The sequence below is a fragment of the Vanacampus margaritifer genome, chromosome 1 (assembly GCF_051991255.1).
Source record: "Vanacampus margaritifer isolate UIUO_Vmar chromosome 1, RoL_Vmar_1.0, whole genome shotgun sequence".
NCBI lineage: Eukaryota > Metazoa > Chordata > Actinopteri > Syngnathiformes > Syngnathidae > Vanacampus > Vanacampus margaritifer.
The window spans coordinates 19506180-19631081 of NC_135432.1; the positions used below are offsets into that span (position 1 = coordinate 19506180).

General features: G+C 39.5%; 2 protein-coding genes and 1 long non-coding RNA gene across 3 annotated transcripts; all 3 read right to left on the reverse strand.

The window, feature by feature from the left end:
* Positions 1–11366: 11366 nt before the first annotated feature.
* LOC144043789 (Ig-like V-type domain-containing protein FAM187A) lies at positions 11367–17010 on the reverse strand. Its single transcript, XM_077557803.1, has 5 exons — positions 16834–17010; positions 15852–16129; positions 15278–15640; positions 13089–13330; positions 11367–11584 (listed from the first exon to the last, which is right to left on the reverse strand). Exons 1-5 carry the CDS (start codon positions 17008–17010, stop codon positions 11367–11369), a joined length of 1278 nt encoding a protein of 425 aa, XP_077413929.1.
* A 10051-nt stretch (positions 17011–27061) lies between these two features.
* LOC144060901 (nociceptin receptor-like) lies at positions 27062–78816 on the reverse strand. Its single transcript, XM_077580830.1, has 6 exons — positions 78621–78816; positions 68007–68247; positions 50842–50929; positions 49450–49632; positions 45368–45452; positions 27062–31285 (listed from the first exon to the last, which is right to left on the reverse strand). Exons 2-6 carry the CDS (start codon positions 68213–68215, stop codon positions 30750–30752), a joined length of 1101 nt encoding a protein of 366 aa, XP_077436956.1. The 5' UTR covers positions 68216–68247; positions 78621–78816; the 3' UTR covers positions 27062–30749.
* A 1215-nt stretch (positions 78817–80031) lies between these two features.
* Positions 80032–82555, reverse strand: LOC144060911 (uncharacterized). Its single transcript, XR_013296037.1, has 3 exons — positions 82531–82555; positions 82125–82228; positions 80032–80736 (listed from the first exon to the last, which is right to left on the reverse strand). It is a non-coding gene; the product is annotated as an uncharacterized LOC144060911 (long non-coding RNA).
* Positions 82556–124902: the final 42347 nt, after the last annotated feature.

The window sequence follows — 124902 nt, forward strand, 5'->3', positions numbered from 1 at the left end:
AACTAAATGAAAAATATTAAGGACAATACTCCATGTGTTTTTCTACAAATGATTTTACGGTGTGTGACACTTTTCAACAATAACTATTCAATCAAGTACTTTTCACTTTCCATTAGCACCACTGGTGAGATATTGACTGGCACTGAAACAGTAAATCAGAACAGAGAGAGAGAGAGAGAGAGAGAGAGAGAGAGAGAGAGAGAGAGAGAGAGAGAGAGAGAGAGAGAGAGAGAGAGCATAAGGGGGCGCCACACACCAAGGAGAGGCGGAGGTGAGTGTGTGTGTGATGGTGGGTTGGATGTAACATGAAAACCAAAAAGTTTCATTTCATATTATTTCCTCTAAACACTAATTTCTCTTCCTTACTTCCTACATCACACTTTAGCGCCCCCTGTTGGTAAACAGAACTCAATCATCACTGTTTCAGTGCAACGTAGTGGTTTGCACGCCTCAGTTCTGAGATTCTATGTTTAAATCTCGTATGTGGCCTGCCTCTATGAAGTTTGCGTGTTTTTCCCATGCTTGCACTTTTATCCAGGTAACTCTGAACTATGTTCAATATAGGTTCACTAAAGACTGGCGTCTAAATTGTCAATAGGTGTGAATGTGAGTTTGAATGGTTTGTCTCACTCTACCCTATCTTGATCAGTCCAGGGTGAAGCACGCCCCTTGCCCAAAGTCAGCTGTCATTCACAGTGTTAAAAATGAGTAAGGACTGAGCTTCTTCGATTTTTTCTTTACATTTAATTTCCGACAGTCTGGATGCTATGTGGCACCATATGCTGCATTTCACTGGTCAAGTCTTGGTACTGTGACAGACATCTTGTTTGGGGGAAGAGATTGTCGATGGAGGTGTCTTTTTGTTTGTACTCTGTTGGTAATCTCAAGTACACTACACGCTGTACAGTAAGAGCAGCAAAAAAAAAAAGAAAAAAAGTTGATTGTTTCTTCACCATGTGTGGGGTTGCTCACAATTTTACAATTAAGATGTGAAAATCGGGGTGCATGTAGGCTATATCTACCTCGATTATGAGAGCCGACCACAGGTACCTGTTGAATGGGTTATGCAATTCCAACCATCGCCACTTGGAGGCACAAAAGGTACATAAGGAATATGTTAGTAGTCTGTGCATTGTAGCATCACATTTTAAAGCAGTTTATGAGTTTTTTTTAATCATCAAAGTGCTGTTAAACGCCCACAAGGTTGTTTAACACTAGTAGCTTAGCAATTACATGTAAATAAACGTCTTAATATTAATATAATGGGTAAAAAGAAGTTAACCACTTGAATAGAAAATGGTTAATACAATAAAACAGTCAGCCACGGTAACACTGTAAACACACGCACGCACCTACGCACGCACATTTTAGCACATCTAAGGAGAAAAAAATTATATTAAAGGAATACCTGACTCATTGAACCATTTCCAGCAGTGATACGTGATTATTTTTTCAGAATGAATTTGATAACTTCATTATTTTTCATGTACAATTAATACCTGTAAAAACAAATGTTTTCACTTTTTGTCGACTGAATATCACGTCACCTGTGCTGAGGTAACAGGTAACGACCAATCACGGCTCATCTGTTTTTTTTTTCGTTTGGTCAGCAAACTGAGCCATGATTGGTCGTTACCTGTTTCCTCAGCACAGATGATGTCATCTTTAGTCGACAGCAAGTGACAAAATTTGCATTAATTGTTCATGAAAAATAATGAAGTTATCACATTAATTATAGACAAAATATCAACTTCTTACTGTTAAAAATGGCTCAATGAGTCAAGTATCCTTTTAATTGATTAGGGCACTACAGGAAAAAAAAACCTAGACTAAACAAAAAACAAAAACACGAGTCAGTTAACATGTCTTTCTGTTTCAACTAAGCCTAGCTTATCCTCCTGATATGGACCTCCAACATGGCGGACAAAGAAATAGGTCTACCTATACTGTTCACATCACATTCTGGCAATTCAAAACCATCCATCTCTACATCTTCTACACCACTTATCCTGGAGTCACGGGTGTGTTGGAACCGACCCTTGCTTACTTGCGGGTAGGGGTGAACACTTCAAAACCCATTAACAGAAGGGACAAAAGTATTTTGTCCTGTTGGTTATGTGTTTTTTTCATGTGGGCAGCCGCAGTTTATGTGTGTTACGGAGGTGTTTGGAATGGCTGATCCAGAAAGGATTAACATTACAGCTGAGGAAATGAAAAGACCAGGAGTCCCCAGTAGATGCAAATCCGTTTTGAATGAAGATTATGACAAGACACCAAATGATGCTGCTGCAGGTTAAGCCACATATTTTGCGGCCAGTAAGGTGGAGGTGATGGGAAATGTACTTAAAACAAAATGGCCAACACACACGCAAAGACACGCCCCAGATACAGTAATAGCCAAGGTTATAGTTAATAAAAACTAACACAAAACCTGTACCTAAAATAGCAACAAATATTTTCATTAATGAAATTAAAACAGAACGTTAAAAAGAAAAGACTATACGGAAGGAGGAAGGTCGAAAGTTGTTTGGGAATTTAAGTTAACCTAAGTTATTATATTTACATAATACTTCTTGTGACCTTTTCTTAATCTTGCACTCAACAAATACTCCATACATATAAAGAAAAGTAAACAAATACGAAAACTAGTCAAGCCAAAACTAAAACCAAGAATAAAAAAAAAGAATACAAACTAACAAACCAGTGATGGCAACCAGGAAACGAAAAGAAACAAACCAACAAGAAGGCTTCTGGCCACCTGCTGTGTGTAAGTGGGTGATATCATAAGACGCCAGCCTGAGCGCATGGCCGGGAGCCAGCCGGGTCATGTCAGCATGGCGTTCATTTCGCCAATGACGGTGTCCCGTATGTAAGCGAGTCTCTTCTGGTGCTCAGCAGGCATCTTTGTCGTTATCTTGCTCGGTGGTGTTACATGAGCGCGACAGACCTAGCAAAGTCTGTGTGAGCTCCAAATGTGGGCAACCAGAACAATTTTAGGAGTTGTTGATTTAGCTCCAATATGTTGTTAACCACTAGGAATGTATTGTGTACAATTTTATTTTTTAACTTTTTTTTTTTTACATGCACTTTCAAGTGACCTGATATTAATGTTAGGGAACACCTAAAACAACATACAGTCTTAAAGAGCAACATGCAATACCATACACAGACAATAGCGGCCGCCATAATCTGTAACAAGTGACTAATTGACTGCACATGCATCTGCTCTTGTGATCGATTCTTCGATGTAATGACATGTCATTTCGGAATAGCCATAAATTGTCTTAAAGGCGAAGTCGGACCAATTTTTTTGGGGGGGGGAGGACAATAATACGTTCTATGCAGCCCCACTAATATAAATATGGTATTCTGGTTAATATTGCATTAGTGGAATATGAGTTAAGCAGCTAAATCCAGCCGTTTTTATCAATATCAGAAGGTGGCCATTTTGCCACTTGCTCTCGACTGAAGATGACGTCAATGTTGCTCAGGTCTCAGGTAACAACCAATCACAGCTCAGCTTCAGAAAACAGGTGAGCTGTGATTGGTCGTTGCCTGAGACCTGAGCAACATTGATGTCATCTTCAGTCGACAGCAAGTGGCAAAATGGCCGCCCTATGAGATAGATGAAAAAGGCTGGATTGTGCTTCATAACTCATATTCCACACATGTAATATTAATCAGAATGTCAAGTTTAGACTAGTGAGGTCACATATAACATATAATTGTCAAGAAATGTTTAAGGTTGACTTGCACTTTAATAAAGGCCAAACCTTTCTTTGCACTGTTGTGTTGTTTGTGTTGAAATGGGCATGAATAAAAGAGTTATAAAGGCTTCTGCAGGGGTGTCACACAACATGAACCATGCCGAATATTCCTTAAAAATGTGATTTTAGGTTTACCGGTTTGCCATAAATGTGTCTTTTTTTGGACATTGGTGACAGTGTTAAAGACAAAAGTTGAAACAGTCCCAAGAACTGTCTGTGTTTCATTCACATTTGCATAGGTCCCCGCCAAAACATGCACCCGTTGGTCTTTGAAAGGTCATGCGAGAATCTTGAAACTGAACGAGTGCCTTGAGAATGGGAGAGAGAACGGCATAATGATCACACATACCAATACATTTAAGGAACAGAAGTAAAAGGGTTCTTTTACATATGTGTGAGATCTGTTCCTGCAAAAAATTGAAGTTGCTTTGTTTACAAATGTTAGGTACATACTATAAAAGGCTGGATTTATTATCACACATTAGTCCTCAATTCATTTCCTTGACATTTTGCCTCATCTGAAGGAATTTCTATTATATTTTTAGCTTGAAAAGGCCAAACTGTAAAAAAAAAAAAAAAAAAAATGTCATGTTTAGTTTCTATTTTCCTTGTGTGTCTTCCTTGTCTTGTTAATTGTGATCCTGCCCTTCCTCGTGTTATCCAATCAGTGCCCTCAGCCACTTGTGTCTTGCCCATGTGTGTCTTGTTGTGTCATTAGTGTTTGTGTATTTAGTCCGCTGTCTCCCCTCTGTCTGTGTGGGTTCATTATTTTTCCCCATGTCATGCGGTTTCCTTTTCCTTTTCCTTTTCCTTTTCCTTTTCCTTTTCCTTTTCCTTTTCCTTTTCCTTTTCCTTTTCCGAGGTCATGCTGCTCGTTTTTTTTCCTTGTTGTTCCCTCCCATGTTTTGGTTTATGTTTTGTTTTATGATTGGTTTTATTTTGTACTTTGGAAGATCTTTTTGTTTCATAGAAATTAAATCTTTTTTTTGATTGGGCCTCTGCTTCCTCGCCCTGTCTTCCCGCGTTTGGGTCCCCAAGCTTCCCCGTCATGACAGAATGAACCCACCCAGACAGAGGGGAGACAGCAGACTAAATACACAAACACTAATGACACAACAAGACACACCTGGGCAAGACACAAGTGGCTGAGGACACTGATTGGATAACACGAGGAAGGGCAGGATCACAATTAACAAGACAAGGAAGACACACAAGTAAAACAGAAACTAAACATGACAGAAAAGTTTGATTGATATGCCATAAAACTTGATGGATCAGTCGCAACACAAACTAGTGACGGCTTGTAATGCAAAAAAAGCAACTTCAAGTTAGCTCATTCATAAGCCATAGTATTAATCACTGTGTTGTTAAATTCACACCTGTGTCAATCAGTACTACTGTAAATACAGCTCTTGGCTCGGATGTCATGAAGTTGTATACCTAAAGAAGTGGCCTCTGTGTGATTTATAGATCCACATTGGAAGAATGAGATGTGGTGTCTGGTGCAAATGACCTTGCTGCAGCGTGACGCGGGCTGAATTTAAACATGGCCGTGACATTAGCCCGCCCATGTAACAACACGCTTAACCAACGTATCAGGGATGTGACACCGCATCGTTCGACACGCATTAGGCAGCTCTCTTTGACTTGGAATGGTTTGGTCATTAACGCGGGTAAATTCCGTTCTGTCTGTGCATATGTGAGCGTAAGCAAAGCAAAACAGGTAGTCAGCTTTGGGGAATAACAAACGAGCACAGTTTCAGGCAAAGGACAAGCAATCAGGCATGTCGCCGTGGATGGATGGAAGGGAAGGCTGGACAGACGGACGGAAGTGATGATTGTGCCCTGATACACAAAGCAAGGTCCATGATGCCGTGCCCGGATTGGTTTGATGTGAAATAAGTCATAATAAATAAATAAATATATAAATAAATAAACATCGGGATGAACAACAGGACAACAGAGACAGCTAGCTGACTTTCTTACCAGCACTATACGAACAGAAGTGAGGAAAACATGGAGTATTTTTAGTTATTATTATTATTATATGTATTAAAAGGATTGGTTTATGGTTTTATGAACTGATATCGGGCTAAAAATCAAGCTCAGACTTGACAGTGTTTTACAATGTGTCAGGCAAGTACTTGAATTTTTGTTCCTTGAAATTGGCCGGTTCATTTGAAATCGATAAAAAGGCCACGCGCATACAATGCAGGCACAGCATTAACAAATCACTGGCTTTTATATGCGTTGAAAAATCTGTTCCTCCTGACAATCACCAACACAAAAAAGTTCCCATTTGAGTCAATTAAGCACCATTTTTACTTTAAAGAGCAGGAGCATCATCAATAAGCGAGCATGCTCTATTACTCATTGCCGGGCTTCGTTTACATGTAAATTGTCAGGAAGCAGAAGAAACAAACAAAAGTATGCAAAACATCACCATGGCGTGCGCCACTCACAATCACAGAACACGTAGTGGATTGTTTCTCACAATAAAAGAAAATTCGGTTTTGGGTCAAGTACAAAAAAAAAACATGGTAGTCTGTGGGCAGGCGTGAATAAAAATGTCATCCACCATGCCCATATTCATAAATAAAAAAACGCAATTCTTGAAAATAAAGCCCACCAATCTCACACTCTAGTATTATGTAAAGTATTATGCTAGTAATGATAAGCTATTCATAAAGCGCATTTAAAAGTGCAAGAAGTGTAGAGGACATTTAGGAGGCTTAGTTGTTCTCTTAAGCATTCAACAAAAAAATATAGGCTATTGGTGACAATAACAAGACATTTTAATGTATACAATTTGAAGTAACAAAAACATTAGTTATTAATATTAGAGTTAATTACCTTTTTTTTTGCTGCTTGTGGGTGCTTGGTCCCAAGCTTGAATAGCAGTGGTTCAGTGTATAACTGAAAAAATATATAATTATTGTCAGTTTTATTTCACAAGCTCAGGTACTGAAAACAAGGATTGTGAAAGCAATTAAACAGCATACTGTATCAAGTGATTGAACAATATTTATGCAGATGAGCATGAAAAGTAAGAAAAACTGACCTGAACTCAATTCTTTGTGAAATTGAGCATGCTTAGAAATGTCTTAATTCTGCCTGAAGGCTCCGCAGGGGAACTTCTGTAATTGTGTTCTTAGGCCAAGTTGAGAATGTTCCCTGCGGAGAGCCCGTGTTGAATTCAGTGTGTGCTCACATTTGGGCTGCCTGTGTCTCTTCCTTCCACACTTGGACAAAGCTACATCTAAGACGGAGCTATATGATTTTGTTTCATACGGTTACAAATTTGGGTTAAGCGAGACGCATGTTCCAAACTAGGCCAGGAAAATGGAAATTTGTCACTTGAACCATCTGTCCATTTTCTCTCTGTCCTAATTAGGGTCGTAGGTGGATTCCATCCCGGATGCCACTGGGCGAAAGTTGGGCGACACAGTGGACACGTTGCCAGTCAATCACAAGGCACATAAATAAAAAAAACAAAAAAAAAACAGTTTACACTCACCATACAGCCTTGGACAAAATTATTCTTCAATGAACCTAACATGCATGTTTTGTTTTTAGAAAACTAGATTCACTATTCACTAGACTTTGCTAATCATGTTTTGGACCTCCCATTTTCAAATCGGCCAATATTCAGAGGACTTTTGACTGTTTGCTGCAATCGTCAGATTATAAATTTTGTAGAGCAGCAAATGTCTGGCCAACAAGATGACACAGTCTTATACATATGCACGGGACCGACTACGAAAATACGATTTTCGTGAATGACAACAGTAGTTAACCGTGCTAGCTTCAGCTGTACCGACCAGAAGCGGCGTGAAGTAAGGCATCATATTTGTCACTAAAATGTTATGTCCAATAATGTGTAGACAACTGTTTGCTAACGTGAACTTTATTTATTAGGGGTGGGAATCTTTGAATGTCTCACGATTCCATTTGATTCCGATTTTTGGGTCTATGATTCGATTCAGAATCGATTTTCGATTAAGGACGATTTTTGATTCAAAATGATTTGATTGAACAATGATTTTTGGGTCAATCTCTATTTTATTTTTATTTTTTTATTATTATTTTTTTTCTCTTTTTTGCGTCAATCTCTAGATGTGCACGGAATTGTAATGATCTACTCCAGTCTGACTCGCTATTGCTAATTAGCGCGCTACTGGCGGCACTTTTATCACTCAAAAGAACGGCTCCACGCTGAAAAAAAACAAACTTTTATTGGAATAACTTGATCGTGGCTTTTTCCTTCTATTCTCTAATGTGGCTACAACTTAACAGTGTATTAGACCGCGTGGAACCACACTGCCCCTCAGTGACCAAACATGAATTACATGAACAGCGCTCCAAATAAAGGCACACACAGACAAAGACAAGACAGTATAAAATAAAAAAATGTTTTAATCGTTTTTGGGACATTTAAAATCAATTCTGAATAGTACTAAATGAGAATTGCGATTCTTATGAGAATAGATTTTTTGGCACACCTCTTATTATTTATCATAGAAGTTGTAGGATACACACCAAGTCACTTTGTAACATTTGTTGCATTCAAACGTGTGGAATTTACAAAAAAATAACAGTAGCACATGCACTTGCAAAATATCAGTGAAACAGAGAAATTTCCTTTTTTTTGTTTTTTTAATACATGGCAACATCTTACAACATTCCTGTCGTACAACACACACAGAAGATGATGTTGTCGAAGAGAAAAACATCAAGGGCTCCAACTAATTACATCATTCACCGTACTGGTGCATTTAATGTTTCATCATGTTTTTGATTGTTTCCATGCCAACCAAAAGGTTGGGGACCACTGTAACAACTAGTGTTAATTTTGTCAATGAAAACGAAAACCAAAAATAATTTCATCATCACACATTCTTTACCGAACTAAAATTAGACTAGACTAGAATAGACCGAAACCCTCATTAATAAACAATAACTGGGACTAAATCAGTATGCATTTTCGTCGACTAAAGAAGATGTACTGGACTAAAATCTGATGACATTTTAGTTCATGAACAAAAACAAGACGAAAATTATATGATTTTGTAAAATCTTGTCTCTTCTAATCTGTCACTGACACCGTCATGTGACACGCCCCTTTCAAATCTGCAGCTAGGAGTGCAACATGCTTAAACACAGACGTGGATTCACAGTGAAAGGTTAAAAAAAACTGGATTGTAGTTATAACGTAACATAAATCCATTATCTTATAACGTTCTAACAATAATGTTAATCCGACCGCTAACTAATGCTGGCTGATTTACTAGCTCGTAGCATGGAGCCATAGTAGCCACTTGTTGATATACTGTAATTGTGTGTGAAGTTGTTTTTCATCAAAAAGATAAGAACATTTTATGTAAAATAGTTTTAGATCCAAAAAGTTCAAAGCAATCTGCTTACAAAAAGAATACAGGCGTTAAATGATTGTCCTGACTAAAACTAGACTAAAATGTTGACAGTTTTTGTTGGATTAAAAACATACGAATAAAACAATGCTTTCATGGACTAAATTTAAGACTAAAATGTTAGATTTATATTCGACTAAAAATGGATTGAATAAAATTGGGATGATGTTGACTTACTATGATAAAAACTAACAAACGTGATTGAAACTGGACTAAAACTTTGACTAAATTTTAAAATGGGGGATAAAATTAAGACTACCAACTCCTAACTCAAACTGAGAATCTCTTTGTGCTCACGACCTGTCGCCTTTTGAAACGTGTAATGTAAATCTAGTCTTAGTCCTATGATTGCTCACCTTCAGCGAAAAGTTATGTTAAGTTATATTTAAAAAATATGATCGTTCAATGATTCATTAACCCTAGAGGAGGGATGCCCAAGTCCGGTCCTCAAGAGCCCCTATCCAGCCTGTTTTCCATGTTTCTCTCCACCGACACACCTGATTCATGATCAGGATCGTTATCAGGCTTCTGCAAAGCTGGCTGATGAGCTGTGGTGATGGGTGATGAAGTTTTTTGAACACTCGAAGCTTTCCATCAAATTGGTTCACAAAAAGATTCTGCTCGTGATGCTTCATGTGCACACAAACCCCCCTGGTGGCCGAAATTAAAACCACAGTGTTTACACGTGCTTTAGTTACCAATTTGTATTTTTTATTTATCTCTAATTGTAATATTTGTTTTGTGTATTAATTTGAGTATCACTTATATTTTTTGAACATGCTGAAGTTGCTGAATGTACATTTTTGTGTTACACTCATGCAGTTAATCAATTCATTAAAATTGTGTGGGTGATGTGAAAATTCGCAATACAGTAGGAAAGATAATTGATTGATTTCATGAAAACTGAGGTAATGGGAACTGCGCTTATGGATACTGAAGTGATGGGGATTGTGCTTGTGAGCACTGATAGTTGTGATGATAGATGAATGGTTGACAAATCGGATTTGTTGGTGTAAATCCATTAGCGCCATTGGCGCACAACAAGCAATTCAATGCAAATGACGTGAAGTAACGCGTCATTCCATATTAGTGTTGCTAAACCGGGGACAACCTTTTTCCTTTTTAGCAGTCCCTCGGACAGAAAAAAAAAGCATGTTATGGGCAAATTTGCGACGCTCAAAACACCTACTGACACGCAACTTTTGTGAAACTCTGGAAAAATCGAACCACTTCCTGAGCCCATGAAGTGTCAAACGTCATCGGTGACGTCATTTGCCCGGAATGAATCCCGCTTCGACACGCGCTTCAGAAACGTCTTCCTGGATTACTCGACACAAGCCTCGGCACATTACGTCCCATCACTAATTAGCTGATCATTGGATTCAGCTGGGCTGAAGGAGGGAGACATGGAAAACAGGCTGGATAGTGGGCTCTCGAGGACCGCTGTTTTAGGGACTATGGGGATTTTTGGACCTGTTTAGGAAGAGCAGCATCACAGAAGATCAATGCTCCTTGGTAGGAGGAGGCGGGTGGGGGGTAATTGGAGTGTCCTCAATAATACGTCGCAGCATCCCGAGAGAAAGCCTGAGTGAGACTCTTGTTCCTTCACAGCTGGCCTCCTCTTCACTTGCAGCTCTCCATTTCACCATCTCTAAATCAACAACACGAGTCCATCAGGAGTGCTAATGATTGCCGTCACATTGAGTTGCTGAAAAGATGCATCTTGTGGCAGGAGACCAAACACACTTAACCAGTGGCCACTGCATTTGGTGGGACTAACTACTTCTGTATGTACTCCTCACACTGCAAACTTAAATGAATATGTAAAATACGTCTTTTAATAATTTCTCATTTTCAAATAACAATAAATTATAATCAGGGTTGGGGAGTTGGGGTCCAGAGTGAAATGTAATGCAAATCCCATTACATAGCTTTAGCCCCACCTTACAAGAGGCTGCCATGTTTTGCCGCCATCCAAATATATATGTATTTATATGCTCTAATCACAAAGGATTGGGTGAGACTATAGGATATTCTGCTTCTTGGTATGAGCTGACAATTGTACTGCACTTACTTTGGTTTTACTTCAGAGCAAACGAGAGATTACCTTCTCTTTGAATAATGTGGTTCCATTTTATTCAGTACAAAAAAATATATAAACAACAAAGTTTCACCGCGATGAACGCCTCCGCAGGTGTTTTATGCCTATTCGAAAGAACAGCAAGAGGCAAAACACTGCTGTCATGACACCATACGATTTTAAAATCATCAGCAAGGCCAAAGGCAACTCTGGATGTGATGAGATGGACATGCGCCGCCCAAAATGAGAGTAGACCAGTAGTTTAATCTCAGCCACACGGCGCCCCCTCAGCCAGCAGTAGTAGACACCTGAAAAGTAAAACATCTCTAAAAGCAACTCATTTGACGCAAACAAAAATCTTTTCCAACCTAGCATCCAGCTGGGGTACACCCTGGACTGGTAGCAGGGAGGGCGCATACAGACAAACAACCATTCACACTTACATTCAGATCTACCGACAATTTAGAATCTTCTTTTAACCTAACATTAGTGTTAATTTTATCCAACAGTTTTTTTAAATTTAGTCTCAGTTTTAGTCAGGGGTGAAAGTGATTAGAATTTCTTGCCGGCACTCCCTGACTGACAGATTGTGTGTGTGTGTGTGTGTGTGTGTGTGTGTGTGTGTGTGTGTGTGTGTGGGGGGGGGGGGGGTCTTTTTAATTTGGTTTAATAATAATAATAATGATAAAGAACTCCTTTTGGTACAGTTACACAGTAGACACAATAAAACACGACAAGTCTTGCACTGCAACAGGAAAAAACTTGACCGCATGACCAGTGGAAAAAATGCAATAAATCGACGCAGAGAGATGGGAGACGAGAGACAATATACACACATACACTAATGCCATAACGAGGCACACCTGGGAATGACACAAGTGGGTGAGGGCACTGATTGGTTGACACACAAGGAAGGGCAGGCAAACAGGTGGACCTGATCAGGCTTGACGAGATGGGGAAGCACACAAGGACAAGACACAGATCACGACCGAAACATGAGGACAAAACCAAACCAAAGCTAAACCCGAGCCATGACAAAAGTTAAACAAAACTAGCCCAAACTCAACCCAAATCATTGGTCAGTTTTTGATGAAAAACAACTTCACACACAATTACAGTATATCAACAAGTGGCTACTATGGCTGCATGCTATGAGCCAGTAAATTAGCCAGCATTACTTAGCGGTCGGATTAACATTATCGTTGGAACGTTATAGCCGTTGGATTTATGTATAACTATAATTCACTATTTTTTTTTACTTTTCATCGTGAATCCACCTCCATGTGTTTGTGGATGTTGCACTCACTAGCTGCAGATTTGAAAGGGTGTGTGTCACTGTCACATGAAAGTGTCACAGTGACAGATTAGCAGACACAAGATTTTACAAAAAAATATTATTTTTGCCTCTTTTTTGTTCATGAAGTAAAATGTCCATAGATTTCAGTCCAGATGTTATTAAGCGAAGTCTCATTTTCGTCTCGTCTTCAGTATTCAACGAAAATGCATACTGATTTGATCCCAGTTATTGTTTAGTCATGAGGGTTTTAGTCTAGTCTAGTGTAATTTTAGTCCGGTGAAAAATGTGTATTGACGAAATTATTTGTGTTTAGTTTTCGTTGACGAAATTAATACTACCTAACATGGATGTTTTTGGGCAGTGGCATGGAGCCGGAGTGCGTGGGAAAACCAACATAAAACTAAGCGACAACATGCAAACTCCACACAGGACATTGGAACACTGAATCTGATACACATGCTGTGCAAAATCAACAATCACAGTCAAGTCTTCCAGCTTCCAAATATATTCCGTACCTGAGTCAATAGGTTGAGCAGGGGTGAAGACCAAATGATGTCCGGCATCAATACGAATCCTCGGAGACGAGAAGCCTGAATTCCCACCTCCCAAACTCTTTGATCGATAAATGGGCTCGGATTCTCTGTCCCACGCTACTGCCATGTATGGCCGGGCCTTCGGGCAGCCGATGGTCAGGATTTGGTCTGCTGGGTGGTTCAAATAAGAAACTACCATCTCTTCTGTCTTCTCGGAATCAGAACTGCAACACAGAGAGACGACAAACTTCAATAGTGTGTGTTCATGAGGATAGATCAAGACATATTACTATTATGTGGGTGCGGACGGAAGTTTAGCAAAATTTATGCCCACTCATGGCCGACATGATGCCCCTTCATCAACGATGAATGCCAGGTTGCTGTGGATGCTTATATGGTGGATGGCTCCACCCTTTGGACGGCCCTGGTACCAGTTATTATAGTTAACGAAAAATTACCGTACAATTATTAATTAAAAACTAATGAATTGTTAACAAAGTAAAAAAAAAGAAAAAAAGAGCGCTTTTAAAAAATGAGGACTAGCTGCAACTCATTTGCCATTTTTGTATTTGTCAATTGAGTTCACACATGAGCTTTGGCTTAATTTTAAATGTCTTTATTTATGCATTACTCTATGGCCGTACAGAAGATGGTTGGGTTAAACATTGTTTGACAATTGTAGTTTATTAAACAATGCTTAGTAGAGAGGTAACGATATCCAAACGTCACGATACGATATTAACACGACATAAACCTCTCAATACGATAATTATCACAATATTGTGGGGAGGATGGCGATATTAAAAAAGGTCACGATATTGTAAAATAAAAAGAACTCATACTAAAAAAAAGCACAATATTGTGCGTTTGTGCATAACAGCAACGCACATAAACAACATTCAATCTCTAATAACACTTAATATTGAGGCACTAACATGCTAATGCACACACACATTGAGTTCCTCCACATATTAACTTGATTCAAAAGCATTTTACATTCCTCATCTCACAATTAGTGTGGATTTTAAACATAGAAGGGCCAAAACATGCCGTATGAAAACTAAACTGCACTAAAAAACTAACCACCAGAGGGTGCTAGAACTTCACAAATGGAAATTAACTTTTAACAGATGTTCTGCTTTTAATATCGTGACATGACCACGACGATATTGTGGCAGTTTTAATATCGCGATATCACGATTTTGCCGTTATCGTTACATCCCAATAAGGGGTGGGCAAACTCGGTCCTCGAGGGCCGCAGTCCTGCAGGTTTTGGATGTTTCCCTGCTCCAACACAAGTTGATTCCAATCAACAGCTCGTTATCAGGCTTATGTAGAGCTTGTTGATGAGCTGATCATATATCAGCTGTGTTGGAGAAGCGAAACATCCAAAATCAGCAGGACTTCGGCCCCAGAGGACCGAGTTTAACCACCCCTGTCCCTAATGCTTAGTGGCCCTTTGTGTTTTTATTTTATCTTGCAATGGACAAATACTCCATATTATTTCCTTCTTGAAGTAATGGCTCAAGTCATATTTTGACCATCTCCTCAGGCTAGTACCTCTCTAAAATCAGGTACACCCTTAGATGAACACTTCATTAAATTCGGTCTAAAATGAAATTATTTATATTTTTAATATAATCAGTATTGGATTGTTTTCAGAAAAAGAGTGAAGGTGCCAATATATCCCCCTGCACCCCCCAAATACTAAAACCTATTGAAACAATCTAAAATAAAGCATTTTCAAATCTCAAAACTAAATTTAAACTCAATAAAAAAAAAGTCAAAATGCAATTTAAAAAAAATCAAGCCTCTTATAAATCTGGTATGTACACAGGAAATGTTTCGACGTATCGTGTTAAGTCCTTCGAAATGACATGGCATATTCAATCAAAAATGATCATTCAGAGCAGCTTTGTGAGTGGAGCAAGTGGGTGTTTGGGAGGCACACAAGCAGTGGAGTGAAATCTAAGGAAACAAGATCAAGGAAAGCAAACAGTTAACTATTTGGCACTACTGGCCTTAAGGCATTTTCCTGGACTGAATCTCTATTGTTTATGTGAGTTTTTCATACAAAGGTATTTAGGATCTGGAAAAGGGTGCCAATATTTCACTGAGTAACTCCGGCACCAGCTTGCACCCACCTACTCCGTTGAATTAGGTGTGCTTACCTGTCACCCACAAATTTTATCATTTTATCCCCCTTGGTAGTGGAAGGTGCTTCAGTTGCACAAGTCACATGACAGTCTCTGACCTCCAGTCTTGCTCCCAGTCTTTTTTGCTTCAGGTAGCTGAATGCCTCTGGCACCGCCCCTGAGCCACAGGACGTCACGGTGTGGTTGAGCCGCGTGTAGCGCACGTGCAGGAAACGGGAGTGGACGTAGCAGAGCCCCACTCGGATCTGCTCGCCCCGCACGCCGCAGCGATCGCACCGTGACCATGGACGGAAGGCAGTGTAGATTTGGTGGGACAGATGAGCAGATCTTTGTCCGATTACGTGTTTCATACGGTTGCTTTTACTTTCAGCAGTCAGCCTGGAAGCAACAAAGAAGAACCTGAATCACTGGGGTTGTTGAATTTTGTTCCCAGTACGTCCCTGGATGGCATGGTGACGGAGTTATGACTGAAATAATGACGCATTGATGATGACGGACCTCCACCGTATGAAGGAGGGTCATTTGATCAGCAACAAACATCTGACTTTCTCAATACCAAGGAAACGACATCTCAGGCATGACCTCTAACCTTGATGTGAAGCTGAGCTCCTGCACCTCTTGGATGTCTAGATCGTAGGCATAGAAGTAGTCGCCCTTGGATGATCCGCAGATGTAGAGACCCGAGTCGCCCGTAGCCGTTCGAAAGATCAACAGGCTGAAGAGACGAATTGAGAAGCGGCTCCGCAGGTCGGCGCTGTGGGAAATTTGAGTTGAATCCATCAGCTTGTTCCCATTGTTATCGGTCAAGGTTCTGGTACTTTCTGAGCTGGAATGGTGCTCCCTGAAAAACCAAACCACTGACTGGACCTGAAACACAAGCAATGGTCCAATTGAATGGCAGTAAAGAATGTTAAAATTAGGGGTGTCAAAATTAGTGCGTTCATTTTGAGTTCATTTTAAGTTACTTTACACGTCAAGGTCAAAATTTTGCAGTAAAAAATTTAATACTAATACTAATATAATAATAAAAAGTTGTGCAGACTGGGATCAAGTTTATTATAATTTTAAACATGTGCAGAATTTACTTCATGTTAAAGATTCGGTAGCTCTTAATATGAAAAGAAAAATGCACGGAGCTGTCACCAACATCTTAAAAATGCAATTATGCCATCTAGTGGCAGAAAAATGACCTTAACACAAAACAATACCACACTCGTTTTTACAGTACAGTGCATCTTTTTAATTTTAACTCAATTTTATGAATTATTATGAAATTACTGTATCAATGACTAAAATATGCAGCCATATTTCTGTTAGTTCAACATTTTTTTCCACTTTTATGTTAAAGTATGAAACTTAGAAAACAAACTTTATTATACATTGCGAACAGATATAAAATTTGCACTTTACTATTGAAGTCACGCGATTAATTACGATTGAAAGTTTTAATCACCTGGCACCCTTAGTTAAAACATTACTTACATCATTCCATGTACAATTTGTATTCAACTTTGACTTTTAAATCACCGAGTAATTGTTGATGAACGGCAGGCCAGTGTGAATGGACTCACCTCTTCGGGTTTGCAACGGCAGGGCAGCTCCACCGTTGCCCCCGCCTGGTAGGCGGTGTTGAAGAACATCAGGAACGCTGGACAAGCCTCTTTTTTAAAAACATCCTCCTGCTTGGCAAGGGGAGCATTGGAGCTCCACACCACGGTGAGGAAGAGGAGAATGAAGACGGGAGACATGCACAGGCCTCTCTTGGAGAGGGTTCGACTTCTTCTTAAGGAACCAAGACCCTCCAGTTTAAGTGTTGTCTAAAATTTAACAGAAACTTAAAGAAGGGCTCGTTCTCTCGACTATTTGTTGTTGAGACTATAGAGTAATAGTAGTTACAGTTATTTGAACACATATTTGTGTTTGAAATAGATACTCACTTATTTTACTATAACTATTTCGACATTTCAGAATGATAGGGAGTCAGAAATTTCTGATCAACTAAGAAAATTCACTGGAACGCTACTTGGGTATGACGGCCTTCTTCTGAGATGCATTTCATATTTCACACTTGACAGCAGTCCCAGATACAGCATAGTAATGATCCAAGCAAGTGAGTAAGCATCTGCACCGGTGGCGTTTTCAGGAAAATTGGCGAGAGCAAACACTTGTTCTTCACTCCTCTGCTTCTTTAGACAACACATAACATTAGAACATGGCCGTTTGTTGTCTATTTGGCTTCAAAGCAGTCACTACGTCTAACAGCAGAGTCCCGGTAGTATCAACTCATTGAAGTTAGGCACCCTGTGTCCTTCCATTGCTGCGCCATTGTTGACACTGTTGCTATCGTGATGTCTTCCTGCGTGTCGTCATGACATCACAGGCTTGTCAGCATTATGATGTTATATGATGTATTTTATTGTGTACATAGTGTAGTGTATTATTTTATTTGAAATGGGAAAGTCTTCAGCTTCTGAACCAGCCTTTGTTTCTTTTTCTGAGGTGAATTGAAATGACTTTATAAATCCTTAGCCTTGACTTGAAAAATGTTTAGGTTGTTTTATAAAAGTAAAAGATGATTTTCCTAACAGATGATGTTATTTATTACTTTGGCTCCCCTCTCCATTCAAAAACTTGCATGCTAGGTTAAGCAAAGACTCAACATTGTCCAGGTGTGAATATGAGTGTTAATGATTGTTTGTCTATACTGTATGTACCATACGATTGGCTGGCTAACAGTTGCCTACTGGGTGCACCTGGCCTTGCTCAAAGTCTGCGAGAATAGGCTTCAGGCCACTCACCTCTGCTCGAGCTTGAAGGCATTATTTGATGACTTTATTAAGTGTAATCTTTTGCGTGTTCAAATAAATCTGAATTGAGATCTCATGAAAAAGTTTCCCTTGCAAGGATTTTATTAAGAGCTCTTAAGACACAGGAAAAAAGCTTACATTCGAAAGGTGATGTTAAGCTTCCAGTGTGTCGAATATGGAAACACACAGTCGCTTTATACTAGTACAAAAGATTCTCCCCCCCTTAGACTTGACAAAGAATTAGTGTTCTTAATAAGCAGAAATGATGATACTGATACGATTATCTCAGCTCCCCACCAGCCTCGGAGAAATGATGTAGACAGGCTTTGACCTTGGACCTTCAGTTTTTACGACCAAATGACTAATGACATGAGAACTTGACAACTTTTAAAACATACACATTCTTATCTCAAGAGCTGGCAGGGAGTGAGAGGTTCCAATATATTTCACAAAATCATTATCAGTGTTATTCATTTAACTACACATAGTTATATGGCATCTATATACCTATAAGTAAATTCAAAAACAGTAAATATATAAATTGAAAATGTTAAATGTCAACAAGCTACACACAATGCAGATGGACTTAAAATGAGACAAACCAACATCCTTGTTTCTCGCGGTAGGGTAGACGGGGGACCTGGTGCTTAAAGTAAGTTATTTCTTATTTCTGAGTTAACGGCCAGTGTAGGCTTTGACAACGCAATATGTTTGAATGAGATATGTGAATAATGGTGTCAAAATTAGTCAGTTAATTCTTAATTAAAATTTCCTTTAACGCAACACATTTTTTTCCTGTTCTTCCATCTATTTATCTAAGCAAACTATTATGTAACAACTGGATTTTAAATTTTTCTACCGAACATTGGGGCCAGTATCATGTAAAAGCCTCACCATCATCCCTCATTAGAATAAACAAGAGTGCTGCAGTGAAGACATTTGGAGCAGTCTCAGTAATAGCATCCTTAAACATCTGAGGGCGAATGTGGTCAAAGCATTTCATGTAATCGCATTGTTGTTAGTCTTCCCACGTGGGTATGTGGCTCTGCTCACATGTCCAGCACACAAATGGCTTCTTAATTGGGTTTGGAGGTAACTGCGGTGACCTTCATGGACGGCATTGATTTCAAGAAGCACAACCAGCGAGCAGAGGAGTGGAACTCTTCTTTTTTTTTTTGTGCAGTCGCTGTGACTTGTCATGTGTTTTGTCTTGTTTTTGCTTTACAACAGGATTTATGTTAGGCTATTCCATATACAGTGTGAGTGACTTAATTTGCACTTAATCCTTTTATGTATCTGGATGTGTTTTGTTTTTTATAGTGAAAGAGTATCAGGACTAGATAGAGTTTAGTACGTCTGCCTTCATGGGGGTCCTAGGCAAGATGCTGTTTAGGGGCCCCTAATTTGCCAAACTACAATGAAGACATTCCTAACCTTTTAGATGGTTTTCTAAGATGACAATATCTATTACACGAGATCAGTTCAGTTTTATTCACTTCAATTCAATCGATATTGATTAATTATGCAACATCCATTCTCCTTAACTGTGAAGGACATGATAAAAACTCCACAAACATTACATTTCAAATACAATTTTGCGGATGAAGTAACTGATTAAATGATTCAGTTTTTTATTGAAAGTAACGCCGTAGGTGTTATAATTACTTTAGTGTTACACAAACATTGACTTTAGCAAGGATGAGATGAAAATATTTTCATAATTCTAATTCAATAATTGTGAATATAAATAAAAAATTGTCTTAAAGTGCAATAAGTCAGATTTTTCATAAGTGTAAGAAAATACATTTAAATTCATGTGTACAGCAAATTTCAAGAAAACCTAAAATTGAAAAAAAAAAAGGCTTTTAAAATTATGAATTTATTAAATGACTTTATGGGAATAATCCATTTGATATCAATTATTCAATTTTTTTAAACCCAGCCCTAATTAATGAGCAAAGCAGACTACAGTTAAAATTAAACATCTAAAGTTGACAGTCCTATTTACATAAATATATAAAACAGCTTTTGAGTGTTTTGGCAAATGTCAAAGGTTCTCAAGCAAATAGAACATGATTGAAATTACAGTAATATTGCAGTAATACAGAATATTAAAATGAATCTGTTTTTATATTACAAATTGTGATGTACAGCGTCTCTTTAAAGCTTGTACCCATGAATTACAAATTTGTCAGGTAAGACTACAGAGCTATAGAAACGACAGAGCTAGGTAGAGACTTTAGAGCTTGGGGGCCCCATGGTGCTTGGGGGCCCGAGCCAGCCGCCTACTTGGCCTATAGGAAGAAACGGCTATGGTCTCTGCCTCCCAGTCGAGAGTCCTCGGGCTCAATTCTTGCCTCAGGCCCTGTGTGGTGTTAAAAACACTTGGGTTCATTGAAACTCTAAATTGCCTGTATTTTAAGGGTTATGTAAATGTGTGTCTCGCACCCTGTGATTGGCTGAAGAATAGCACCTGGCCTCTCATTCAAGGTCATTTGGGAAAGTCCGGCATCGAAGTGGCCAATAAACTGAAGCGGGGTGACAGTGATAGAACTGTAAAGGGTGATTACACCCACCTCCCGTAACCAATCACAGCTGCGAGTTGATCGGGTCGAGCTCGTGGAGTTGCAACATAGACGGAAGCCAAAAGCTCATTTGCAAGTTAATTGTCAGCTGTTGCTTGATAGATAAATCTGAGCATTTCCTGTGTGAGTCAAGAAGTTACACACATACACATATACGGTATTTTCTCTTAGAAAAACTCGAAATTATGACATTAATGTGCATCACTTATTTTATCAAGACTGTGCCTTCTGTAATTTGTTCTGGAAAATGAAGGGCTTGTGTTGTGTTTTTCATTGTTGTGATTGCACATAATGGTCTCATCATAAAAAATACAAAAAGAGTTCTCATATCCACCGCGGATGCCCTTCTGTTGTTAATGGAGGTCACACAGGTTTAACGTGCAGCTGTGGAGATTTGTCAAAGGTGGATGCGTCAATATTGTTTGAAGACCCTGTTGCTATTAGGGTTGTTGATGTCTTTCCAAAGTAGAACAATTTAATGGGGAATAGCAACAACATTTTTTTTTGGATTCATGTCACCATAGCATTGCTCCTCACCAATATATGTTTTCTGGTAGAATATAACAGTACTACAATAATAAACATATTGTTGCATGAATATGTCTCTCTCTGAAAATGTCAGTCAGTATTATTCTCTATATTATTATTATTATAACTCTTGTGTTGGATTGTTCTGAGGTTCCCATGGAAACAAAGACTGCATCATAATTTGTTCCTGGGGAAATATTATGCTACTTGTCTAATTACTGTTGGATTTTTTTTTCTACTTATAAATTATTTGTATTTTGTTGTTTTTATTTTTTAAATTGTTGGATCTATTTATTGCCTGGATTGGCTGGCAACCAGGGTGTACTGCGCCTACTGCCCGATACCAGGGACAGCCTCCAGCAACCAACCCCCCCAGCCCCGCAACCGACCGATGGGTCTATTTATTGTTGTTGACTGTTCGGACATAACACAGTTTATTGTGACTAGCAAACTAGCTTCAGGTGTCTACTGATAAATGGAATGTAAAATGCTTGGAGCAAAAGCTTGGTTGGTTGGTGGAGCTCTACCTGCAAGATCAGTTACTCAAATGTGTGGCCAATTGCTATTCCAATAATAATCAAATTTGTACTAATTTGAGCAAAAAACTAAATAACAAATAACTTTATTAGCTTAAAATGATGTTTTCCCTCACATTCGGATTGTCCCAGTTCCGACCTCAAAGCAATCAAGGAGAATGTAAACATCATTAAAATAAATTGTTTGTTGTTCCAATCACTTTGGGTTATGTGAAGTTGCATATTTTGAATAACAAAATGTTATAATAAATAAAGAGATTAATATGTTTATAATCGTGTAAAATATTTTTTGCCATTCGTGGTCTGTGTCTCTGTGGAGGTCGCCATTGTCGAGTGACGTCAGATTGAAGCTGCTCGGTGAAGTTGGGGTCATTTTCTCGACTTCGCAACTCAGATCTCCGAGTTCAAAGGGGTGTTCCCATGCACACTTCCTGGTTATGAGTTCAGAAAAGCCTGACTTTCCACCTTCCTTGAATGCAGCATAAGGACTAAACTAATGCTGCATTCGAGGAAGGTGGGAAGTGGGACTTTTCCGACATCATACTAGGAAGTATGCACAGAAACGCCCTGTGAACAAAAAAGGAACCCGACTTCACTGACCGGTTTAAATCTGAAATACAACAACAACAACAATCAACAATGGCGAAACCTGTAGAGACAAAGACCGTGAATGGCCAAACATAATCCACACGATTATAAACATATGTATCTATTTATTTATTACAACATGAATTTAGTTTTTCAAAAAAAGTTACTTTTTGTAACCCAACGGGATTGCGACTGACTATTAACCAGAACAAAAATTTTTTTTGCAATCAGACATCTTTGTTGTTTACGTTTGTTTCGGACGCTTTGAGTCAGAACTGGGAGATTCCAAGTGGGACATGTCCGACTTCCCACTTTCCTCAAATGAGGCATAAGCATGTGTAAGGTGAATCAGCTGATTCCTAACTTGTTCCTGAATGGAACAATTGCAAGTGTTACAACTAACCTGTGTTACAACTGTCCCCATACTTATTAGTTCATCTCAAAGGTTGTCCTTCCTCACCTAATTTATCCAAGCATGCTTTTATGGAACCTGTTTTATGCATTGTGTCACAATAATGATAGTACTGAAATAGAATTTCCCAAACTGTTCCCACAAACATATAATTGTCCAATTATTGTCCATTAAATCATTCAGCAATCCCAAAAGGTTCACAATTGGTCTGCTTGTTTCCATCCTTTTTTTCCCCATCCATCTCGGCTTCTAATTAAGCTTCTATTCCCAGCTGACGACATGTAATAACTGTCAAGTATGAAGATGATGATGATGATGTGTATTTTTACTGACTTGGATGTGGATGAATGAGTGACCCCCGTTCCCCACTATCCCCTCATTCTGGCTGTCTGGAAATGACTTCAGTTTACAGTAATCGTATTTGTGTAATTGGTGGCGTCAACTTGGCCTTTCGCAAATGTTTCTCTGCTGGTGACAGTCGACGTCGCAAAGAAGGCATTCTGTTTGCAACTAAAATGGAAACATTCAACTGAACAGACTCCAATTCCCATGGATTGAGTATATAATGAGACAGTGGCATAGACACACTCCATGTCCAACATGTCCAGTATTAAATTGTTTCATCGTGAACGCTTGAAAGATCACCAATTGTCACATTTATCGTCTAATTCAGTGGTCCCCAACCTTTTCTGTACCACGGACCGGTTTAATGTCTGACAATATTTTCACGGCCCAATCTAAAGGTTTAGCTGATAAAGACAAAATAAAATGACAAGAAAAAAACTGTGGTATTTTCTCTATAATAATAATGAACGTAAATCTACTGTGTAATCGTGTGCAACTTTATTAACGGTGTCCGTAACGTCGCACCAACAACAGAGTTGTCAAGTGAGACGAATGTAACAGACAGAATCCGGCCACTTTTCAAAATAAAACATCATTTTCGAAAAATATGAAAATAATGCATTTTTTTTCTTTCGGTACCAAATGACTCACGGCCCGGTACCAAATGACCCACGGCCCGATACCGGGCCGCGGCCCGGTGGTTGGGCACCACTGGTCTAATTCATACATGATAAAATTAACTCATCATGCAAAATAAAAGCAAATATAAAGTTAACGGGGCAGAGCTAGTACTATTAGTTTAAGCAATTGCTAGGAATCAAAGAACATAGGTAATCAATTCATGCCATTAAGGTGAAAAATTGTGCAAAACAAAACTGGATGTGGATGGCGAGAAGTTAAATGCCGTTCTCCCTTTATTATTATTATCACTATTATCACTCCCCATTTATCAATTGGTTCTCTTGTTCTTCTGTTTTCCCAATCCAGACCAGACACTTGTGCAGCAACATCAAGCTGGTTGTCCCAGTGTGTGACTTGAAAAAGCAAAGTGTGATGCATTTTAATTTATACATATTTGACATTAGGGTTCTTTATTTTTTAATTATGAACGTTAAGATTTGATTAACTCTCCTGGCATGGGAATTCGCCCTACCAGTCCACATGTGCTTTGTGTACTTTGTGTGCCCTGATATGGGCTGTTCGGTCCCTGTACCACTGGTGTCAGAGTTTGGTACGCATTGCCGGCAGTAAGTCAAATTTGTTTCCAGTGAGGGTTGGACTCCGCCAAACACCGATTCTGTTCATAACTTTTATGGACAAAATTTCTAGGTGCAGCCGAGGCGTTGAGGGGGTCCGGTTTGGTGGCCTCAACATTGCATCTCTGCTTTTTGCCGATGATGTGGTGCTGTTGGCTTCTTCAAGCCGTGATCTTCAACTCTCACTGGAGTGGTTTGCAGCCGATTGTGAAACAGTTGGGATGAAAATCAGCATCTCCAAATCCGAGACCATGGCCCTCAGTCGAAAAAGGGTGGTGTGCCCTCCCTGGGTCGGTGATGAGATTCTGCCCCAAGTGGAGGAGTTCAAGTATCTTGGGGTCTTGATGAGGGCAAGAGGGAGCGGGAGATCGACATGCGGATCAGTGCAGGGTCTGCAGTGATGCGGACTCTGTGTCGGTCCGTTGTGGTGAAGGAGGAGCTGAGTCGAAAGGCAAAACTCTCGATTTACTGGTCGATCTATGTTCCTACCCTTACCTATGGTCCTACCCTCACCTATGGTCACAAGCTGAGTGTCGGATCAAGATCCCGGATACAAGCGGCCGAAATGTGTTTCCTCCGCAGGGTAGCCGGGCGCTCCCTTAGAGATAGGGTGAGAAGCTCTGTCATCCGGACTCAGTGTCGAGCCGCTACTCCCCTACGTTGAGAGGAACCAATTGAGGTGGCTCGGGCATCTGATTTGGATGCCTCCCAGACGCCTCTCTGGAGAGGTGTTCCGGGCATGTCCTACCGGCGGGAGGCCCCGGGGACGACCCAGGACACGCTGGAGAGACTATGTCTCTCGGCTGGCCTAGGATCGCCTTGGGATCCCGTCGGAGGAGCTGGTTGAAGTGGCTGGGGAGAATGAAGTCTGGGCTGCCCTGCTAAAGCTGATGCCCCCGTGACCCAACCATAAGCAGTAGATGATGTATGGATGTATGGATGGATGGATGGAAGATTTGACGAGTAGTTCAATTGGAGTCTTAACTCACTGCACTGCTTCATGGTTGGGGTTACACACAGCCCAAAACGATTCCCATGGCATACCTAGGTGTCAAAGAAGTCAATGGGCACATGAAAGGAGGTTTTACCTCACCATAGGTAAGATTTGTGACCTACACATGCACATATGGATAACTCTCATTACTGCATGCTTGGGAGGAACAAAGACAAGATTGATGCATGAAGGCCCTGTAGAGCAAGATAACACTCTGACACTAAGCCATACATATTCAAGAGGTAGTATTAGTTATTCATACTTCAGACCTATAAGATGGGACACACACAAAGAGAGAGGAGGCACCTTTACTGTACCTCAGCCACCAGCTTTTTATCAAAATAAAATCAAACCAATCAGAGAAAACTGAATCCCAAAGCGTCTTCATTATTATCCACCTTAATCCTGATAATATCTGCAATTGCCAGGATGATTCCACCTCAAATAATTTACTTCAGAAGTAAAAGTAAAGTATCCAAAACAAAAAAATCTCCTCACCTGGCTCTCAGGGTGTTTATGAAATGTCTTGGCATACTGTTGACTGTAATGTCTGCCAATTAACTGAGGTGGTGACCAAGCTCATCCACTTCTCAAAAGTCATCTGAAGACCTGCCCTAAATCACTCATGGGCTTGTAGGTCTGTCACAATTGATCTTTTTTTCAGATCAAAACAGCTTTGTTTAAAGAGCTAACACTCCACGTGATGATTTCCGTGCCTTGCATTCTAATAAGGTACTGTGGTATTCAACAACATTTAATAAGATGCCTGTTATAGCGGGTACGACAATGTTGTGACCTCACAGAAGTCCATTGCGTTGATCTTTCGAGCTGTAACCTTTTTAGATTCTAATTTTCTGACATCAGGAACCCTCTGAAAAGGTCAGAAGTTTATTTTAATTAATTTTTTAATTCTTCACGCATTTTCCATGAAGTTTTACTCATGTCAGAGTGCATTTCATTATCTATCTATCTATCTATCTATCTATCTATCTATCTATCTATCTATCTATCTATCTATCTATCTATCTATCTATCTATCTATCTATCTATCTATCTATCTACTTTTAATTGTTATGCTGCACACAAGTGGAATAAGCTGCCAACAGAAGTGAAGTTATCCCTGAGTGTAAATGCTTTTACGTAAATCCAGGTTGAAACCTTTGCTTTCCCCCCCTCTATACCTTTGACTAGTGTCTTCTTAACATTTTTAAATCATGTTTTTTCCTCTTGTATTATAATATTTTAGAAAACTACTCATTTCTTTACTCTTAAATTTTTTTGAAGTTTTCTTTTAGTAATTTTTGTATGCTACTTTTTTCTCTCTCTGCTTTTCTTGTGAATGTCATTAACTGTTGTGTTTGTTGATGCTTGTAGGTGTTGTGTAATTGTTTGCGTAACATCGAGTTGCCTTGTGTATAAAATGTAGAAATAACACTGCCTTGCCTTGCCTATTGGTCGGACACAATACATTATGTCAGTACTCCTCAATCCCTAAAATTAAATTAGCAGATGGATATGATTTTGCGGTAGTATTGTGTTGATATTGGTGCACAATGATGAAAGATGAAGTTGTGGTATTTAGTAATTCAAGCAAGGGGGCGTTTCTTTATTTCTTTATTTTTATTTCTTGAAAAGTAGTGATTTCAGAGATGTGACAATTCCGCCCAACATCGACAATATAGACTATTATGTAATGATGTGTACTTCTACATGTTCAGCTGCGTACAGAAACACTCTCTTAACCTTCATCAACATCAATCTCTTTATTAATGCCATGTGCAAAAAATATATATACAATTTAAATGTATAAGCTTCAGCAGAAAATTCTCCATGACGACAAGCCAGCTAGTATCACGTTACTACCTAGCTGTGCCTGGAGTCGTGTGAAACAAACAGCTTGGACACATGACCATATACGTACCACAAGTCACTTTGTACTTGTTCAACTACGATGTGGTCTCACGAAGGGAAAACTTGAGCCCTAAGAACTGTGTTGACGTCATTACTCCAATCAGCTGAGATACAAAGACATACCAGTGTCTCCTGCACAGCAAAAACACAGAAGCAACACAACATTTTCATAGCAATTATCAAATAGCAACATCAACAATATATGTTTTTCATTATACATTTGGATTTTCAACAGTTATTGGCTCAACATTCATGTGGTCTGCAAAATGTAAACGGATGAGAGGAGTCAGGTGCACTTAAGCGCCCCTTCCTGCTCGGAGAGGCGCACTTCTTTCTTTTTTTATTTTTTTTATTTTTAAACCTACGTACTGAGAACACCAAGAAACGAGAGATCAGAGGTAAATGATGGTCAGAGCTGTGTTAATACCTTTACACAGCTGGTACGAAATATCTACAAGGATTTAACAGGCAGTAAATGAGCACTCCGTACCGACTAGGCAGCAGTGTGCACCCTCTTGGCATCAATGTCCTCTTTAGATTTTTTTTTTTTTTTGCGCAGCAACAACAAAAATAACACCAAATGTTACACAACAGTGACCTTTAAGAAAAAGAACATTTTCAATAAGTGTAGTAATGCCTTACACAGCTATTCTCTGATTAAAATGTTTGTCTTATGCGTTCACCTTCAAGTGTATAATCAGGTGTATGGCTGCTGTTTGTTTTATACTCTTTTCATCCACTGGTAGAGGAACCACATTGTTGCTATGGTTACCTGTCATTTCATACAAAAGGATGAGTCAGCCAAACAACACACCATATTCAACTCAATGTCTGTGTCTTTTTTTTTAAAAAAACTTTTATTTAACCTTACTACTTTTTTCTTTTCTTTTTTTAACGCTAAGCACATCATTGTGTCCACTGTGTCCTGACCGTTGCCATGGAGACACCGATGGATGCCGTTAATCCTTGCAGGCTCGTGGAATTCCTCCATGGCCTGTGTGTCGCAAACGGACAAAGACTCCTCACTAGTGGCCATAAAATCAAGAATCTCAGTTATATAAACTCATTATGCTGGAATACGCAAAAATCATAAAAGTTGGACTCCAGGAAATGGTTATCAGAACTCGACATTAACGTTTTACTCCACTATCTCACTGATTCTTTATTAAAATAATATTTTCACTATTCCAATCCTTAAGGCAAGTGTACTTTCCTCTCCACACTGAATCCAAAGAAAAAAAATCCACCACAACTAGAGACACAATTACAGATTAAAGGAGAAGTTATCTGCTGTCTGTGAACGTTTAAATTTGAACTCCTCTTTAATCATTTCTCAGTCAGGGGTTCGGTCATCTGTGGATTTGGAATAAAAATGGTAAAAACAATGTTATCAATAATTGTTTTAAACCCTGCTTCAATTTGGGGACAATCTGTCTCCTGGGCTGGATTTAAACTACAAGTGACACAATTACCTCTTTTTTTTTTTGCTCCCAAGTTACAGGATGTGGATATACTTCATAGCATCACAATGAGAAAAAAAATCACTCGGAATCTGTCACCCTCATTTTGGAATCAGGACTTAAAGAAATATATGCGAATCTGATACCTATCGGCTCAATCTGCCCAAACAACATGAATAAGAAAAAAAAGCACTTAATGTAAAGGACAGACTGAATATGTGCCACTTGAAATGTACGCACAAATAGATACTATTAGTTAAAAACAAACAAACAGAGGCATTCATTTGGAATTGGTTCATTGGACAGATAGTGTGAATCCAACCCTGGTCATGTGACAGTGATTAAATACAACAAGTCTTGGAAACATTTTCTTACATCACATCTGGCAATCAATGTCAAGCATACGAGCCCTAAAGGGTAACAGGTGGCTAAAAGCCATTATCATGATTAAAAGAGGTTATTAGTACTGCAAACGCATCTGTTGTAGGCGCAGCTCACCTCTCACCTTAAAGCCCTAAACAGGTAGAAAGGAGGATTGGCATAATCAAACAAAAAATGTGCAGCATCATGATAACACCTTGTGGTTTCTGTTTTAGGGTTAATGTCAGCTTTAAGACACTAAGAAGAGAGTGAGCCCCTTTGTCCCTTGGAGTGGGGTCCGAGCTTGCTGACCCCTTTCTCATGTGTCGCTTTCCCAAAAAACCAAGCCTCAAAAGTGACCCTTGACCCGGCGAATTACAACACATCACCTCCATGCAGCATTCACAAAGCACCTGTGAAGATGCTGGGCTTGTATCATTTATGCCAAAGAAGCCAAATTGTGAACAAAATGTTTCAACTACACGCTCCATGTTTGGATGGGCTGATGCTGCATTCCAGAAAATCTCGAGGTATCCGAGGATTCCAAATGTTCCATGTAAAGCAAATTTAAACAAAACGGAGAGCATGTAGTTGAGTAACAAATATTTATACTGTCTATATATACACAGTATTATCAAATGACTGCATGCAGAAAGAATATAGCAACATATCTTAACACTAAATTCCATGCAGAACAGGCTGCTATTAATGACAATATCAAGGAGAAGCAATTGATACAAATAAAGAGAGTCTATATATAGTAGCGTTTTACATTTGCAGTATGCATAATGACAAAGCACTGCATTGGAATAAATTCCCCCACTCTCCATTGCAATTTTCCCAGTGGGAGGTCTGAAACCTTGGAATTCTCCGTTTTATGGAATGCAGCATTTGCTTCAATTTAGTGAATTCTTAAGTAATTCTAAGCATGTATCTTAAGTCACATTCATACGACCAATTACTGGCCTTCAGACACCAAATCCTGTGTCATATATATACTGTATATACACACATATCGTAATGTTCACAACCAATTTCAAATCCCCATTTAAGGCTTGATCACATGAATCTGGTGGACCCATTAGTGATTAAAGAAAGGGAATCTATACGTCCCGATGAGCATTACCACCATTGTTCCTTCCTTTCACAAGTCCAGAACGATTCGGTCTGTGGACCTTTCACCTCCATTGTCAATATACAATCTTCTTAAAAGCACCAAATGAGTGGTTTGAACATCTTCCTCATACAGGTCCAGTCTTTGCCTCTTTGACTAGACATGCAATCAGTGGGTCTTGTTAGCGAGAGAATTGGTTTTAAAAATAAACCCTAAATAGGGTTTCTCTCCTGACACAAGTGGTGGTCTTTGTTACGTTGTGGAACATTCCAAGAATCAAGATGTAACCACTCACAAATAAAACACCATCTAAGATCCAAATGTCCGCCATACTGTAGATTATATTCTTGTTCTGAATCAACCTTCATAGGGTCTTCCCAAATCAATGTGTTCTCAGATTCTTTTCCTTTCTGCACCATCGTCCTCATCAGATTCCCCCCCAGCCCATGCCAGTCGTACAGTTGTCGGGCGGGGGGGCTCGTGCCGCTAGAGAGCTGTAATCTGAGTCAGTTCTGTGTTGGAATTCCCCGTACCCGGTGTCTCTCCCCTCTGTGTGGGATCTACCCCGACCAGGGGCAGCTCCACGCCTAGTCACGCGGGATTGGGAGTCCCTCCGCCGGGACCGCCGCCGTCGGCCTTGCAGCTGTAGGCGGCCGCCACCTCCCGGGCGATGCTCCTCATCCGGCCCGACTGCTGTGTGTCGAGACGGAACGGCGAAGGCTGGCAGAACTCTCGGAAGCAGCGCTTGAAGTTCTCATCCAGGAAGGCGTAGAGAACGGGGTTGAGGCTACTGTTGACGTAGCCCAGAGCAATGCAGAAGTGCATGAGGACCAAGGTGGACAAGCTGCTCAGGTTGAAGCCCAGCGACTGGGCCAGGACCATGATCTGGATGGGGGTCCAGCACACCACAAACACCGCCACCACCACCAGAACCATTCTGGTGATCCTCCGCAGGTTTCGGTCCTTCTCCTTTGAGCCCGACAGGATGCGAACGCTGCGTAGGCGCTTGACCATCAAGCTGTAGCAGATGCTGATGATGGCCACGGGGATGAGGAAGGAGAAGAGGAACACGCAAGTGCCAAAGACATGACTTCGTTCTTCGGGTAGGACGACGATGCACTCGACACCTACATCCACGGATAAAAACAGACACAGAAACAAGAAAAAAGTCTGAAATATTTATGGGAAAAATCATCAAATTAACAGTATGTTGGAACTAGCAGTGAGTTGAGTGACAGAAATAGGAAGGCAACAGTCACCAATGCATGTTCAGCCATTTATTGAAATGTACCAATAGACAAATACACAAATGGACCAAATTGTTGGTACCCCTCTGTTAATGGAAGAAAAAGCCACAATGGTCACAGAAATAACTTGAATCTGAAAAAAGTAAGAATGAAAATGTAATGAAAATTAACCAAATCAGACATTGCTTTGAAACTGTGGCTCAACAGAGTTATTAAAGAAAGAAAGAAGGAAGGAAGGAAGGAAGGAAGGAAGGAAGGAAGGAAGGAAGGAAGGAAGGAAGGAAGGAAGGAAGGAAGGAAGGAAGGAAGGAAGGAAGGAAGGAAGGAAGGAAGGAAGGAAAGAAGGAAAGAAAGAAAAATCATGGTACTTCTAGAAAAGATTGAAAATAATTTGACCATAGGGAAATGGTCAGTCAAAGTGTGTCCTCTAATTAGTATCAAAGGTGTCTTCAAACTTGTAATCAGTCAGTCGGCCTATTTAACGGGTGACAAGTAATCACTATGATGTTAGGTGACATGGTTCTTCTTACCACACTAAAGAACGGCCAGAGAAAGTGTCAGGAGATTACATAGAAAATTACAGACTAACACATTAAAGGTAAACGCGATACAACCATCTCCAAGCAGTTTGATGTTGATGTGACTACGTTGCTGCATATTATTATATTATTCAGAAGTTTAAGATCCACACTACTGTAGCCAATCTCTTTGGGCAAGGAAAACTAATGAAAAATTGAAGAGCCTGATAATGCAAATGGTAACAAAAAAGCCCAAAACATAAGAAATTAAAGGTCAACCCCAATGTGAAGGTGCATCAGTGTCAGATCCCACAATCCATTGTGGTTTCAGCCAAAATGGACTTCATGGGAGATGATTAAAAAATGACAACACTGTTGAAAATAAGCCATAAAAATGTTGAGTCTGGAATTGACCAAACTGTACATTGACAAGCCACAAAACTTTTGGGAGAACATCCTATGGACAGATGAGAAAAAAACTGAAGTTTTTGGCAATGTTCACACTCAAAAATAAAGCACAATGAGAAGAAAAGAACTCTGTCCGTACTGTGAAACACGAAGGAGGCTCTGTTTCAACAAGTCCTCCAACAAAAACGACCATATTGGTCTTTTCACCATGCAGCAATATACGACTAAGTGTCACGTATTGTAGTTTAGCGACCTCTATCGGCCATGTTAAATAGCGAAAAAATACTAGTCAGGAGACTAACGTCTGACTTACTGAGCTGACAGTCCAGTGCATCTTAGTGTTCATTTTTAGTGTTGACATGTATGTCAATTTGACTTCATGGACACGGTTGGTGTTAGAATGAGGCTTACAGTGAGGCTGTACAGTACACATTACGTCTTTACATGGGACACTAATGGTTGAGATTACAAAAGGGCACAGTGAGGTTGTACACCATTACAAAACATGTAGTCAACACTAAGAAGATATGTATTCAAAATTAAAACAATCACTGGACAAATAGCTCAGTTACATAAACATTCGCCTTACGACCAGACGCATCGGGTTTGAATCTCAGTTTTGTATTTTTGCGCTATTTAACATGGCTGATAGAGGTCGCTAAAATAAAACACGTAACACTTGGTTGTAATTTGGTACCTTTTCAAAACGACCTATGTGGTCATAATTATTGGAGGACGTTCTCCTCTGTTTTGTTCTAGCTGTGCATTACAGCATCTGGCACAAGGTGCCAAGGTATTCTCTGGAGAAGTGTGCTGCCCCGTATCAAAAAGCTTGGTCGGTCTTGGTTCATAGGTTTTGCATCAGAATAATGACCAAAAACACACATCTAAAAATACTCCAAATGGCTAGCAGCAAAACAGATGATTCTGAAGTGGCCTTCTATGAGTTCTGATCTAAATCATATTGAAGATCTGTGGAAGGATAGGACCCTTCAAGCCTGGACAACGGGGTAGATGCCACAGACTTCCGACTTCCAGGTTTCATACATCAGCGCCGTTTCTGGACACTGATGACCGCGTTCCAACACTTGCACCGCCACCCCTGCGCCCCCCCAACTCTATGAAAGGCTTCGAACAACTGAGACAGACACACTACACACTCGCACCCGTCGACGGGAACGCACAACCGAGGGGCACAAAGGCGGAAGCGCAAGAACTGGGACGCGGCCCACATGTCGCAAACAGGAAACGGAAACAAAGCTGATGTGTGAAAACCAGAAAATCTGAAGTCCCGCCTCCTCTGTGGAATATACCCCACTAGAGAGGTCTGCAAATTGAATTCTGAATTGGGAATATTGATTTGATACACAAGTATATTAACTTACGAGGTTGATCACAGAATGTAGTCAAGGTACCACTGTACTGTCATTAGCATGTTCTAGTGTAGTTCTTGAGATAAGTCTCGAGACCGGTCTCAAGACCACTTTCTTAAAGATCTCGGCCTTTGTTTCAGAATCAAAGGCATTTTACTTATTAGGATTAGGATTTTTATTCAAGATCAGTCGAGACCTGTGGTCAGTGTAAAACGCAGAATGCAGGTTTTGTGCTGCCTTCCCGGTGTACTATTTCAAAGACGAAAAAAATAAAGTTTTTTTTAGGGGTGTTTTTTCTTTGATATTAGTCTTGGTGTCAACTTCCAAATGTCTTGTCCTGATAATGTCTTGGTCTCGGTTGATGTGGTCTTGACTACAACACGAGCATGTGTTTTATGGGAAGTGTTGATGTATGTAGTTCTGCTAAATGACCTTGCCATTCTAAAATAGTCCCCAAATGCTGTATGGCGTCCATACCATTTGATTGAAGGAATCAGACCCGAGGACACTTTTGAGCAGATATATGGGAGGGCAAACATGTCACGTCTGTGCTTTGACTCAATTGATTGTGAGTTAAATATTGCCTCATAAACACAATCAAAACCTTCTTTGTAATGCACAATGTGGATGATATTTGCATATATGAAGAGCACATGAAAAATGCAAATAAGGAATGTGATTAGGCAGCGACGCTAATATTGAAAGGCGGGCGAAACGAAAAGGAGGGGAATATATGCATGTGTAATGGCACTTGACGGCGGAGGGACAAAAAGATGACGTGTGCGTCGAGGGACCATGACAGAAGATGAGACGGCAGCTTTATTGCTTTTAATTTAGAGGCTGCAGTCTGAGACTAATGTGTCTGAGGCGACAGACTGATAAGGAGAAAAAGGAGCACGACATGCAGACAGAGCAGACCTTAACCAAGACATTTGTCACCTGCGAAATCAATAACTGGCTGACTAACTATCGAGCATCTGAGATTTCAAAAGCTAAAAGGAGGTCACCCAAATTAAGACTTCAGGATCAAAGTGTAAAGCAAATATAACAATTATTTGATTTAATAATCATGGCCTGCCAGGTGATAACACCCCTCTCGATTTTTTGGGGGGGGAACCTCCCATACTCTATGTAAGCTCAACAAATGTCCAAATGTCTAATTATGTATTACTAATGTAGATAATTAACAAAACATCCAAGCCTTGGTTGGGGGTTGATGGTCTGTAAACGTGTTTGTTTCTACCCTAGTTTTCTTTGACACTTGAGCCTCAAGCGATGCTTCCTTCCACCACGCATCACGTATCCATCATATGATTCCCTTCTGTCTCATTTTCTCTGCTTTTCCTCACACTTTCGACATGTTGCCGATACTTTCATCTATCGCTGGGAATTTCAATGTCATCTCATTACATTCATTGTCTGACAACTCATCGATGCACTGACTTCACTCATGTGGCGGCCGTGGCTCAGGGTGTAGAGACGGTCGTTCAGTAACCAGAAGGTCGGCTGGTCGATCCCTGCTCTCCCCAAGTCGTTGTGTCCTTAGGCAAGGCACTTCACACACATCGCCTCCAGTGCTACTCACACTGTTGTATGGAAGGTGCGAATGTTTGGTGGCGCTCGGCGGGGCCATAGGCGCACACTGGCACCCACGCTTCCGTCAGCCTGCCCCAGGGCACCTGTGGCTACTTAAGTAGCTCACCACCACGAGAGTGTGAATGTGTGAGCGCACCAATAATGTATCCGTTCCATTGTAAAGCGTCTTTGAGTGTCTAGAAAAGCGCTACAGACGCTCCCCTACTTACGAACATTCGTGTTACGAACAACGGTACATACGAACATGTCTGCGCGCATGTCAAAAAATGTTCGGAAAGAGATGCTGTAAGTTAGATTTTTTATTGCGCACCTTTTTCCGAGTACTGTAGTGCTTCTTTCCGCCGCTAATACCGACGCTTGGCGCTGTGAGAGCTCACCCAGCATTGGAGGCTCAGCAACGTGTCGAGGAGGAGGAGGAAGAAGAAGAAACGCCTGTCGCTCATAGATAAAGCCATCGCACTCTTCGAGCAGCAAGACCCAAATATTGAACGTTGCACAAAGGTTGCAAATCAATTGAATGATGCCATACAGTGCTACCGCATCATTTATGATGAAGAAAGAAGAAAACTGTGCAATCGTAGTTAGATGGCTTCTTTCGGCCAGTTTCTAGTAAATCCTCCAAGGAAGATACTCATCAACCCTCATCTTCTTCTCCGCGACCCTCAACTTCTTCCTACATTGAAGTTACGGAGGAGGAAGTAACTTTTGAAGCCCATTCCAGCGACGACGAAGAACCTCTCATGATATAAAATCCTCCTCTTCCTCCTCCATCAAATCCTTAAGCATCGAGTACATCTTCCAAAAGTAAGTTAAACTTCATTTTATTTATCTTATTATGTACATGTACATACTGTGTGTGTCTCTCGCTCTCTCTCGCTAACATACGTAGTACAGTACTGTACGTATTCTCTTTAAACATAAATTATAATACAAAATATAGCACTGAAGCAACTTACGAACAAATTCACCTTACGAACGATCGCTCGGAACGTAACTCGTTCGTAAGTTGGGGAGCGTCTGTATATGAATCTGATGCAATATTATTAACTACAAGCACATGCTCAAGCTGATAACAAGAAATACATGGTTAAACGAATGAACAGAACACTGCCTGTATTGCTACAGGTGTAGTCACGTTGGCAATTTAACACTGAAACAGTTTACTTCTATTTCCATGTGATCTTGTGCTCACATCTTCCCTGCACACAATGACTAAGTGCACAGTACAATTAAATTTTTTCATTCGTTCAGTTTGTAGTCATCAGCTGCGTCAGCTTTAAACCTGCCTGCAGGAAGTCAATTGCCGGATGTTGAATAGCAGCAGAAGAAAAGGTCATTCACTCAATAGCTTTTAGTGGCAATCATTCTTTCGGAATGTCTCACCTTCCTAAATGTTAATTGTCCCCTTCCACTTCATCTCTTCCGACAATTGCTGTGTTACTGGGCCTCGCCATTGTTGCAGTGATGCATTTTCCAACTGAAATGCCATTCATTAAGTCAAGGGGGGATGGGTTATTTATTGATTGATTTATTTCGGTTGTTTGTTGTGATGATACTGCACACAGACACATACACATTAAAATGTTAAATATTTTAAATAGCAGGGAGAAGAAAAAGATTAAACTCCTCATTGGTGATGTCAATGGCTAAGTATTAAATATTATAACTCAAAACTGTCGTTATCAAAATATGAAATCGCACTGTTTATTGTGTGTATATAAGTTTGTCATTGAGTATGTTTCTATAATAACCCCAATATGGTAAGTTTCAGCATCAGTGCATGCAACTGAATGGGTACCCAAAGCAAACAAGGTGATGTCACTGCCATCATATTTCTTATTCATGGATCGGTACAAGCTTCTATAACTCAACTCAACAGGTGTCCTCGGGCATGGCTGTTCACTCCAATCACTGCATATTGCTTCCTGACAAATGTCCGGATAAGAAGCCCTGCCATCTTACAACACTGTAACGCAACAGATGTAAGGTGTTTAAAAAAAAATTATAATAATTTTAAGTCGCAAACTTTGTTGATTTTAATTTTGAATTATTTTTACCAAAGAAAAGTCAACACGAGATTAAACCAGCATTTTTAAACAGAACAAGTGGGTTAAACCAGTTGATAAGAAAAGACTGAACTAACTTTACATCATCCACCCATGGTGGTCTGCTTGCGCTTTCTTGTAAACGCCTGTTTCGATTTTCTGCAAGGACTCTGTGCACCTCTTTCACCCTGAATTTAAAGGGAATGAGAGGATCCCCTTTCCTTGGACGCAAAGCGAGTCGGCCGTGTTCACGGCACGCCCACAACAGCGCAAATCAGACGTTTCTAACTGTTCTGCTAACTGCAAAAATACCAAAACAAAGGAAAGTCCACCTATGCACACGGTTCGTCCGTGCATTATACTAGACTTGCACTGGGCAAGACTATAGAGCCCGAAGAGACAAAATGAAAGAGGAATTATTTCATCTTGAAATGAGTGACATGATAAAAGTATGTCTTGACTTGAAAGAAATGCAAACCAAATGACAGTGAAATGATTCAATATTAAGTAAATAATATCAAAGTCTTAAGTGATCAGTGGAGATGATGACAACAGAAAAACAAACAAACAATCAAATGAAGATCAAATGAAACGAGAATGCATTTGGGCACCAATGACGGGAAAAGGAAAGAAAAGTTATGAGCGAAATAATAATAAAATGAGAAGAGGAAAATAGGTTCGTTGGCGAGATATATCGAAAAAAGAGCAGGACGGGGGAAGTTGAAATGATTAAAGGAGGGAAAGAAGAGATGAATGAGAAAGTAAGGGATGGAAAGAAAAGGAGTGTGAGGTTCTGATTGAGACAGGAAGCAGGAGAGGGAATCATGCTACGGCATAAAAAGGGAGATAAAAATGAGATGAAGTGATGCAGAAATGAAATGAGGAAGGACAACGCGTAGGACAAAAAAGAAGATAAAGAAAGATCAGACTTGGTCAGAGGAAGAGAATTGCTGGAGTCCAAATTTAAAACCTGTCAAGGTTGCTGCAGGCTTCAACTGGATCGATGCAGAACCACAAGTTCTTTAGTCAACATTCATTCCACTGTTGCACAGCAATGCACTAAAAATGTCTAGTTGAAATTAGAGGCGCAATAATCAATTGATGAATCGACATTTCATCGATTAAATAATCTATAACTATTTTTATAATCAATCATTTAGAGGCCTTATTATTCTTAAATGGTTAGAACTTCAGCCATTCTGTAGTAAATGTTAGATTTCTGCAGTACTTCATAAAATCAGACTTATCTTGATATCATGTTAAATCAAAATAAGACATTTGCAATCTGCATTTACAATTAGGATTTTCCTATAGTGCAAGTAGAATAAAAAATGTCTTACTTTACATTTAGCTTGATTCAGGTGAGAGCAAATGCCTTTTATTATTTGTCTGCAGGTGTAGATGTTAATATTTAATTATTGGGACTGTACCCAACAATTGCTGTAACTGCCACATATCAGCAAGCTACATTGTTTGTTTTTGATAAAACGCTGTGATTGTTGTTGTTCTTTTCTTCTTCTTTTTTGGTTCTTCATTGTCAGCCTAATTTATGAACACACTTCTACCTGTTTCTTATTAGGACCTTACTCTGACCGCAACCCCCCAGAAACGAGCTGTTAGTTAAAATAAAAACAAAGATCATGTAGAAATTTCCACTTATATTTTGAAGTATATTTCAATTCAACTATCATTGTGTACATGATACAAGTTGGAGTCTTCAGGAAGAGTTTATTAAAATTCTGAGCGAGAGGTACAAATTCCGACATGTTTTGTGTACCTTAAACGCATCAGTAGTTGGAGCAAGAAGCCCGTCCCAATGGAAGAGGAACGTTAGTTTTACGGGGGATTTTTGCCGCGGCGAACGTGGATGGGAAGGATTGTGGTCTTTATGAAACTGAAACATCTTCCCCGCGTCTTCAGAACCAACTGCGCCCCAATGTCAGACTTCATCGTAGTTGCGAGACTGATTACAACTTGTGTCACTACATTTCAATTGAAGCTAGGCTAGCACGCAACATGCTCTGTGATCACGTCGACAAGACCTATCAAATTAAGGCATTCGTTTTGCTTGAGTTTTCTGCATTCTATGACCTTGGCTTTTGTTTACTGTTAGTGAGACTACGTAAATACAAACGGAGAGACCAATTTAACGACCGCAGGTGTAGTGGCGAGCGACCTGGCAGAATGGGGCGCGTCTCGTAGAATGACGTCATCCAAGGATAACGTAATAATAATAATAAAGTAAATTATGTTGCTGAATTTAAGTTTTGAAAGGAAACAAAACTACTTTCACAAACTATTTAAAAAAATATGTAAAATAGATAGATAAATAAATAAATGGACAAAGGGGCACTTTGGGCATCAGTGGCAAAGGTAATACAGATGATTGATTTGATAACCAGATTGGGTGTAATAGTATCTATACATCTTTGAAATAAATTTAATTAATTAACACTTTTTTCTTACCAAATGAAACATTTACAGATAATGCTGGAGTACAACAAGGTCTCTGTTATAACAAGCAATATGCATTTTAAAGTTAGTTGAGCTGTAGTTGCCATGGTAACAGCCACTGCATGGTAACGCTACAGGATCCTGACTGGCTATTACTTGCTTGATTTGCTAGCTGTAAAATTTCCATCTTGTCTTTGCCAACAAAAACAAAATTGGGTTTTCTGTCTAGTTTGGAAGCTACAAAGGCTTGTTTAATATAGCACACGACTTTTTCAAAAATGCGTCAGTTTGTAGCATGAAGACCTGACTTTCATTCACTGGCTTTAATTAGGGTCAGAGGGGGAAACCAATCAACACATAGAAGCAAACACCCTGACAAGGCAAAGCTTCACTTAAAAAATATTTTTTTCTAAAATGCGTAATGAGATTTAAAAAAAAGTTGATGATGTGGATTAATGTTAAATGATTCATTCATAAAGACAAGAGTATTCGGCAGGTGCTGTGACCACAGGATTACGGGCGGCTCGCCATTCTGTCAGCAGGCTAGCTGGCAAAACATGACCTCCTCTGGGGAAGCTATTGGGCCTCATGCAGAGCATAGCGCCACCAACAACAACATGTGCACGCACACACAGATAAACACACTGAATCTACGTTGAATCCACATTAGGAGCCTTTTAAAATTCATTTTAATGGATACCGTGGGTGGTCATGAAGTTGGGGTCAAGGCTTGTAGCTGTTTGACCCCAGGTTCAATTCCCTTAAGTGGAAAAGGCACTCCTGGACTCCGATGGAAGAGCTAACATCTGCATTGCTAATAATGTGTGTGCTTGCGTGCGTTTATGGAACAAATGCAGAGATCAAATTTCGCGACAGGCACTGGTGTGAAATTTTAAACAAATATGTTCACCTTTTCAAATCTATTCACATTCAAAATAAAAATATAAAATTGATCACAATCATAAATGTATGTTGCTTTCTTGTTGCTTGCTGTTGTTATGTTTCGGTTTTGTAGGGGTTGGATTTGGTTTATTATGGGTATGTTTGTTGTTTTTGTCTGTGGTTGGTGTTTGTCATGTGTTCCTGATTTCTCCCCTTGTCTCGTTATGGCTGATCACGTCCACCTGTGTTTCTTCCCTTCCCAGTGAGCCTGACCAATCGGGGCCCTCAGCCTATTGCGTTCCCCAAGTGTGTCTCATTAGTGTTGGTGTATTTAGTCTGTTGTGTTTGTCCAGTTTGGGTCGGTTCATTGTCGTTGCCAAGTTTGGTCATTTCTCCCATGTCGTGCTAGTTCCTGGTCATGCCACTTGAGTTTGCGTTGATTTAGAACTTTGTTGTTTTTTGTCAGCACGTTGTGCACCGCCATGTTTTTGTTTAATTAATAAAACCCTTTTGTTTTGGATTTTACCTAGCTCTGCCCCCACACACTAAAATATAAACAAACAAGTACTTGAAATCACTTAAGTTGTGGGCCCTGAATCTATAATTTATGAAAGTTTGACTTTTTGAATGGAATTACAGAAATAATTTTTTATATTTATTATTATAATTTTTCAAGAATATTAAAAAAAATTGACGACCACCTGTATCTATTTTTTTTTTTGCATGTTTGCCAGACTTACTTAAATGTTTCCCATCAGCAAACAACATAGTAAACAACAACGCAAACACAAAATGCAGTTTAAAAATGAAGGTTTTTGCTATTTGATGCTACATAGGGCTACTCGATTAGGGAAGAAAATCACGATTAATTTGGTAATAATTGCAATCACAATTAGGACAATCATTTGTTTTTTGGTACAAAACAAGAACATCTTTAAACATGTAAAAAAACATTAAGACAAATACATTTCTTTGCAACACTATAATTATGCAAGTTCCTTTTGGACCAAACAAGATTTAGTAAATTAGTCAAAATAATAATACTAATATATTTAAACAACTCAAAATAAGTATTAATAATCCTTTATTTTTGTTTAAGATTATGGCGATTTTGTAGTTGTGGAGTGTATATTTGAAATTGTAATTGAATAATAACAACCAAAATAAAGTATTTATTATTTATTTTTATAATTGGCAATGAGTCTTTCACATCCCTGTGGAGATGTTTTTTCCCACTCTTCCTTGTAGAATTGCTTTAATTCAGCAACACTGCAGGGTTTCCAAGCGTGAAGCTTTTTAAAGGTTATGCCAGACCATTTCAATCTGACTCTAAGTTTGGACTTTGTCTAGGCCACTCCAAAACCTTCATTTTGGTTTTTAAGCCTTTCAGAAGTTGACTTGCTGATTATTGTTGTCATGGTGCAGAATCCAAATGAGCTCATGAACCAATGGCCGAATTACTGAGAATTTTCTGGTCAAGAGAATTCATGCTTTCATCTATCACAGCAAGTCATCCAGAGCTTTTATGTTAATGATCTCGATTTTCGTGAAAGAAACATAGAAAGGTTGAAATGTTAGTCGCAAGTGAGATAAATATCCAGGAAGTGACATAAGGAAAACAAATATTTGCAGAAAGTAAGCCCAAAGTTCACACTGATGATCCTTTGAGTGTGTCATTGTGGTGGCGGCAGAGCAGCGGCAGCGGCAGTAAAGTTTAACTGGAGTGGAGCGATTGTGCGTTGGGCTAATAGACATCTCATTAAATGAAATGGAGTTCACCGGAGCATCAAGGAGGGTGTGCCACTAAAACCGTTGTGGCTGGCATGATTGAACTGTACAACTGCTTTTAGAGGCAATCAAAGAACAGATAAACTGACTCCAGATTAAAGTGTCACGTGGAAACTTATTACATGAGTGTTTACGGGGCAAAATGATGACTCATCTTAGTGTTTTGATAATATTGCTTGCTTATTTACTACTCAGTCTTCTCAGGCTGTATTTTCACTGCAGGTGTCGCGCCTACATCTGTTTTTTGGTCATTTATAGCCAGCCTTGCTGACCTACAATGACTCACATGCACATGATTGCTGATGATTCCGTTCACACTTGACCAAATGAACCACACTATCGGAGCAGTTGCACTGGAGTAGGTTTGAATTTAACCCAGCCTTTATCTCATTACTTGAATCCAGTTACACTGTATTCATTACTTCAGGGAGACTTTGTGTCACATGACTCTGTTTCACCAATCCAATGGAGCCAGGATGTCACATGACTGCCTGTAGCCCTTACTATCGCAAAAAAAACAATTCTTGTTAACTGGAAAAATAAACAAACTCTGAATATCGACCAATGGTCTAACCTCCTCATAAATCACATTTTAATGGAAAAAATATCTGCCTCAAATAAAAACCAAATATCAAAATTTATAGAAACATGGTCTACGTATATAGAATTTTTTAACCTAATTCTGGTTACTTAATTCTGTCTGTTAGCGAGAGCCACTACATCGTAACAACTTACATTGATGTTTCTGCATTTGGCAATTTATTATTATATTATATTATTAGTATGGGATTTTTTTTAATGGGCTTTAGGTGAACTGATGAATACACACACACTCGCACGCACGCACGCACACACACACGCACATACACATACTCACCCACATACAAAAAAAAAGTATATATATATATATATATGTGTGTGTATATATATATGTATATATATTTAAAAAAAAAAGAAAAGAAAAATGAGGAAAAAAACATTTTTTTTAATTTTTTTTTTTTTTAAAAGGAGAGCAATGATGATGTCAAATCGAATGAACAATACTGAGCTCTCCTTGAAAAAAGAAGAAAAAAAAAGTCACATGACTGCACGTAATGACGCAAAGTGACACATTTTTATATAAATCTTGGCGGAAGTCTGCACTTTGAGAAGCGAGTGAGGAGAAGATAGAAAATGGATGGATGGACTACAAAACAAACCACAGTCATTTATGTTTGCCGAAAATGTCAGCATTTCAGCCTACAACAACGCCATTCGTAACATACAAGAGACCGTCTCGAATTGTGCCTGACTGTAAACACATATGCACACACACGCACACGCACGTACTCATGCACGTACCAAAAAAAAGAAGGAAAAAAAAGAAAAAAAATGATGATGACATGTTGAATCGGTAAGATTACCGAATGAACAATACTGAGCTCTCTCAGAAAAAAAAAAACATTGTATGTGTACGTACTGTAAATGCTATCTATGATAATACTGTCAGCAGGTGCCATTCAATGGATACATGAACGGCAGTGCTATGTGAATTTATCCAAATATATGGGGCAAGTTCATGCTGTCTGTAGGCTATTTATAAAAATTGACCCCCCCCATGCATTTCATGTGCCCCCCTTAAGCCTGTGCTCTGGTGACGGGTCTGGGTAATGTGCAGAAGTCACACATTCAAATTTATTTTATTTTTTTCTAGAGCTCAGTATTGTTCATTCGATTTGACATGTCATCATTGCTCTCCTTTTTTATTTTTTTATATATATATATATATTTTTTATTTATTTATTTATTTATTTTTTGTATGTGGGTGAGTATGTGTATGTGCGTGTGTGCGTGTGCGTGCGTGCGTGCGAGCGTGTGTGTATTCATCAGTTCACCTAAAACCTATTAAAAAAAATCCCATACTAATAATATAATATAACAATAAATTGCCAAATGCAGAAACATCAATGTAAGTTATCACGATGTAGTGGCTCTCGCTAACAGACAGAATTAAGTAACCAGAATTAGGTTAAAAAATTCTATATACGTAGACCATGTTTCTATAAATTTTGATATTTGGTTTTTATTTGAGGCAGATATTTTTTCCATTAAAATGTGATTTATGAGGAGGTTAGACCATTGGTCGATATTCAGAGTTTGTTTATTTTTCCAGTTAACAAGAATTGTTTTTTTTGCGATAGTAAGGGCTACAAGTGTAGATTGAAATTGTTTATGTGGTAAGTCAGTTGTTGTTAGGTCACTTAGCAAACACAAGTTTGGAGATAAAGGTATCCTACAGTCCAAAATAGCGGAAAGTTACACATTCAATTATCTGTGGTCCAATCAATAGACATAAGTGCATCTATCTCCACTTTTACTCAAACATCTGCACAAATAAAGCCTTCATTTCAAATTGCCACCTGGTACTTAAAGCAGTTAAGTACATACAGTAAATGCCATCCAACACTTAACTACTTACACACTCAAAATAGAAATATGAAGTGTTACTCAGTTTTGCAAATGATACAAATGTGCCAGATGTTGTTTAAAGGCCACAGTGTAAGAATTCATAACATCCACCATGACGAGTCACTTTGCTGGCAAATAACTTGATTGATCATAAATCGCACGTGTCGAGCACATTAGTGAGATGCGCTACCATAAAAGCTGTAAAAAAGCGAGAGCAAGCACATTTGGGAACAAGTTGAGGCCCGCTGCAGCTCCGCAGGGTCCTGCTGAAAGATAGCTTTGAGCCTTTTTGTTCCCTTGAACCTTCTTCAGTAATGGATAATGAAAAATAAATGCTGTGTGGCACCGTTTCGCCATTGTGTATTGTTTTGCATAATAAGCAGAGATGAATATATACCAGCTCACATGTCTAGTGCACATGGAAAATACAGGATGCATGCAGTTACTCACTGTTATTCTCTTGCTCAACGTCCCCCAGCACCATGGCGGGAACTCCAAAGGCTGAGGCCAACACCCACACACAGATATTCACCACCTGAACAAAAATGACAAGTAATTAGTTTGCGAGGAGCTGGCGGAGGGCTCAATTCTAATTGCCCCATAGGCCAATGAAAGACGCCCCCGCTAGGTTGTCTGAACAAGGCTGACGGCGGTGTACCCCTGGAGTGCGCTGACAGGAACAGGCAGTCAGAATGGCACACTCAAGTCATTACGAAAACAACACCATGGAGGGAACAACACATGAATATTTGGTCTGTATTTAATAATGATTTAAAAAAAAAACACACATCAAATATTCTAAAGGATGAAAAACAGAACCGACAGTCAGATTTGATGTAGCATGGCCACAATTCACAGTTGCCACAGGAGAAGTTTATAGTCAATAACCCTTTCAAAACCTGAATATTGCCAGAATTTGGGTTTTGAAAGGCCATGTAAACAAAAACCCAAATACTGTACGCTCTTAAACCCCTGGGTTACCTAATTTCCTAACCCAAATATTTAGTCAAATAAATGTGATCGGGTTACCTCTCTTGAACGGCACTTTGGTTTGTGTTCTGCAACCGTTCTATTCACAGGGAATCTTGGTCTGAACTTCTTGTATGTGTGGCGGCCATTTTACGTTGCCACTCGCTAAACGAGCCGAACTTGAATACATTGATTTCTCTGCGACATTTTCACATTATTTTCTGTCTCTATGGTGAAAATGCAACAAGAACCACACTTTTGGAGAGAAGAGGAAACCTACTATTTTATTTTTTTTATAGAGTTTTTCTCCACAGGTTTGGCACATTTCTTGAAACTGAGATGACATTTTCAAAACTGCAAGCTCATTTGGTCAAACACACTTACATTTATGGACAACCTATCAGTTCATTAGCAAAAGCACATATCTATCCCAAAACTGCTCACACATGATTCACTCCAAGTTCCTTTCCCAAACAAAGAGTCGGTACAGTCACAATTGCAAAGATCCTTCTCAATTACTTTGGCTCATCTGCATTCACTTAGTTATTTTGCCAAAAGTAACTTGGATGATTTTGCACAATACCATGGATCACCTGCAAAAGATCGCATCTCTCCCGAAACAGCTTACACCTATGTGTCAAAATCAAATTTCTATGTCATGCCCCCAAAATGCATCGGCCCTTTGGCATTCTGTGAGCACGGCAAGTCAAAATTATTAGACGTTTTGTAACAACAGCAGAGGTGCCGCTAACAAAATATTATCTATAAAACTGAGGGGGGGAAATAATTTTACAAGAGCAGTTTTCAAAGTTTGCGGTTTGACATACTCCACTCACAGTAAAGGAAATTGCAACACTTTTTATTCACACAAATTTACTTACACATTAGAGTGCAACAAAAGAAAGTGTAAGCCAAAATGTAAATAAAATGTCTTTACCCATCTCGAAATGGGAGACAGACTTGTCTATAGCACCGGAATCTGACTTTTGGATTCAAGTTTGTGAAAACGCATTTAAAATGACAAAACACACAAATTTACAACTTATCCAATATAAAATTATTCACAGAACATACATTACTCAATATAGGATGAAGAAAATGGGACTCTCAGACTCCGACATTTGTCTCCAATGTTTACAAAACACTACAGACACTTATGTTCATGCTTTATGGTTATGTACTCCGGTTATGTATTTCTGGACTAAAGTCTTTGAAAAACTTTCCGCTATTTTGGAATGTAGGATACCTTTATCTCCAAACTTGTGTTTGCTAGGTGACCTAACAACAACTGACTTACCACATAAACAATTTCAATCTACACTTGTAGCCCTTACTATCGCTAAAAAAACAATTCTTGTTAACTGGAAAAATAAACAAACTCTGAATATCGACCAATGGTCTAACCTCCTCATAAATCACATTTTAATGGAAAAAATATCTGCCTCAAATAAAAACCAAATATCAAAATTTATAGAAACATGGTCTACGTATATAGAATTTTTTAACCTAATTCTGGTTACTTAATTCTGTCTGTTAGCGAGAGCCACTACATCGTGATAACTTACATTGATGTTTCTGCATTTGGCAATTTATTATTATATTATATTATTAGTATGGGATTTTTTTTAATGGGCTTTAGGTGAACTGATGAATACACGCACGCACGCACGCACGCACATGCACATGCTCACCCACATACAAAAAAAAAAATATATATATATATATATATATATATATGTGTGTGTATATGTATATATATGTATATATATTTAAAAAAAAAAAAAAAAGAAAGAAAGAATTTTTTTTTTTTAATTAATTTTTTTTTTTTTAAAAAGGAGAGCAATGATGATGTCAAATCGAATGAACAATACTGAGCTCTCCTGGAAAAAAAAAAAAAAAAAAGTAAGCCAAATTCTGTATATTTATGAAAAACTAATACCTAAAATTATATCAAGTGCACAGCATAAATAAAGAACCAACCTACTCTAACACTTTCACTACACAGTAAATTATGTTGAGTAAATTTCACTATTTAGAGTGGGACCAAATAGACTCAGTTTTAGAGTAATATTTACACTTGGAAGAGAGTAAAATAAAGAATTCCCTTGCAATGCAAGGAGAAAAAAACGGCGTGAATGTCTCAACTATCCTCTACAACTCCTGTGATATGCTTGACTAATTTTGACAATTGAACAGATGATTTTGCATATTATGACTTACACACTGAAATCCAGCTGGAGAGGATAGCCATTAGACTGAAAAACAACTAATCCAGTTTGATCAGCAAGATCTCTTCATTTGGAAAATGTGCTAAATGTGAGCACGTTATGCTAACTTTAGGCTAAATATACACAACCATTTGCACAGATCCCCTGAGGCAATTGAGACATGTACTAAGAGATTGGCAATTTGATGAAAGCAATGAGAAATGCCATTCAGTTGGCACCAATTGTAAGGTGGTTTTGGGATTTGTCCAAGGTATTTTGAAAATGTAATTTCAGTTTCAAGAAATGTGCAAAACCTATGGATAAAAACTGTAATGTGGTGAGTGACATGAATGTAATGTGCTTTATTGGCCGTAGAACATTAAAAATGGAAATGACGTTGATTTGCATAATGACGCTGTCCATGTATCGTGGTTTATATCGGAATATGTATGCAGGAGTAACTCTGTCCGCTCACACATGTAAACAGGTTGTCCCGAATGTTTCAGAAACCAGAATTTTGACATTAATTTGAATATTGTCTGGACGATTTACCGAAATGTTATCGCAATTTTGTTTTTGGCTTCTCTCGATCATTAAAATGGAATGATCGAAAGAAAAACGATTATTGTGCAGAACGCTGCGGCGCGTTTACAAGTTCCCTATGTTGTGAAAGGACCCTGAATGCACCATGTAGCTAGTCCGGAGCGAATCAGTGAGATTCTGCCGTTCCTAAGCGACCTTCAAGCTGTTTAATGACACTCTAAAAACACGATAAGTACAGTGTGTATTTAAATACAAAACATGCTTCGTGTTTAACACATCGCGAGCCTAGCGCTTTTGCTGATGCAAGTGAATGGAGGATTCCATTCAAATGCTAACAGGAAGTTAGCATCAACCTGCGGGAGTGATAGTTCTTCAAATAACGAATATTCACACACACATGCTGTGGAAACACATACCCACAGGTAAGATAACACTACTCAAAGAACCCAATTCTTCCCAATCTCTGAAAAACAAGTTATTTTAATAGAATTCAATCGCAACTTTCTTCTGTTCTTATTGTAAGCATGTACACCATGGATGTACGACAACACACTGCCGCTAAGAGGCCAAAACATGCAGGAACACCCAGTATTTGTTTTGCAATTACCGTTTTAGTATACAGTAGTTTTATTTTCCTTTGTTTATTTTATCTTTTTTTTTTCATTTAAATATTGACAGAATTTTATTTTCCTCAAGGATACAAATATATCCAAGGACAGTGTAGTGTAAATCCAGCCTTGTGCTTCATCACTCACAGTCCCATCCCATATAAACATCCCATGTTTATATTCTGTTGTGTGGTGCACATTTTACCTTGGCCTTGTGAGGCGTCCTCATGTCCAGAGCTTTGACAGGGTGGCAGACAGCCACATACCTGTCCATGCTCATTACTGTCAGCGTGAAGGTGCTAGTGAACATGTTGTAATAGTCGATGGATACCACCGCCTTGCACAAGGCGTTTCCAAACGGCCAGAAGCCCAGGAACACGTCAGTGCCCTGGAAACATTTCCAAATGAAAACAATGAGGATGTGGAGCTCCCATCCACACTCAAGCGCTTCCATGGAGAATTCATGATTCTGTCAAGTGGAGCGTGAAAGTGCTTCACCTTTCTCTCACGCCGTTAATTGATCCTTACGCTGATTAGACTTCATTTACACATTAATTAAAAATGTAAATAGTCATTTAGCCTTAATGACATTTCAGAAAAGATAGTTTGAGGTCATTGATTGATTGTCTTTGTTGACAAGATTGCACATACAACTTGGTGGATGAATAATTGAGGCTGCAGATGCAGTGTTGAAAACACATTAGATTGTAATAATATTCAAATCAATTGTGTGAATGCCCAAAAGACATTTACTTTCCATGGTTGTTGACCCAATGAGGACAACAAACTGAAACTCAGTAAAGAACACACAGTAATGACATCATTAAATAAAATATAACTAAATAAACAGTTATTGCCACATTTTTTTTGCTTCAACTCAATGGTTAGTGTGCCGCTCCTTTTGTTGTTCACGTCTTGGACACCTGGGGGCGGTATAACACAACATATGGCGATCCAGGAAGAGAAGTCCTCGGTAAAGTAGAATAATATTAATCCTCCGTTCATTGTTTGTTAATATGAACTCAGCGGACTTTCCTAAGGTAAAATTGCGTATGTGGCTGTATTAAATACACAACGGCAATTCTCTTTTTTTATGTCCATTTTGACAGTAAACTTCAACTGGGTGTGACACTAAACAACTTTAAGCATCCTTTTTGAATAATTGCTATCTGCTGTTACTCATTATTAGATAACATTAATTGAACTCACTGCCACCATAGCACTTATATCTAAAAATTTAACTTGCAAGTCAGAGCAAAAAAAAAAAAAATGGCTGAACGATGGCTTCAAATCCTTGAAAAACTGGTCAGTCAGATCACTTAACACCGTACTTGTTTTGTTGCAGTACAGATTGCAGATGAATCTGATGAAAGCACAGTGGCTCGCAGCCACGAGGGGGCATCTTTTACTGTCTTTTTCATTTCAAAACAAGGGATTTCTATCAATCAAAATCTTTTATTTAGAAATAACAATACCAACTAATCAGAGGATGACCTGGAGTGAATTGTGTGAGTGCAACCTTACAGGCACAACACTTCACTCTAAATTGTTAATTTATGACAATTTTTTTTTTTTTTGTCATTGATCAAGAACTCACCTGGAACGGTAAAGTGGCGAGGAATAAAGAGTCAGCTAAAGCCAGATTGAAGATGTAGATGTTGGTGGCCGTCTTCATCTTAGTGTATCTTTAGACACACACACATAGAGACACACACAAAGACATCAACAGTTTCAGTTAGTGTGCATGACAAGTAGAAGCATGGTGGTGGTCCGGCATTAAAATTCACAACTAGATCCTGTAGTTGGCTAGTGGGGGACGTGGGGGCACTTTAATCAGACCTTCAGCTTTGGAATTCATTTAAAGCATCACTCTAAACCAGCCGGTCCTGGTATGACTGGACTGACTTGGCCCTTTTCAAGTGTTATTAATGTGAGTGATGGAACAAGCTGCGCACAAGTTCAAACAGTAACCATTGATTGGAGAAGTTTTGTTCAATTCACATCCACAAACTGAAGATTGGCGTGGAAATTGACATGAACAGACAAGCTGGTGTGATACTTGACATTTGTCTTTTTTCAGCATAGAAGAGGATTCTACACCAATTGTAGACATCTAATTATTTCCCCATCTGTTTCTAAGCAGAAGTTTTGTGATTGTCTCCAGTGTCTGCACTAGTCAGACCTTTGGACCGATAAAGCAAATCAGAGTAGTACAATGCTGGTAGAATGAAGATAGAGAAGATCAGATGTGGGCAGAAAATGAACACAGCAATATACCATTCAACAAGTACTGTTAGAAGAAGGACAGAAAAGAAGAATAAATTGTACACAGCGGGTGCATCTCATTCAAAGCATTTCCTCATTAAGGCCTCCACGAAGGGCAAATTTATGACTTATTACATTGGTTATCTAGTTCTGTGATTGATTGTGTAATCATACTGACTAATGAATCAACCGACGCGCAGATTAGATTGTGACTCAACTCCCTATTTGCACTTGGCATAAGTCATCAGCAAGCTTCAAAGCCACATTTTAACTCTGTGAATTAAAGCTGTGGAGCGTCAGTAAAGACGATCTATGACATGATAACATTTTAGCAGAGGTCGTCAACCTGGAACCCACATTTTGCACTTGTCATGACCCACTTTTAACAACATCAAAGAAAATAAATTGTTATAAAATAGCGCTAAAAAACACATGCTTCCATTCATCAGAGCGCCTCATAGAATTTCACCTAAATCTCGGCACGGTTTTCTTTTTAGGAAAGTCCTTTACCCAAAGTAATAATGTTTCTCACACAAACCTGTCAAAAAGCAATATTTTCTATATTTCACTGGACAGGGGGCCCCCAGTTTACAGCAGTTCCATTCCTACGGCAGTGACATAACATAAATAAAAAAAAAGAAGAGTTTTCCCCTGTTGTATAGTCCATTCACTAATCTACCATAACACAGTAACCATTTGTGTCAAAAAACACTTAATAAATATATACTGCGCTAACTGAGCACGCCCCCTTGTGTTGCGTCATGCGTTGACATATTCGTACGCTTCTGCGCATACTAGCTCATGGCATGGAATTCATAACCTTGTAACATTGTATGTTGGAACCATCATAAACCAAGAACCCCCAGTAAAGTTTTACTTCCTGTCGGCGACCCACCCATTAGGGGTCCCAACTCACCAGTTGAGAATCATTGTTTTGACGCATTTAGCTTAAACAAGAAAAACAGCAACAGACTGTCCTTAAGTATTATATTTTTAGGGGTACAGTATTATCTATACCTCTCGGTTTTGCTTTTGAACCCATGACTCTTTAAGATGCCTGTTAATGTGACAGGAAGCCAAAATAATTGCAGTGAAATGTGTAGAAAAGTTTTGGTTTCTTCACCTTAGTTAGTGAGATAACTTTGCCTTCATTTGCTTGAATTGCCTTTTTTTTTTCGAGATGATGCTGCACTTTTAAATCCACTGCACCATCGCTTGTCCAATTGCAATAAAAACTTTCCTCATTCACAAGTTCCGTGTCGATCTTCTCGCCGACTCCTGCGTTTCCTCTTCCCTCCATTAAAGATGGAGGGAGGAACCAGGATGAAAGGAATCCGCAATCTGACGACTCTTTCATCCGGCGTGCTGTTCCCTTTCAAATATTAATCATAACTTTGAATTATTCACACTCCACAGCCAGCACTGTGTTGGCCCGTCACTGCATAAACGGAAAATATACTGTCATAGGATTTATTAACTTTTTGGGGGGAGTTATTTTAAACACAACACTGCATTAGCGTAATTAAAGATGAGTGGTTTGTTTTCTCCAAGCTAAGAAATTAAAATGTGCATTCTTTAGCACAGACTATCTGGTGATTACCTAAACTAAGGAGGGTGTCATGATCTGTGTTTTTGTCGACTTTGCTTAGATTTGATTTTGTTGTTCTGTCATGTTTTTCTGTGTTCCTTGTTTATGTCTAGTCAACTCGTTAGGTTTTCGTTTTTCACCTGTTCTCGTCAGCCCTGTTCTTTCTGTCAGCTGTCCACTTTATGTCTCCATACTCCACTACGCAAACTCATCTTAAAAGGAGGAGGCCAATTTATTCATCTGCTAATTTGTGTCACTTCTGGTAGAACTCTAGAAACAAAAATCTATCATTCAATTTTAACAATCTGTGTGCTGGATCTGAAGCCAACCAATACATTTGGCAGCAATGTAAATATAGAATGTTAACTAAACTCTCATTCACAATGATCAGACCTTTCTGTCAAATACCATATCCACTTTGTGTTTAAGTAAGGTTTTACTATATGGCATTAGTAGAGTGTGTTAGTTCACATCAATAATTTAATCACTCAAGCCACACAACACATGCATAGACAAATTGTATAATAATGCGGGTACCAGACCCACAAATTAATAACAAGACATGAGTGAGTAAGTACAGTATGTAAAAAGAGTATCAATAAAATAACACAAAATACACAAGGCACCAAAAAACACTGAACGCTGTGAAGTCTCTTGCTGAGCCGAAGGCCAAACAATAGAGATATTTGGCAAAAAAAACTGCCGCTTTTAAATTACAGAAAATATTTCTGAGCACTTTTGCAGGTGTCACAAAGCCACTATTCAGCCTGAAGAACATTAGATTTAGGTTGAAGAAGTGCCCCCCCCCCCAAAAAAAATGCAAAAAAATTAAATGTAATGCCCCCCCTCTGCAATTTCTTTCCGAGTCCAGGTTTGTGTCCAGTTCCCCAAATGCCACTGGATATTTTCTGTGTTAATCTCAAAGCCTGGTGAATATGAACCAAAAGAGGTCTTAAACAACAGGACCTGAGACTAAATACTTGTTTCTACTGTGGTCAAGTGTAGTTTGAATGAAGTCGAAGTGCTATTTTGCCTGAAAGAAGGCATGTATGACAAAATGTGATCAGAAAGCTTCTCGTCAACCCCTTACAAGAAATCATTTTCTGTCTCTCTTATTTCTGATTACCTCTATACCCTGTTTACACTTTGACGACAAAGCTCATAAAGACTGTTTAGCTCTACACCTTGAGCCCTTTCATACCATGTCCCCTTGATGACAACCACAAAGCCAATTCCGTGAGCACTCGCTGCCTGCGCAGTTATCACAACCCTCCTTGTTGTGACCACATCCACTCTTTCCGTCAAGAGTCTCAGTAAGCCATTCAAAGGGCCTACCTTGATCCCTGCACAGATGAAGGGATTATCGTAATGTACTGATGTCATGTAGCCAGGTCTAACAAAGCGTTCTTCCCCTCTCTGTGAATGCTTACACACACAGAAACACACAGCGTTTACCAAATCCCAACATCACCAACTAACCACTGTTAATTGTCGAGTTGAATAATGTGAATTTTATAGGAGTAAGGATGAACTTGATAAAACCACTTTTAGTTTTTCTGCTGCATGCTCTACAACAGTCAATCAAACTCAAGAGGAAATGAAGAAATCATTGACAGATGCCCATTTCGCCAAGAAATGACGAATGACGGGTTGACGACTATGATGCGGTTCGGCTGGAAATATTGATGGATTGATGATGACAGAAGGGTGTACCGACAGTTCACGAATGACGCTCAAAATTCATTAACGCAACCACCACTGGAGGTAAGGATGGTTCCTTTTACTCAGGTAAAGAGAGGGGCAGAGCTGATCAACCGATCACACGGTGGGTTTTTGTTGGCTCCAATGGTAGGGAGCGATGCCGGTCTGGGAGGCTGGAAACACCTGAGAGAGTCCACTTGAGTTTCATCTTCCATCTCTGGCAGAACTACTGCCACATCTCGATAGAAACGATGTACATGAGCAGGCTTCAATTGTTGAGGCCGCCAGTCGGAACTTTGACCGTAAAATGGGTGACGCCAGTTGTTTCGGTAATCCCTGAACCCACTGGTGGACACCAAGGGTGAGGAATGTCTTCAAGCTAGAGAAGGAATCCTATTCAGGCTTTTTGACCCAAGGGACTCTGGAGGCAGCTGATGGGTATCATGAAGCTCAGTCATCTGGGAGGGGCTTAGAGTAGAGCTGCTGCTCCTCCTAATCGAGAGATGAGGTTGCTAGGGCAACTGTTTAGGATGCTTAATGGACGCCTTCCTGGTGAGGTTTGTTTTCTGCTTAGGTTGCTATCCCTGTGACTCAACGACTCATGAGCGTAAAAGGACAAAATTTAAATTACTGTCTAACAGACAAGGCTAAATGGTCGTCAATGTTTGCAAAAATGCTTGAGCGTTGTTAAATTTGGATTCAATATCTTCCTTGGGTGTCGCTATTGGTTGCAGTTCTCGTATTGACCAAAGCCTCGTTTCCACCGCCGGTATCTACTCTACTCTACTCTACTCTGCAAAAGCCCCGTCTCCACCAACAAATCTACCCGGCTCTACTCTACTCGCTTTTTCTGGTACCTGCTCCTTTGCGGTTCTAAAAAAAGTAGCCCAGTTCCAAAACGTGACGTAATTATTTTGGAGGCCAATGATTGGTTGGAGACATGTCGACATCAATGTGCAGCTGCGCAAACCACCACCCCAGAAAAAACAGATTAATGCTTGGACTTTTGAGGAGGTGCAAATTTTTTAAACATTTTTGAATGCAGTCTTCTGGTTGCTGCAATATTCATTCGATGTCTTCAGGCTGAAATAAACAGGCACAAACCATTGTTTGCGATCTCTATTGTTTTTGCCCGTGTGTGCAGTGCACGCTAGCTGCAGTCGCTCTAGCATGACATCACTGGCAAGGTGAGGAGGGGCTCCCGGGTGGTGGCCGTGGCAGTGGAGACGCACTGCTTTTTGGTATAGAGCCAAGTAGAGTAAAGCAGAGCAGAGTAGAGTAGAGTAGGGTAGATACCGTCGGTGGAAACGAGGCTCAAATGTCACCCACACCCAATAGCCCGCATCTCTTCAAAGGAAGCTGATTGGAACGATCATATTGTGAACTGAAATCCAATCCTTTTTAAACTTGATGGATTTGTTTAATTCAAATGCCGTCCCACAATTTAGCGATCTTCTTTTCCCAAGGTAATGTCTGATCTATTAAACTTGTTAGAAATGTTGTTGCTGGGTAACCTGAGAGCTCGTCTCGCACAAGAAAAAATGATGAAAAGATTATTTTCCCCCTGTGTTTTCTCAACAGGCAGATAAATAAAAATTGCAACCAAAAAAAGGGGATAAGGTGCAGTTGCCATCCCTAAGTGTCCTTGAACATGACACTGAGCCTCTAATCTCTGATGAGATGGCTGGCACCTCTCACGGCTGCATTCAGTGTATTAGTGTGAATCATTAGTGGCGTGCGCACACACGCACACTCGCACGTACACAAGCTTTTCGTGAAAAGAAAAAGCACATTGCTTACCAGTTGCATCAATGAACATGCATAATATAGAATTGTGGAAACTTGGCAAAGATGAGTTGGAGATCGGTTGTCTTGCTTCATTTTTTATTTTTATTTTTTCAGGAAAGCTCAGTATTGTTCATTCGATTTGACATCATCATTGCTCTCCTTTTTTTTTTTTTATTAAAAAAAAAATAATAATAATTTTTTTTAGACATATATATATATATATATATATATATACTTTTGTATGTGGGTGAGTATGTGTATGTGCGTGTGTGTGTGCGTGCGTGCGAGCATGTGTGTATTCATCAGTTCACCTAAAGCCTATTAAAAAAAATCCCATACTAATAATATAATATAATAATAAATTGCCAAATGCAGAAACATCAATGTAAGTTATCACGATGTGGTGGCTCTCGCTAACAGACAGAATTAAGTAACCAGAATTAGGTTAACAAATTCTATATACGTAGACCATGTTTCTATAAATTTTGATATTTGGTTTTTATTTGAGGCAGATATTTTTTCCATTAAAATGTGATTTATGAGGAGGTTAGACCATTAGTCGATATTCAGAGTTTGTTTATTTTTCCAGTTAACAAGAATTGGTTGTCTTGCTTCAAGTTTTTTATCTTCAATTTTCTCCAATTATTTTTAGATGACAGAAAATGTAACCAAAGTGCTTTGTTTGAACAGAAATAAGCTTGTGTGTTTCGGATCATATGTAGATCTTTGGCCTCCGGTAGAGGTTAATCCTTGTGTCAAGAAAGGTGGATAGTTATTGCAAATAAGGATTATGCCACCATTTATTAAATGTTATTCACTTAAAATGCACCCCCGGCAGTGTTTAATCTTGTATTTGCCCAAACAGCGCACCCGGAATGTGACGTCACGTCATTGACTGGGCTTTCCATTTACCCATCAGTTAATATTGAGTGATACGCCACATCGTTGTTGTTTTCATATGAATTGTCATTTGTTGTCCTATATATAGTGGTTGGGGGCTGGACTCATAGCTCAAATTTGCGATCGCTGTTTTTTGAAAGCATGTCGAAAGACAACACGGCATCAACCTTTAGTTGAAGATAATTACTAACTTAAATCACCAGGATTCCATTGCTGTAAACTATCGAACGGCAGAACCAAGGGTGATCTTCAACCCATCCATCCATCTGTTTACTCAAACGCCTATCCTCTTGGGCTAAATGTTAATTCAGCCGCTTGTCCTAGAAGCTAAGCTAGCCGTTTTGTGTCCTCTCCAGTGTGCACAAGGCCGAATTCCCTTGTGACGTATCCAAGACAAAGGCGTTGAAGCTGGGTTTCATTGACTGCTTTGACAGTTGAATTTAATGCTCCATAGACACAAATACCTCCGGTGCAATTTAATTTACGCTCCCAGCTGACATGCTTGTAGATGAGCTCCAATGAACTGAGAAAAGAATGGAAGCTGTTTTTTTTCTGTGTGACTCATGAACTTGTCATTGTAAGAAAAAATTTAACTTAAAACAAGAATGACCGTAATAGTTTTGCTGTTACTTTACAGTATGTCACACTGACTACGCTCCTCGTTCCCATACAGCAACTGTCCTTCGCACTGCAGTGTATAAATAATTGATAACTTCCATAATTCCTTGTGTGCAGTTGATAACATGACATCTCATCATTTGACAAACTTTTTAGCAATGATCAAAGCGCCACCAAATGGAAGAGAGCAGTGAGAGTGATAGCGGCCTGACGACACTTGTCACTCGACACTGTCTTCGGGCTAATATGTCGCACAAACTGCAATCGTAATAGCTTTTCCCCCCCTCGGAGACGAGAGCCGAGAGTCTTGTCACCCGCCAGCAGCCCATGTCGTCGTTAAATTGTCCAAGAACTGGAGCAGCTCCATGGGGAGCATCCATGGGAGTAGGGGGAAGGGCTTGGGGAGGTGTTGGATCATCAAGGGAGAAAGGGGATGATGCTATTGAACATGTGACCTATGTGTTACAGGATAGTGGCCATTAACCAACATCTCACCTTACCTCTCCTCATCCTCTAATGGTAATATAAAAATGTCTCTAAGCTCACCCCCAACATGGTTCTTATTCTGCTGACCTTATCCACAGTTTTTCCACATTCTGCCAATGACATGATGGCAATTATAGATTTGTACTGTTAGTTATATGACCCAGAACACAGAATATCCATTATTATATATTGTACCCTAGTATTGGGTATTAGTACCTGTCTGTGAGCAACCTAGTATATAGTCAAAAATCTTTGGACATGAAGCGTGAAGTTATTCTGTCTCTTTTACAGCTCTTACAGCTTGGATTCTTCTGGGAATGTTTGCGACAAGATGTTACAGTTAGCCTGTGCGAATATTTCCCCATCTGCTCCATTTCCATTACCCCATCCAAAATGGATTCATTGGGCTTGTTCTACTACAACAAACTCAACCAAGCATACCTTTATGAGCTGTGCTTTGTGCACTGTGGCACAGTCATACTGGAAGAGAAAGCATCTTCCTCAAAACTTTTTCCACAAATTTTGAAGCATACATCCGGCCGTCGTGTATGTCCTCAATAGGTGAGCTGAAGTCTGTCTGTCTGTCTCTATCCATCCATCCATCTATCTATCTATCTATCTATCTATCTATCTATCTATCTATCTATCTATCTATCTATCTATCTATCTATCTATCTATCTATCTATCTATCTATCTATCTATCTATCTATCTATCTATCTATCTATCTATCTATCTATCTATCTATCTATCTATCCATCCATCCATCCACCCAATAACTCTTGACGATGCAGTTGCGGTTTTGCCTCCTCTAACAGCAAGACACAGGTCTTACCATCAAAGTGGCAGATTTATGGCTGTGCCCCTGCAGGTATGTCTGAGTGCAGTCGACACGTAAAGTGTGACACAATTCATTTGACCTTCCTTGATGAAATTTACTGAGCGGTCACATAAGTCTGATACAGCCATTGGATGATGCAAACAAAAATTTTGAATAATCTTGACAAATTGTGGCATCTGATTTCAACACAATTTCAATAAAGGCAGGCAAAGCTAAGCAGGAGATTGATCTCTGAATTTCAGCAAGAACAAGATTTGAAGCTGGAGGACCTAGGAATCAGGATTGGAGCCAGGGCGTAAACACAGTTCGCAAATTATCCAAAACCAACTGACAGGAGTGAAGTTGCCCTTGGCCAGCAGTGACACGGGTATAAAACACGGAATGTTACGAGGCCCAACCTGACGATGTTCCGGGCAAACAAAGTCGAACGTCAAACAAAAGTGTAGCTGACAACCAGGTCAATATATCACTCGAGTGAACATTCATTCTGACTGTTTTGAATTTTAGTACTTGTGCTACACCAAGGGAAAAAACTAGTGAAATTATATATATTTTTTGTAATTTTGCATTTGAATGTCAAAATTCCCTCACAAACCTCTTCTTACATCTTATGCTTGTTTCTAGATACTTACATCAGGTAAAAATTTTGTTAAAGACAATTCTGACTGATCTGGAATTGATCCCAAAGTCAGCTGGTACAGGCTCCAGTTCACCCATAACCCTAAAGAGAATAAGCGGTAGACAATGAATGAATACATTCTGTTTTGTCATCTCATTTCTAGATGTCATTCTACCGACACTCAGACTTGCTTTTCAAATCCTTGGTGATCTGGGAAAAAACAGAAATATGCATATCCATAGACATATGCAGACACTTTGTCACCCAAACTCATTCATTAAAACGGTTGAACAAGCATCTTTAGCTGAATATGGTGCTTGGGGAAGTCTCCAGATCTAATTTGTAAAGACGCTGCAGAATGCACCTTCCAGACAAACTTACATGAAAAATGTTCTGGCTTCTTTTCTCCACCTGAGCCTCTCATGAGGGGAAATAGCTCACAAAATCCCAGAGAAGGCTTGGCTGCACATATTGTTCATGTCATCCTATGTGTGATTGTGAGAGTGCCCAACCTAGTCCAACATCTCCTGCCAGTGAAAATAAACGGTACCGCTATACACAAAAAACATCCTTTTTTTTCCCAAAGGTTTCTTGCTAAGAGTTACTAAAAGCAATGAGAGAGAGATTTGGAATTTGGCACTTTACATTTGCAATTACTGAAAATTTTGTAAGAATTAAATGTTATTATTATAACACTTTATTGAATTGGCATTTTAAATTTATTTGGTCTCATACCTGTAGTTGTCTCTCTGACATGGATGGATTTGGAAACTCATCAACAAAATGGAGCTAAATTGTCCTTTGTTGGTAACTTGAATGATATGGCAAGCTACAATACACCAGCAAATGTAACAGTGAGATATAATAATTTCTTTAACACAATGGAAAGAAAATAATGTTGCTCATCAGTCTTGATTTTTATATGCTTCCTGTGGTTTTGTCACCAGATGTTCAGGATCAAACCTGATGACGTCATCATATTTAGCCCAGTGATTATCAACCAGTGTGCCGTGGCACATTAGTGTTCTGTAAGAGATGATCAGGTGTACTGTGGGAAATTTTCCAATATCAATTGTTTTGACAAAAAAATAATTGTTTTCTCATTTAAAAAAAATATTTGGGTGAATGTATTTATGCTAACAATGTATAACAAGCAAAACAATCAAATGCTATTCCACTAGATTACAAAAGGTACATAATTAAACTGTATATTCACTTTTTGTGTTTTTTCTTGTGGTTTCCTGTGAGATTTTTTTCCAATGTGTGTCTTGTCTCAATAAAGGTTGGGAAACACTGACCTAGCCATTCCTTTCCCAATGAGCTGGAGTTTTGTTTGGGAATTTGGCAGATCATGTTGTGGATGTTATTTTATTACAAGGCCCCAGCGCACTTTGGTGCGCAATTTGGTGAAAGTAGACCAGAATTTAGACCAGCTAAAAGCAGGTCTAAGTACGTGGCACAAGTGGTGTACCGCAATTTTAGTGGATTTAATCGTATTATCGTCTTTAAGATATTTTTCAAAAGCACCTGAACCCGCCCCCCACACCACCACCCTCACCCCCTTCTCCCGACCGTGCCGCAGCCGACGGTAAGTGGGAGGTTCGGTTGTCACACACGGTTGCACGATCAGGGTTAGAGCAGTCTCCAAGTGCTGTCAGGGGTGACATTGATGCAGGCCCTTTCATCATAGTTTTTTGTTTGCATATTGTAACTGTCTTTCCATTCACATACACAGATAATGTAAACATCTGCCTGAGAGGGAACAATGTTATAGAGAAAAAAAGGCTTCCATGCCTCACTTATAAAGGCCACTGGTTCAGTGCAGTAAGAACCAATTGACAAGACGGAATCTAATTTGTCGCACCTTGTTTTCTGAACCAGGCTTTTTTTCATGATCATTATGAAGCATGCAAATGAGCTGCGCATGACTGATAAGTTTCCTAATGCAACTGAACCCTGCTTTGTGCTGCGAATCTACAGCAATCATTAGCCGACGCTCTGGGCAACTAGAAGATGAGGAGGACGCAAGGATGAAAGAGTAAAATCAGATAATAAGGCATGGAAGAAAAACAAGAAGAAAGGCTTCTCCGCACCATTCAATTTCTGCTTCCTTTCCTCTTAACATTTCAACGACGGCCTGCAAACTGGATACAAATTCATGATCTCCGGCAAACAGAATGCAACAACTAATACAGATATGCTTGAATTAAAATGTCTTTTTTGGTGTTACAATGAAGCGTTGTTGACTGAGTCTACTCAAGCAAAGATTAATCTGAAATGTTTTTCATTGTTTTTCACCTGTTTAGCGCACTTGGAAACCCAGCTTTTTTTAATTGAATTTTGACTTATTACTACATTCCAAATAAACAATTTTGCCAACGTCAAGTTCTGTGAGGTGTCACTGCACTTTTTTTTTCCTTTTTATGCTTTGTCACTGTACTTCTAAATCAAATCTTTTTGTCACCTGAGAAGACGAAGAAGAAGAAAAAAACTCTTTAATAAAAAATAAGGTCATAACTCCAAAAACGATTGGGGAACAACAAAACATGGAATTATTATGAAATGTGTTAGCATGAGTAACATGTTTCATAGCATAGCATAGCATAGCATATAGGTATATGTGTGATAACTTGTAGCTTTTTGGGGTGCACTTTTTTTATAGACTCAATAAATAAATCTATTTGTCATGAGAAATTGGCCAAGTTCCAACAGGATAACTAACACGATATTTCCTCGAATTTTCCTTGCCTGGTCATTAATCGCTACAACACGTGAACCACCACTTGAGACTGCGTACGTCATCAATAATGCCATTTCCTGAAAATGAATCCCGTTTTGATCCGCGCTTCAGAAATTCCATCCTGGATTTCTTGACAAACGCTCCGAAGCCTCGGCACATTTTGACCCATTACAAGTGGATACTACCGTACACGTATGGGTTGTTATGGAAACAGGCAAGAGTCCTTGAAGGCTGCCCAGAGTGAGGCTTCATCTTGAGCTTCGGCCTTAGGCCAGCTCGCTGCTCACTTCACTATGATTATGTTCCTCTCTGAGGTGCACCTTCTTTTGTGAAGGCTGCAAGAGAAAACATATGCTTGTATGAATCCCTGTTCTAAGCCCTTATTGTTGTTGTTGTGAGCTTCAAAACATGAGGATTTGATGTCTTTTTTTCCCCCCTACCTGCATTATTCTTCGGTTTATTTCAACGTCCTGAAAAAAGAAGCCCGGTTTGATCCCATGCCATTGTAATCACACTGAAGTATCGTTGAGCAAGATACTGAACACCCAGGTGTGTCTCATCAGTAGGTGAATGAGTAGTTAAATGTAAAACGTCTTGTAAGGTGGAAAAGCATTATTTAAATAAAGTACCATTTAGCATGTCATTTAAATAAACAATAATTTTTAAAGGTTATAAACTTCACAAACCTGGTATTGTTAAAAAGGAATTGTTCCAATTGGAAATCAGATGTATAATGAAATAATAGAATAGAAACAATCTGTAACAGGACCAAATTGGCACCTTCATAAATCCTTTATTAATTGTACAGTAGGGGGCATCGAATGCACTATAAATATGAAAATATCTGACTTTTGGCTTGGCCCAATAATATTCTTTTTTTTCTACTTGAAAAGACGAGATCATCATTAAGCCACATTTCACCGATAATGTCAATGTCATTGTATACTATTTAAAAAACGTAACATGGGTCAATTGATGAATTTTCTTACCGATTTGATGTAAGTATTCAGTGTATATTATTCAACGGAATTTATCTTTAAATTGCCAGTTTTTGTTTTGGGCAGCTGGCTTCAGCCACCTTCAGGACATTTTGGAAATTCTCATACAGTTGTGGTCACATTTATAGCAAAGACCCTCGAAAAGACTGGCCAGCTACGAATTTCTTCATGTGAAAAGGCCAGGTAGGATGAACAAAAGCCGAAAGTGGTCACCATTCAGAAACTATTCAGCTATTCACTAACCCTAACCCTAACCCTAACCCAGTTCAAATGGATTTTTGACGTCTATGTCCGTCAATGGCACTGAATGCGATTGAAGGGAAAATAACCATGGTTTGATATGTCCTCATGTAACCTCTTATATAAGGATATGTTGTTGTCCTGAACTGTTGTACGAGTCCAGGTGCCCAACAATTTGGGAATAAAGGGCGGAATCAACCTGGGAACTCTTCCTTGTTTATACTATAGTCCTCCCTGCTTCGGAAACATGTTTTCGAAGGTGCCTGGGAGTAAATGCCTTGTTTATACTACACTCCTCCCTGCTTCGGAAACATGTTTTCGAGGGTGCCTGGGAGAGGGCTTGGCCAGCCCGGTTTCTCACGCTCACTCCTTTTTGTTAATGAATAAAAGACGGAGCGGCACACGGTGTGGGTAGAGTCAGCTGTGGGATACGTACGATCGCCCAGCCGTTTTGCAGCTCGTTCTACCCGGACCGTCGGCTCTCCGGTCTAGTGTCAAGGTAAGCGCTGATGATGATCATATTATGCTGCTTAGCGTTGAAGTGTGTTGATTGCTGTTTGCGGGGAATAAAAGGCACATTTGTTCTAGCACAGTATATCAATCTCTGTGTATTCATTGTTACCGTCGATCACTCACGATCCTGCATAAAAATATAAAAGTGAAGTAGTGTTTTCCACAAAACAGCGATAATAGTGGGGGTTCACTGTATCGAAATATTTCTGCCTCCATTGCATTGCTCTCATCCAAGATATAGCAGCGACATCAGGTTGTTGATGAGAACATCTGATCAATCCAATTCTATGTGATTGACAACAGCAATGTATTGAATGTTGTCATGCATAACCTAACTCAATCTGGCAACAAAGTCACCTTGATGAATACGAGATGTGACTTTGGTGGACAAGGAAGGATGAAACTGTGGAGCAACCGAAAGAGAACATGACACAAAAGAAGCCTTCAGTAATTCCTCATTATGGCGTGTGATTGCGTCCCATACAAAAAGTGTTTTTGTTGGATTCATCAAGGTATGACATCATCTCTGTTGGCATTCCATCCCCACTCTGAGTCCTTCTATGAAAGTGAATCATCCTTTCACTTTTTCCTGCCTCCCACCATTGCCGCCTTCCCTCTATCACGGCCGAGTCATTGTGACACGCCTCCGAGTGTCTTTGGTCGCAATCTCCTACAACTCATGCTTCTAAAACAAGAGACGTTCGAAGGTCATGAGTAAGTAAGAGCAAGCTGTGTTTAATTTGGGGATTTGAGGTTAAAAAAAAAAGGAAAAAAGTTTGAGCTCAGGTTTGGCCTTTGAACATCTGTAATTATGTACTCTAACAAGAGAGCCTGAAATAAAAATAAAGACAAGTGGTTTTAGCAGTACACAGACTTTACAACAAAATAAAAACAGTCCGTTTGAAAGTGCTATTTTTAAACACATGACCAGACTGTTTCATCACTCTTTTCCTCTGTCACCTCACATTGGGCTTCATTTACTACAATACCAAATAGCGAGCGCTAAATTGCATGTTTATTCACTCTAACAGATTTCACAGGTGTAAAAGTATGGTTGCAATAAACGTTCTCACCATGGAACATTTGAAACAGTACAACAAGCGCAAAATGAAGTTTGAAGTGATGGAATTGGAAGTGTTACTGGAAGGCAAAATAATGAAAAGAAGGAAATTAATCATTTGAATGTCAGCAACTGCATCGAAGGTCCGATTTGTTTGATTTAACTAATCATGAGTGCTAATCCTGCATTACGTTGGATTTAAAACCTGGTACAGCACACCTGGAAGAGAGCCACACTCTAAATGACAAGTGTAATTTAATAACCCTGAGTAAGTCTAAACCATGAAATATATGAGAGAAAATTTGGATTCTTTATAAATAGAGTATTGGTCCTTTTGAAAAAACTAAACCTTTTTTTTTTTTAATCGACTTTCTTATATGACTTGATTTGTGTCATATTTGATACATCCGGTCACAATGCTTTAAATTCATACATTTATAACTGTCAAAACTATAATAATAAACAAAATCAGAAAGAACATCTCCCACTATTAATAAGTCTAGGTGTCTCTCCTTTCTCAATTGGGGCCAATTTGCAAGGAAAAGCCGTCAGCCGCGTGATACTGCCCTCTAATGGATTATCCATGCAATGCATGTGTCAGATCATATACGTCAGGGTTTTAATAAGAAAAAAAGATTATACTTGAGAAATAGAGGGCTCAAAATGTCTTGTATTTAATATGACATGTTTGGTGTTAGAGGTTTAAGCGTTGGTGTTGAAGTGCTTCCCCCATGAGCGAAAATGTCTCTGCTCTTTTCTTGCTCTCCTTTCTCTTCACACTGTGGCTTAATTGAAATCAACTAGGCACTCGCCTGACTGCAAGGCCCAAGATCCGCCCTGTTCATCATGAAAATGCCCCGTAGAGCGCAAACACAGAGCAATTCCTCGTGGAGTGTTATCAACAATTTGATATTAGGGTGAAGCTCCAGCAGCCATCTGCAGCATGTCTGTGACAGGAAACGTAATCAAATAGCTCGTAGGTAGGTTTGGATTGCATGACACCAATGTATTGTATAAACAGGCCACTCATCACTCACCGTCACTATAGCAACAGTGATCTTACAATTTCAGAATGTGTTTGATTTCTACCATCACGGCACAGCAGATGTTTCTCTGTTATGCAACTTGGAACACTGCCAAGTCGGGCTGCGCACGATTTGGTGGTGACTTGGATAGAGTTGCGAAAAACAAACGCGGAATGAGAATTTCCGATTCGAGTCAGCATAGCATATTGTTATCAAACAGGACTTTTCAGAGGGCCTTATACCGTCTCCGTATGTGTATCTACATGCGTGAATGCTACATATGTGCTACGTTCCCGCCGACGCCCGACTAATACGCATTCAATGTAACTGTTAAGTAGTAAGTCAATAAAGCCCAGATAGTCAGTGCGCCATCCTAGCAACAAAGAAAAGGGAGTTTGCAAAGTTGTACGCCGGAACTAGCTTAGTGCTAGCTAGCACGAGGCTAGTACAACACAACGAGGATGGATTTAAAATGGGGAAAAAAAATCCTGGTTCTGCCATTGGCCACGGTATGGTGCGAGGTCCTGCAGATTAAATTAAATTATGTTAGACTACAAAGCAAAACCTTCCTGTGGGTTATTATTTCAACGCGCCGCACATTCCGATAAGTGAATAAATCTTTGTAATGTATTAGGGGTGTTAAAAAAATCGATTCGGCAATAAATCGCGATCTTACAGTGCACAATTCTCGAATCGATTCTAAATGCGGCCAAATAGATTTTTGATGGAAATATTCAACAAAACGTCTTACTTAGTTAGGGTTAGGGTTCACACTTTAAGCATGGAAGAATGTTCTATTAATGGAACATTAAGGCTTAATATTTTATTTCAGGGCTGTTCAAACATGAAACAGACTGCAACCTTTTGTTTGTTAAATACAGTAGCTCAGTTATAAACCTGAAGTTTCAGATAAATAAATAAATGTTCATACAAATCTTACAGTGTACATGTACAAGTTTAATGATTAGTATTTTCTAAATTTGAGTAAAAAAGAAAAAAAATCGCAATAAGCAATTTATAGATTTATATCGGGATTAATCGGTATGGAATCGAATCGTGACCTATGAATCGCCAGGTACTACGCAATTCAAACCCCTATAATGTATAATGCCATTAAAGCCAATTTTAATGGCATTAAATCATTTTTAACATTTTGATACAATTTTATTTTTCATTTGTTGAGCTATACGACCTTAGTGAGGATAAGCGGTACAGTTAATGGATGGACGGATGACATGTTTTTTTTAAAAAAAAATTTAATAAAAGCGCAAAATGCGATCAATTCAATTGTAATTCGCTGACGCTAACACAAATGGTGAGTAGACTTTTTGGGTGCTAAGATCTACTCACAATAGTCTGTTCAACAAAGAGTTATTCTTACCTTATAATGACGTACATGACCAGAAAGTTCCCCACCAAGCCAATGACGCAAACGATCATGTAGACCACCACAATGGTGACCTTGACTCCCGTCGGCAGAAGGGCGTCTGTGTCATTGTAGGCGCTGCTGAAGTTGTTGTGGAAAAGCGAGTCGTTGTAGAGCTGCAGGTGACTCAGCTCGGCCAGCAGGAGCTCGTCGGGGAAGTCCATGTCCGGGTCAGGTCACAGGGCAAGAAGATGACCTGAGAAGAACACAAAAAGACTTAAGTCTTTCTCTGCTGGTCTAAACAAAACATATTACCAAATCGTTTTTCATTTACTTATATAAGAACACTCAGTTACGATGACGTAAACTTAATGTATATATCATATAGATTTGAAAATGTAATTGTTAGCGTGACTATACATTTACAGTGGCAACAGTTAGCCATTCTTTCACCACATACGACTCCTCTCACTTTGATGACATATTTTTGTCTAACAAATTTGTTGGGTTTTAATAGGATTTAATTTTTCGAAAATGTTTTTTCCCCCTTTAGTTTTCATTAGCATTATTGGTAGTTTTAGGTTTTTTCAAAAAGAGTATTTGTTGTGTGCAATTTTTTTATAGGTCACAATAAGTATTGTGTACTAAAGTAAAACACAATTCCGAAATGACTGATCACCCTTCCTTCTTTTATATTGAAAATGGAAATAAATAAATTTACAGTAAAATAAACCCTGAAAGCATATGCATGAAATTAATTGTCAAAGACAAAAACGAAGGACATTTTTACTATTTACAATTGAAAGTTTAATTTTATTTTTGAACGTAAACGTTTTTTTAATGTAATTTTTTTATTTATTTACTATAGTAACCTTGTCACAATGAAGACAATTATTGGGACATGCAGCCAATACACAGTTGGAAGATGGGAAAAGTAAAAAAAAAAACATAAGAGAGAAGGGCTTTCCACAAACCTTCCCCAATTTTTAGCGACAGTACAGTAGTTACTGATGCTTTCCTGCATCAGCTGCTGCAACAACACCTCAAACTGCTGCCACAAAACCGACTCCTGTGCTCTGCCTCTTTCCGTGATGAATATTCATCAAAACAGTAACTCTGCGGCTGCAGCATCCCCGCAGTTACTGCCAGCCTCAATACATGTAGTCGACAGTATATGCGTTAACCCCCCCGCCCCCAACACAGACACTCTTCTTACATCCCACCATACGCAATCCACATCAAGACACTGCAGGGCGGAAAAAAAGGTGCAACGCAATGTTTTCCTTTTATGATGACAGGTGCTCATTACAGATCTTGCGTAAGACAAGATGTCATATTTTAAATTAATACATGGAAGCTGTTGAGGGGAAGTCAAAAGAATAGCAAGCATGTGTGTAGTATTGCCAAGTGCTGGCCTCACTAGAATTTTCCAGTGTTCCATTTGGACAAAGTTGTCATCTTTGTGCAACTGCCTATGAAATAGTAGTAAAAGCAGGTTAACAACTGCTTACTGTTTCATGGGGTGTGCCAAAAAATCGATTCTCATTTAGTATGATTTAGAATCGATTTTAAGTGTCCCAAAATCTATTTTATTTAAATTATTTTATACTGTCTTGCCTTTGTCTGTGTGTGCCTTTATTTGGAGCGCTGTTCATGTTGTACTCGGTTTGACCACTGGGAGGCACTGTAGTTCCACGCGGTCTAATACACTTTTTTTTATTTTATTTTATTTTTTATTTTTGTTTGTTTTTTGTTTTTTTAAGGAGAGCTCAGTATTGTTCATTCGATTTGACATCATCATTGCTCTCCTTTAAAAAAAAAAAAAAATTTAAAAAAAAAGTTTTTTTTTCTTTTTTTTAAATATATATACATATATATACATATACACACATATATATATATATATATATATATATATATATATATATATATATATATATATATATATATATATATATATATATATATACACTTTTTTTTTGTATGTGGGTGAGTATGTGTATGTGCGTGTATGTGCGTGTGTGTGTGTGCGTGCGTGCGTGCGAGCGTGTGTGTATTCATCAGTTCACCTAAAGCCCATTAAAAAAAAATCCCATACTAATAATATAATGTAATAATAAATTGCCAAATGCAGAAACATCAATGTAAGTTATCACGATGTAGTGGCTCTCGCTAACAGACAGAATTAAGTAACCAGAATTAGGTTAAAAAATTCTATATACGTAGACCATGTTTCTATAAATTTTGATATTTGGTTTTTATTTGAGGCAGATATTTTTTCCATTAAAATGTGATTTATGAGGAGGTTAGACCATTGGTCGATATTCAGAGTTTGTTTATTTTTCCAGTTAACAAGAATAGTTTTTTTAGCGATAGTAAGGGCTAATACACTGTTAAGTTGAAGCCACAGAGAGTAGAAGGAAAAAGTCACAATCAAGTTATTAATAAAAATTAGTTTTTTTCAGCCTGGAGCCGTTCTTTTGAGTGCTAAAAGTGCTGCAAGTAGCGCGCTAATGAGCATTAGTGAGTCAGACTGGAGTAGATCATTTAAATTCCTTGCACATCTATAGATTGAAGCAAAAATCATTGTCAGTCAAATCATTTTGAATCAAAAATCGTTCTTAACTCTTTGACGCCAGACGTTTTTAGAAAAGGGATGCCGTGGGTGCCAGCCGAATTAAGCATTTTGACTGATCTTTCAAGGTCCACCGAAAATTTTGTGTTTGGACTATGGAAACACACATACTACCAAATGAAAGATTGGACTCTCATCTTTCATCAGAAAAAAAAGTTTGTTTCTACCTTATTCCGTTTTTCAGTAATCAACACTAGAAAATGGTTACTTTGACCCAAATGCTGTTTTGAAACAAAATACGGAGAAATCAAGCTTTTTGTGAAACGATATTATTTCATGCACTCAAATGAATTTGACACCTTTTTTTTTCCATGAATGATGCCACAAACACTTAAACAGTGCTTTACTTCTGTAAAACACTACCACCAACAATGAAAAAGTGTTTTTTTGATAGCAAGATACGTTTATTTACATTCAACGGTGTAACAATTTGACAAAACAATTTGGCAAACTATTTACAAATGTGTGCAACCGTGGTACTATTTACAATTGTGTGGATGTTTCAAATAGAGTTTTTCTTTTTGTAACACTCCCCTGCGTGCAAGGGGACGCAGCAGGATTTGCACAACAGATTAGTTTCACTGCGATTGCAGACGCTACACTTTCTTGCTGGCTTTTTTTTCCGGGGAATAGCAAGTATATACTGCAGTATGTGTTTGGCCATGTTGTCATCAAGTCTACTCTCAGGATCATGATACGGTGACGTTACGGTGTTGTTACGTCTGGCTTCCTCATGTCCTTCAGTTCCTATACCGGGTGGTAAGAGATGTTCTGATCCATCGTATCCACTCCATTCATGGTGGCATCGTAGTCCAGAACCAGTGTCTTCTCCGTGATCAGACTGTACCCACTCCTCCGATGAATATGCATTGGACTCGGGGCACTCTTCGTCGTCCGATTGAACGTCCGCCTGAGCAGAAGTGCTCGGTTGTGCTCCGCGTTTTCCGGCGTTAGCATCGCTAGCCGGTGAGGCTTTACGACTTGATCATAGCCGCCGCGTCAACGCTTCCAACTTCGGCGTCACCCTCGGAGTCACCATCATCATCGTCGTCGTCATCAATGTGCTCTTTAGCATTGGTCGATGCTTTTCGTCTTTGAAAAAAATGCTCAAGCGTGAGCTGCTTGCAACCGGTCGCCATTTTCGCTTCCCCAGCCATTCTCCCCTCAACACTCTAGCTCCGCCTCACGTCTTCTACTGACGCCTACCCAATCTTGTCCAAAGAGAGTCATCGCTGCCATCTAGGGGCCAAAAACTTTCAGCACAGCTGGCCAAGGCTTTCCTCCACCCGTTTCCAAAAAAAAACATAGTGAACGTCTTTGGCAGTCCTCCGTAGGATTTTACTAAACTTTATTTAACGTTTTTGGCAGTCAAAGAGTTCATCGAAAATCGATTCTGAATTGAATCGCAGACCCAAAAATCTGAGTCAAATTGAATCGTGAGACATTCAAAGATTCCCACTCCTAATAAAAACATTTTATGTATAGGCAAAATAATAGACTAATTGATTCTATAGAGTTCTGTCGATTGTGTGGTTTTGAATGCTGATTAATCTACATGAATTTTTTACAAATGACAACACTGGGGGAAAAATGACATATTTTACAACTTTTATAACGACATCAATTTAGTGTCCAATCAAAACAACGAAACATGCAGGCTTTAATATCAAAGCCACTGGCAACAAAAGTGAGTAGACCCTGAAGAAAAAATGTGTGCCCAAAGTGTCAATGGCTGCCTGAGTATGAAGTCCACCAGCGTCGTATAAATTGCCAGTAGAATCCTCTTCCACTCCTCCTCAATGTTGACAAATCATGGCGGTGACGGTTATGCTACTCCACCCTCCATTTGAAGATGCCCCAAAGACGCTCAATAAATGACATGCTTGGCCAAGCTTGACCTTTACCCTCAGCAAGACAGTGGCCATATTGGAGGTGTATTTGGTGTCGTAATCTTGTTAGAATGCGACCCTTCGGTCCACTTTCTGCTGCTTCTATACACTAAATGTTGGCATTCAAGGTTCCCTTCAAGAATTGTGACTCCCTAGTGCCAGCCACAGACAATTACACTCCCACTACCTTAATTGACTCTAGGCAAGGCACACTTTTCTTTGTAGTGGTTGCTGCCACACACGCTTGACTCCGTCTGAACCAAATACGTTTATCTTGCTCTCATCAGCCCACAGACAGTAGTAACTGTAATCCATGTCTCTAATTTGCTTGTCCTCAGCAAATATGTTCATGTCCATTTCTTCCTTCTGGCACAACACAGCCACAGACGCCAATTTGATGCTTTATGCTACCATGTTGACAGCGCTCACATGTTTTTGTTGATTCAGCTGTATGTCAAATGTATGTTCTTGCCCACCATGTTGCAGCTCAGTTTGAGGGTGTTGGCACTATCATAGCCTTTCTCATGTAGAGCAAGATTATAATTTTCTTGCCACGAGGTGTCCTATTGAACTTCAAGTGAGCAGTATAAGAGAGAGTAAGAGTGATAACACAAAATGTAACACTGCTCTCCCTTCACACCTGACAACTAACAATAACGAGTCACATAACACAGGGGGAAGAGAAAATAGCTAATTGGGCCTGATTTGGATCATTTTCACTTGTGATTTGCACTGTTGACAATCATTGCTGTGTGTTGACTTATTTTGAGGAGACCGAATTTTTACAGTTATACAATATGTGCAATCACAAAGTCAGGTAACATTGTAGCAAAGTGTCATTATTTTCCCTGTGTTGTCCTGTGAAAATACATATGATGGTAAAATACACTCAACAAAAATAGAAACGCAACACTTTTGTTTTTGCTCATATTTTATATGGGATGAACTCAAATATCTAAAACTTTTTCCACATACCCAATATCACAATTTTTCTCAAATATTGTTCACAAACCAGTCTAAATCCGTGATAGTGAGCACTTCTTCTTTGCCGAGATAATCCATCCCACCTCACAGGTGTGCCATATCAAGATGCTGATTAGACACCATGGTTAGTGCACAGGTGTGCCTTAGACTGCCCGCAACTGCACCTTCCAGGCTGGCCTTTTTTTGTGGGCAGTCTATGGAGGTGGGATGGATTAGTGAACAATATCTGAGAGAAATGGTGATATTGTGTATGCTGCAAAAGTTTGAGATCTTTTTTTACGTTTTACGTTTATATTTTTATTGAGTGTAGTTACGAAAATGTGAGTAGTGTACTCACTTTTGTGATGTACTGTATCCCAAAGTCAGCTGGGATGGCTCATCCATGAAACCTTCTGAGGACAAGCGCTACAGAAACATGTCTGGCTTTCCTGTATATTTAAATGATATCAGGTGTCAGGAGAATAAAAGTGACCTAATCAGGGGAGGGAATCAAGAACCCTCTGCCTTCCTGTTAGTTGAAAGCAAAGCTGGTTTGGAAATGTTTCAACATTCAGTGGGCATTCCTTTTCATCCAAATGCTGGCTGGCTGGCAAGGACAGTAAATCAAGTTGTGTAGCAGTGCGGAAGCAGTTCAAGCAGCCACGATCGTCTTCCAACTCCTCGCAGTGTTTGCGTTACTGTGGCCACACCGTCGAGTAATAGCAGCCCGAGTGCTTTGCTTGTCTTTCTCGTGTTTACTTAACTCTTATACGGTGTTGTCACAAAATTCAAACAGTAAAAACGTTTTTACAATTTGGAATTCAATCAAACGTTGTGGTTAGCACATCTGCCTCTGCGTTGAGAGATTCCAGGTTCAAATCTTGGCTCTGGACCTCCGGAGTGGAGTTTGCATTTGCATGCTTTCCTACTGCTTTTGAAAAACGTACATGTTATGGTCATTGAAGAGTTGGCCCGAGGTGTGAATGCGAGGGTGGATGGTTGTCCTTGCCATCAACATTTTACACTTGTTTGACATTTAAAATGTTATTTACAACTGGAAACATTGCCCATTAGTTAATAACGTTTTAGGGCGCACTCACACAAGGGCCATTCCTTCCGTACCGTACTAAATCATTAAAATATTCACTTGATACAGAATCATCTTTACATAATATATACATTTATTTTTCTTCTTTTTTTCTGGAGAGCTCAGTATTGTTCATTCGGTAATTTTACCGATTTGACATGTCATCATCATTGCTCTCTCTTTTTTTTTTTTTTTTGTATGTGGGTGAGTGTATGTGCATGTGCGTGTGTGCGAGTGTGTATTTATTAGTTCACCTTAAACCTATTTAAAAAATCCCATACCGTTCACCTAAACCGAACACTTCAGAACCCAGCCAGAGCCGTGAGGCCGTCAGGAGACCCGAGGAAGGACCAAAGAAAGGAAAGTGAAATCCAGCACCGACCAGACACCACCCACCGGGTTACCAACCAGAATCTTTCACCAACCTCAGAGACATCTAAATTCCAACAAATCAGGGAGACCTCAAGAGACCAAAGGAAAAACTAGAGAAAGGAAGGAAGGACAGACGAAGCGGAGTGAGAACCACAGACACCAGCCTCCACCGATACAACAACCAGAGGAAGAAGCAGATTGTGTCTGAGTTTCGATAGATGCTGGTGTGCTGGATCTGGCATGCATGAAAATCTCCACCAAAGAGGGGAGCCGTCGACCCCTGCCAGGATAGAGCAAGCGCAACACCTCAGGTTTACATAATATGAGAGATGATCAACAATTTGAAGAAGGAACTCTCCGTCCTACTTGAATGTTTTACAATTCTGTGGCATTTGTGACTCACTCAAGGCAAGAAGAGAAACTTCTCTTCTCATTTGCTTCAGGTACAGGCTCCTTTATTGAGTGAACGTCAGCTACTGGCAAGCTCCTTTTGAGCTTGTCACAGCGAAACGAACAGGAGCTTCACTAAGCACAATGCTGACTTAACTTGCTGTACAACACAATGACGCACAACAATAATAAGTAAACACGTACACTGCATTTTAAATGTTGATGCAAATGATGGTTTTCTCAGTTTTTTTTAAAGAAAATTATAAATTGTCAATGCAAATGGCACTCAGCATAATTTTCAATAATTTGAATGTTTTTATACAAACGTCTGAATGATAACCGTATTTTCTTCCAGAAAATAAAAATGTCATTTTTGTTCATATGCACTAAGTTTATTTATATAGCCCTTAATCACAAAAAAAGTCTCAAAGGGCATTACATTATGTAGTATTACGACATCCCCTGATCGAGCCACAAGAGGGCAAGGAAAAACTAAAAAACTAAATAAAAAAATTGAAGGGGAAAAATATGAAACCTTGAGAAGGGACCGCAAATGTGTTCCAAATGATTATGCACAGCAATGTTTCAACACATTTTATTAGTTGTAAACTGAAAATAGTCATTTGTTAAATTTGCAGCATTATGAGCTCGACACACAGCGAATTACGTACCTCGGCGCCTCCCATGCCAAACTTGACAAACGGGATGCGACGGCGGCAGAAACATTCGTCACTCTGGTGTTATCACAGATTTAATTGTCTATTAAAATTGGAGGGAATCGAAACATTTTCACTTTTCCCACGTTCCATTTCCTATTATTATTTGTATTATTATTATTATTATTAACTGTTACAAAAATTGTAAAGAAAACTTACCGGACAAAATAACCCTGTACCAACAAGCTCTCATGCTCCCATGCCTTTTTGTTGACGTCACGGAAATGATTGCGTGAAGTATCGTACAAAATGATAGTTTTTTTTTACAAAATGATAAACGCTGCTAAAATGACCTAATCCATTTTGCTGGATAGCCCACTGTGTAACATGTCCCGCGTTCATTGGCTCATCAATGAAACCTTCGCTGATTGGTTGAAGCCTCTGTGACAGCGCCAAAAGTTGAAAATGTTTCAACTTTCTAGTATTGCGTCGCGAGCCGTGCACGCGCGCGATTTTTCACATGCACGAATGTCTCGTGTCGCCGAGGGGGTTGGGGGAAGGCGATTTTTGCCTTGTCGCCCTGCTTCCATAGAAAATGAATTGAGAGCGAGCGCCGCCGCCTCCCGTGTGCACAGCCCATTAGGAGGCTGTATTTGCTGAAATCAACACACTTGAAGTCACTTTAAGAAACACTTGACAAAAGTGGCAAAATGTCATAATTTGGTCAAAACATCTATTTTTCTGTAAATCTTTTTTCACTTATTTTACATTATTGTTTTTGCAGTTATTTAAACAAAATTAAGTTGTGTTTTTCTTTTTTAAAAAAAGTACAGATAAGAAGAATACCGTTAAGGCACCGGATCGATAAGTAGTATCGATAAGATCTTAACAATACCAATCACTAACCGTGACGAAGGGTGTCAAGGACAATTATTTTAACTGTTCTTTTGCAGTACAATCAAGTTATTAAGAATCCTTTACATTAATTGATTCATTTTCACCACAGGAACTCACATTGTACTTCCTGTAAAATGGTGTCACTATGCGATTACACTTTTTTTCTTCACATTTCATGGAGATGAAGATTTGTATTTATTTATTTATTTCCTATCACACACAATTCAAAAAAATGACAATTTTCAGCCGGCAGCCTCAAAAACTAAGTCATCAAAGCGGTTGACCTTCCCTAAATGAAGGTGCGCCCATGAAAGACTGGCTGCATCTGCCTGATAAATACAGCACATGCTCAGTGCGTCAATAAATCTGTCTGAGTGTGTTTTGTTTTCCAGGTTCAATCTCCGAGCCTGCGTGTGTGTGTGTGTGTGTCTGAGCTTTGATGAATAATCATTCATCCCACAGTCGAAAGTGTGTGTCCATGTACGGCTTCCTTTTACGTGACAACTAATAGGAAAACACTTGTTGCATTAACATTACATTACAAAGACCCCATCCAGTCTCATGAAAATGCAAAGGCGATTTCTTATTGTTCATAAGTACGCTTGTGTGATTAAGTAAGCATACGTCAGTGAAAACGGAAGAAGATGTAGAGTTGTTTAGTCTTCATGACTCTAAATAACTTTGGTTACATAAGTAGTCATTTCTACCCGGGTGCGATGACACTGATGATTAAAAAAAAAACACACACGCACACACCCACTCGCAGCTTCTGCTTCCACTGCTACTTCGGAGTAGCTTGCTTTATAGCACAATAAACTGTTACTAATACTAGCACAGAAGCGGGTGAAGAGAGTGAACAAAAATGAGGCGGTTAATCCAGATTTTGTGTCTGAAGTTTCTACTTGACATGTTTGCGTTTACATTCAATCTGGTGCGCATGTGTGTATGGTTTCCTTACACAGTGACATTGCCATCTACCGGCCTGGCATGCACAATACTGTATTTTTAGTTTAGCTATTGCCTGTTTGTAAAAGTATGTAAATGTAAAAGGCCCCACTTAATACTTTCGGCATATATAGCTTTTTTGTTGTTGTTGTTGGTGGTGGTGGTCAAAAGCGCATTACTAAAGCAACAAGTTTGAAGGCAAACTATCCTTTCCGCCATATTGTGTATAAAGCTGTGAAACCTAATCAAATGTATCAACACATTCAGCCTCAATGTTGTCACATCAACTTCTTGCTTAACCTGCAGAAAACAAACACGAACAACTTTGCTGTTAAAAGCGTGCCAGTTATTTTGTGTGCACGTGAACCCATCACGCCAGACTCGTCTTTGGTTTTGTTGCCATGCAGATGAGGCGGCAAACTATGTCAGCATTAACAACTCGAGTCCCAAAAAAAAAATCACAGCGAGACGTCCCACAATGCATCACATCACGCACGATAGTGGAAGAAGTCACCTCAGCCAGACCGACCGACACACAGGTGCGTATAAGTAGGTATACAATGGAATGGAATGTAACGCACTGCAGCCCTCTCCCTGTCACCTAAACACGCACCGCGGTACAAACTGCAGCCGCATTTTTGCACACTGAACGCATCATCTGCACGGCGACTGCAGATGTCTTGAAAACCTCCCCGCAATGATCAGCGCATCTTCATGTTCTGCTGCAGCGGGCTAGGTCTGGATCTAGTGAAGCTCAGTCTAGTCTAGGTCCCCCGTTCCCGGTCGTGGTCCTACCTTTTTCTTTGCGGACTAAACGCAGATACGCTGCAAGTAGTTGTCGCCTGACTGCAGCGTCCTGCTGCCTTGCTCGTTTCACTCCGCAGCCGACTGCACCGGGGAAAAGAAGAAGATGTAGAAGAAGAAGTGTTGGTCCACAAGCAGTCGGTCCGGTGCGGATGAAGAAGAGGGAGGGAGGAGGGAGGGAGCGACGGACGGCTTTACCTCTCCGCGCGGAGCATTCCGCATCAGCCGGGTGGCAAAACGGGTGGGGGTAGGAGGTTTTGGCAGACCCAGGGAGGAGGGGTGTATAAGATGCACTCCTCCCCCCACCACTGACAGATGAATCGAAGCTCAACATCTTCATCTCCATGCTCGCAAATAGGCCACAGGAAAATCATTAATGTCCAAAAAAAAAAAACTTGGAGCATATAGGCTATACGTTTTGTTAATTTAAAAAAAAGAAGCTAATTGTATTAGTTTATATCAAATTTGAGCAATGATTTTGTACAAACCTTACATTTTAATTTGATCTCAATCAAGACTGCAGATTGTTTTCACCCTTTTTGCTTTCATGATTTCTTTCTTGCTTTTCTTGTTCTTTTCTTTCATTTTGTCCTATACTTTCTTGCTTGCTTCCCAAGCGGGGATTCAAACCCAGAACCTCGAACAGCAGTTCAGCAGTATCATGATACAGCCGTAATCGCTCAACCGCTTTACCCATGCCCTGTGCTTTCCATCATAGATGTCTGTCTAATTTCCTGTTTCTTTTATTCAGTTTGGCCTACCTTATTGCCCCCCCCCCCTTTTTATCTTCATTTTATTTGCTGTCCTTCCTTGCTTTTTTCTCTCTTTCTATATTTCCTTCCAAAAAAATCTCAGCTGTGTATAAAGTAGTTAATCCTACCAGTAAATGAGCACACAATTGGAAGTGAAAAGGCTATTTCAGTAAAATTATTGCTTTTGATTCCGTTTGAGGGAAGTGAATTTTGCTTTTAAAGTGAACAAACTGTAGTACTGCTCAGATTAATACGTACCCAGCAGTTCCAATAAAGTTGGACGCTGATCTTTCCCAGCATTTATGGAACATGTTGCAGGCATTGGATTCAAAATGAGCGAATATTTGAAAAAAATAAATAGGATTAAGTTGATCAGCTTTAAACATTAAATATTTTGTTTTTGTAGTCGGCCACTGTGCCCATAATAATAATAATAATAAAAGTGTAATGTTTTAATAAGACTAACACACTGACTGACTGCCACAACCAGCAAGAGAAAGTCAGTTGTCATTAAAGAACTTCAGTAGGCCTATACTGTAATTACATTTAATAATATAATATAATATAATATAATATAATATAATATACAAGGCAACTTTGGTAGTTTTTGTAGATAAACCCCAATCACAGGGTCAGTATGTATCAGTAAAATGTGACGTTTTTCAAAAGAACATAACAACTATATTCCATAAGAAACATCTAAGAATAGTTTTAAAAAAACTGTTCATAAGAGAAAAGCTCTCAGGCGTCTTGCATTAAGTAGCCTACACACTGGGGAAAATTATTGTATTTGTTATCAAGTGCTGTTGAGGATGAAGAGAACAAAAGTATTAACCCTTTGCGGTTTGTCTTAAGCGATCCTCAACCTGTAGTCCATCACCATGGTAACACTGAAGCAGTTTGGAAGCTGGGCATATAAAGCAAGCTCAAAGGGAAGGTCATCATTTTCACAGTTCGATAAAACCACTTTTAGTATTTGCGTGCCTTTAATAGCATGCAAAGTCATTTCAAAGATGCAAACATTTGCATTCCCTTGGCAATGATTCAGAAATCAATCTTTGGATATAACAAACTTCTTTCATACAAACATTGCATCACAAAATGCGACAACCGTCAACCGACACCACAGACACACACAAACATACACAATTTGATTGTGTGTGTGTGCAGTCCAGAGCCACAAGATAGCCATTCTTAAGTTATGTTGCTCAGGGTTTGGGGTAGCTTTAACAAAAAAAAAAAAAAAAAGTTTTATGTTATTGCTGCCAAGCGGAGCTGGGGTCGCTTGGAGATGTGGTCAGGAACTGGGTTAGGATTAGGGTGACATGTGACTCCGATCTGGGGACTGGCCATCACTGTACAAAAATGGATAAGGTAAGATGAATTTTACTCACCAATATAAAACCCTACCATCACTCTATGGTGTTTGTAGACTACACTCTACACATGAGTCACGAATGAGTTCCGTTCCTGTGCTAGCAACATAGCCCAAATTTCCGCGTATGTCGGATTTCACTGCTAAAGTCGAAATTTAGGTCAAAATATTTGGTACTTTAATTTCCCAAAACATATTTGCAGCACCCGGAAGTTGCCAGAACCAATATTTCGTTTTTTTCCACACGGACATTTATTGCGGACGGATACTTGGTGCGTGTTGAAACCTCTCAGTAGCTAACTTAGCTTTAGCGTGCGGTCTGTGTGTCATCGCTAAGCGTTAAGCAATGAGTGTGAGTGTAAAATGCCATGATTACTGTGGGAAATGTTAATAAAAAACAACGTGCTGGAGACAAGGCATGAGCGTCGTAAAGTCAAAACGTCCTAACTCCAGGACTTTCTGTGCTGTAATTCTTTTGCTAATGACGCTTGCGTGAATGCCTGTTTCATGCCTCTGGCAAAATGCAGCCTCAAGTTGGTGCTTTTTAAATAAGCTTCCAGCCTTGCACTCAACAGGCCTCATCACGGTACGGGGAGAAAAAAAACATGATCTTCCACTAAATCGTTTTGTACGATTAAACTTGTGAGAGTTAAAGCTTCTCTAGCTAACTTAGCTCAGCATAGCTTGTCCTAAAGCTTGTCTCCATAGCTAAGCAGTGATCGAGTGTGAGTGCAAAGTGAGAGGCATTTGTATTTGTAACGACACCAGATCCTGGTTATTACTTCAGCAAAAATATAAACGCAAAACTTTTGTTGTTTCTCTCCTTTTTTATGAGATGAACTCAAAGATCTAAAACTTTTACCACATACACAATACCACCATTTCTCTCAAATACTGTTCACAAACCAGTATAAACTTGTGATAGTGAGCACTTCTCCTTTGCCGAGATAACCCATCCCACCTCACAGGCGTGCCATATCAAGATGCTGATTAGACACTTTGGTTAGTGCACAGGTGTGCCTTAGACTGCCCGCAATAAAAAGCCACTCTGAAAGGTGCAGTTTTGTTTTATGAGGGCAGCATCTTGATATGGCATACCTGTGAGGTGGAATGGATTATCTCGGCAAAGGAGAAGTGCTCACTATCACAAATTTAGACTGATTTGTGAACAATATTTGAGACAAAGGGTGATATTGTGTTGCATTCGTATTTTTGTTGACTATATGAAAAAATAATATGAAAATGTTGTTTACTTTGATGTTACGACAAATTTTGCAAACAAAGTGTAGAGGCAGTTAAGTGTAGAGCCACCATTACAGTGTCAGACATTTTCATTAAAAGGTTTACGTTTTGTTTATCCAAACTTACCTCCTCCCTGGTGCTTGCGGCGGGGAGATAATGGTGTGTAGCTGGTCGGTTTCATGAGCCGCGAGATTCACCTCCGTTATGATTGGACGCCATAGGGAAAAGGGCTTGATAAAAAGCAAATGGTGACGGTGCCAGAATCAATATAGCGAAGACGTATACAAAACAAGTGTAGATATAAGGATAGTGTCAGTAAGATGGGGGCTTTAGGACCCAGATGCGGGAAGGCAGAGCAAGGAGGCAGAGGTGCAGTCCAAAAAGAGGTTTTAATTTCTAATCAAAAAGAACAAAATAAACTGAACTAACAAAACATGAAGCTAAACATGACAAAACAACTTAGGCAAAACTAACAACATGACATGGATCCTGATAAGGCACAAAGGTCAGCGTGACGTGGCGAAAGACTTACGACAGTGGCAACAGCAAAAACAACAATGAACCGACACAGACAGGGGGGAGACAACCGACTAAATACACCAACACTAATGACATAACAAGACACACCTGGCTGAGGGCACTGATTGGATGACACATGAGGGTAATGGGGAAAGGTGGACACAATCATGGATCAGGGTTGACACAGACACCACACAAGGAAGGGCAAGTGACCTGAAACGAGAGGAGTCAGACTTTTCACAATAAAACAGGAAATGACAAGACAATGGGAACACACAAGGAAAACATGACAGGGACTAAACAAGACTGAAAATAAACATGACAGATAGGTAGATATGACACGGAATTTATGAGTCGTGTGCCTATAGCAACGCTATGCTAATAATGTCCATGCATTCCATTGCCTTGGATGGGAACGTCCCCCCTGCCAACATGGCTACCACATATCAGTGCATCTGTTAGCCGGATCTAGTCTGTATTGTACTGTATGCTGTGTCTTTGACAACAGCATCACAACCCAGAAATATGTGTGCCAGTCTCTCTCTCGGTTGACTGTACAAGTTAACAGCAGCAAATTCATCAAATCAGACTTTGACAACTACTGTCTGTACACGGGAGCGTTTTGAGTGAACAATATTTTATGCCTGTTAAATTTGAAATCTGTTACATCAGGGTCCATTAAACAGAGCCCCCACCCCCTTCCCCAGAATTTTAAACCAAAGGTCAAACCTGACAAACGCTATTGTATATTCAGACCCCATGTCTGCATTGAAGGCTTTTAGTCCAGCACTAAGCTCAGGTCCCAGTTCAACACCAATCAAAGTCGAATCATTCTGATCCAGAGTTTCTCCTGAAAGCTACTGAAATTCTATCACTGCAATGTCTATGTTGGTTGCCAAAGAATGTAAGTATATCTTGTGTCACCCTCCTCATGATCGCTCCTCATTTCGTCAACTGTCTCTCGGTTAATGACACCATCTTTCACTTGGAAGTGATAACATTCGCCGGGTATATCAAAAAAACAAATCTTGAGACTCAATCATATCTGCGTACGACGGGCTCTACCATTCGTTTTCAAGAAATTGGGTTATTTGCTTCACAAAGAACCGTGATTTAAGGTAAATATTAAATCACATGGAAGTCATCGCTGCTTCGGTCCAGTGATGGCAAAGGTCCTGTTGTCAGTTACTCTCCTGTCACTTTCTGTGTTCTGAATCGTCAAAGGCAATGTGTACAGTACTCTTTAAGCCTTGGTTGAGAACACTTCTGCATGTATGTAGGTGGCAAGTTCAGTGGTAAGCTGTGCAGCAGAAATTCATCATCAATGATGAAAGGACTATTACTCTCTGGCTTCTCATAAACATCCTTCTCATTCTTCACCAGGATGTCAAGGAGGGTACTCTTATCAGTCTTTGCCATGATCTCATCTTTCATGGCTATGGACAGAATGGGAACTGAAGAAACATACTGTAAGATTTTTCTTTGTTGGAAGCAACAGGAATCGAGGCGACTCTTTCAGGGCAGCAGTTTTCTTGTCTTTAGTCTGACAGTTGTTTGCTTATCTATCTTGAATTCTTTTCATATTTTCTTTACTGGACATTTTTTGGACATTGAAACTCGTGTGGGTCATTCTGTGTACTAAAATTTGCTTATTACATCATCTTGTTCATGTTGCTCTTAGATGTCTTCTGCACCAAGTTTCACAATGAGAATTCAGTAAGGCATAAATAATATTTCTGCAAAGTTTCATATGAGATAGACCAATGGTTTTTACAGGGCTGATACAGATGCTGATTATTAGTAGTCAAGGTGGCCGATAACCAATATTTGAAGCCGATATTCATTTTCAGGGAGGGGGGGGGGTTATTTGGCGTCATTTAAAAAAAAATGCCAATCTTGACTTTGTTGTAATTTCTTAAAGGATGTTTATTGAACAAATGTTCAGACTTGAAAAAATAAAAATCTTAGATAATATACTTCGTTTAAATTTCAAAAATATAAAATACAAATAAAAAATGTTCAGGGAACTCCCAAGGTTATAAGTACATCTTAAAAAGTTAAATGGAAACTTGAGAAAGTAAATACGATAACTCTGTTTTTTTCAAAATCATGAAATCTTAAACTTCCCCATTTCTTTGTTCCCAGGGTCAGCAGCATTTCTTTAAAAAAGTCAACTGCAAATTTTAATAAATAGCTCCTTGAGATTAAAATGGTTTTGGATTGATCTTTTTTCAGACGTCAGATTATTATTATTTTTTTAAAGGCCGATACCGATATTCATCAAAATGCCCAATATCGGCGCCGATCGTTCTATCCCTAGTTTCACTGATATTGACCATTTGCACCAACGTCACGTGATCACGTGACTGCCCTATGACGGACGGCGGAAGGAAATGATTGTTGAATGGAAGTGGACGGGACCCGGAGCGACTTAGTGATTTAGCGCCTGCTATTTTACAAATTAAAAATTATTATTGCCAATAGAGTCATAGAATCTATTACTTCAACCGAAGTTTGCCTGTCAGTCGACGTTACACATTTAGTCGGGACTCATAGAGCGCGATATTTACTTAAGTTGGAGATCGCTAGTTTGAAAACAGCCCTTACCTTCTGTTACATGCTGTTTTTACCAAGTTAATCAAATCGCCGACTTTGCCGGAATTCACAGCACACTTGTCGTCTCTTCTCAAAAGCTTGTCGCTAGCTGAGTCCCTGGGACGAGATGCTACGCTCACACTGAATATACCTCGTAATGCAAAGGTTAAACTTGTTTATCATGCTGACTTATTTTTACATAGTCCGTTCTATATTGAAACACTGTGATGATGTTATGTTGCTACGTTTACTATCGTAGTGGCAAGCTATGCGGTAATTTCATGAATATGACTCCAGCGTGAAAAACTCCAAGCACAAAGACGAAATCCCCCATTATTAAACAGTCAAATTCACTTAATAGTTTTGAAGAAGGTTCATTTTAAAACAGTTTGTGCAGTTGGAGCGGACGCTAACTATCTGGCTAATGTGATTTGAAACACGCAATTTGACACCTCTGTTACACTCTTTGTTAGAGTGTACGTTTACTAGTAAAATGTATGAACATTTATCTACTAATTACAACATTTATTTACTAACCTCACTAAAAATTATCGCTTTAAATCCATGAATACTTTGTGGGCTGCCAGTCCTTTCTGTTGATTGCTGCTATCAATCGACATCTTTTGTCTTCATTAGTGGGTATGCGATAAAAAAGCAATATTTGTTTTACTCCTTTGTCTGTACAACCGACCACACGGGCAAGATATGACCATTTTATAAGATACTCGATTAGATAAAGGACTTTACGCTGTACGAGATTCAATGGTTACAATACAGGCAAGTGTCTCTTTTGCCGTCCAGCGTCCTGGAGGGGGTCGTTCCCATGAGGGCTGTGACGTCACGTGCAAAAGGTCAATACTCGAACCGTGATATGAACCTGATTCAGTGCCCCATTTAGGCCCTTCTTAAAATTCATGTTTCACCAAACGTACCAGTTAAGAATCCTGAAACTCTGATCACTATGCCACAACTTTTGGCACTGGTTTGATTCTATCTCAGTTTTGTACTCAAAAGATGAGATCGAGATTGGATATTAATATTTTAAGGCAAAGGCCAACAGAACAAGAAAAATGAATGTCTGAAAGCTCTTGAAAAACAAAGGAAGCAGAGAAAAAGAAAGTTATATCCTAAACTCAAAACCCGAGCGATAACTTCAGTTCAAAATTAAATGGGTGAGACTAATTAGAGAAACATAATAACCCATAGAGCCTAATACACTCAAAGATGTTCACAGTAAGTGGAAATCTAGCGAATGCAGTAGATATGAGTGAAGGCTTTTTATTTTACACTCCACTTAAGAGTGTGTGAAGTGTGAAGTGATGCCCTCGGGTGGGAGGAAAGGCATAAGTGACACAAAAGAATACCAAAGTGTCCAGTGCTACTTAAATGTGAATAATGTGTGACCTGTACAGTATCTGCTGCTATGTTAACATATACGCAGCCAATATGAGTTTTGGTAGAAAAAAATGTGCATGCATGTTTTCATAATAATTTAGTAATTAGTAAATATAAAAAAAATGATTGGGCCTGTTGAAACAATGTCCAAAAACACATTTAACAAATTTGTTTTGGACACATTGAGGCCAATTAAAAGTCTTGATATACACAGATGAGAAGTCAACTGGTTGAAAGAGGCTACAAATGGCTGATCCTGTCCTTTCCTACTGTAGCTTTTACAAGCAGCTGCTGCAGTTGCTCTCTTCACGATTCTGAATCCAGCTGCATCCTGGGTCCCGCTGCAGCTTTTTTTTTTCACTGATTGAAGCTCAGCGCCGCAATCAGACTGCTATTTGCCCGCCTCACCAGGCACCAGCTTTAGGCTGCTTCAATTTTGAGTCTATGCACATACATGTATTAGAGCTACATTTCACCATTTCCTTTTTTAAGTTATATTTTTAGGGTTATTCAAAATACCAAAAGGCCAGGATTATTGTGTTCAGTATTGTAACATGTGACGTCTACTTCCATGATATGATAACACACTGTGATATCTGGAAGCTTTTGAGAGTCTTCTGCCCAGATTTAGTTATAACTGTTTTAATTTCCTCAGTAGAGCTGGGTGAGTGTTTAAATGATGTTTGGGGGAGCTTCCTCTATTCCCACACCAATGGGCCATTTGTCTGGGGTTGAAGCAAATGTGTTAATATGATTTCTTTGTAAATCTTATCTTATGCTAGGTGACGTCGGGCCTGAGACCTACTATATTTCCACATCAAAAGGCCATCTGTCAATGTGTATTGAATGCTGTAAAAGTCTGTCTTGGCTGGGGGGAGAAAGGGGCTTTGGTGAAAAGGAGGAGTTGTAATACTTTTTCAAGATAGTATAAGAATGATATGAGTCCGCTGAAAACACACACTTGCGAGGAGCAGCTGTGCTTTTGTAAGCTCGCTTGTGTCCGGAATATTCTGTAAAATAAAACCTTCGAAGGAACTGTTCACCGATCTCCAGTCTGTATTCAGAAAATCAGGATTCTCTCTACCCGAACAACAACGAACACGCGGAAGACAAAGATAGTCTTCTAACAAAGCCCAGAGGCAGAATGAAGGAGTCCAAATAGTGTGGGAGAGACATTCGTGTACTCTGATGCATTTTCAGTTGCTTTGACATAATACGCATTGTGAGTGTAGTAATAGGTTTAATCAAGTCCAATTTTGTCAATGGAGACATTTGCAGACAAAAACAAAAACCCCACTGACATCCACACTAATGTTTGTGGTGGCTTGAATTTTTCTGGTATGAGCTCATCAGGTTAATGGAGGACCACCTTATTTGCAGGGAAAGCTTTTAATTGGACAACTGCAGCTGCCAGAAGCCTCCCCAGTCTCGACGGCCAAGTCAAGGCATCGCACTGCAGTGACTTATGTTGGCTTGTGTGCATGAATTATTTATGAGAGAAATATGCACCATAAAGCTGAGCCAAAGAGACACGCTGCAGTCAATTTTTGTTGTTTTTAGCTCAACTCTATTGATCCAAAACAAGAAACTTACATGTCTTTTGGGACGACAGAGAGCTTGTTCGACTCACTATGTACCCACATGTCTTTATATTAGGGGGTATCAACAGCATTAGGTGTAGTTTACATGTATGACAGGCCATTGAAGATGTGAGGCAACATATTGGGGTCAACAGACCGTCTTCTGTTGTTGTGGTAAATTACATCAATTCCTGAGGTATAGGCGATGACTCGGTGGAAGTTAGGGCTGGGGTACTACAAGTGTCTGGTGGTCTGGGGGAAGTGGCAGCGGCTGGGCTGTTGTGGGTGGCGGGTGGGGAGGTTTTGGAGGGAGCGGGGGCTGTGTGCCGGTGGGGCGCCGTTGGGGGCTTGCCGTGCTCTGTTCTGCTGCTTGGGCCTGGGGTGCAGGCCGTGTTGGGGTTGGGGGCTGTTACGGCTGTCGGTTAGGGGGCCGGCCGGCTTCTACGCTCCCCTCGTGTGTGTGTGTGTGTGTTGGGTGGTGCCTGTTTTCCTGCGATGCAGCTTCGAATGTGGCAGCGCCACGTTCTGATTAGATGACTATGCAAAGCCCGTTCCTGGTTGGCGGCCGTCCCCGACTTTCTCGGCTATGACAGCAATGGACCTTCCTGCCAATCGTCAAGTTACACCTGGCTGGACTGCCCGTATAAAAGCGCTGCTCTTCATTCATTTGGGGCGGCCGGAACTCAGTAGTGCAGCTCGCCTCGTCTCGCTACGTGTCTCTCCAGTGTTTTACTGAGACACTCGGTGTTTGAGCTAATTTGTGTATTCCCTTGGTTAACCCATTAGTGCTTTTTGTGTATTCTTGTTTCCTTTGTGTTTACTGTGTGACTCAATTTGTGCCTGACCAGCCACTTGTTAAATGTGTGCCCGGACTGTTGTAGTTGTCTTTCATTTTTCCCTTTGTTAAACCCCTACCACCCTAATTCAAACTGCGGATTTTCATTCAACTATTGGAAGTCTCTCAGTTTGTGTTACTTCCCTTCCCCTAGCAGAGCCGGTCGTAACAGGGGCGCTCCAGGCCCCTGGGTTTGCTCTCTGGCCGGTGGCCCCCTCGGGGCTCGGAGGGTGTGCCCTGGCGCTGCCGCTGCCTGGGTGGTCCTGGGGGGCTGTGCTTGCCCTGTCTGTCCGAGGTCGACGGCTCCCCTCTTTGGAGGAGGTTTTTCATGCATGCCAGATCCACCATTCCAGCATCTACTGAAATTGAAATAGAATATGCTTCTCCCACTGGTTGCCGAATCAGTGGAGGCTGGTGTCTGTGGTTCTCACTCTGCTTCATCTATCCTTCCTTCCTTTCTCTAGTTGTTCCTTTGGTCTCTTGAGGTCTCCCTAATCTGTTGGAATTTAGAGTTTCTGGAGTTGGTGAAAGATTCTGGTTTTGTAACCCTGTGGGTGGTAGGCAGTGTCTGGTTGATGCTGGTTTTCACTTTGTTTCATCTTTCTTTCCTTTGACCCTTCCTCTGGTCTCCTGACAACTTCATGACTTTGGCGGGACTCTGAATTATCTGGTAAAGGTGACGGGTATGAGATTTTTAATAGGTTTCAGGTGAATTAATTAAAGAGCACTCACACGCATGCACGCACGCAGGCACACACACACTAAAAAAGAAATTCAAATTTAAAAAATTTAAACCTTGCAGTGTAATACCCTTAAATACAATCCAGCATTGCTGCAGAGGTTGAAGGGTTGGGGCTCAGACCATACGCTGTGCACTGCATCAAACTGGTCTGCATGGCTGTTTTCCCAGAAGCAAACCTCTTCTAATGATGATGAACAAGAACACCTACAAGTAGTTTGCTGAAGACAAGATGACTAAAGACTTGGATTACTGGAGCCCTGTCCTGTGGTCTGATGAGACTATGATATATTTGGTTCAGATGGTTTGCCCGGGTGAAGAGTATAAAGACAAGTGTGTCTTGCCTACAGTCATGCATGATGGTGGAAGTGTCATAGTCTGCTGCTGCATGAGTGCCGCCATCATTAAAAGCTACAGTTCATTGAGTAAACCATGAATGCCAACATGTACTGTGACATACTGAAGCAGAGCATGATCCCCTCTCTCCGGAAAATGGTCCACAGGACAGTTGGGCTTGCGGGGAAGTATTCCAACATGATAATGATCCTCCAATATGAATATAAAGATGGACTGTCCATTTGTTCATTTTTATTCCATAACAATGTACACATTTTTTAATATTAAAAATGAGCAAACGTTAATTGAATCCATTGATGAAAAAAAATAAATACATGACACCGAAGCAGTTCAGTTTCCAGTCTTGGACCGTGCCCAGAGAGCAGTAAAAATCTTGTTGTCCCCTGATTCCCAACTATGTTGCATTTCAGTGGTTCTGATGAAGACAAAATTGATCTGGACTGGCTCCGTTATTAGCAACACACTAGCGACACATTCTAAATGAGCATGAGGCCTCCGAAGTGAGACACCACCAACTGTTTGCCAGTCACAGTCGGAGGCGGTGTTGTAGTGTGAAGTGACAAAGTGCTTTTTCAGTCATCATAATCACTCAAAATTACACATCTTTAAAAAAAAGAATAAATAGTCGCTGCACTCCATTTCAATAAAGAGGCAAATGAGCATGAAGAGCTGAAGTTGTTTGAGGTCTTTTCATCCAAACATTCAATAACAGCTCGACTTTGAATCACAATATTGCACATTTTTGCTTGTCAATCAAGTCTCCAAACTGTGCCAGTGTCGATGTACATTTATCAGTGCAATAAAAACATGTTATGTCATGTGCTGTTTTTTCCCCCAAGACCGTTAAAATTTCTCTTTTCACATCTCACATGCATCTAAGCGAGCTTTAATATTTTTCTTCTTCAATATACTCCCATTGGCCACTTCGTTAGGTACAACTACACAATATAATTTAAAATAAATGTACCTGTACACACACAGTGTGAATTATAATAATGCTTAGTTTTAAATGAAACTCACACAGATACTGTATTAATGAAAAATATGATTATTATTGAACTTGTGTATTGCAGTTTTGTCAAAATATAAGAAACATTTTCCACTTTGCTGAAATATACACTAGTGTGATTTTTGTTGTTGTCCCCTTCCTGATTTCTAATTATATTTTATTTATCATACTTAAATGTTTGAGATCATCAAACCAATTTTAACATCTCACAAAGAAAACCCAAGTAAATACAAAATGCTTTTTATTCTTTTTTCAATGATGATTTTATTCATGTAGGGGGGGGGGGGAATCAAAAATTATATCTAGCCCTGTGTGAAAAAGTAATTGCCCCCTTAACTGATCATGCCTGACGCTTTTTGCATGAATTGGCTGTTTCAGTTTGTACCACAGCATCTTAGTTTGATTTAACTTTAGACATTGACTTTGCCCCTCCAAAACATTCTCTCTTGTTTTTTTTAACCATTCAGAGGTGCACTTTCTGGTATGTTTCTGGTTATTGTTCTGCCGCATATCCCTTCCGCTTGAGGGCCAGCTGGTAGTGGCTGTGTTTACATGGAGCCATGTCTTCTGATTTGAATGTATGCAAATGACCAAATGGAATGAAGATTCTCTATATGAATTCTCTATATAAACACTTCATTTAGAATGAAAAGGCAGAATGTGAATAGAGTTTCATTCAGATTGACAGGGGTGGTACATTCCTTTTGCCAATCTGAACGAGCGTCATCTAAACGGTTCAAACGGAACAGAAATCAGGAAGGAGACAAATAAAGCACTGCAGTTGTAATGCAACCACTAAACTATAACCACATTAACAAAACTAGTTAGGAATAGATTTAATTATTTAAAGAATTAAGAATTTTAAAATCAGCTCATATTGAATCTCGTTAGAGGGGCATGTGAACCAAATGAAGTGTGTCCTTTAAGTTTATGATGCAGATTGCTGAGGGTAAGCACCATTGCTCAATGAACAGATATGTGGGCAAAATATAGTAGGGTACAATAATTAAAGCCGATATCCAAACTGGACAGCAATATCAAGTGAAGTGGGACGCTGATGTTGTTTATCTGTTGCAGCGGATCCGTTCATGCTCAATCGCTTTGTGTGCTGTGAATAGTCCAAGGCTCTAAGTTTGGTTGTTTTTGTTGTTTTGCAATGGGCCACTTCCGTTGCAATTGGTCGTTGCATGCTGTGTGGCGAGCCTTATTGAAGGCAAGTGAGATATTCGGGGGAGTTCTCTTAGGTGTCCATCCGGATATGTGTCGATCAAGTAGGCGTTGAGTGGGCGATGCTTCATTAATTGAATAACCCATTTTAATCTTCCGCTAAGTGCCCTCGAGTAGCTGCGCTCCCCTTAGAAAGATATTGCAATAATCCATCAAGTACACCTGAGTGACTTCAACTTGATTCTCATACGCCGTTAGATTTTTTGTAGGGTTGGTCTGGTCAGGGTTAGGCCCCTTTCTTCATCACAGCATCTTTGGGGTTGACTACAGATTGTGAGGAGTTTTACGGCTGTCTTGCACAACCAATCGTCTCTCTTCGTTAAGCAGCTTGTAGTGGTGTGGATGGACTCACTCTGAAATATAGGCAACAAGCAACTTGCTGCAGGGATTTCATAATGATCTCTTTAAAGTAGAAATTACTCCTACAAGTAAACACCCCGTCTCAGAGTACAAAGCTTTGACTGAGTTTCATATATTTCACTGTTTGAGAGGACTGCAGACAGGTAATTACTGACAGAGACGCTCATTGATTAACCAAGATGACTTCATCTTGTGTCCAGTTTACTTCATTTGTCCTCCACCTCTCAGATGTCTCAATTTGGCCTGAGGAAGCTTGCAGCTGGTGTTCACGTAGCACTGTGTCTGGATAATTGTACATAATAATTTGCATGGATGTGCCATAGCATTTGTAACTTGTTAAAATAAATGAGAAACTGCCTTTCCCCCCCCATGCACAAGTGACACAATGACGTGAAGATTGAATAAAAGAATTGATGGTATTTTACACTAGAGTGGGTGATTTAAAGATATGCAGCATACAAATAGACCAGGGGATGTTGTCAATCTTTGTGGGCCTCCAAAGCCCTTTGAGAGGCTTTTGTGATTGAGGGCTATACTATTAAATGTCAGGTGCGGGGTGTTGAGGACCCAAATGCAGGAAGTTGTGAGTCGAGGTAGGTTTGCAGGATTAAAAAAAAAAAGAGAGGGATTTATTTCCATAAGAAAAAAACGAAATGCAAACAAGGAACTTGGAATTACAACTGCTCGGCTAACAAAAGACCAGAAGTAGATACAAAGTAACAAACAAAACACACATGGCTAACTAGAGTAACGACAGTAAAACTGACAAAGACTGAGAAATGCAAACAAATGATCCAACAAAGACTGCAGGGAAAGAATAATAATATTGGATAGAACAGCCAACCTTCCGGTTACTGGATGGCTCTTCCTCCTGAGCCACGGCCGCCACAAGAAGCAAACTAACGAGACAATGACAAACACCTGGACATGAGACAAGTAGCAGAGTTCGCTGATTGGAAGACACAAGGGACCGGGATGAAGAGCACAATGACAACAGCGACACATGACAACTAAGACCTAACCAAACAAAACACAGCTCATGATAGACAAAAGACAACAAAACTAACCAAACCCAAACCACAACAGTACCCACCGACCCCCCCAAGGGACGGATCCCAGACTGCCCATAAAGTCCAAAACAAAAGAGTCCAAAAACACGGTGGGCAGAAGGAAGCACGGAGGCGGGAACACGGCCCACCCATCAGGGCTAGTCAAGAGGGGTTTCTGGACGCCAGACAAGAGGAGCCGAGCAGGGATGGTCAGGGGGGCGTCCCGGATGCCATACGAGAGGTGCCCGGCAGGGCCATTCAGGTAACCTTGCTCTGCAAGATGAATTCTTGTGGTATTTGTGAGTTCACAAACTTCCAAGAATACATTTTGTACCGAACCCGTTGATCGGTGGAAATCTCTGATTGATCCGAACCACTAATCAGAGAGCAATATTGTGTTTGAGGGGTATTAAGCAGCTGTGACGAAACCAGGAAACCAGCTTCGACCCTGGAGGGAAACAAACAAATCTAAAATGGACGAATGGCATGGTCCATGCCTCAAAGAGCTGAGGACGGCCGTGGCAGAGTCCGAGACGGGAATAGAGGATGGCTGCTTTATGTGCGCCACCGAGGCAAGATCAGAGGGCAGCCGAAGCAGGATCAGAAGGGAAGTTCGGAGGAGGCGATGGCGGCCGCAGGGAGTGCGCTGACAGTGGAGGAGCAGAAGGCGGCCGCAGCGCTTGCACCGCCGGAACAGGATCCGAAGGAGGCCGCAGGGCGTGTGCCGCCGGAAGAGGAGCTGGTGCTTGAGGCTGCAGCTGCACAAGGGACTGGGATGACGAGCACAATGACAACAGAGACATATGACAACTAAGACCTAACCAAACAAAATACAGATCATGATAGACATTAGACAACAAAACAAAACTAACCAAACCCAAACCACAACATTAAACTTGACTTAGCTTGACTCGACAATAAACAGGATTTGTGAAAAACAGAGATAATGCAGTCTCAAGCCATAAAGTATCCATAGAAAAGCATCTGGTATCGAAACTGTCATTGTTCAACATCCAAGTATGTGCGGTAATATCCATAACTAGGTTCAGATTCTCTTATTTTCATAGATTCTTCTATACGGACCTCTAACAGACAAAAAGAAGAAAAAAAACATTTGTTGGTGAAAAACAAAATCTCTGTACAACAAACATGCACAAGGGACTAGAGGTGGCACAATAGTGCCTCATCTTAATTCAACTACACAAAAGCTAGTTTTGGTTGCCATGTTCTCTTCAGTGCATGCGCTTGGTGAGGAACGGGGAGTAAGTAACCATAGTGACGATTGGATTAGAGTAGAAAATGAAGAGCAACCTTGATAAATAATAATAATAAAATTAAACTTTTTTTGGTGTATATTTACATTTCAAAGTTTGGCATTTATTCTTGAAGTCTCTTTCCACATTCATCTTCAAACTTCAAACAGACTGCTTATTTCTCAATTCAACAAAAAAGTGGTGTTCATCCTTTAGACAGTCACTGAGCTGGAGTTGTGAGTTTCTTCCAATATGCTTATGTATCATGTTATTTCTTTTTCATGGGTAAAAAAAATCCTGATTTCCAAATGTTGGTTTTCAATTTTCAATTTTGAGATGTCAATGCAACAGGGCCCGAAAGACCTCTAGGACACCTCTGCTGAGAATGAGACTGTTGGGCCGTCCAGAGTCTGCCATCACCATGTCACTAACCCCATGTTGGGAGTTAAACAACAAGTACCATAACATATTTTCTCATAGGTTTTAGGACTGTTGGTCTAATGTAAAAAGTCACAGGAAGATACAGTATGTGTACCCAGGTAGGTTTGCTGTTATTGAACTCATAACTTCCAGGGGTATCAGCAGGACTCTCTTGAGACAAAACATTCAGAAAGAAAGCTGTAATTATAGTAAATACATTGAGGACCAATTGTGCCTGGAAACACTCACATCATTTGCATAAACTCACAAATATAATTGCATATGTGCACTCAGCACCTTGAAGATGGAATACACACATAACCTACCAACACATACATACCTACCTGCTGGGGTCTTCTACTCTAATCTACTTTTTCAGAAGCGTTAAAGAGGAAGACTGTAAACTAGAGGGGGTAGAGGTTCAAGAAAATAAGAAGTCAAAATGGAAGACAGATTTGTCAAGACAAGGATCCACACAAGATGAGTTAGTGACCACTGGAGGGAGTTGAGGAGATTGTAATCCAGTATAGTGCCAAGAAACAAGGACAAAATTGGAAGACACAGGTGGGAGGGTTCTGTATCACCCTGTAGAGATGTGAAGATTCTCTTCACACAGGCAAGCGCTGTGGTAATGTAGCCATTATGTTTGATGGAGTGGAAAAGGGGTTAGCGCTTGAGTTCTGCCATCAAGAAGACTTCAGGTTCAAAGCTCACCTTTGCTTTTCACCTCTGCTTTTCTGATGTCAGCATCTAATCTGGCTTTCTCCCATTGTTCCCAAAAAATCCAAACAAACAAACATGGTTGGTTCATTAAAAACTATGAATTGTCCTCCTTTAAAAAAAATATATATATATTTTTTTTTTTTCCAAAAAAACTTAATTGTAGTAATTCAAGACTCTAAATTCTATAAGATGTACAAAATTATGTCAGATTTATTGTTGATGTCTACAACAACATGTTTAAGAGCTTGAATGAACACTATTAATTTTCGACGTTCATTGAGTGTTAGGCTCTTGTTCTAAATTGCCTTTCATAGTCGTGAAAAGATGTAGGCTAGGGAGGTTGGGGACTTTTAATAATAATTTGATAATTATATTATATATATATATATATTATATTTTAAAGAAGGCGTGTCAAACATGCGACCCGTGGGCCGGATCACATCCGCAAACTGTCATGATTTGGGTCAGTTGGTCTGTTTCCCTTGCAGGCACTGGGGAAACAGCTGGTGGGCGGAGCCCACCATACACACCTGCTGCCCATCATTCCACCAGGCCAGGATAAAAGCCTGACGAACACAGCAAGGAGTGTCGGGTGATTACCTCGAGACGCTACTCTCCTGACCCGACTGGTTTCGCTCCCACAAGAATTTCTCCTGCTTCCCATGACTTGCCTTTTTGCCGCCATTGAGCGTGATTTTGGTTTTGTTTGTTGTCCGCCTGTGAGCGTGATTTTGTGTTTACTTTTGTTAGTAAATTAAAACTACGTTATCCACATCCTTGCCGTGGCTCTCCTACCTCCCTGCATCTGGGTCCTCCCTTCACAAGCCGTGACACAAACGGGTTTAATCCTGCCCACGAAATGACCTTGTAAAGTAAAAAAAAAAGTAATGTCAGACCAAATAATCAAAGCATATAAATTCATAATTTCACAAGCACTGGTCAGATGAGTAATGCAACCTGTACACGGAAATGAACTGGATGTCATTATTTTACACACAACCTAAAGCTACAGCTTCTTGGAAAACATAGACTTGCATTGTTGACGTCGTGTTGGGCACGCGGCTTGTTTAAAAGGGTTCACAGACGAAAGGAGGAAGTAATTGGCGACCGGTATTTGGAACATGCTGAGGAATCGATTTATCTTTAACAAAGAAAATGTTTCAGCTGAGAGTCGATCCTGCGGCATGCTACGCTGAGCTTGCTAGCTGCCGCTACAACATAATGTGAGTTACATCTTCCGAACAAATATCCCTCCTACCAATTCACCATACACAATATGGCTAAACTCGTGACTGGGATGACTGGGATAAAAGTTAATTTTGCAGTTAATGTCACGCATGGTCATCCTCATAGCATTATTAGTGCATGCGTGCGTGTGGGTGAAATGAGCTACCATGGGAAATGTGCTTCTAAAAGCATAATTTGTCTTTTTTCTCCATATTCATTGGATATTGTTGGATGAAGGATTCTTACCATTTGCGTGTTCATGCCGTTGATTAATAAAACATACAATGAGATCAGTGAATTCAGTCATTTTCTTTACATTTATTCACGAAATCGTGGACAGGAGAAGTAGCAGCCACCCGCGCTATCTTGATTCTCAACTGTGAAGTTTCCCGCTCCGCCTGTGGATAACATTCTCTTTGTCCTCCAACGTTACCTCCCAGAGTCACATGACTACGCCCCCATTTGTCACAATGATGTCTCAATACAGTTGGTCAACCATACTCCCCCCCTCTCTGACCCAGGATGGAAAAACACAAGATAGTCAGCCTTTCAGAACAAAGGGTCTAATTAACACATTCAGGAGAATCAACATCCTTTAAACATTTGAATTGTCACACAAAACTATACTGAGTAAATCAAAGCAATTTTGTCCAATTCTAAATAGTTATAACTAAATCAAAACAGTTATAATTAAATTGAAACAGAATATTTACTTCAATATCTATCTATCTATCTATCTATCTATCTATCTATCTATCTATCTATCTATCTATCTATCTATCTATCTATCTATCTATCTATCTATCTATCTATCTATCTATCTATCTATCAACATATCTATACTGTACATGCATTTAAATGGTTGCCATTTTTACAAGGATTTTTGGATTTATGGTAAAAGCATTTTTACCATCTTACAATGACACACTTTGGGAAACTTTGTCGGTTGGAAATCCTTTTGATTTATTCTGGACCATTCTTTGTCCGTTCCCATTTGACATTCCATGGACCTGTGAACGGTGAAGAGGAATAAAGGAATTTTGTCCTCTTTGCGTGTTCCAAAAATGAGGATAGGTTTAATGCAAGAAAAATACACCTTTGCAAAAATGATTTAATAAAAAACAGAGAATCTCTGGACAAATAACGCCTCTATCATCACTTAAACATCGTGGGATTCAGAGCGTCAAATGTAGCTCTTCCGCGTGTACAATAGCTTCTTATAGTTAAAAAGACCTCCTCTTTTTCATTTGTAGACTAAACATACTCTCTGGTACTTTTCCGTGAGCAGATGGCGTAAACAAGGTCAGGTGGATGTTTTTGAGACAGAATGTGTTATATAGTTGAAGGATTTTCCCATAGCAAAATCTCACAAACAAGTTGAACCAAATTTACGGTGGCCGTGACTGATGAAGAAAGTAAAGAGTGTGTGTGTGTTATTTCAAAGCAAATTTTGTTTTCAAGACCGAAATGTGTTTTCGCACAAAGCGCTGAGAAGGAACTTTTTTAGACTAAATAGTATGTCCCAGTTTAAGGCCAGATCATACGAGGTCGACATCATCTGCTCTGCTCAGGACACAAAACATTTCGACAAGGTTAATGTGAAGAATTAAAATGTTCATAATGTGTAACAATAGTTGATATATGAAATTAGGTATTAAAAATGTTATAATATCTTTCAACGGCACACAATATGGGCCACATGACGTCATGTGAATACTATCTATATGTGACGTGCGGAAGTTAGGACACCCCCCCCCCCACAACCCAAGAGGGGCGCGGCAGTCACACGCGGAACCGTGTGTCTATCTTCTGGGTTAGAAAAATAGCCTGCAAAATAACTCATATTTCATAAGAAATTACATTGTGTCAAAGTAAGTAATATTTAATCACATATATGTTTATAATTAACTGTGGAAGGGCTTAAAATACTGTGATACAGACCCTTTGAAAAAAGAAATAGGTGTTCTCCTACTGATTTGGATTCTATAAAAGCTGTATTCCGCAAAAGAGGATGGGCACGCACTCTTGGATTGACACACTCTTTACGTGATATTCAATTGGTGTGACCGGAGATCTCCGTAATAAATCATCCTTCGAAGGAGCTTTTGTCACAAAGAAGTCTCATCTCCAATTTTTGGAACACGCAAAAGATGACAAATGATTTCATCATTTAACATGATGGAAGATTATTGAGCTTTATGCCCGCTCAATCAAAAATGAATGCCCCTTCTACAAGACACAGTTATCAGCGCCAGCACCCGTAGCGGAGAGGGAGGAGCCCGGGGCACCCCCTTGTGCACGTTCCTGTTCCCATTGTAGAGTAGAGCAAAACATTACATTTATGAGCAAGTGAAGGGGCTGCATCTCGTGTTTTCTTTGGCAATCAATCAAGGACAAGCCACTTCTGTGTGGTAGCGGTAATAATTATATATAGCTCAAAATAAAGCTCAACATCCAGGAAAGAAGGCACTTGAATTCCCCATGATGGTGTTTTTCTTTTGTATTCTTTTTGGCTTGTGAGCTAATTAGCTGCATGTGTGAAAAGACACAAGCTGATGAGAAAGAGCACAGTTTAGATTCTTCAAACGCAGATGTTCTCCACAAGTGAACGTGTCCAAGAAGCGAAGATGGAGTGGGTAAATGCAGTAGGTAGAACCTGAAAAAAAAATCTCCAAAAATGATGAAAAAAGTTGTACGGCGAAATCTAAGAAGCCAAACCCAATCCCCTGTAGAATGTAAGTTCAAGTTGTGTTGTTTTAAATGTCAACGTTTTCGACTATATGGTGTAATGGTGAGCACTCTGGATTTTCTATCCACCTGAGTTCAAGTGTCGGTGGGAACTTGTTTTGGCATCCGTGGTTGAAATTGGGATCCTTTAATGTAGACCCCAGTTTATGACCATCTTCACAATCCCCTGGACACACGGCTGTGGTGTCTTTGAGCAAGATATCAATATCCCGGGCGTACCTCTCCTGCTCCAAAGTGAGCAAGTAACAGTGTGTTTGCTGTGTCCATTACTGGGACGGGTCAAATTTTGTGTACGTGATAAAAATGATTGTTCTTCTTTCTTTGTGTTTATCATGATGCCCACCATTAATTCATCATTTTTATCAGATTCTTGCTCTACCTCGATAAAGCACAATTCAAGAACAATGGCTTCTAATTTAATGTCATGTATTTCTACAGATGAAGAACATTTACAACCCAAAATTTAGAAGATGTCAGTTTCAAGGCAGGCAAATGCATTTTGTACTTACTGTGTGCATGATGCTTCAAAATATGCACTGCCCATTGGACTGTCTTGGAAATGGCAGGGCAGGAGAAAATAATACAAAAAACAAACAAACACACAACAACAAAAATCTACATACGGCCCATTTCCCTAATTCATTAAAAATATTACTGTGTATCTATAACCAAGTGTTTATTTTGTGTTTAAAATTCTGGCCCTGTCGCTATCCCCCTCTGCCTATAATTATATTTTACTGTTTTTCATTTGTATTTCATTGAGTGACTGAGGATTGGATAATCACACAGACCTGATAGTAGCATCAGCAGATGTGTTTCCATGGTGAGCCAAGTCTCTGATGTCACATTTTTGCTCTATGGAGATCTGCAATGTAGAAGCAAAATTACATTGCTTCCTCTCTGGTCGCTCATGTGCTTCCCAGCCGACTGCATTGCCAATTAATATCCACTAGCTAGTCCTTTCTCACCTTGTTACCGCCATTACGAGATGTCTTATCAAAGCAGATGCTAAAGGAGTTGAGCCCTCGCTGTGCTACTTGTATACAGTTGTGCTTGAAAGTTTAAAACAACCACCACTGTTTACTCCAGATGGAATGCAGGGGTGAGCAGATACAATAAAAACAGCAGAGGCCCCAGAATTTTGCCCTGTTGAACACCAAATGTTCCATTATACATGTGAAATCATATTGCACATATTCATCCGGCCACTTTTTCTTGCTGTTGCTCAACATAGTTAGTATAAAGGGATTCCAATAGTAAAGAAATCACAACAGCCACAAGTTAACTACCTACTGAGCACACCAAATTCCCTGCAGCACGGATAGGCCAAGCAATGTAGCTTGATCACCTGTAGCCATTGATGGCCAAGCGGGGCGTATCATCACAAATTATTTGAGTCGGGTGTGTGTCTTGACCTACGCCGAACCCCTGAGATTGACTCACTGAACCCCTGTTGTTCGGTCGAACCCAGGTTAAGAATCACTGTTTTAAATAAAGCCAGTAAATTCGGTTCTTGCAAGTTTTTCCACTTTAGAATGAATAAGGGATTTTCAAATCTTGTGACATGTCTGTCCACTAGAAATGTTTAATAATTCATTGCGTCTGTATTGTGCCACGGTGGAGGTATGCACTTCACTGACTACCCTTTCTAGTTTGCGCTTGAATTAATTCAAGATACAGACCTAAGAAGAAGGAATCTCTTCACTACTTTGTACTATAATTGGGCCAGTGAGTGTGGTTTGAACCTGCAACTTTGAGCCTTGTGGGGGCCTTAAAGAAACAAACAAAAACACAGCATCAATCAGACACCGTAACTACATCACAGTAGCGGGTGTGCTTGGATTTTAGGAATAAGTTTAGATGGGAGAGGAATATTTGAGGAAATATGGCCTACATTATACTTGGCCTCATTAAGGAGGACAGCAGGGAACGTTAGCACGGGATGCATTTTGTTTGTTAGAAAACTTGATAAACACTGTTGTTTTGAAAACCCACTTTAGAGTTCTCTCCGAAGGCTTTTGTGACACATAAATGTGAGCTCACGCGGGGGTAATAAATTAGCTCCCACGTCAGATATCCCGTAAAGGTGCAGTGACTTCCCACTCACACAAATCGCACGCACAGTTGTGTGACACCCACAGATGGCTTCTTTTCTTTCTTTTTTTTTCTTTTTTTTAAATACTTTTATTAACGGCAGCACGGTGGATGACTGGTTAGCACGTCCGCCTCCCAGTGCAGAGGACGTGAGATCGAGTCCGGGCTTCGGCCTACCTGGGTGGAGTTTTCATGTTCTCCCCGAGCTTGCGTGGGTTTTCACCGGGTACTCCGGTTTCCTCCCACATTCCAAAGACATGCATGGCAGGTTAATTGAACACTCCAAATTGTCCCTAGGTGTGATTGTGAGTGTGGTTGTTCGTCTCTGTGTGCCCTGCGATTGGCTGGCAACCAGTTCAGGGTGAACCCCGCCTCCTGCCCGAAGCCAGCTGGGTTAGGCTCCAGCACCCCCGCGACCCTTGTGAGGAAAAGCGGCCAAGAAAATGGATGGATGGATGGACTTTTATTAACACAGTTCAACACAACATTATATTCTAGAACATAAAAATATATGTTACAAAGCTACCCGACTAAATCTTAGTTTTTTTTAAAGAAGGTATAATACAAGAATTACTAAAATAAATAAAATAGACATTTCACATGAAAACAGGTCAACCATCTTTGGATATTACACAAATGAACCATCATTTAAGAAAAACATCCAAGAGATTCGCTAATTTACTGCTTTTTTATTTATTTATTGTTGATTACGTTTATAGCTTCCATTCATCCATTTTCTCAACCGCTTATTTCTCACAAAGGTCGCGGGAGTGCTGGAGCCTATCCCAGCCGGCTTCAGGCAGTTGGCGGGGGTACACCCTGAACTGGTTGCCCGATTTTACAGCTTTTAAAATGGATTTTAATTCGAAAATGAAACACACAAATATGGAGTAGGACTTGGAAAATTTTGGTTTGTGAATAGAAAACTTAGCATAAAGAATAACAAAATTAAACAGATGTTCAAAATTGTTGTCTTCTGAGTTACTATAGTAGCAAACTACATTTTTTAGATTAAGATTGTAAGGGTTTGAGAGCCTTTAAAGAAAAAAAGCCACTAAATCATGCCAAAATTGTTTCGTGATGACACAGCCATGAAATAAACGAGATACTGTTTCAACTTCATTGTCACAGAAAGAACAATATTGGCAAATTTGGATATCAAATAATTAGTTGGATATATATTATGCAGAATATTAAGATGCATTACTTCGGCTTTATTAGTAATACAATATTTATAAGGTAAAAGCCACACCCTTTTCCAATTTATAACTGTAATTTTAGAATCCCAGAAAAACTTTCCTCTAGGCACAATTTTGTTCTTTTTTTGTAGAATCTGGCGTATATGTTTATTATTACATTTTGTGTCTGTTAATTCAATTCCATCAAGCTTCAGAACAGGAACTGTTAAAACAGTTCTATCATATTTTAAATGCTTCGCCATAAGTTGAATCAGGCCAGGCACTACTACTAAATTAAAGGTCTTGAAAGGAACTGGAAAATTATTTATGTACTGACATGAATTGTTCATAAGACAGCATATTACCAGATTCATCAAATAAATTACAAATGTGATTAATTCCTTTTTCATACCATGTACGAAGGAATACACATTTGTTTCTGACAATTATATTAGAATTGTTCCAAAGGAAAGTTTTGTGGAGTGAAAAATTGTGACTAAAGCCAAAACCCTAGCAAGAAGGGCCAGTTGATGAAAATGTGATAACTTGATAGGAAGAAATCTTCAAAGTTATTGAGTGAGCAACTTGGTTCTCATCATTCAGAAACAAAGTGGTGTCGTCAGCTAGTTGAGAAATCCCAAGTTCTCTGCCAAAAATTGAGATCCCTTCAAAATTTCTATTAATACATATATAAATAGATAATAGCTCTGTGACAATAATAAACAAAAAGGGGGAAAGTGTCTAGTCTGACCCCTCTATAAATAGAGAATCTACTGGAAGTACTCTGGTTTATCATAACAGAGCTATTGATACCATTGTAAAACATACGGACAACATCAATAAATGTATTCCCAAAACCAAAAGCTCAAAGAGAGATATGGTTAGCACTTTGTTGAAGGGTGTTTTATTTGCTGATGACACAATGTTTTTTTTTTTCCCAAGTGGGGATCACCTCAGACAATTCCTGGAAATAGTTGAGAATGAAATACAAATTGTTAAGAAATGGTTTGATGCAAATCAATCACTACAAACATACTGAGAAAACAAAATGCATCATTTTTGGAAATCGGGCATCAAATGAACGCAGAAAGATTCAAATGAATAAGGTTGAAATTGATACTGTGACCGAAATTAAATTTCTAGGGGTAATAATCGATAGTAAATTATCTTGGAAATCTCATATAGACTATGTCAAAATGAAAATGTCAAAATCTATTGCTCTTTTATACAAGGCACAGCATTTTATAAACTAAAACTCCCTGAAAATATTATATTATTCACTCGTAGTTCCATTTCTGACTTACTGTATTGAGGTTAGGGAAACACTTACAAAACAAATACAAATGCTATTTTCTTGTTGCAAAAGAAAGCAATACGAATTATTAGTCAAAAAACGTTTAGAGAACCAACCAATCCACTTTTTATTCAGTTAAATATACTAAAATTGAATGACATAGTAAGTCGTAACACACTCCAAATTATGTTTAAATTGACAGTTACCACAAAGTATCCAGACGTTGTTTAAAGTCAGAGACAAAGAATATAATCTCAGAGGATCCATACTATTTAAAAAACCCAAAATACGTACAAATGTTAAAAGTGTGTCAGTAAAAGGTGTCAATCTGTGGAACAACTGTTCTGAAAGTATCAAAACCTGTAGGTCATTCAGTATGATGAAAAAACTTTGTAAGGATGGTATGATAATGAGCTATACTATGGAAAGACAGATCATAGATTTCTTTAGCAGCGTAATGAAGTTGATGTGTGTTGAATGTTTGGTATTCTTTTCCATTGTTCATGATTTCATTTTTCTATTGGATGATCTGTGTTCTAAACCGCACCATTGTACTCTGTATTGTTTTACTGCTGTTAGAATGACCAGGGCAGATGGTCATCCTCTGAGCCCGGTCTGCCTGCCGTTTCTTCCTACAATTGAAAATGAAGTAGGGAGTTTTTCCTTAACACTGTTGCCATTGTGCTTGCTCAGAGGGTACGTGCAATATTGTGTATTGTATGAAATTTGTTTTTGGTTTTTGTATATTTTTTGTTTTTGACCATCTAGAATTTTTAATTTGCCAATGAACCGAATACAATTTTCATTCATTTAGACTCCAACAGAAAATTATGCTCTACGGCGTCAAAAGCTTTGTAAAAATCCAGAAACAAAATACGTGCTTTAGATTTGACATCGTCCGCATAATCTAGCAAATCTAAAATCAGTCTTATATTACAGCTAATATGACGATTTTTCATAAATCCTGTCTGTGTTTCAGCAATGATAGAATGGAGCTCTCTTTTTTTTTTGTCTATTCGCATAAACCAAGGCCAGTATCTTGTAATCTATTGTCAACAGAGGGGCGACAATGTTCTATTAATAAATTATCTTTATTTGGTTTGGGGATAAGAGATATAACCCCTTGCTTCATTGTAGTTGTCATCTCTCCCTGACTGGTGCATTCTTTGTACAGTACATGGCAATTAAAAGAATATTTAGAAGATCTCAAAAATGGGCATAGCATTCAACAGATATAATTGTCGATCCCAGGGGACTGCCCCTTCTTCATAGATATCAAAGCATCCTTGATTTCTACATTAGGCAATTTAGAGTCACAAGATAATCGGAAATCTTCATTAATCAAGGGGACTCCATAAAACTTTCACAATCTTTTACATTAAATTTGGTTTCATATGGAATTTTATTTAAAAAAAAAAGAGCCAATAAAAGTAGATATTAACTTATGATCTCCTGAGATATTTCCATCAATATTGAAAGCAGTCAAAGAGTTTCTTTTGAAATTCATTTTCTCAAGCGCGGAAAAATTACTAGTATTTCTTTCTCCCTCCTCCAACCATCTAGATCGAATAAATGCCTCTTTTGCCATGTCCAAGTAGATCTGATCCAACTGTAGTTGAATATCTTTCAATTCAAGTGTCATGATTTGGGTCAGCTGGTGGGCTCCACCCACCATACACACCTGCTGCCCATCATGCCATCTTGCCATCAGACCTCAATAAAAGCCTGATGGACACAGCAAGGAGTGTCGGGTGATTACTCCGAGACGCCGCTCTCTTGACCCGACTGTACTCGTCCTACAAGTGTTTCTCCTGCTGCCCATGACTGACCTTTTTGCCGCCACTGTGCGTGCTTTTGAGTTTGTTTGTGATCCGCCTGTGTGCGTGATTTTGAGTTTGTTTGCTATCCACCTGTGCGCGTGAGTTTGTGTTTACTTTTGTCCGCCTGTGTGCGTGATTTTGTGTTTGCGTTTATCGCTACATTAAATCAAAGTTATCCGCATCCCTGCCGTGGCTCGCCTTCCTCACTGCATCTGGGTCCTCCCTTCTCAAGCTGTGACATCAAGTTCCTCTTCTAAAGTGAGACTGTTCATTTTTGGTAAAGTAGTCAAGTTTGGCAAGCAACTCACCTTCATGGAGGATTTTCTCTTTATTTAATTCTTTGCTTCTTTTGATGGAAATACATCGGACCTTAAATTTGAAAAATTCCCATTTCCTGCAAAAGTCATTGTCAACATTTTCAACGAGAGTGTTATTTATTATGGTTTTAATGAATGCATTAAATGATCTATCACTAAGTAAAGAGTTATTGAATTTCCAGTATCCTCTTAGACCAAGATTGTCTTGGATTACCCCCAACTTCAAAATGATTTGAATGTGATCTGTTAAAGGGGCATATTGATAATGAAGATAATAAAAATAAATCAATTCTAGATTTCACATCTGACTCACCAGAATATGTTTCCTGAAGCAATATTAAATCACGTTTGGTAATATCCCTAAAACCTTTAACATTTAAAGACATAACATTGAGAGAATTGAACAAAAAATCCATGAAACTAAAGCAGATTACCTGAAATCCCGAGCACCAAACTAGAGATGCGCTTGACAAAAAAAAATACCTAAAAGAGGTGGTGATTAGCAACCATTTAAACCGGGTAAACATTTAACAATATATAGTAGTAGGTAAATCAAAAACCTTTTAATTTGAGAGAAAAAAAAGTGTAGGTACTAAAACCGGGTCCTAGACAAGTATTGGAAATATTCTGGAACTATCGTGTTCAGGCAGTCATACAATGTGTGACCGGTGTGGGGAGTTTTCCCTTTTTTTCCCCTTCTCAGCACTTTCCCCATTCTTTTTAGTATGAGTGTTATATTAAATAAAAAAATAAAATAAAATTGCACCCACATAGATACAGAAATTTTCTAGTTTGCAGTTAAATCTAAAACAGATACAAATACTTTCACTCCGCCCTTGAGAAAATGAAGACCAAAAAATAATTAATTAATTAAATAATTTTATTATTTTTTTTAAAAAAGAAAAAAGGTATGGGAACTTACAATGTTCAACTCAACATTAGGCAAATGAAAATCTGAACAGTCCCACAACATAAACTAAATAATCCTTGGCTCCGGATAAACTTGTTTCATCCTACTGACAGTTATTCTAAGTTACCTCTGGAATGTTCATCTTCTTCCCATTATGAAGACAAAAGGACCACGGAAGACCGCTTTATCTCCTCTTTCTCTCGCTTTTCTGGACCACAGGCCAAAGCCTTTCTCTTGCAGCTTTATCCTCTGGAGGATAAAGCCTCGGTGATCCTTAGCTTGAAGAAACTTCGATCCTTTCGCCTCCTTCCATACAGCATCGCGGTGTCGTTGCAAAGCAAACAGGACAATTGTTGATCCGGTCGAACCGTCTGGACGCTGCTGCCCAACGATGTCGATCCCTTCTTTCAAGCAATTACGGATGGAAGAAGCCGTTTTTTCCAGGATGGTGATAACTTTGATTTTGATGTCCTCCTTTATTCCATAAACCTTCAGTGATCAGCGGCGGCTGTAACGTTGACTCTCAGCAACATTTGCTTTCAAAAGCTTATTTTCAGACTGAAGTTTCTTCATTTCTGTATCCATTTCTTCCATCTTTTCTTTTTGTTGGTTAACATCCAATGTAAGTTGCAGGACTGTCGCAGTTAGCTTAGCTACCTCTTGTGAAGTGGCCTCGGTTGTCCTTTCAATTATTGATATTTTCTTAAAAGACTTATCGTGTTTTGCAGACGCAGCCTGAATTGCCGTTAGAATGCTACCTTCATCTTTGCTATTTTTTGTCCTTTTGAGTGGCGTATTTTTGGAGTATCATTCTTTGGTTCAAAAACGGCGTTTCTCGTCAACAACGTCCATTGTAGCCGCGGACGTAATAGACAGTCTTTCGATTGAAACGTGTCTAGTTTCTTCTTGTATCTTTGACACCCTTTCCCATTCAAAAAAAAAAGGTACATGAAAAGATTTGTACCTACATAACTTGTTGGTATTCACAAACATCTTAACTATTTGAAAAAAACACGTCCTGCTACCTCGCAGCCATCTTGGCTCCACCCACCCACAGATTGCAGACAAATGGCTAATGACTCCCTGATGTAGGTGTTTCTGGGTAAATTTGTCTTCTCAGTACAGAACCTTAGCGACGCAAATGATAACCAAGGACATCTGAATATGCACACAGTTATTATTAATAATATCATTATTATTATTATAAAAAATTATATATATATATACACACAAAAATAAAAAATCATAAAATTGAGATGGTACTGTGTAAGCACTCTATGTGTGTGTGTTGTCAATTTACTGCTAACTGCCATTGTCACATGGGGGTCTTATGTTGCTATGGCAACAACCACTACCAGAGACAATGATCAGTTAGAAGGATGGGCAGCTAAACCCAGGTTAGAGGATTGCACTTTGTCTCATTTGTCTTTGAGTCATTACCCAGGTTTAAATATTTATATATATTTAAAAAAAACAAAAAATAATTTATGTGTCTACAAAGAAAACTGAACTTAATTAATGACAAATTGTAAGACTGTATTATTTTAATGGGCCTCAGCTGGAGAGTTATAATTTTTCAGATTCTAAACATGTTAAGAACAAGTCCATTCATTTGTGATACTAGAACTCGAACTTTTTAATCATGATATAATACATCAATTTTCTGTGTGTGAAAAGGAGCCCATGCCAGCTGACTTTTTACTCCCTAGACTGGTCTCCAGGGCATATACAGATAAACAATTCAGCACAGCCCAATTTGCATATGACACTAATAAAAGTTGCTTCAGTGGCTTGGCTGGGGGTAAAACATTGCGAGTCGGGACAATATTTGCTTCTGTGAACACATGCAACGTGACGTCGTTGATTTGGGTGTACGCTACTCGACATGTCCTCTTTGCACATGCGAGTCGCATCACGGGCGCGCTCGCGTTCACATTAGATGTCACATTTGTTTTTGTAATGTGAACGGTACATAAAAAAATCTGATTTAACAAAAAGTCAGAATTGGGCATCAAGTCCTGCGGTGTGAACGTAGCCTTAGAATGACAATACGAGACAATTACACCTTTTGTGAGGACTTTATTGTTTTAGTTAGGGATGAGCAAGTACCGATATAAGATATCAGTATCAAACCGATACTAGTGACGGCAGCCGTTACCAGTGTCAACCGCCATCTTGTTGCCGTTTTATGATCAGGAACGACAAGTTAGAAATTAGAAGAATACTTGGGAGATCTTTCTTTAAAATGACTGTCAGTGTTATCAGCACTTGGCATTGTTATCAATAACGACTCAGTAGTTACTCGTACAAGATACATGGAAGAGATGTGTGCTGGTGCCCATTTTTAAGAACAAGGGAGACATGCAGAGTAGTGGCAACTACAGAGGGATAAAGCTAATGAGCCATACAATGAAGCTATGGGAAAGAGTAGTTAAAGCTAGACTGAGGGCAGAGGTGAACATTTGTGAGCAGCAGTATGGTTTCATGCCAAAAAAGAGTACCACAGAGGCAGTATTTGATTTGAAGATGCTGATAGAGAAGTACAGGGAATGTCAGAAGGTGCTGCATTGTGTCTTTGTAGATCTGGAGAAAGCTTATGACGGTGCCCAGAGAGGAACTGTGGTTTTGTATGAGGAAGTCTGGAGTGGCAGAGAAATATTTTCAAGTGGTGTAGGACCTTTATGAGGACTGTAAGACAGTGGTGAGGTGTGCTGTAGGTGTGACGGAGGAGTTCAAAGTGGAGGTGGGACTACATCAGGGATCAGGTCTGAGCCCCTTCTTGTTTGCTATGGTAATGGACAGGATGACAGACGAGGTTAGACAGGAATCTCCATGGACTATGATGTTTGCAGATGACATTGTGATCTGTAGTGAGAGCAGGGAACAGGTGGAGGAGAAGCTAGAGGCGTGGAGGTTTGCCCTGGAAAGGAGGGGAATGAAGGTTAGCCGTAGCAAGATGGAGTACCTGTGTGTTAATGGGAGGGACCCAAGTGCAAAAGTGAGGTTACAGGGAGAAGAGACCAAGAAGGTGGAGGAGTTAAAGCATTTAGGGTCAACAGTCCAGAGCAATGGAGAGTGTGGAAAAGAAGTGACGAAGCGTGTGCAGGCAGGCGGGAACGGGTGGAGAAAAGTGTCAGATTTGATGAGTGATAGAAGAGTTTCAGCTCAAATGAAAGGAAAGGTTTTATAAAACTGTGGTGAGACCAGCGATGTTGTTTGGTCTGGAGACAGAGCCACTGAAGAAAAGACAGGAGGCAGAGCTGGAGGTGGCAGAGATGAAGATTCTGAGGTTCTCTTTGTGAGTGACCAGGTTGGATAGAATCAAAAATGAGTACACCAGAGGGACAGCACATGTTAGAGGCTTTGGAGATCAAGTCAGAGAGGCCAGACTGAGATGGTTTGGACATGTCCAGAGGAGAGATAGTGAGTATATTGGCAGAAGGATGCTGAGTTTCCAAATGCCAGGCAGGAGGTCTAGGGGAAGACCAAAGAGGAAGTTTATAGATGTAGTTAAAGAGGACGTGAAGGTAGTTGGTGTGAGAGCAGAAGATGTAGAGGACAGGGTTAGATGGAGGCAACTGATTCGCTGTGGCAACCACTGAAGGGAAAAGCCGAAAGGAAAAGAAGACAGGTAACAGTCTGAAAAACGTGGTATCAAATATCTTTAGTTTTAGTGGTTAATTAATAATAGTGGTCAACCTATTGGTGTACTTGCATGAGAAATAATGTTTCTGAACAAAAAAAATGCCTGGACAATTACTAAAGATTTTATGATGACTGTTTGATCCTGATTTTCAATCCCATTATTTGCAATTGGTAAAATTGGCTCAAAATGTAAACATATAGAATTCCACCTTGGAGGTCGCAATGTAGCAGTGCTGAAGTGTGATGGGGTTGATGCAGAGAAATCAAATGTTTTTATTGTTTCGTTGTCAGGTGAGAATATGACAAAAACAGTATCTATTTTGACAACCTTGACTGGAACACAATCTACAAAAAAAGTGTTTTTCTGTCACATTCGACACGTGTCGCGAGCGGAAGAAAGACAAAAAGATTTCAGAAAGATGGATGATAAGACGGCGGTGCAGACACGGAAAGGACTGGAGGAGGGTCGGGCATCTGTCGTGTCTCTGATGAGGTGAGTTTGTGTGTGTGTGAAATCAATTCAAGGTCTTACAGTCCTCGATACGGATCTGCCTCTCATTCTATTTTCTCATCCTCTCTGCTATTAAAAATGAACACAAACGGCAAAAAAAAAGACTGAACACCAAATTGTTCGGAACAAAACATCTTGCCCCAATGAACCAACGGAGTTCAAGTTTCATTGGACAACCGAAGCAATATCTCTTCATCCGTCCATCCATTTTGTATTTTCCATTTCAATTTCCGCTCTTCTTGTTCAGGGTTGCAGCTGACTGGGTAAAAAAAAGCAAACTATACCAGACTTGTTCCAGTGAAGCAGAATTAACATACAGAGGCAGAAAGCCATTTTCACACAATCTCTGAGTGTGAACTGACCACACAGTTCTTACTTATCTCCAAATCTTAGTGTGAATTTATGTTTTTGTATTTTCTAGCTCTTGATGCTGAAATTTTAAAAGTGCACCTTGTAAGTAGGTAGTCATATCTAGTGTAGTCAGTAGAAAAGCGTAATTATCGTTGACGTTGCAATTTTGAAATGAGCAGTAAGGGCGTGATGCCGGTCACTGGGATTTTTAAGATAAATAAAAAACAAAAAAAATATGGCTATTCCTTGAGGCCTGTCAGCTAAAAGTATTCATTCATTTTAAACAAACTTATATTTGTGTTTTATTTCATTTCATCGTTGATTTTATTCCAATCAACTTTTTTCATTTTGTACTAGTGAGTGGTCGATGAACTGCAGCCACTCTGACCCAATGTTCAGAGTTGGTGGGACTCATAAACTGGTGCTACACGTTTTTGCAGTCACCACACACACACACCAAAATGCTTTTTTTAATTTTTTTTTTATAACGCTTATTTCCATCTGGGAAACAGGTAAGATGTAGCCTGCCCTAACAGACTTTAGGCAAGATTAGGGGTACACCCTGGATTTATTGCAGTTTTATTAAATAATTTATTAATTAAAAAAATTACATCTGTCATGATTTGGTTTGGGTTTGAATTACTTTTTAGTTTGCTTCTGTCATGGGCTTGGGTTTAGTTTTGGTTTAGTTTGATTTTGTCCTCAACCCTAACCATAACCCTGTTTCTGTCATATTGTGCTTGTGTGCTTCCCTAGTCTCGTCGAGCATTGTCATGCCCACCTGTGTTTGCCTTCCTCATGTGTCAACCAATCAGCACCCTTTGCCCAGGTGTGTCTCATTGTGTCAATTAGTGTGTGTGTATTCAGACCGTCCACACAAAGCCAGTTTCAATGTATCCTCACAAGTTTTTTACCGTTTAGGCCGTTCGGCCACATGATGGCGCGGTTTCGGAGCTTGAAACCGATCACTTTTGAAAGCGGGCTCCAGAGTGGAAAAATTTCAAAACGCGCCCCGTACGATCCAATGTGGGCACCATATGCAGGATACTCCTCCAGTGATGACGTAATGGTCGCAGCTCGATGACGACGCATTGTCGCAGATTGAAGACGTATGCGCCAATTTCCGCGTGACTGCGCACAAACCGTCAGCTGTCAACAACAATGGCGGATAGCCGTGTCGTAGTCGTTTTGGGTAGCCTCCTTAGCTTGCTTATCCTTTTGCAGCAAAATATTTTGCTTCTTTATTCCCACGTTCAACAAGCGGTGTTGTACTTGAAACACCCGCCATTGTTACTTCTCCTGTGTTTGTCTTTTTCATGTTGCTTTGATACATGGAAAGCCATGTTTTTTTCGGTAGATTGCAATAAAGTAAAAAAAAAAAAAAAAAGTCTTTGTCTTCTTCGCTGATTCTTCTTCTACGCTTTCCGTTAACTCCCAGTGGCTACGCTACAGCGCCACTCCAGACTTGGCATATACATTACAGCCGTTAAACGTCCTCAGCGTCTTCTTTTGGACACACGCAAGTCTTGAAATGTGTGTACGAGATTTGTTTGAGGAACGAAGCCGGCTTTGCTTCCGTCTGGACGGGGCCTTAGCCTCTTGTCCCCCCTTTGTCTGCGTCGAACCATTGTCGTTTCCTGCTGTCATGCTGCTGTTTTTTTGTCCTGTTGTTTCCCCACGTCCTGCAGTTGTTCACGTCTCATCTTGCCACGTCAGGTTTTTTGTTCGTTGTTAGGTTTATTGTTTGTTTCTGAACTTTGTTGTTTTTGTTAAATTACCAAGTACCTTGTTTGCCCTGTTTGTTTTATTTGATTAAATTACCTTTTTTTTTTTGAGCACCTCTGCCTCCATGCGGCCCCCTTCTATGCACTTGGGTCCACATCCACGTCAAACCTTGACAACCTCAGTACAGGGTAAAGTAACACACATGCACATTAGAGAAAACCTAGAAAGAATGAAACACGTGGAATTTTAAAAAATGTTAGGTTTTCTTAGTTTCAGCTAAAATGCTGAAAAACTGATTTCTCTGATGTAAATTATGATGTTGTTGTGTGCCAAGGAATGTCTGAAGCGCTCATTTGTGCTCCTGCTTTTGAAAGTGCCTGTTCTTTTGTATACACTTTCTATCAGCTCTTCGCCAGATGCATTTGTCAACCAAACCATCTGGTGTGTCATTCTTTGTAAGTGATGACAAATGACTCTCGCACTTGGTGCACTTTTTGACATTTTCTTTTGTCGTCTTGTTTGCGTCAGTGTAAATTTGTACGTCATTAAGGATAAAGCATGAGACAAATTTAGAACGACTCATGAGACAGAGAGCATCACTCTGTTGTGACTGTTTGTATGTGTGAGACATTTCAGTCATTTCCATCCCAGCACTAACGAGTGTCATCGCCCACTAGCATTAGGCACACAATAAAATGGAAGAAAAAGTTTCATGGCAGAGCCAAACAAAAAAAAAAAATCAATGTACACTATAATGTTAAAGGTTAAACACAATACCTTTCAGGACACTGGTTAACACAATAATTATTGAGTTCATGCCATTGTAAAAATATGTTAGCAACCAAAGTAGAACCAAGTAAAACACATTGAGGGAGACTGGCTGTTCGTTTATCATCTTTTATTATTATTGTCAACAAGCCATACGGACCCAGAACAAGAATGTGATTCCATTTCATGCTCAGGCAACTTTTCTTTTTTTGCTTCTTTTTTTTTTTTTTCCGCTTTTCAACATTATCATTGTAAGGGTTTATGAATCACATATAAATAGGTTATTAATGAAGCAGTCAACTCTATGAAACAGTAAAGATCCATCATATACTCAACAAAAATATAAACGCAACACTTGTTTTTGCTCCCATTTTTTATAGATGAACTCAAAGACCTTAAACTTCTTCCACATACACAATGCCACCATTACTCTCAAATATTGTTCACAAACCAGTTTAAATCTGTGATATGAACTCTTCTCCTTTGCCGAGATAATCCATCCCACCCCACAGGTGTGCCATATCAAGGTCCTGATTAAACACCATGATTAGTGCACAGGTGTGCCTTAGACTGCCCACAATAAAAGTCCACTCTGAAAGATGCAGTGTTGTTTTATTGGGGTGGGAGTGACTCATAAAACCAGTCAGAACTGGTTTCCCCCAGATTTACATGGCACACCTGTCAGGTGGGATGGATTATCTCGGCAAAGGAGAAGTTCTCACTGTTGCAGATTTAGACTGATTTGTGAACAATATTTGAGAGAAATGGGGATGTTGTGTATGTGGAAAAAGTTTTAGATCTTTGAGTCCCTCTCATAAAAAATGGGAGCAAAAATTGCGTTTGTATTTTTGTTGAGTATAAATAACAATTCTCAACAGGTGCGGGATCACAGTTTAGCGAGTTGCTGCTGTAATGCTTCTCACTCACAATTATTGAGATGCTATTACATTCAATTGACAAAGAAGCAAGCATTTGGCAAGCAGTAAAGTCATTAAAAAAATTATTATATGGCGAAGCAGCCTAACAAGTTTTAATCAAGTTTTGACATCCTCATTAATAACCACTTCATAAATCCTTCATAAGTGTAGCCTTATTGTAACGCGATAACTTGAACATTTATGAGATTGAGGAAAATCCACTGCAAGTAATTATTGCATTAATAATTCAAGCGGACTCAATCAAGGGAGCGGTGTTGTTTGTCTAAATCATTGTGGGCTGAGATTTTTTTAATCAAGTTAAAAACACTTAAGCTATCAGTAAAAAAATAATGATAATAATTTGGGGATTTAGTGAAATGATATAAATTGTGATTTTGCAGCACAGCGGACTCAAAGTAATAAGACACTTCACAAAATGATGTTTTATCATTGACTTTTCATGGAGTAGTGCTTATTGTCACGGTTTGTTATCATCAATTCAAATTGTGAATCAGTTTTGGATCATAATGAGCAAATGTCTCTGTTCCAATTTGAAATAATTTTGTCCTATAAATGTAGCATCTATTCCACAAAATGAACAGTTTATCCCCGAATCCCTCCAACATATTAAATTACAGTGATAGAGGAAAGCAACTCTGTTGTGGTTCTCATGAAGCTGGGAGCAAACAATCATATTAGAAGAACAAAATACAAATGTCCCACACAAGAAGAAATAATATCCACCCTCAGCATCGTTTGCCTCCATGTAGGAAAAACATCCTTAGAAATGTTTTACCACTTAAAAGATGAGCACAAACCAGTTTCACATAGACTTGAACAATCACAATTATATGAATAAAAGTATTCATCAATATCCTTCATCATTCATTCGAGTATAATCATTTAATCAATTTACATTAGTTATTTCAAGGCACTACACACATTGAGCAGCTCAAGTACCGCACGCTTCATACATGAATGAAAAACAATTGAACCCCACATGAAAAGCATTTGGCAATGGAAAAAAGATTGTGAGACATAAGATAGACAGTGTGCGATAACATGATAAAGGTGCTGAGTGACCGGGGGAGTGATAAGAGAACAACAGGCACAATCCCTAACACGTCACCATGAAGTAGCAGCCCCATGAAGACGGCAACAAAGGTGATACGATCCACTCCAAGCAACACCGTCCCAAACCTCACCGCTGCCGATAACAAGAAGATAAATGTGAAAGCGCACCTCCAGAAGAAGTGAGCACCAGCCGCAGGGGAGATAAAAACAAAGAGAAATGGGTTATAGAAACATCTTACATGACTGGTGATTAGATAACAACACACCTAACTGTAGCTGTATCCATAGTAATTGAATTTTCAGTCATGTTATTTTAAACCTATAACGCCAAACATATCATATTAATCTACACAAGACATTTTGAGCCCTCGATTTAGTGAGTCTAATATTTTTTTAACCCATTAAAACCCTGACGTATATGATCTGACACATGCATTGTATGGATAATCCATTAGAGGGCAGTATCACCCGGCTGATGGCTTTTCCAATTGAGAAAGGAGAGACACCTATACTTATTAATGGTGGGAAATGTTCTTTCTGATTTTTGGAAATACAGACGCTCCCCTACTTACGAACATTCGAGTTACGAACAACGGTACATATGAACATGTCTGCGCAAATGCGCGCATGTCAAAAAATGTTCGGAAAGAGATGCTGTAAGTTGGATTTTGTATTGCGCACCTTTTTCCGAGTACTGTAGTGCTTCTTTCCGCCGCTAATACCGACGCTTGGCGCTGTGAAAGCTCACCCAGCATTGGAGGCTCAGCAACGTGTCGAGGAGGAGGAAGAAGAAGAAACGCCTGTCGCTCATAGATAAAGCCATCGCACTCTTCGAGCAGCAAGACCCAAATATTGAACGTTGCACAAAGGTTGCAAATCAATTGAATGATGCCATACAGTGCTACCGCATCATTTATGATGAAAAAAGAAGAAAACTGTGCAATCGTCGTTAGATCGCTTCTTTCGGCCAATTTCTAGTAAATCCTCCAAGGAAGATACTCATCAACCCTCATCGTCTTCTCCTCGACCCTCAACTTCTTCCTACATTGAAGTTACGGAGGAGGAAGTAACTTCTGAAGCCGATTCCAGCGACGACGAAGAACCTCTCATGATATAAAATCCTCCTCTTCCTCCTCCTCCATCAAATCCTTAAGCATCGAGTACATCTTCCAAAAGTAAGTTAAACTTCATTTTATTTATCTCATTACGTACATGTACATACTGTGTGTGTCTCTCGCTCTCTCTCTCTAACATACGTAGTACAGTACTGTAAGTATTCTCTTTAAACATAAATTATAATACAAAATATAGCACTGAAGCAACTTACGAACAAATTCACCTTACGAACGATCGCTCGGAACGTAACTCGTTCCTAAGTTGGGGAGCGTCTGTACTAGTATGTTTGATATGTCTGTTTATTATTTTGACAGCGATAAATGTATGAATTTAAAGCATTGTGACCGGATGTATCAAATATGACACAAAGTGGAAGATGATTTTCCAAAAAGTTTTTTGGTTTGTTTGTGCAAAAGGACCTATGAATACTCTATTTACTAAAAAAATCTTAATTTTCTCTCATATATTTCATGATTCAGGCTTTATAGGGTTTAGATAAAGAGGTGAGAAGGATAAAGAAAAAAAATAGAATGGAAGTGCATCGAGGGAGATCACCCGTCTAGGCCTAGCATACTTGACGCCCAATTCACACTGACTGCGGAATGAATGCGGTGCATTTTCTGTATGGCGTCCGCGTGTGTTGCGTGAGTTGTCCGTGTCTGGAAATCTGCACCCGCCAGACCACAAGATCACGGGGGTTCACACTGGTGAGTTGAGTTCACGCGATAACAACCGTGTATATAGAGTCCTATTGGTAAACAATAGCAACACTTGCCTGTTGTCACATCCATATGCTTTTGGACATTATTTCTGGGACTTCTACCATGACTCTTCTACCATGGGTGTGTATGTTTTGTGTTTAAATAGTGTTATTTTGTCATGTTTAATTTATTCTGCGCTTGATTTTTGTCTTAAATGTCCGACTCATGTCATGCTATGTAGTTAGATAGCTTCCCTCCCAAAAAAATGAGTTCGCCAACGGTTTTATTTTGAAATATACCGGAGCCTATAGCAGAGATGAGTTGCTATAAACTCGAGCCATGAAGGAATTTTTTTTAAAACTTTACTCTTGAAGAGAAAGATGGTTCCACAAGAGAAAGACCTGCTAGCTAAAAGTCAATCCTCCGCTCTGGGAGCATAGTTTTCTACTCAATTGATGAGACGCCACAAGCTCCTTAAGCTACAATGGTGCCTGGTCAGGGATTTGTATCTGAGGAGGAGGATTTTTAAATTAATTCAGAATTGTATGTGAAGCCAGTGCAGTGAGAGAAAAAAAAAATCAGTTCTCTCGGTTCTGGTGAGGACTATATTTACTTGACTTGTTCGGGCCACGCAACCTGTTGGCAAGGAGTTGCCATAATCCAAAAATGAATTACTGTTTCGGCATCAGCAAATGGCAGGAAACGAAAAATATATATATTTTTTTGATAATCCACTAGTAAATAAAACGCTGTCCTTGACACCCGTTGTATGTGCAAATGAAAGGATAAAAAGTCATCCAAGCTGTTAAAGTGTTTGAGACCTTGCCCCTGAGTGCTTGGGAGCTAAGTCCTATAAATTAAAGCATCACTTAGGAACTTTACAAACTTTAAAAACATTTTCATTTCATAACTCTTCTGATGAAACATCGACTTACACCTATTTGGATGGCAAATTTGTAATGGCCTGAGGGGGTCTGTATCGCTATTACTGGCACTAAGCAACTCTGAGGAGGATGGCAGGAACCCTGTCACACACACAAAATAGAAATGTCGACTGCTTTAAGGCATACATCACTTCCTCCTTTCTCCATTCGTTATAAAGACGGAAGTCAATTCAAACGTTTATGCGTGATTGCTGCTGACATGGCAGTAACTGCAAAGAAAGAAAGAAAGAAAGAAAGAAAGAAAAAGGGAGGCTAACTGGACAAAATGACAAGGTCTGTTGAAGAAATGTGGTCTCCTCGTTCCATGGACTCACCACCTGTGGGAGTAACCCAGGTTGGTCGGGTGCGTACAGAGCTGGGTTGGACCTTGTCCGGACCATTCTCTGAAGCAACAAAGAGGCTCGTCTAAACTTCTATTTGTGCTGTTTCACAAAGTCAGTCACAAACAGCCGTGTACTTTGGCATGTAGCAATCATTTTGAACATCAGCTATGTTATTGTTTCTTTAAAATAACTTGATGCGTTTGCTGAAAAAGAATAATCAAGACGAGATTGTGGTCCACCCCATGTCCTTGCCTGCACATATTTCCCTTATAATCAAGGAGAAGCACCTAGCCGCGAAGGCTTGGGCCATCTTCCAACACATCAGTAAAGGTCATAGCTGATTGTGAATGTGTGTGCTTTTGTCTTTCCCGTTAGCTATGAATCACATAAAGGACGCTGAGGAAGGGAAGGAATGGGAGAAATTTAGAAGCTCAGCAATAAACAAACAGACTTGCATGACCAAATCAGACTAGACTGTTCAAGATCAAGGTCCCAAAACAACAGACAATTTTTTTCACAACAGTCTATATCAGTATAAGTATATTTAATTACATTTTAATATCAATATCTTAATTAATAACACTAATCTATCCATGTTTACCACTGCAGCTGGTCAATAGACTAATAGACAATGAAAAGGGATGATTGGGTTGGGTTGACCTTCAAAATAATGTTCCCTGACCCGAAACATCACCATCCTCTTACAGTGGCGGCGGGTGGGTGAAGCACAGACTTGTTCTGGTCGGGAACTTTATTTTGAAGCTTTACGATCCAATCAGCTGTTTTTAGACACATAACACAAGGGAGCGGTGACAGGCTACAGCTCTGACAAAGACTGAAGTGAAAGCTGAAACTTTCAGCAAGGTAAGCGATTTTTCTCTCGACTGGAAGAAACGTAAAAAACAAACTAAAAAATGTTGCATCTCAACAAATAAAGCTAAGCCCTTTGAATTAGAGCATACAAAATACAAATCCAATTCCAAAAAAGTTGGGACACAAAATGAATGCAATTATGTAGAAGTGCCAAATTTCGATATTTTATTCAGAATAGAACATAGAGAACAGGTCAAAAGTTTAAACCGACAAAATGTATAATTTTAAGGGAAAACTAATTTGATTTTAAATTTCATGGTGTCAACAAATCTCCAAAAAGTTGGGACAAGGCCATTTTCACCACTGTGAGGCATTCCCTCTTCTTCTTACAACAGCTTACAACTTTGTATTTCTTACGACCACATGATCAACAACAAACAAATTGAAGCATCTTTCAATTGACTTTGGTCCTTTTGTTTAAAACGTTTTATTTGTTTGTTTTTTTGCCTTTAGTCTGTAATTGTTTTAATTCCCTTCTTACCATAGCCTACCAGTTAATTAAAGTGGTTAAAATACAATCAAAGAAAAGAGGTTTGCTTTCTTACCAAACTTAAAATTCTCTATATTCAATCTTGATTTTCATGCCGGGGCTGGGTTTGGGAATTTAGCAGACCGTGCTGCGCCATGCTGGAGTATCATCTTTTACATGAAGATTCCCTTTGCGGAGTCTAGTGGAATGGATAGCTCACCAGATCAGCTGGTTAGTGATGAAAGGAAACGCTGAGATGCCTTTAAATTGGTCGGAAAAGATTTTATTGTTGATCAGCTGATGTCGATCAGGTTTTTCTCATGTACAAAAAAATGACACCAGTGTGCCGACTGGAGATGGCATCAACTGGACGTCTGTCATCAGACACCGAGATGCCAGAGGGCCACTTTTGAGCACATTTGCTACATATGATACGTACCATACGCTCCGAATTGAACTGATATCTGTCCTCAAAAGACAAGGATACACTTACATGGCTTCCCAGAACATAACCTTCTCTAATTACATGAGATCCTAATACGGCAAAAACCTGCTTGGGTGAGCACACATACACTCACTCTGTGTCTTAAGAATTGATATAGTATCTTTGTTAAACATTTTGAATATATATCAGGGTCTTTAATATCGAGCTTGTGTAATAATGGAATACCTGTGTGTTTTGTGGAAAACACTACTTCACTTTTATATTTTTATGCAGGATCGTGAGTGATCGGCGGCAACAATGAATACACAGAGACTGATATACTGTGCTAGAATAATTGTGTCCTTTATTCCCCGCAAACAGCAATCAACACACTTCAACGCTAAGCAGCATAATATAATCACATTAGCGCTTACCTTGACACTAGACCGGAGAGCCGACGGTCCGGGTAGAACGAGCTGCTTAACGGCTGGGCGAACGTACGCTTCCCTCAGCTGACTCTACCCGAACCGCTCGCCGCTCCGTCTTTTATTCTTTAACAAGTAGGGATGAGGGTGAGAAGCCGGTCTGGCCAAGCCCTCTCCCAGGCACCCTCCGTATGAGTCGTGTCCTGCTTCGAAAACATGTCCCCGAAATAGGGAGGACTGCAGGTGTCCTGCCTCGAAAACATGTTTTCGAAACAGGAAGGACTACAGTATAAACAAGGCATTTAACTTAAGAGTTCCCAGGCTCGATTCCGTCCTTATGCTTTACAACAGTTCAGCCTTATATAAGAGGTTACATGAGGACATATCAAACCATGGTTATTTTCCATTCACTGTGTTACGCAGGTTACTTAAGGATAACTGTGTGCCATTACAGTTACAGAAAAAAACTCAACTTTATTTGTAGAATACTTTCAAAACGTCACACACGAAAAGAGACCATTTTGTGCCATGTGTATGTATCACTTGTATGCATCACCTTTTGTCCTTCTTTACTGTATTTCTTGCATCATTTTTGCTTCCCCTTCTCCTGTTTTACGATTGTGCTTCCTCGCAAGCATCATTAGTTGATTACTCATCCATCAATGTGAATTACTGGGCAGCACACTTGCATTTTCCATGCTTGTCATTCAAACAGTGTGTGTGTGTTTACTTTCAATTGCCCTTATGCAATATTCAGATCGACATAGTGCACAAAAGAACAGCAACAGGCTTGAGCACAATTTACTGCATGCTTTATCACGTGACCAAGCACCTCTCACAGAAATTAGCTATAAAATCCAAAAGGCTGCTTAAACACACACACATACGCACAAACACAATTAACCCACCTTCTCTTTGGAGAGGAGACAGTCATATGTTTAGACACTTGCACTGCTACATTGAGGGATCCAGTGGGAAAGGAAAATTGCTGTAATTCACCAAATACAGCGTGCACAAATACTGTACACGCAAACATACATAAATATCTTCATGAATTAGTTAATTAACTGGTCAGGTGTGACATAATCATTTCCCTTTCTGACATAGTGCAGCTGTGGCTCAGCAGTTCAAACAATAGGCCTACCCAAAGAGTCACTGGTTTGAATCCCAGATCCAACTGTCCGCTGTTGAAGTGCCCTTGGGCAAGACACTGGACCCTAATTTGCTCTCAGTGGGCCCGGCATTACCTTGTGTGTCAGCAGCCGCCCATTAAGGTATCAATGTGTACAGGAATGGGTGAATGAGGCTTTGCAAAGTGCTTTGGGCACCACTATTTACCATTTATCTTGTCCTGCAGCAATATTTGTTGCATCATGAACAGACTCATGACAGCGCTGTACTGTTTTATATATATATATATTTTTTTAAACCTGTCCTGTTTAGCAGCTAGGTCACGTAGCATTACAGTTTCTGCCCATTGCTTGAACACTATAGACACATGCTTCAACCAAAGTAACATAACTTGAAGTTGTTGTCACAATACCTTAACGTGTGACCATACCTTAAACATTCTGCAACACACCTGCTCCTTTTTGTAACATACTTGCTCTTGTACACTACACAATATTTCATACATAAGACACTTAGTTCAAAAATGAAATCTCAAGGCACCATTGAGAAAACACATCTATTCAAAATATAACACAGATTGTTTAATTGAAGAACTTTTTGAGAACTTTGCAAGCATAGACCACATAAATACATTCAGAAAAATGTTGTCGTGTGTGTTGAATAAAGCCATCGACAATATACATTTTTTGTTACAGAGAATTTTAGACATGGATGGAGCTCCCAGTCGCATGAATGCATTTACATTGACGAGGCTGGATTCAACCCCAGCAAAAACAGATGACAGGATTTAGATATAATTGGCCAACGGGCAATTGTGAATGTCCCGGTGCAGCGTGGGGGAAATATTACATTGTGCACTGCACCATCATGCCAAACTGGGTCCCTTCAATGCACAACACATACAGTAATTACATTTCTAGATGCACTTCATGATGCAGTGGTACAGGACGGACCAGAGCAGTCCAGGTTTTGTTGTTGTCTGGGATAATATTAGTTTCCATCGGGCTGCTCTGGTCCAGAAATGGTTCACCAACCATCAATATGGGGTTGTGTACTTGCCCCCTTAGTCACCATTTTTAAATCTTATAGAATCATTTTCTGCTTGGATATGGCATGTATATGACCACATGCCTGTCCGTATGCCTCTTCTGCAGGCAATGGATCGGGCCTTTGGAGACATTGAGGTAAGGTCAATCCAGGGATGGTTTTGGCACACAAGTGCATATTTCCCCCAATGTTAGGTTAGAGAAGACATTGTTTGTGATGTTGATGAGATTCTGTGGCCAGACCCCAAAAGAAGGCAGGATCCATAAGTCCACTTGCACACAATTGTGTTTTCCTGTGTTTACAGTAGTGCAGTTTTTTTCTCTCCAATTTTGCTTTAACTGAATTGATTCCACGGGAAAATACACTATTGTAAAGTAATGATTTTATATTGAGTATTTCAGCTTTTGGTTGTTGTGGAAAAAGTGCCTTCTGTGGAAGTTAATAAAAAAAAATAAAAAAAAGTAAAAACAACAAACTGTTGTTTTATATAAAGTAGACTAGTGTGGTGGTGCTGATCTGAGAGCATATTCATATGATGCAAGTGGGTATTGTTTTGTCATCAGAATGACATTTTGACAAAGGATTGCTAAGTTTTGATAGCAGAGTTTCAATTTGACATAGATGTGAATAGTTTATTTCCTTGTATTGTGTCTTATTTGTTTGTGTGTAGAGTTTGGACACAATGAGCCAAATTCTGAAAAAAAAACTGTAACAATGGAGTTGGATTGTATCTGTATGTGGACTGGTAACACATTGCTGGCTTGTGTGGAAGGGATGGTGCAGGTTTTAAAATAGGATTGATAGAGGACAG

Coding starts and splice junctions, on each gene's coding strand:
- LOC144043789 (XM_077557803.1), bottom strand. CDS start 17,010: ATGTCTCCCGTCTTCATTCTCCTCTTCCTCACCGTGGTGTGGAGCTCC. Junction 16,130..16,833: donor GCCGTTGCAAACCCGAAGAG/GTGAGTCCATTC, acceptor CTTGTGTTTCAG/GTCCAGTCAGTGGTTTGGTT. Junction 15,641..15,851: donor GAGCTCAGCTTCACATCAAG/GTTAGAGGTCAT, acceptor TGTTGCTTCCAG/GCTGACTGCTGAAAGTAAAA.
- LOC144060901 (XM_077580830.1), bottom strand. CDS start 68,215: ATGGACTTCCCCGACGAGCTCCTGCTGGCCGAGCTGAGTCACCTGCAG. Junction 50,930..68,006: donor GTCATGTACGTCATTATAAG/GTAAGAATAACT, acceptor GTGTGTCTAAAG/ATACACTAAGATGAAGACGG. Junction 49,633..50,841: donor TCGCCACTTTACCGTTCCAG/GTGAGTTCTTGA, acceptor AAATGTTTCCAG/GGCACTGACGTGTTCCTGGG.